At 43.6% G+C, this 144179-nt stretch overlaps 1 protein-coding gene across 1 annotated transcript; it reads right to left on the reverse strand.

Annotated features, from left to right (window-relative positions):
- Positions 1-39891: 39891 nt before the first annotated feature.
- Positions 39892-115895, reverse strand: FAT3 (FAT atypical cadherin 3). Its single transcript, XM_032595063.1, has 15 exons — positions 115800-115895; positions 115408-115618; positions 106308-106447; positions 92374-92649; positions 89678-89888; positions 80445-84518; positions 76973-77169; positions 75987-76140; positions 73523-73756; positions 52189-52578; positions 49441-49655; positions 47796-47933; positions 46447-46590; positions 42954-43151; positions 39892-39939 (listed from the first exon to the last, which is right to left on the reverse strand). Exons 1-15 carry the CDS (start codon positions 115893-115895, stop codon positions 39892-39894), a joined length of 6726 nt encoding a protein of 2241 aa, XP_032450954.1.
- Positions 115896-144179: the final 28284 nt, after the last annotated feature.

Raw genomic sequence — 144179 nt, forward strand, 5'->3', positions numbered from 1 at the left:
GAGGATGACCAGGATGAAGATGACGAAGAGGACCACCGCGATGCCGATGAGCTCCTCCTTGCCCACGTACGAGTGGCCGGCCTGGATGTTGGGCACGACCACCGGGCGCAGCCCGCAGTACTGGCCCACGTAGCCCGGCGTGCAGTTGCAGACGAAGGAGCCGAACACGTTGACGCAGGCGCCCCCGTTCTCACACTCCTCCCGCTCGCACTCGTCCACGTCCTCCTCACACCTTGGGAGAAAACACAGAGTCCTTCTCAGACAGCAAGGCGCGCGCCTCCATTCCCAACCGCCTTCCTTATCAGAAAGCACAGAGCGCAAAGGGCACGTGGAGCGTGACAAAAACAGAGTGAGGGTGTGCGAGTGCGTGGGAGGTGGCTGGGCACCTTTGTGTGGGGGGGGGGGAGGGGGTGACCTGAGTTGTCATGGGAAGTTAAGGGATTTCTCCCAAGGGGATGGCTCCCAGACCCTAGCCAGATGGGAGCAGGGCAAAGACTGGTGGGGGTGGGGGAGAGGAGAGAAGGAGCAGAAAGAAAGAACAGATGCTGTTGGAGAGGTACTGGTTTTCAAATCCTCGGGGCCAGGTGCGTTTCAGAATTTAAATTTTTGCAGTCTTAGAAACGTCATACAGTACATGGCTTTCATGCTCTGGCAGATACCCGCCCCACTGCTGGAACCATGGCGCTGGCACGGGACCCATAACCAAATACGCCAGTGTTTCCACAATAAAACATACGGATATTCATTCTCAGTGAGAGAAATAAAGACTAGAAATAGTCTCAGAGCAGTTTTGGCTGGTTTTGCCACCAGATTAGTTTGCCACTAATTTATCCTTAACCCTTTTATTTCTTTGAGCTTTTGGGATTGTAGAATTGCAGAGAAGGAGCAGTGAACCTATACACCTTATGTAGAGTTTCCCAAGAGGAAGAAATCTTTGGTTCTGACATGTTCCTTCAACAGTTACTGTAATTTTTGGTCTCTCTGGGAACTGTGTGTGTGTGTGTGTGTGTGTGCACCCACACACAGGTGCATTAGAGGGCGTGGGCAAAATAGGGAGTAGGTGGGTAGGTACAGGGCTACATATCTATGTATTTTACAGATTCTGTGCTTACGATAAAGGTTAATGCTAATATAGATTATCAGGAAAGAATGATTAAAACATTCTAATGAAAAACAATTAAATCAATTTTATTCTCTTTAAAGCAATCCACGACTCACTTCAAGTATAATTACAAGGCAAAAACATCTGAGTCTTACTCTTTCTTAGTTTAACATTATGTGAGAACATGGACCTTCTTTCTCCTTCTTCATTTTTCTCTGCTTCAGCAATTGATCTGATGTGTTCATTTAAAAGGCACGATCACTTATATCTTTGGTAATCCACCTTTTAAAATGTAGTCAAACGTCCCTAATTTGAACAGATTGAGGCCAGGTCATTTGGAAATTAGAATCACAGAGTATTTAAAAATAAATGCAGCTTTATTACTTTAAATTACATCCAACGATTCAAAGTCAGCTAAGTATTTCCTGGTAAAGTCCTCGGGAGATTTGCTTTAATGAATACATAAGACTGATCTGTAATTAGAATATCACTTGCTTGAGATTACATATATATACTTCTCAAACGATCAAGGATGGTTGGAAGTGGCATTTTACTAAGAGCTTAAGCCATTCCCTTTCCATTTGGCTAACACTTTAATTTCCCTCATTTCTTGGGGGAAAAAAAGGTATGCAAAGGAGAGGTATGTTTTAGTTTCTCAGAATGGTCATAAAACGTTAGGCAGTAGAGTCCAGTTAATGACTTTTGGGGACACGGGTAAGCATGTCTGCCTCAGAATGATACTGGAATTATTAGGGGTCATGGATGATTCCTAATTAGAGAACACACGGCAATTATGTAAAAATTTGCAAATATAGGTAAGTATAAGGTAAAAAATGTAAATTACCAGTAACTCCATTACCCAGAGATAATCCCAGTTAAGATTTAAGCCATTTGTAAGCACTCTTTTCGTAGAGATATTAACCCTTTGCCTGGCCTGCTCGTGGTAAATCTTTTATCCCAGTTAGTTGTTTACTGTTTTGCTTTCTTGGGGACAAGAAGCGGCAGGGAGAAAGACTGTTGCACAATCTCACTTACGTGACTCCAGTGAGCCCAGCTTTGCAATTGCAGATGAAAGCGTTCCCTATTGGGTCGCAGGAGCCTCCATTCTGGCAGGGGTTTGGGAAGCAGGCTGTGATCTCAGACTCACAGTTTCTCCCGGTGAACTGTGAGAGACAGGTACACTGATAGCCTAGGGAGACAGAGGACCTCATGAACCACAGATGCCACTGGCAGTGCTCAGAGTGCAGGGACTCGGCCACGATGCGCCCTCCTACTTCCTCCTAAACCAAATCTTTGGCATGGCCCAGGTTCCAAAGATGATTTTCAAATTGGTTACTTTTTAAAAGTTTATTTATTTTTGAAATTGAGAGGAAGAGACAGAGAGAGGCTGAGAGAGAGGGAGGCAGAGAATCCCAAGAAGGCTTCGTGCTGTCAGCACAGAGCCTGATGCGAGACTCGAACTCACGAACTGTAAGATCATGACCTGCGCTGAAATCAAGAGTCAGATGCTTAACCCACTAAGCCACCCTGGCACCCCTCAAATTGTTATTTTGAACTTGGGACACATTTGCCACAAAAATGCCAAGTAACGGTTTGGATCCCCCACTAGTTAATTGCACCGAATTAACCACATACCTAAATGCTAGCGAGAATGGTAAGAGACACCCAAGATTCCAAGAGCAGAGACCAAGACAGGACGAAGATGCTTTGCCCAGCACACGACTACATAAAAGGCAGGATGTTTCCAGGGAGGAGAAGTCTACCATAGGTACAATGCTGGTTCGTTTCTGGAAGACCTCTCTCACCTCCGTGCCCTTTCTCCTTGGCTGAACACTTGCAATCCACCCCACTCCCCCACCTGGAGAGGAAACGAGGAGAGCACAGGTAAAACGATATATAGCAACTTAAATATATAGCAACTGAGCCTCAGTTTGACATACGCACAGGGAGATGGAAGAATCCCAGCCTTTACCCAGCTCCCATATTTGGATCCCGATTTTCACATCTTTGCCAACTTTCTCCACTCCTGAACCCATCATGAGGAAAGAGATAGTAATATCCCTACTGCAAAGAATATCAAATATCAGAGTAGATAAGATTCTAAGAGGGCAATGGCATTATTTACCTCTCAGAGATAGAAGGGATGAATAATTAGTAAGGACTTTCTTTCTCCCTACTTACATTTTAAATTCCTTTTTTTTTTTAAATTAAAGCTATATATCCACATAGTAAAGAGTCAGTTATACAAGTTCTGTTTTGTACAACAGCAGCTCCGCATCCCAGTGAACAGAAAAGTGGACCTTTGAACAACATGAGTTTGAACTTCGAAGGTTCACTTATGTGTGAATCTTTTGCAGTTCGGTACTGTGAATTTATTTTCTTCAGGAACTTAATACCATTTTCTTTTCTCTAGCTTACTTTATTGTAAGAATGCAGGATATAATACATATAACATACATATTACGTGTTAATCAACTGTTTATGTTATCGGTAAGGCTTCTGGTCAACAGTAGGCTATTAGGAGTTAAGTTTTGGGAGTCAAAAGGTATACCCAGATTTTCAATTGTGTGGGGGTTCGGCGCCCCTCACCCCATTTTCTTCAATGGTCAACTGTACTTATCGTTAATTCAACACCAAACTCTTCATGGACTAGGTCTTTCTGTGTTATCTCTGTTTCACTGGTGTTCTATATTTTCATCTCCTGGAGAAGTCTTTCCTCAAGGTCTGACTGGCTTCATCCTGAATAGTGCCCCCTCGTCCTGCTGTGGGGCTGCTGTCATGGGAACGCCCTCTGCTGGGCTGGAGCTAGTGTTTGTGGTATCACCTGTTTTCCTAATTTCTTGGTGGACTCTATTTCGTCAGGACACATTCCACAGTAGCTTCCCGAGAAAGGGTTTACAGGAGGTCAATGTCGTGAGACCCTGCATAGCTGAACCCTACATTACTACTCCACTCTTTCCCCTCTCTGGTAGGCAGCGTACAAAATTCTGAGTAATTGCCTCCATGTGGCCTTTGAGAAATCCCAGGCCCTTTCGGTTCCTGAAGTTTGTACATGGCCTGGTTTCTTTTCCTCTCCGACAATGTGGAGGTTCTTCCCTTGGCCCCCAGCTTTCTGAGATTGCACAATGATACACTTTAGTATGGGTTTATTTCAACCAACACTGGGCACTTTGGGAAGTCCTGTTCTTTAACTTTGGGGACATTTCTTTCATCGTTTCACTGATGATTTATTTTCCTTTGTTTTCCTTGTTCTGTCTTTATGGAAGTTTTATGGTTTGGATCTCAGATCTCCTGAATCTTCCTCTAATTATTTTTCTTATGTTACATCTCTGTGGGTTTCTGCTGTATTTTCTGAGAGATTCTCATCTTCTGAAACAACTTCTATTGAGATTTCCATTTATGCTGTCGTTTTCCAAGGGCTTTTTTTTTTTGTTGTTGTTCACTGAGGTTTTGTGTGTTTCTGTTTTTTAAACAAGAGCATCCTGCTTCTGTTTTGTGGTTATAATATCTTCTCTTATCTCTCTGAGGATATTAATATATTTATGAAGTTTTCTTCCTGCATAGTTTTCTCCAAGTTCTTTTTTTCTGTTTCTTTGTTTTGGTCTCTGTGTTGGTAAATTTTATGTGTCAACTTGACTAGGCTATGGTGCCCAAATGTTGGGCAAACACCATCTATGATGATGCTGTGAGGGTATCTGTGGATGTGATTAACACAATCAGCTGACTTTAAGTAAAGCAGATTACCCTTACTCAGTTGATGACCTTAAGAAGGAGGAATTCTGGGGGCGCCTGGGTGGCACAGTCCGTTAAGCGTCCGACTTCAGCCAGGTCACGATCTCGCGGTCCGTGAGTTCGAGCCCCGCGTCAGGCTCTGGGCTGATGGCTCGGAGCCTGGAGCCTGTTTCCGATTCTGTGTCTCCCTCTCTCTCTGCCCCTCCCCCGTTCATGCTCTGTCTCTCTCTGTCCCAAAAATAAATAAACGTTGAAAAAAAAAATTAAAAAAAAAAAAAAAAAGAAGGAGGAATTCTGCATCAAGACTGCAGCATAGAAATTTTGCCTGAGTTTCCAGCCTGCTGGCCTGCTCTGTGATTTCAAATTCAAGACTGCAAAATCAACTCTTACATGATTTTCCAGGCTGCTGGCCTGCCCTTTAAATATCAGACTTGCCAGTCCCACAATTGTATGAATCAATTCCTTAAAACCTATCTATTATCCATCCATCCATCCATCCTACCTATTCTGTTTTTCTGGAGAAGCTTGATACATTCTGTATCTTCCAAATTAGAGGATTTTCTATCTTGTCCGGCAATCCTTCCTTATCAGCTCAGATTGCAGAGGGGAGTGGTAGGAAACCAGAAATCTGATGGGAAGCTCTGAGCACATGAATGGGGTTTGTCAACTGTGATACTGCATTAGTACCATTGGTTTGGGGAATTTCGCCAGTAATGACCCTTATCACCTGCTCAGAGGGAGAGTGAAGGCCTGGTTTCTCACATTCAGGGGACTGGGTGGTGGTAGAAGAGGGCTGATTGTGGGTCTCAGCATCCAATGAACACATCAGATTTACTTTTACCTCCCTGTCCCCCAAGTGCCGGCTGCTTGGCGTCTTCTCACCCCTGCATTTCACCATCACCTGTGGGCTCTGCCAGGATGTGGGGGGAGTGGTTTTGTGGCCATGCAGACAGATTGGGAATCTGGGGCTCTGACTGCCTCTTAAACTCACTTTTCAACAATTCTTATTTTAAGCCCTTCTCTCTATCCCTTCCCCTTTTAGAAGTGGCTAATGCCTCCAATTCCTGAGCCTTTTGGGGATTCAGTTCCCAGATCCCCTTTTATGGGTCAGCATTTCAGCTTCTCAGAACTTCATTTCCTAGGGGTCCTGGGTGCTCAGTCAATTAAACGGCTGACTCTTGATTTCAGCTCAGGTCATGATCTCACAGTTTCTGAGTTCTAGCCCCGCATCAGGCTCTGTGCTCACAGCACAGAGCCTGCTTCAGATGCTCTGTCTCCCTCTCTCTGCCCCTCCCCTACTCACACACATGCTCTCTCTCTCAAAAATAAATAAATGCTGAAAAAAAGAAAACAAAGCTTCACTTCTCTCTTCCTTACCACCTCTCTGTTTGCCTCTCACCCTCAAAGCTTGTGTTGGTGTTGTCTCCTTCTCAGGTCCCCTCCCTCCTCCAGCTTATGGCTTATTAAAATGCCTTTACACAGGGGCTCCTGGGTGGCTCAGTTGGTTAAGTGTCTGACTTCGGCTCAGGTCCCTATGTCACAGTTTGTGAGTTTGAGCCCCATGTCAGGCTCTGTGCTGACAGCTCAGAGCCTGGAACCTGCTTCGGATTCTGTTTCCTTCTCTCTCTGTCCCTCCCCCACTCATGCTCTGTCTCTCTCTCAAAATAAATAAGCAGTAAATAAAAAAATGCCTTTACTCATGCGGTAGTGGTGTTGTGACAGCAAGCTGCCGCCATTACTGGGAAGTAATCAATAAGGCTTTCCTCATTGCTAAGATCTTTTGTAAATGCTGTAAATAACCATTCTCACTCTTATTTGAAGGGTTCTTGGGCTCATCTCTGCTCCCCAGTGACTGATGTTGGGATGTTATAGATTGATTTCTCTTTCTTTAAGTTTATTTATTTTAGTAATCTCTACACCCAACGTGGGCTTGAACTCATGACCCCGGAGATCAAGAGTCACATGCTCTTCCTACTGAGCCAGCCAGATGCCCCGATAGATTGATTTCTATTGGTTTAAGACAGTCAAACATCGATAGATTGAAAGAGTGTACGTGCTCATTTATGTTTACTCAACCCACACTACAGAGAGGTCTCATGTACAGCAGAACATTAGGATCGTGTGGGTGTTCGCAGGTTCAGAGAAAGAAAGACTCATCTTCAGGAGGCAGGTGCAGGAGGCAAGAGAGAAATCTTTCCGTTCACAAGAGGAGGACTGAGTAGTCTCACCAAGAAACACAAAGGGCCAGAGATGGAGGCTCAGAGAGACACAAATACTCTTGAATGCTATACCAATGAAACATCAGGGAATGGCCGCTTAAGGAAAGACCACTATTGTGTCCAAAGGCAGCCGGCCTGATGTCTGTGGACAGGATGTAGTAGTCTGAGGTATGATTGTGCTACATTATGCTGACTTGGAAGCTGTTTTCTTTCCAATTTGGGAAGCCGCTCGCCTTAATGGAATTGAATAGGCTTGATGAAAGCGGTGGGAACTGGGAAAAATGCTTCTTCGTGTCACCTGGCTAGTCCTTGGCCAGAACAGCATGCTGCTTAGAGGTAGAGGCACTTGTGAGGCTGAGTTAGATTCCTTCCTTGACTAAAGGGAGGGGCGACACAACCACAGGATAGGACTCAAAAGCACATCGATGACGAGGTGGGAGGGAAGCCAGGAAGGGGAATCTAAGGCAAGGTAGGTCAGTGCAGGTAAAACTCCTCCCTCTCCAGCTTCTATTTGGCAAGCTCCTGACAATTTCCCAAATAAAGCCATAGCAGAGGCAGTTGGCGGGCGGCAGGGGAGGCACAAAGAGGGAGTGTCTGGGAATAAGGGACATTTGAATTACTATCATGGAAACTGGATTCTAACTAAGGTCATGGGTTTGATTTCTTTGATTTGATGTCTCAGTGCCTTGGAAAATCAGAATTTAAAATGAGGCAATACCTCTAGTGCACTATTTTACTCCCACACATTTCCTTCTGCATTTTGTCATTTTCATTATCTTTTGTGGGATATCTAGTGCTACTGGATGCAGCCGCCAGCCTGACTGATTAACCTATTCACTGACTGAGTGCCTAAGCCATACGCAGTGGTGTGCCGGAGCCAGCTCAAAGGGATGTGAGAACAGACCGTAAGATATTCGGGAATTTGGCAGGCCACTCATTAAACCACCGGTAGCCTGACATCAGCCGTGGTGGGAGTATTTACATCACAGAAATCAACAGACACTGCAAATCAGGGCTTTTATTTTTAGAGAGCTGATTACCGGCACACCCTGGAATAAGGACCGTGGCAGTCCCCGCAGAGACAGAAATACACCATCTATAAACAGAGACAAGTACAAAACTACCTTGCGAGGAGGCACAGGGTGTGAGGGGAGCACAGAGTGGGGACGCTGGATGTAGGTTGGAGGAAACCATGCCCGCCTGAGGAGCTCTGTGTGACATCTGAGAAAACTTGCTACCCATTTGGAAGAAGAGGATGAAGATGATGATGGCGGCAGCTAACACTCGTATGAAACTCTGTGCCAGGGACAGTTCTAGGCACTCTCTGTGTATTCACGCATACGTTCTGAAAACAAGCTTATGTCAAAGGTGCGATTGTTATTTCTGTTTTCTAGATGAGGAAACTGGGCTTCAGAGAAGCTGATTAGATGAGGAAACTAGGGTTCAAAGAAGCTGATGGCTTATTCGCGGTCGCGATGCCACTACGGATCTGGCTCCACACCTAAGCTGTTCAGTATCGTCCTGAATTGCATTTTTAACAATTGTGCTTCATGACACACTCTCTCTGGATCTTCTGTTTATCAAAAGCAGAGGGAAGCTGTCTAGTACCTGCTCTCACGATCTCAAACCCCCGGGGCAAAGGACGTAGAGGACGTTTGGAAAAATATTGCTTTTACAACTTTAAATTTGCAGCTTTTATGTTAACACGATGAGAGGGAAAAACAATTGGACTTTATTTTAAGGTGGTCAGATTTTTGTTTTAATGAAAGACGAATGAGGGGTGCCTGGCTGGCTCAGCTGGTTCAGCATCCAACTCTTGATTTCGGCTCAGGTCGTGATCTCACAGTTCATGGGATTGAGCCCCATGTGGGGCTCTATGTCAACAGCACAGAGTCTGCCTGGGAGTCTCTTTCTCTCCCTCTCTCTCTGCCCCTCCCCCGCTTCCACTCTCTCTCAAAATAAACATTTAAAAAAAAAAAAGAAAGAAGAGTGATATCTATTGTTAGATAGACAACAAAAGAGGCTTGTTGATCAAATGTAAGCTGTTATCACAAGGTTTTATTTCTCATCTCATTATCCTGGTCTAGGCCCTATTATTAATAATTTTATAATATCAATAACCCTGCCATAGTGATACGATAGTGGTTTAAATCACTCTCAGTCACTTTATGAAGGGCCACGATAACCCTCTGAAGGAAAAATAAGCAGCTCCATTAACATTTCAACGCCATGAGGGTGCTGGAGAGGTTAGTGGCTTGTTCAAGTACATATAGCTGGTAAGTGATAGAGTTTTAGCCTAAGTCCAGGCTTTCAGATCCTCAAATACATCTGTAAGACGGTATTGGCACTGAAGCTTGACAGTGAGCAGGAACTTATCACTTGCTAGGAATGAGGAGGGGCTTGGGGTTAGTCCCCACAACTCGCCAGGCAGCTAAGGAGATACAGATGATGGACAACATCAGACCCTCCTCTGGGAGCCAAATAATCATTAAATAGTAAAATAGTGTCATAATAAAGTTACTGTTCTTCCCAAGATAACCTCTGTTGGTATAAAACACAAATCAAGGAAACAGATTTTCAAGAGATAGCCAAGCATTCTCTGACCACAAATAATATTGTAACACTTTGTAGATGTAAAAGAAAAATAAAATGCAGTGGATAACATCCCAGTGTTATTAAAAAGAGTACTTTTTTTTTTTCTGGGTCGGGGGAGAATTGTCACATAAGGAAATCATTAGCAAGAACGATAGCTTATTACGCACTAGGAAAAATGCTAAGGACAGTCAATGCATTATGTCATTTAATTCTTGATAACAACCCTACCCTGTAAGTACTATTATTACAGTTATTTTATAAATGAGGGAACTAAGATGGTTTACTCAAAGTTACATAGTCAATAATTGGCAGGCACCACTTAAAACCAGTTCCCAGATTTAAAAAAAAGACAATCATATTCTCAGCATCGAGATGCATGTTAAAAAGAAAAAAAGATGTGATCGCTTCTCTCCCCCCAATCCTGGCAAAGGAGAGTGTATTTTAAGCTTTGCCTCAAAGCTGTGCTCTTGTTTATGATCCTTCCATCTATAGCAGATGCAGATGGCTTTGAAATGTGCACCCGGACAAACTTAACATGCCCCCTCCTTCCCTTGTGCAAAGAACACTGCAAAACCTATTAAATGCAAAAATAGAAATGGTTTAAGCAATTATAGAGTAAGTTTGGGCTGTGTAGGCAAATAATCAAGATCATTTCTATCTCACTCCTTTGACTTAGTCGTTTTCCAACCCGATTCATCCAGGTAATGGCCTCAACCCTCGGCCCTCCTCTCCAGTGTTGGTGACACGATTCTGATCGGGTTTGGCTGCCTCGATAAGGAAACATCTGCCTGGTGCACAAAGGTGGAAGTAATGACAAACGTGAACTGGCCTTTGGGATCTGAAGTCGGCATCAACCACTATGCTCGCTGGATTACGGATTTCGTTTAGAAACTCCAAGAGCTCCCATGATCTGGGGAGGCAGCTGTGAGGTGGCAGTGAGGCCCTGCGTCCTTTTAAGTTCTGGCTGTTACCCACCAGCGGGGTATGATCACAGCCGAGCCGCCTGGCCTCCAGGAACCTCCCTATTTTTATCTGATAATTGAGCCTCACTAATCCCCACTTCATAGAGGATGATAAGGCTTTTGGATTCATCAACTACAATGCAGCACACAAACATTAGGTGCTTCATTGTTGTCATTATTGTAATTACTCTGGATTCTGAAATCAGCTTCATTTCTGTGTCACCCATCCACCAAACAACTGAAAGCCATGGGAATTTCTTACTCTGACTTTTAGGCTGAATACTGGGAAATCCTGAAACTTGTAGTCTGTGTGAATGTCAAGAAGTATTGAGAAGACTGGTGGACGCATTACCACATGAGATGCTAATCATAAGCAGGGTGAGCCCTGTTGTAGATCATGGCCTCTGTCGGGACTTTGCCATCTTAACTTATAGTTACCTGACTTTTCTCTTTCTCTTTTACATAATGGCCTTTGAAGGGGAGACCTGTAACTTTTCCCAGGAAAGCTTGCTCACATCTCATACACTGTATATTGGGCTGAGCCTCTAACATTTTCTTTGAGGATCTGGAAACATGCAGTGTGTTAACAACATTAGGCACCCAGTAAATTCTCACCTTCCAGCATGTTCTTTTGTGTTTGCCCATAACCTGACTGTTTCAGGGTTTTGATGGTATTTTTTTCCTTTTTATCAGTATCTACATTATTAATGTTGTTACCGTAAGGTTTTTTTCCAAAGTACCAAAAAAAGGTACCTCAGTATTTAGAAGACAGTCACCCAGAAAAAAAAATTTTTTTCCCCATCAGCTGCAAAGCTCAGTCAAATTATGCCCACAATAGGGGCGCCTGGCTGGCTCAGTTGCCAGAACACGTGACTCTTGCTCTCAAGGTTGTGAGTTTGAGCCTCACGTTGGGTGCAGAAATTACTTAAAATAAAATCTTTAGAAAACATTTATCCAGCGTATTCACTGGGAGTCTGGCTTCTCCCTTGTCTGTCCCGCTCTGCTCAGTGGGCCAGTGGGTTGAGCACATCCAGGAACCCTGTTCAATTCCCTTAAGCCAGCTGTGTGGCCACACAAGTGGAATCCATTGGTCACAGAGACCAATGGGACCCCAGAATTTACTTAAGGTTTGAAGGCCTGAGTTTATCTAGACCCTTACAAGTTAAGGACACAAAATACTCAGTAAGACACCACCCAAAAGATCTTGGGCAGCTTTACTGCTGAAAACACTTCTATGGCCAACTCTTGGCAACATCCAAGAACTTGTCGCTTGCAACTTTTTTAGAGGGAGTAGATAGACACTGTCACTTTTCTCTTCAAAGGGGAGTACAGGGTAACATCAAACTCCTGACTATCTGGGGAGCAAAATTCAATCTTTACACTAAAGCAATGATAACAAATGCAGGCTGTGTACCTGACATTCGATTCCTAAACATCCAATGTCTGCTTAACTCTTCTGGAATTCACTAACTCACATTCCTGCAAATACAGAGTTATTGGGATTCCCAAATGTCAGTCGTTCTCAAACTCAGATGTGCATAGAAGTACCTTGGAGTCTTGTTAAACACAGAGATGTCTGAATTCTACCCTTGCAGGCTCTGAGATTCTGATTTGTAGATTCGTGTGTGTGTGTGTGTGTGTGTGTGTGTGTTTTCCCCCCAAAACTTTCACTGAGAAACTTTTCCTGGTAGTAAGTTTAGGAACTTGTGAATATGATTCAGTGATCTAGCAGAAGGCTCCTCTGACATGGGCAAACAAATGATGGAGGCAAGTACAGAAATTCTCCTTTTCCCTTAACAATCAAGAGACTCTTCTATAACAAGGTTTCATTTTAATAAGGTCCTTAGGTGATACAGATGCATCTCAGGGTTTGAGAACGACTATATATGATACGTGCAAACAAAAAAGAGCAGTTCAGAGACAGAGAAAGATATCAGTACATCACCTAGAGATCTTGTTAAAATACAGATTTTGATTCAGTGGGTTTGGGCTGGGATCAGAGACGCTACACTTCTAACATCTGTAGTGATGCCAATGCTGCTGGTTCTTGGAACACATTTTAAGTAACAAAGGTTAAGAGCACAGGTTGGCGGGGGGCGGGGAGGGGTGGTTCCATAAACCTGGGTCAAATCTTGGCTTCCTCACTTTACTGTGTGATGCTGGGCTAGGTACTTAACTTCTCTGGCCTGTGTTTTTGTAAAATGGGGATAAGAGGAGGGAAGACCAGTACCCACCCCAGAGCACTGTGAGAATTGTCACAGTGCATGAGCACTTAAAGGTCGGCAAGTACCAAGACATAGCAAGAGTCTACTAAATGGTAACTCTTACCATTTAAAATTTTACTAACTTCTTACTTTAAGAGTTAGGGTTCTAAGCTCATGCAAAACAGGCAGAATGATTCTTCCTGGCCTGGTGACTGCCTGGTTAGCTGCATTGCTTTGCCAAATTATAGCTTAGCTTCAAATAGGTTTTTCCAGGAAGGGGCTTGAGTTGAACAGGATAAGGCATGGAGGACTGAGGACTCCTCATCCAGACTGTGGGTCCTCAGTGGGTTGCTCCCTACCCACTGGGTCTGGAAATGCAGGGGTCAGAGAGGGACGAGGCCACTTCTTCTCCACAGCGGTTGCTATTTCCAGTTCATGTTTATGAAATACATATAGTTTTAAGGCTTTAACAAGAGAGAGCCTTCCCTCTGTGGTTGATTTACAGAGTCATATTTACACTCTTATTACAAGTTAGTGTTCTGGGCTCTAAGTGCCCTGAGGTTCCCATGGCTTGCTCTTGGGACAGCTAGAGTTATGACACTGGTCAAAGCCACCGACCGTGTCATTCCAAGCTAGCAGACGCGGCTCCCTTGCCACTTCATACCGAGGGTTTGATTGGGTTTGGGGGTGGTTAGCACAGAATCCTGCCTCTCTGAAAGAAAATGCCTCTTGCTGTGGGTTGTCTGCTTTAAAAACTCTAAAGGCTTGGGTATGCCTGGGTGGCTCAGTTAAGCATCTGACTCTTGATTTTGGCTCAGGTCATGGTCTCACGCTTCGTGAGATTGAGCCACACGTCAGATTCTGCACTGACAGCATGGAGCCTGCTTGGGATTCTCTCTCTCTCTCTCTCTCTCTCTCTCTCTCCCTGTCTCTGCCCCTGCCTTGCTCAGGTGCACGTTCTCTCTCTCTCTCTCTCTTAAAATAAATAAACTTAAAAAAAAAACCCAACAACCTCGGAATGCTCTGGAACAATGAGCTAGAAGAGTCACAGTTGAAGAGTGAAGTCTGTCACCAGGAGAGCCAATGACCAATACTCCAGCATTCAATAGTCAAGGGGATGATTATACTAAACTATGCATTCCGGAGTTTAAGAGCAACATAGACTACAGGCTTCAAACAGCAGCAAGACTTCCAGTCAAGTAAATGTGTCATCAGCATTTGCACAGAGGCATACCTGAAGCACCTCACTCTACTTTCTGTAGCCCTATTTCCCTCTTTGAATACTGCATGCATCTTAGCCTTTGATCTGGGGAAGCAAGATTCTCTCTGTGATTAGATACCCCTGCAGCCAGAGGGAATTCTTCAAGGCATGAATATTCTTTCATTAATGACTCAAGTCTTATTCTTTTTAAATCATCACTCACAACTGGGATGATTATTCCCCCCCCCCCTTTTTTTTTAATAGCCTTATAATTAGCTGCAGTTTCACAGAGGAGTTAAAGGCCAAATTATTGGTTGTTTCTTTTCTTGCTTTATCCCCTCTTACTATTTGGCATCAATTTCAGGAATTTGCAGAGGATACGAGAACCTAGACAAAAATTCCTCTGATATGACAGATAATGGTGGCAAGAAAATGGATTCCCTCTCCTCTTTTCTTAGAAGCCAGGGTCTCAATCCTAATAGCCAGGAAGTGGGTAAATACCTCCTCACACATCAGAGGTGGAATTCTGTGCCTTTGATTCCCCAGGGAAGCAACAAAAACCCACTTCTTGGATTTCCCGGTGAATGGTGAGAAGTTTGCTGGCCCTAGGTCAGTACTGCTGTGCATGAGACCCCCGGACGGCTGCATTTGGACCATGCCCTGGCGGTTGCTGAGGTAAGAGCCACTGGGCCTCCACAACTCCACGGTATAGTAAGCTTGAGAGAAGAGGTGCCTAGATGAGGAGATGAAGAAAGATACTTTCTCTGTTTTAGAAAACATGAGCTTCCATGTACAAAGGAGACTTGCACTGCTGAACGGCTCTGTCACCTTGGAAGAAAGAGCACCTGTCGTGGAATCGCAATCTCAACCCCAATCATGGGCATGTGGGGAAGCAGGGGACAAAGAGGAGTATGAGAGAGAATGTAACCTGTAGGCCAGGTTGGGCCTCTGGGGAGAGGAAAGCAAGTTCTTTAGGCCATGTGAAAAGTATACAGCAGTGGGTCCTCAGCGCTGAAATCTGGTTAAGCTAAAGAGATTAAAACTAGAAGAGGGGTTTCTGGGTGGCTCAGCCAGTTGAACATCAGACTCCAGCTCAGGTCATGATCTCGTGGGTTCCCGTTGGGCTTGTGGCTGTCAGCCTGTCAGCAGGAGCCCACTTCAGATCCTCTGTTCCCCTCTCTCGGCCCCTCCCCCCTGTGCTCTCTCTCTCTCTCAAAAATAAGTAAGCATTTAAAAAAAAAGTAGAGGAAATCTTCTGTGCTGGTATGAGTCACACTCCCTTAATTAACATACCTGCACAGAATATTTAGCTCACCGATTTGAGGCAATTAAATGCACACTGAAGAGCAAGATTCCCTAGTCTTTTTCCTTAATACAGTGATTATTATTATTATTTTAAAGATAACCTATCGTGGAAGCCCATAGCTTGCCAGCAAAACAAATGTCCTGCCATCGTTAAAAGTATGTTACAATTTGTGGCTATGTACCCAGCATTTGACATGGAGTGGTGTTCTATTTCAACCCAATTTAATTATATGCTCCTTTTATATATCGTGGATGGCTCATACTAGCAGAATTGTTTTGCCTGGTGAAAACTGGCCATGACTTGTCATAATGGGCTGGTTTATAGAACCACTGAAGTATAGTTACTGCCCATCATTCGGGAATTATGGCACCATAACACCTTTATTTACATATACTGCTGAGACAGTAAAAACAGCAAATAGATTCTTAAATCGAGACGGCAGAAATTTCCCCCCAGGGCACTTGGCCCTCATTGTGGCAGTAACATATGCAAGTCTAAATAACTTTGGTGTCTGTATTTCGGCAGTGCATCATTTCATGGACAGTTTATAACATTCTAATAATAAAATGGACTCTAAATTTGGAGTTGGGCTTCACGAACATTAGATGGTAATGCACACAGCAGAATCTCTAAGTGATTTGTGAGGAAGGTTAATTTGCTAATCACACTACTGCTGAGAGACTCTGCAAAGGAGCTGAGTGTGATCGGTGGCTGGGCTATTGGAAGGCGAGCCTTCGACTCGCCGAGTGCCTGACCTAGTTTATTAGCACAGAGACCACATCTGGGGAAGTCAGGGACGCTTTCATTTTCAGACTCCCAGGCCTGGAGAAACATTAGAAATGTTAGAAACATTCAGTACCCTTCCCCGCCTTCTTGACCTACCCTGTTCTTTCTTTTTCGTGATATATGTTTTGGGGGAAAAAATTATTGGGGTAAATCATCATGGTGTCACTGACTGTTTTTCTGCCCTGAGAGTTCATGTAGAGTGCCCTTTCTTTATTCCTTTCTACCCCTTTATAGAAGTGCCACTAGATTTATTTTTAATACACATTTTAATTTATTTAAAAAATATATTTTTTAAGTTTATTTTGAGAGAGAGACAGCACGAGTGGGGAAGGGGCAGAGAGTGAGAGAGAGAGGAGACGAGAAATCCCAAGCTGGCTCTGTGCTGTCAGCGCAGAGCCCCATGCGGGGCTCGAACCCACAAAACCGTGAGATCATGACCTGAAACGAAACCAAGAGCCAGATTGCTTAACCGACTGAGCCACCCAGGTGCCCCTCAATACACTATTTTAAAGGCATGCTCCAAAACTCGCCACTGTATTTCCATTTCTGGAGTGGTGCGTTCCACTCTTCCCTCCCTTCAGCTTCTAGTGAAGTCGTATGTCTGAGCGACAAAGGATTGTGTGGGGATGTCAGTGACTCAGACTGCAGCCAGTCATTCTCCAGTGACACACAGCTGGTTCCAGGGGGCAAATACTTAAAAGGGGGTCCTAGTCCTCCCCAGGCCTGGAAGAGTTTGGGGGCCCCAGGGGAGGGGGCAGCCGTGATAGCATCTCCGGACTCCTGAGGTCACCGCCCCGTGTCTGTGGGTTGCTGCAAAAGCGTTAAACCGCACGCTCCTATAATTGCCAAGCTCCCGGACCTTCCCAAAGAGGAGTAGGAAGGTTGGGCCAGCATCTTGAGTGAATACTCCCGTCACTGAGGAGTAGTTATGCCTGTAAAAGGGGAGTCCCTCCCGGGTCGTCCAGCCCCTCTGCCCGCCCCCCCCCCCCCACCGGCCCGGCAGGGTGCCTGGGTGCAGTGCACTCAACCCCCCGAGGCAGGCCGGTACAGGTGCCCCCGTGCTGGCACGGGCTGCGCTCGCAGGCGTCGGGGGTAGAGCACCGCAGCCCAGCTTAGCTCGGTCAGGCCCACCACCTCCGCAAAGCGCTGCTCTTGTTGTGCAGCGGCAGCTCGTTGTTGTTCAGCACCACCGAGTCCAGGCGCCCTGGAAGCCGCTCAGCACCCTGCGTGACCCCGCGTGTCGGTCAGGCTGCGGATGTTATCCGCCTGCAACCAGCGCCCCGAAGTAGATGTGCGCTCGGTGCTCAGCGTCTGGAAGTAGAGGGGCGCCCGACGCCGCTCCACGTAGCTGTCGTCCAGGGACAGGCTCGTGAAGTTGCGGTTGAGCTCCAGGAAGACCGAGTGCCAGCTCCCATCGTTGACGGCGCGGCCCGAGATGCCCAGATTCCCGGGCCGTTTGCCACAGTCCAGCTGGAACCACAGCTTGCCGTCCACGATCTGCGTGGGGAACGAGCACGGGAGCGCTTTTTAGTATGCATCTGGCAATACATTCCCGGACACCCTGTTCCCAGGAAGGCTCTAGGATGGACAGTGCTTTTGATCCAGTCATAAATCTAGTACGGTCTGATCTCTACCCATTATATGCCATGTCAAATGCTGCCTGAAATGTCACAATCTTGCAACTAGTAACATGAGCACAGCTGCACAAATCCACAATTATATTTCAGAGTGTTCATATTCTTTGGACCTCTGCCCTTCGGAATCTCACAGCAATATCTTGTTGAGGGGTCTGTTTATTCCTTGCACCCTTCTTAGTTAGTACCACCACAGGAATGATTTCTGTAAACTCTATATTTATTTACAGATGTTTATTGAACATCTGCTAGGCGTATTCTAAGCGCTCTGGACCACCATGACAGAAAGAGTACTACCTCTGACCTCTTGGGGCTTATGTTTTAGGGGGCAGATTGCCATAAATCAAATAAGCATAGAAATATGTATATATTCCACAAGTAAGTCTGTGTGAGTGTGCTACAGGAGAAAGAGCCAGGGAGAAATAAAAGATCTACTTCCCAGCTTCATCCATAATTAAGATTTTAAAACCCTTCTATATTAAATACTAGCATACTCGTTTTTTAAACATTTTTTATTGTTTATTATTACTGAGAGAGAGAGAGAGAGAGAGAGAGAGCGAGAGAGAGCGGGGGAGGGGCAGAGAGAGAGGGAGACACAGAATCTGAAGCAGGGTCTGGCTCCAAGCTGTCAGCACAAAGCCCGACTGGGGCTCGAACTCACAGGCTGTGAGATCGTGACCTGACTGAAGTCAGACACATCACCGACTGAGCCCACCCAGGAGCCCCGACACACTAGCCTATTCTTAAAACAGTTCTTTAGGACTGCTGCTCATCATTTAGGTTAAGATTACCTCACAAAGTGCTCAGGGCTTGGCCATTTGCTTAGAATATAGCTACATGTGTTCAATGACATCTGGCCTTCCAGAAGGATTTTCTGGTTAACTATTCCCAGCCCCTGGTCTAGGGTCAGCTACAACAGAGACCTGCCTGCTTCTTTGATTGCACTGGTGCAGGGAGGGCATCCAAGTCGGTTCCGGGAGGCCAACTAACTGGAAGGGGACATCAAAGTCAGGGAGGAAGTGTGGGTTATTGAACATGGTGGCTGGTGAAGAGCTGTTGGCCAGGGACTTGGTCCTCCATGGAGACCCAGGTTCCACTGCTGCTGAGGACACGGGCCAGTCTGTGAACCCCGTCGTCCACCCTCATCTGCATTTCTCAGAAATGCAAGGTGGCTTGAGGATCCAGGGAATGATGCTGGACCCCCGTCCTCATGACAACCGATACTGGGCCCTGAAAGGATTCACCTCCCGAGACTGAAATAAAAGTCCTTTTTCTGGCCTTTGTGTGTGACCCAGCAAAAGGTCTTGCGGAGGCTGGCGTCTGAGACATGCAAAGGCAGCTGGCCTTTATTTAGGATCTGCTGACATTGGTCTTCTCCCAAAACCTGGGCAAGAACACAAACTTGTAGAGAGAGCGAAGGGGAAGGGAAGGGAAGGGAAGGGAAAGGGAAGGGAAGGGAAGGGAAGGGAAGGGGAAGGGAAGGGAAGACAGACCTTCCAGGTCTCTAAGAGCTAAGGAGGCATAAGTGTCAAACTGATGCACAGAAACAGACTCACCCACTCTTTCCAAAGTGTGTTTGACCTAGGACAGCCTGATGGGGGTTTTCAACGGTATCACTCATTCTCACAAATGGGTATTTCTCTACCTGTGCTTTGGTGTGTTCCACAGACAACTGATTCTAGGGACTCTCCTTTCTGCCTCTGTGGACTCTCTGGCACCCTCTCTTCCTGAATAGAAAGTTTACACCACGGAAACCATGTGTATGTGGAAGTCAGGGGGCAGTGTGAATTTATCCCGAGCCCTGGGTACTTGTGAATGAGGACTCTAACTCAGGCTTTGTCGTGTAGCCTGGCAAGAACCAGCTGGCCTCTCTGGGCCTGGGACCCCTTCTGTGGAGAACAGCGATAGGAGACCATGGTCCACTCTAGAATGGTTAGCTACACATACGTATGTACTCCACTCAGAAACACAAGTGGATAAAGAAGTGAAAAAGACTGGAGACAGATATTTATTTCTTTTCAGAGAGCTTTCATATGTAATCTGTGCTGTTGCCTTGGTCAGTTTTTTGGTTCAACAAAATGGACTGAATGGATATTGTAAATCATACCAGCATACTTGCTCAGTAAACAACTCCTGGGTAATATCCATATTTTTATTTCAATGTAAGTAATAAAAGGATCAAATGCGACTTTGGGGACTTCCTTCTTCCGGCACAGTCCAGCTGCCGTTATGCTCTGTGGCTACAAAGTGGTGTCCCCAGACTATCAAGGAAAATCTGGTGGTGAGGGTACAATTCATCTAAGATATTGTAAAAGGATATCTCAATTAATATGTTACTCAGTCCATTCCCCTCCCCAACCCTACTCCCTACCTCTTGGGATAATAACCAGGTTGCAATTCATCTGGGAGAACCATTATAGCTCTAATGTACTCAGGTACATCAAAGTTCTTTAACTAAGGAACAGAAAACGATCCCATACTAACAGTACAGTTAAACTGTACTAAACTGAGTACTGAGTACAGTTTTTCTTTTCTGTTGAAAAAAAAATAACAGCAGCGAGCTGCTGAAGTGAAGAGAAAGCCAGGTGCCTACATCATCCTTAGCCTTTTGAAAACAAAAGCGATTGTAAGCCTCAAAATTCTAGGCGTTTGGAATTATAAGCCTTGTTTAGACGACACACTAGAGTGCTGATAATCAAGGCTACCTTGCAAAAGTTCATCTTTCCTATCTCACAGGCATATTATGCCGGGGGAGAGAAGAAAAACACTTTCTTTCTTTCTTTCTTTTTTTTTTTTTTTTTTTTTTTGTAAGAGAACACTTTCATGTCTGAGTCCATTCATACTGGAAACTCATGCTCTCATCATAGTTTTTCTCTGTCTTCAGAATAGGGTTTACCCAGTTTGAAGGATCTCTCTTTTAAGAGGACAAAGCTTTTTCAAATCAGAGGGCAAGCTTTTTTTTCTTTTTTTCTTTTATTTCTTTTCGAGAGAGGAGCATGTGCACGTGCGAGCAAGAGAAGGGCAGAAGAGAGTAAGATATTTTAATAGAAATTGCACTGTGCATGAAACTGTAAAAAAAAAATCTACACAAATGATCTGAAATGATGTGCTGAGTTGGGGGAGGCAGGTGGGCAATTTGTTCAATGGAATGCATAATTCAGAGAGCAGGGAAAGATATTTAGCTTCTCAGTTTTGTCTGAAATCAGTGATGTGCTTTAACCTGGATCTTGAGTGGCTTGGGGTTGGGGCTTAGAAGACAAGATATCAGAGCTGTAAGAAGTCATCTTGTAGCGGGGTGCCTGGGTGGCTTAATTGGGTGAGCATCTGACTCTTGATTTTGGCTCAGGTCATGATCCCAGGGTCATGGGATTGCATCCCGCATTGGGCTCTGCTGAGAATACAGCCTGCCTGGGATTCTCTCTCCTCTCTCTCCCTCCTTCTGCCTGGGATTCTCTCTCTCTCCCTCCCTCTGCCCTTCTCCCCTGCTTCCACGTTCTCTCTCAAATAAAAAAAAAGTAGAAGTCATCTTGTGGGGAAACTAGGATTTTGAGGTAAAAAAGTATAAACAATGGCTCAAAGTGTTACTGCTTCAGATCCTTGGTGTGGCTCTAGCAAATGCACTAACATCCCAACTTGTAAGAAGGTTATTAAATATTCTTTGTAAAGGGAACATTTTTGAAAACTTATTTTCAAGGCTATCTATTGATAGCCATCAATTGCTATCTAGCTAAAAATTTATACCTTAGATGAATAAATAAATTATCATCCCAGCCCTCCAAATTTCTTCTTTTAATAAACACCTGTCGTACTCCTGAGTGGCTTGCCTCTTCAGAAGGCCAGATCCACTGCTGACCAGCTATGTTCTGGCAAGGCCACTGATTCTCTCTGAACCTGTTTCCTCAGAGGCAAAAAAAGTAGGCATTCATATCTAGGCACAAGAGAGTGAGGATAAAAACACATGTATGTATTTTGTAAAGTACTTGGTAAACTTTTAGGTATTTTATTACCATTATACTGCAATTATTATAACTTGACTCACTTCTCAGTGATACTGTTACACAGATCCTTGAAACTTGAGAATCTTGTGGGAACTTCTTTGTTACTTTTTTATGTTGGAAAGATCTGGTCACTCCAAGTGGGCTGTTTTACAAACCAAATAAGTTTTTATCTTCCTCTTATTCCTGGAATTTTAAGCTGACCATCTTCCTTTCATTCCTGGAGTTTTAAGCTAGCCATGTCTGAGAACCATCAAAATAAAGCCATGTGTCATCTCTTCCCCACAAAATGAAATAATGACATTTTTAGATTAACAAGCAAGGATTCTTGTGCTTTTGCTATACTATGGGACCCGAAAGACTGATATATGGAAAAAGTTACAAATCTCTCCTGGTGATCTGACATGTTTCTTTCACAGGTTTGAGGAGAGCCAGAGAACCTGTCCCACCATTTTTATTCTTTATTTGGCTGTCAAGAAATTCAGAGTCATGACTGGTGTTCAACTGATATAGTAACCCTTGATCTAGAGTTTCAGTGATGATATCTGCTCTTCCTCACTTCATTGCTTGGGTCTTAACCTTTCATTTTCATCTTAATAGTGCTCTGAGATTATTGCATTTTGGTGTTTATGGTAAGCCTAGAATCTCTTTTGGAAGAAGACAGGGTATCATTGGTCAACAGAAGAATGAGTGCCTTTATTGCTGCTAAGAGACTGTGGTGCCCCTTGTTCATGAACATTTTCAATTTTTGAGATCCCAATGCAATTCTTTGACTGTCTTCAAGGGATGCCTTTCACCCCTATTGATTGTCTCAAATACTTTTTAGAGAATGTGCTCTAACTGGGAAAATATAAACAACCAAGAGGTACAATTTAAACAAAGCTTTTCAGTGTAGTCGTTGAACCTAAGTACAAGGCACATACTGTACCTAAAGCCAATGAAATTAAATCTTGCATGAGGCTGGAAATGTTAAGCAAACAGATTCAAATCCCCTAAGTGGATATTCCTGGCGACTGTAGAGTATCTGCGATAGTTCAGTACAGCTGTGTCCTGCTGTAGGCAAACTCGACATAGGAAAAGCAAACTTACCGAACAGACAGATTGGGGGTGATTAGTCACATCACAAAGGGATTGATGGAAGGGTTCCTTCAAATAGCAACCGTCCATAGTTTATTAGAATTCCATTTACAGAGATTCAATTTACACAACTTTCAGAAACACGCTTGTTTCATGAAATACAATATACCTTAGGAGCTAGAGCTGCCTAAAAGGTTTAATTATTCTTCTTTCCCATCCCCAGGGATCTGCACATTTTAGACATTTGCCAGTGAAGTGTCAAATGACAAGCTCCATTTTAGGATCAAGCCATTCAGGCCCAATATTTTTGTTCTCTCTCAAATTTAATGCTATATAAGAGATATGCTAATAGAAAGTATTTGCCTCATAAGGATGTGCTGAATTCACGAGTCCTGTTAGAGCTTGAAGGAGGACAGGAAGATCAGAGGCACCTAAGCTGAGCTCCTGGTAGTTGGTACCTCTGGATGGGCAGAGCACTTTCCCAGCAATGATACAAAACCCCACCTCTCAGGGCTATTTAGAAAGTGATCTACTGGGTGTCTGGGTGGCTCAGTTGGTTTAGCATCTAACTTCAGTGATTCATGAGTTCGAGTTCTGCACCTGGTGAGCTCGAGCTCTATATCCTGTGAACTTGAGCCCCACATATGGTGAGCTTGAGTCTCGCATCCGGAGAACTTGAGCCCTGCATCCTGTATCCGGAGAGCTTGAGCCCCGTTTCTCTCTCTCTCTCTTTCTCTCTGTGCCTTGTGGGATTCTCTCTCTCTCCACCCTCACTCACTTGTGCCCTCTCTTTCTCAGTAAAAATAATAAATAAAATAAAAATAAAAAATGAAATAAAATAAAATGAAATAAAATAAGTAAAGACAGTGATCTACTGACCCAAGGCAGTTTGCTTCAGAGGCCAGAAGGTTGTAAAGATAGGACTTAGGTCTCTGAATTTTTCTTCTTCCACCATGAATATCGGATTTGAATTCACTGTTTGCTAAAACTGCATCCTTTGCTTCTCTTGTTTTCTTTAAAAACACTGCTTTTTTTTTTCTCCCAGAGCTGAAATCATTCTCTCAGTTGAATGTGTACAGATAATGGGGGATTCCCTATGAAAGTAGCCAACTTTTAAACTCCAACTCCTGCTCACTCCCTCTGGCCACCACGTAGCGCCTGGCAATACCAGAAGCAGGTAAGTAAAAGACTATGTGACAGGAGAAGCCACTGGCATTTAATGTCCTACATACTTTTCTCCCTCCAGGATTAAAGCCTGGGTCACCTAGTCAACTTGGATGTGACCTATCAAACAATCAAAGGACGGAAGCTATAAGGGCCCACCATGATCCCAATTAAGCCTACTGGTAGAACCCCCGGAAGGAAAAAAATGCCAGCCATTTCCACTTGTATGGGCACTTCATACTGGTCAGACTGCATCTGCCTCTGAATGCACTTCCAACGGGCTGGTCTAGTAGGTGACCTTGTGAAAACAATGTTAGATTAAACATCTCCCTCCTTCTTCTCCCTTCTCCTCCCATACTGGAAGGCTCCATCTCATCTACAGATGCCCAGAGTGGGATTTTATAAAATGATTAGAGCGGTAAGACTGAGAGCTGGAGAGAGCATGCAGAATAACAGCACGGGGTGAGAGAAACTGGAACACAAGTCCAGGCCTCGGCGCTCGTTAACCGAACAACTTTGGGTAACGAACCAAACCTTTCTGAATCTCTGTTCTCTCCTTGATCAGATGGGGAAGATCGTATATAATACATTATTATGTTAACTTTGTAATTAAAACAAATGAGGCACAAAACACTGTTAGTATTAGTCTTGTCGTCGGTTTCATGAAGGCCCCAGAAGTTCTGAGCTGCACACACATGCCAGACTTGCTCTAAAGGAAATCTGGCTGCGTTGGAGAGTTTCTGAGGCTGGGAATGATTTAAAAATTGGGCCGCTTGGGCCACAATAGGACATATGGAACCTTCTAGACCCTAGATCTCCAACTTCCTCCCTGTGTAAGAACAGAAGTCACCTTCAGGGGTCAGTGGGGATGGGCCCATATGGTAGAAAAGGACACAGCTGATCTCTTTAAAAAACCACCCCTGCCATGGAATTGATTAGGAAGTGCATTGTAACGAACTGTTGCCTGATTACGGCTCAAAGAAGGCAGCCCTTGAACCCACTCTAGAGAGAGATGCCCCAGTATCCGAAGAGCCAATTCTGAAGCCGGGTGTAGAAAAGGAAATGGGGTGTTGGCACACTTCCCAGTCCTGCTGCTGCTCCTCTTTGCCCTCAAGCCAGTTTCTGGTCTTCTGAACTTAAAAGACAAAAAAGATTTCAGTCCCCAATCCCAGAGCCAAAACATTACCATGAGAACTCCCTGCAGGAAAAGATAACCCATTTTAATTACCTTCAGAATTATGCAGGGATTTGCTCTGGTGTACATTATAATCCCGTTGCTTTGCAGAGTTCGCAGCCTCAGAGCTAGCCGAAAGTCCTCTTCTTTGCTATTTTCAGAAAGCCGGTATTTGATGTAGCTGTTTCCAGCAAAGCTGAGAGAAGCGTGCCCTGAAAAGACCATTATGAGAAGACATACCTACTGTTAACATCCAGAAATGTGAAATCACCCAACAACTACCAAGCAAGTTGACTAAGGACCATGGGAAGTTGATGAAAGCATTGAGGAGAAGGCATTTTTTGATTAAAAACTGGTTCTCCACTTCAGGCCCCACTCTAATTCCAATGTGAAAAAAATATTAATTCATCAGATACCAAAAAAAAAAAAAAAAACAAAACAACAACAAAAACCCTAAAACCTTACTTGTCTCATGCCAAGGGAAACTTGGTAAATTCTATATCCTGAATTTTCTTAATGTCCCAATTCCTGCTTTGTAAAATGAGCACCATTAAAAGATACCCCTTCATTCCCACCACCAATCACTTAGATACCAAAAAACTTTCCACTCCATGAAACAGAGGAAAGACAAAGAATTCTTTTCAAAGAATATCCATATTCCCTGAGTACCCTAATGCCAAATAGCCAACTTACATAATTTGCACTAATGTTGACAGAAGGGAGTTGATGTCTTATTCATGTGCTGTTAAAATTCTACTTTTGGCCATTAATTTCAAGGCTTCCCTTCTCAGAATCCTCAGTCCTACCCACATCACTCAATTCTGCAGTCACCCTCTATTTTACTGACTCCAATTTAATGTTCTAACAAGCAAAGTAATGTGAAAAGCTGTCTTGGGGGTGAAAGGTGGAAAGTGTGAAAATACACTAGATGGATGACAAGCATGGACAATCAAAAGTCTTCTACAGAGAAAGGAGAAGGAAGATGGGTAGAAAGTGACATCCAAAGCTAGGACACTTGTTGGCTTTGTTGGCACCCCACATACCCACCTGCTCTGTGCACATGGTGGGTGCAGGGGGAGGGGCAGCACAAGTATCTTTTAAATCTAAGCCCTAGGTGACCTCAAAGGCAAGTAGGCTGGTGATCTCTTCATTCACAGGCAGCTCTTTTCTTGAAATCAACAGTGAAACACCTTTGGCTTCCATGTTTTGAAAATAGTGCTTCTCTTTTCAAAGGATGAATTTCTAAAACCCAATGCTTAGCAAAGTGCTTTGCACATAGTAGGCATAATTGTTTGTTAATAAGTACTTCTCAGATTCCAAAAAGGGTATCAGTGTGCCTGTATTTTAAATACATCCTCTACCAAAAGAGTTCTTCATAGAGTTTAGAAGTGATAGAGAATATGTGAATCAAACAAAGTACTGCAATTGAGTGAAAATCGGGTAACAGGGGTATTGGGCGCAGAAACAAAAATACTTTCTTCCTCCCTCCCTCCCTTCCCTCTTCCTCCCTTCCTTTCTCCCCACTTCCTTCCTTCCTTCTTCCTCCCATCCTTCCCTCCCTTCATTCCTTTCTTTCTCTCTTTCCTCTTTGTCTTCCTCTTTCTTTTTTCTTTCTCTTCCTTCCTTCCTTCCTTTTTTTTTTTTTTTCTTGTTTTCCGTCCTTCCTTTCTTCCTACTTCCTTCCTTCCTCCTCTCCTCCCTCCCTCCCTTCATTCCTTTCTTTCTCTCTTTTCTCTTTCGCTTTTCCGTTTTCTTTGTTTCTTTCTTTCTTTCCTTCACAGGGCACCGAGGCAAGCACCTCTCCTTTTGGGAACAGTAGTAATCATATGTATTTCCAGTGGAGGGTCTGCTTACTTGGTGCTCTAGGCTGGGCTTGCTCTATGGAAGATCTACTGGACTGGCTCAGCTGGACCTTCTGTGATCTCTGTGTTGTGGCTATGGGTTTGCAGCCCTCTGAACATCGAAGCCGTGCCACAGATACTCTGCTCCTCTGCTACCAACGGCCTTCTATTTTCCACTGTACACTCTTAATATCCATTGACACGATTGAAAACACATGTTGTGGTCTTCCTGTTATGCAAGGAGTCCACGGTCATTGCATGCTTCCTTAGCACAGGCCAAAGCTGTAATAAATCCCAAGTATGTTTGAGGGGGATGTCAGCTGTGGTGCATCTGAAGGTAAATGTTGCATGCAGCAGATATGTCTTCAGGAAGGGCTAGGCAGTGTAATTTACTCAAGGGCAAGTGCTTCAGGAATTGAATTTAGACCCTCATCATTCCACCCCACTCTGCACCTGAGCACTCTCCGAGCTTCCCTGGTGGACACGGCAGAGGTATGGTCTCCTGCTGGCTTCATAACACACAGACCACACTGCATTCCCCTGGACATGGCTTCTCCATGCAAGGATCGTTGGACCCCGGCACGTCCTCCTGTGACAAAGGGAACACACAGATCAGTACACGGGGACTCACACTACATTCCAGGGAGCGCAGAAAAAGTTGAAGGGCTGCACTCTGCAGGCTCTGAGCTGAGAGGCAAAGAGGCCATCCAGAGGCAGGAGCACCTGAGGGGCTTTTCCTGGTGTGAGTGCCTGTCAAACGTCCCTGCCTCTGTCAAAAGCACACTGGCCGACTGAAGTAGGCTGGCTGCAGAGAATCACGGAGCTCCTCCTTTCAGGTTACATACGCTAAGGTTGTAATTGGGCCAACTTTAGCTGAGAAAGATCACACCACATGGGCTCCGGTCGTATTGACTGGAGCGGGTCCTGCACACGGGTGCCCACTTGAATGCATCACCTGAGTTTAGATTTCTCCTATGCCCTTTCCCTGCTCTGAAAAACTTAGGGGGTAGACTTCAGAAATGTTAGTTGTTCTTTTCAGAGGAGAAAGAAAAGACTTTCCTAAAGAAAAGTAGGACTAATTCCAAACCGGGCAAGCACAATTCACATTGTTTCCTAATCCCTTCTGCTACCTGCTATTGTATTGATTAGCTGTAAATGTGCCCTGCCGCCTATCAAAAACAGTTGCATTATCCTTGGCAAAGGAGGCTTGCTTTCTACTACCTGTTCGATTGTCGTAGCACAGTGAGATGAAAGGTTAATCCCTCAGAAAGAAAATCCTGGAAAGCAGATTAACTGATTAAGGCAAAATTCCGGACCCAAGTGAGTCATTTCAGGAGTGTGGTGATGGCAGGTGCGATCCACTGAAGGATCCGCTGAAAGATCCACGTTTCAGAAATCTTGTATATTTCAAATGTCATTAGGCCACTTTCAACGTGGTGAGAGTTTAAGTGGTAAAAGGACCATAGATAAGGAGACACAAATGAACAACCGCCCACAGCTGGGTTAGCAGAGACCAAAAGGAGCACTCCTCTGCGAACCAAGAACGTTCGGACATCAGCAGCTTCTTTCCTCGGGAAGATCTGACCCATTACCATTACTCCCTGCCATCCTACTCTTTCCTCATCATTAAGCATATTATCCCATTATAGAGTCCTATCTTTGTCTAGGAAAAGCAGAAATTTAATGCTCACTGCATATAAACATTTAAAAACTGTAATCTTCCAGAAGAGCAGTAAAAGCACCAGCAAATGCAGAATTCATAAATCCTATTTTCCACTGGTTTAGAGCTCAGCCATAAAACATACTCGTGGCAACGAGCCAGCTTACAAAGTCTTGGAAGATGAAGGGATTTTTAACTGAAAATTTGGAATGATCTCTACAAATGGCTCTAAAAGCCACAAGTGCCCCAAAATACATCGTCCTATTTTCGTCCCAAGAAGTCTTTACTCCTGCCATACAGGCATCAATATTTACGCAACCTATCACCTTCTGATCTGTTTCATAGGGCTTTTGATAACCAGTGTTTAAATAATTTATAATTCTTGGTGCATCCGTTCAATAAATAATTTTTTAGGGCCACTGAAGTGATAAGCCTGCACATATAAAGATGAAAGGAAACAACACCGCCCCTCCCTCCCTCCAGGAAACAACAAGCAAACACATGATTACAATCCCATAAGGTAACCAGTTAGACAGTGACATATGAGTGCAACCAGAGAAGGACGATTGTTTTTCCTAGGACAATGTCAGAAATCCTCACAAAGGAAGGGAGCATTTTAGGGGCGCCTGGTGGCTCAGTCTGTTAAGCGTCCGACTTCGGCTCAGGTCATGATCTTGCAGTTTGTGGATTTGAGCCCCGCGTGAGCTCTGCACTGACAGCTCAGAGACTGGAACCTGCTTTGGATTTTTGTGTGTGTGTCTCTCTCTCCCTCTACTCTGCTCATTCTCTCTCTCTCTCTCTCTCTCTCCTCTTCAAATATAAATAAACTTTAAAGGAAAAAAAAAGAAGGAGCATTTTAAACTCAGGCCTGAAGGATGAGATCCTTCGAGTAACAAGGGACTGTGTTTCAAGGAATGAGCCAGCCATGGTTAGTGGCTCACTGCATGCATGTGCTAAGGCTCATTCATGAAAAGTTCACAACTCTGCCAGCTGACTCTTTGCTGTCTCCATGCCTGGCTTCATTTCAGTTGCAGATGGCCTGCACGCTTCCAGGTCTCTCCTAAATGTTGATTGACTAGTTCGTATATGCTCTAAGATGCAAACTCAGCCCAAAGCTAACCTTGGCCACATGAAGGTGGCAATGTGCATAAATGAAACATAAAATGCATCCCATCGAATAGATGTAACTCTGGGCATCACCTTCCAATCAGACATAGAAACAGTAATCTAGGTATTTAAGAAATCGGTTGCTTCCCATTCCATGGACACGTCTTTCCCGTGTCCTATTTTAGCCAAAGGGTACCTTCCTCTAAATTTCTATGTTGATGAGGTACAGCTACTTGTGCTACATTCGTATCTTTTCTGCTCTAGTGCAATGGCCACATTGCTAAGAAACCATGCATTATCAAAACTCCAGATGAAAAGCCACTATTTCAAAAGGGCAAAGGAGGGCTAGATAATTTCAGACCCATGACAATACAGGAATTATGCCAAGATTCTAAAAAACAGCTGTAAGCATATATAATAAAAACTAAACACAGTATTTTGGAGTAAATACAGCATTTGAGTACTTTTCCACTTTTTTTTTCACCTTTTCTCTTACTATTATTAGCCCTGCCCTGGTAGCGGGCACAGGCTCTTACTTCTGTCACCGTATCTCTTATCTTGGGTTAAAGACAAAGCCATTCAGACCAGCAGCTGGGGTTCAAACTCACAGCTTCTCTGTCTTTCCTCATGCCATAACCATAGAACCCACCTGACTGCATCCACTAAATTAATGGATTATGTTAGATCCAGTGCCCGTTATGAAAACTCTAGCTGGAGGATATATAAAAAAAATACATTAGTTTAAGTATTATAATATGTGCATTCTCAAGCTAATAAATATTAGATGTACAATAAGTATATTTCCATTCATTCTAGCAGCCATTGCCTTCGATAGGTTCTTTTTCATCCTTTTTATTTTTCGTAGGCTTTTTAAGGCAAAGGGGACAGTTCTTGGCAAGTGATCTGTCTCCTGATGCATTAAAAACCCTCGGGGGCCTCCCCCACCAAGTCCCAGCCATAAACACGCAGGCTCCAGCTGCTGCTGTCAGTTCCCTCTGCTCAGGGCACGTCTGCTCACCCGTGGCTCCACAGAGCAGGAAGGCAGATTAGAGTCTGGAGGTCAGTGTAAATGTAAGGTACTCCTTAGCTAGGGACAGATGTGAGCATGTGTGCAAAATGCAGTCGATTCCAAATAGAGACAGACTTCTAGCTATGAGAACGAGGTTTCCCCAAAGTAAATATTCTCCATGTACAATGACTGGAGTTCTTCACCATCAATAAGGATAAGAAATTAGGTCCTTTCTGACATATATTGTCAGAGGGACTTGACCTTTGTATGCTAACTCTGAACAATGTTGTGTGTCCCTTGACCTCAGGTATACCCGTATGTTTGGGTCCTGGGGACACTTTCCTGGGGATAATAACCCTCTTTCCAGACAAAGCCCTAAATTCTCTAGTGACATAAAATCCTATATACTTTAGATGGATGCTGAGTGGTTAACTTGTTTTTAGAAATACGTTTATATCGTCCCCCTTTCATGGAAGTACATACACCTACTATTGTGACGAGTCTTAAAGACCCCCATCCTGGTGGCAGAGAGTGCCTTATCATAGTAACAGTTAAGAGACAACGGTGTCAGTTCCCACTGGCCTCTGGTAGGAAGTTTATCTTATTAACTCTCATTAAATAATCCAGGTTTAATTAACTCGTGCTGTGATCAGTGACAGCTTGGGTGGGTGGGGGCTGTAGACCTACATGTTCTGCATCTCGAGGCATCCATCAGTTTCGTGCCAGAGTTAGCACGAAGGGAGAAGGGTTGCACTTTATCAAACCAACTGATGCCATGTGTTGCGTGTCAGGGCAGGATAGAAGGATCAGATGTTTTCAGCAACTCAGAGAACATAAAGCAGGCAGAGAAAACTCTGTTCCTCATTCCCACGTCCCCTCAAGAAGCCGGTGTAGCGCAACAGGAAAGGGTCTGCGCTGACAAGCAGTAGACCTGGATTCTGGCTCTGACCAGTTATTCTACTTATTTACTGCGTGGCTCTGAACAAGTCACTTGACTTCTCTGAGTCTTGATTTCCTTTTCTGAAAAATGAGGATAATACTCGTTCATAGAATTGTGAGATTCAAATGGGCTTATGTATGTGAAAGCAATTTTTAAAAAAATGTGTATTTATTTTGAGAGAGAGAGAGAGAGAGAGAGAGAGAGAGAGAGAGAGAGTGTAGGAGCAGGGGAGGGGTAGAGAAAGAAGGAGATAGAGAATCCCAAGCAGGCTCCGCATTGCCAGCACAGAGCCCAACGTGGGACTCCGGCTCATGAACCAGGAAATCATGACCTGAAACAAAATCAAGACTCAGATGCTCAATTGTCTGAGCCAACCAAGTGCCCCTGTGAAAACAATTTTTTAAAGGGAAAAACTTAAAGTAAAAACAAATTACTATACGGTCTCAAAACTGAAGATGCTTGTTTTGACTCAGCCACATGCCAGAAACATGAACTCAAGTGTCATCTTTTCCTTGCTGTCTTTTTTGGGTCAGATTCATGATTTGTAAATTGATAGATGATATGAAACCCTGTGTGCATAGCAGCGTCTAAGATAAGGCCTGGAGCTTTTTACTAATCAGTGTCCCTGGCTACTGTGGGGTTAGCCCCTTGGCCACGTTGTTGTGGGCAGATGTGTTTTTTCTATACAGCCTTTCCAGCAGGAGAAATGTGCACGCAATGTGACTGTTCTTTGAAAGGAGGTTTCCACGTTCTGAAGTCTTGCTCAGGTGCAAATTTAGGTCACTTTCTACAGAGCTGACAACATACAATTCATTTGAGCAGAAGCTTTAGAGCTTTGGGACCTGCACAGAGGAGAGAGGTGACCCTCTTGAGGTTTTAGGAGGGTCTTGCTACATATTTATGGCTCTTCTCTCCTTGCCTCCCCAGTATTCCCACAACCCTCTGGGTTAAGTCTCTGCCTTTAGCTAATACATCAGTGTCTAGCTGTGATTTCTATCACCATCACTTTGAGCAGATTGAACCTCTTGATTTACGTCCCTGCCTCATTATACTGTCCAGTAACTAATGGTAAACATCCTACACCCTGAATTCACACACTTTGCCAAGATGCCATGTCTTGGCAAATGTCACATAAGTCAGTAAGCTTCCCTCTTAATTACTGGCCCCCATGAAGTTTTAAAACACCTTCTCCAGAGGTCTTGGATGCAAAGTGGTCTCTTGTGGTTCTCCCACAAGCACAGAATCATCTGGAATGGCGTTTGCTTGGCTCAGCCATATTTTCTGGATGATTTCGCTGAAGACTGAGCAAAATTTCATTCATGACATCCTCTCTGGGGCAGTTGCGTGTGGGTGGAATATATAAGAGAATATCCACACACGGAGAAGCTGGTGTCATCACTAGGGTAGACACCCCTAAACCTCTTGGCATGTTGGAACTTGAGGGTCCTGGAGACGAGGGCTCTGCAGAGACACAGCTGTTATGAGTGGAAAATGGAAACTTCCCCATTTGCAGGGGGAACCTGGTTAAATTCAGAGGCTACACTGAAAGTTCTTTGAAACCACTGGGTTCTCCTCTGAGAACGAGCCTTGACAAACCCCAGCCCAAGTGTAAGCCCAAATCTCAGGTTTTTTCCTCTGCCTTTAAAAAACTCTTCAAGGTTACGTTTTAAGCATCTTACTGCATCACAGAAGCCTCTGTCATTTTATTTTACTGTGCTTATTAGATGCGTATTACTATGACTGCCTATCACCGGCTCCTTGGGCTGTCACCAGGCATTTTCCCCTGGACTGTCCTGACTCCTCACCATCCTGTCCAGCTGAGCTCCTGGTCTGTCCCCTGCAGGCTGCGGGTCCATGCGCCGTGAGGGTGGGGACCACGCCAGGCTCACTTACCACTATACCTCCAGCACCCTGCCCAGGGCCTGGCAAAGGATCTACTGCACTCTGAATGATGAGCAAATGAAAGGGGGGCGGTGCCCCAAATCTCTGGGCCCTTCTCTTCACTGCTGTCTTTGCTTACACAGCATCGCTTGCCTGGCAAAGACTCAACATGAGAAGCTTCACTGCTTCCAGTGCCTTTCACAGACTCCTCCAGGAGAACCGGGGACTCCCTCATCTGGGCCTCCTCTGGGCCCTAACTACACTCCCTACAACTGTCTATAGCGTCTATTTGTTTGCACTCAGCGAGGAAAGGAACTTCAGCATTTTGTCTAGGAAAAGAGGATTTGGGGGGTGATAACAACTGCCTCTAATATCTGGAGGGCAGCTGGTATAGGAGGCGTCAGACAGGTCAGGTTCTGTGTGGCTCTAATGGACAAAGCTGGGGGACATCACCAGCAGGTAGATTCTGGAGAAGACCTCTCAGGTCCGTCTTGTGAGGCCGGCTGAATTACTGTGCCAGGCATGTAGTATTAAACAGGATGTCTGTCACGGGTGGGAGGGTGAATTGGGAGCTTTCAAGTTCCTTCTCAAAAGCGTGGAGACGCAGTAGGGCGCGGGGCTTGAGACTGCCAGGTGTGAGTCCTGGCGTGGCCATTTACTTAGCTCCGTGACTTTGAGAAAGTCAAGTGATCTTCCCAAGTTTTTAGTTTCCTAAGTTTTTTTTTTTTTTAAAAACAAGATACCACTTTTCTTTTTACTTTTTTTTTAATGTTACTTATTTTTGAGGAGAGAGAGAGAGAGAGGGAGAGAGCAAGTGGGGGAGGGGCAGAGGAGGAAGGAGGGGGGACAGAGGACCTAAGTGGGCTCTGAGTTGACAGCAGGGAGCCCCAGGTGGGGGCTCAAACTCACAGACCGTGAGAGCATGAACTGAGCTGAAGAAGTCGAGATGCTCAACCAAGTGAGCCAGCCAGATGCCCCCGTTTCCTCACTTTTGAGGAAAGTTAATAATACCCTTCTTATCATAAGGGTTAAATGCAATTATGTATGTTTGAAAAACAGCATGGTAACTGGTCACAGCTCAATAAATGCTAGCTGTTGCGCCTGTCTCTGCCTTCAGTTGTGCAGTTTGTCACCTCCATGCCTCGGCTCTCGTGCTCCTCTGCCTGGAGCACTTACCAACACCAACTGATTTTAGGCATTCTTTCAGGTCTAGCCCAGCGGGCATCACCGTTAATGATGTGCTTTGGTGTCCCTCTCACCTGGCCGAGTAAGCTCTTGTGATAGTGCCATAGCCCGTGGCTGAGGGCAGGACTGCCATTGCACACACTCTGTGTAGCTGGTACCATGATTCCCCTGTGGCCGACGCTCCCATTCGCTTTACCTGGAGCTCCGGCTGTCACTCCCATCGACACCCCGCTCTTAAACTCTGCTGCTTTCTAGGGAATCCACTCTCCTGGAAAAGTGTCTCCTTTTTGATAGATTTTTCTATCAGACTTTTGAAACATCATGCAATTTTTAAGAACAGACGGTCAGCACAGCCCTGTGGACTGTCCCTGGTGTTCTGTCCACTTGCTTCCCTTCTAGGGGCTCAAGGGCATCCATCCATTCCCTGACACCCGTGTCAGGCTGAAGTGCTAGTGTTCAGGAACTTGTAAAGTTTACCAGGAACCGTGTCATGACATCAGGACTTCATATCTCTTGAAGTCCTGTTCAAATGTGATGCTAGATGGTAGCTGGGATCTAATGAGCCTTTCTGGCACTAAACCTCAACTCTGCTTTCATTTTGTTAAAGCAACTCAGCATTTTGGTTCAAGATGCTAATTTTGTTAATTGGACCCCAAAAAAGATGCATGAGAGAAAGATGAGTTGGAAGTTGGAAGGAGCATATTGAGGCCAGATCTGTATAAATATTGCTACACAGTCCAGAATAGGCAGCTACCTCTATTTATCATCATAATTATTCCGCCAAGGGGTGGAAAAGTCCATTTATTGTATCTGCCAAGATTCCAGAGTAAACTGATGAACAGTCAATACTAGTTGTGCATGTGTGTGTGTGTGTGTGTGTGTGTGTGTATGTGTGTGTGCATGCGTGTGTGCATGTGTTTTAAGGGGGAGCATTTATTGAATTCAATTGCCTCTCCATCCAATCAATGAGAAAATGCCTCAAATGTCTAATGCTTTCCTTAACAGTTTCTCACTGTATTTTTATTAGAGGACACTTTAGAAGAAGTGAGAGCTATTTCTATTTCTAACTAAGAGCTTGCCCCTGAACCTGCAGGAAATTTTTCCTCTTTTATCTTGCTGTGAGATGTCTCCAAGTTTGCTTTCCTGACCACCAGCATTAGAATCACCCAAGCTACGTCTATATAGACTGCCAGGCTCCAACTGAAACCTACTGTTACATCTGAGTGTGGGGCTCAGCAATGGGCATTTCTGGTAAGCCCCACACATGCTGGTGTCTGAGAGCCCCTCTGATGTCCTGTATGATGCACCTGTATCATGCCCCTCATGATGCACCATGAGGCCGGTGATCAGTCTGCCAGGGAAAATGGGGTCACTTGAGTATTCTTACAGAGCACATAGCTCTGGGGTAATGATTCACATAAGAAATGGAAGAGTTTCTATTCTTAATATGCAGATAATAAAATCGGGGTCCAAGAAGAGCCTTTATTGTATCAGTACGCCAGCTTTACGGCCCTGGGCAAGGCACGGAGCTACCACATTTTTCAAGTGGAGATTATTGGTCCATCACCTGCTGAAAATAGGGCTGGACCAGATGACCTTTTGAAGTCTTTTTACTACTAAAATCCGTATTTTATTTTACAGCTTAATTGTAAGAGTGACTTGAAGGTAAGGAGAGGCTCTGAGGTAACCTGAACTATGTACTGTCCTCTCTGAGGAAATGCTCACTTTTTAAAAATGTTTTTGTTTATGTTTGAGAATGCAAGTGGAGGAGGGGTAGAGAGAGAGAGGGAGATACAGGATCCCAACAGGCTTAGCCCTGACAGCAGGGAGCTCGATGTGGGGCTTGAACTCAAGAACTGTGAGATCATGACCTGAACCGAAGTGAACGCTCAACCGACTGAGCCACCCAGGTGCCCTGGAAAAGCTCACTTTTCAAACCAAGAAGGCATCTTCGTGGGATGCCTGGGGGTTAAATCACAAACCTTTTGGCACTCTGGCTTTACCGGGAGTGGAAAGGTTTGTGGGGATCAGAGAATAGGAGTTCTGGGCAAGGTCACCACCTTAAAAACTTACTGCATTTAAAACATTATTGTCTCATGAAAACCCCCTTCTCTCCAAAAAAATCACCCCTCTAAATTCCTTCTTTCAAGAAATTCTGCCATGTCTGCCCTTCTCTGTCTTCTCTTGATTAACTCCTACTCATCCCTCAAGACCCAGGACATAGACAGTGCGTGGTACAGAAATGTCCACAGAAAGCTTTTCTCTGGCCATACATAGCAGGGATTTTGTCCTTTCTACTTCCTAGCATTTATTATGACACCATTATTGCAAATAGGTCCCTGCAAGCTGCCTTTGTAGTAGTCAGCTCCTAAGGGCAGGGACTGAGTCTTTTCCACTTTGGATCTTTATAACTTTTTTTTTTAATGTTTACATATTTTTGAGAGAGAGAGAGCGAGCGCTGCGCGCGAGTGAGAGAGAGTATCAGAGAGAGAGAGAGGGAGACACAGAATCCGAAGCAGGCTCCAGGCTCTGAGCTGTCTGCACAGAGCCCGACATGGGGCTCTAACTCACGAGCTGTGAGATGACAACCTGAGTTGAAGTAGGATGCTTAACCAACTGAGCCACCCAGGCACCCCTCCACTTTGAATCTTCAGTGCCTAGCACATTGTTGCCACCACAGATTTTTGCTGACTGAAATGAGTTCTCAGAGCACAAGGATTAATTAGCTGGTTTAGTTTCTCCTGCAGGGTCTGCCCTGTCCTGTTCAAACCTCTTTTGAACCCTGCCGTGAATCACTGCATGAAGGCCATAGCAGAGCTTTGGTGCATAAATCAGTTTGCCTACAAAGGAAATTTAGGGAAAGCCGGGACAGCTGGCATTCATAAATCCTGCATGTTCGTGGCATCTGCCAGAAATACGTTGCATCTAGCATGCATGCTTTGAGTTACTTTGGATCTAATTTACATACTCAACAGGTCAGACGTCCCTGCATCTACCTGATGAAAACACAGACAGAATTCACTGGGTACCACCCGGTGAGTGGCTGGCACTTTTTGGGCTGCTTGGAAGCTGTCAAAATGACTCCTGGAAGGAGCTGTGATCTCCAGAGCCCTCCTCTGATGAGCTTATTTTTCAAACTGCAATGAAGAACTTTCTCTAAGAGAAAAGGCCAGGGGCCCTACCTGTCCCCAGTTACCTAAAGGGATGTTTTTACAAATGGCCTCTCTTTTGGCCACAGTCCCTTTGGGCCGAGTTCACGCTGGCTAGAAAAATTCCGGGTGTAATTTTCTTAGAAGAGAGCAGTGAATTTATGGCTCCACATGTCGAGAGGAAAAGAGGCAGAGAGCAATACTTCTCACTGACCACCGTGGGCACGTGACTCTGCAGCTATGGCCTCTGCCCAGGAAAGGTCAAGGCTCAGGGACTCTAGTTACATCAGCAAACTTGAGCACTCCATCTCTGCTGCTCTGACGGCAAGAGTCCATCCCCTGGCTGTGCTCCTCTACGTGGCGCCCGTTTTCACTGAAGCAGATCTAACTGCCTGCACCCTCTGCAATAGCTTCCTAATTTGTTGCCCTGCCACTGGCCTGGCCCCAGCTGGTCTGTCCCCTCTGCAGCCGTCGTGCTCTTTGTGCAGAGCACGTCACTTCTTCCCTGCATCTCGGCCATGGCTCCTCCTGCTGGGACAACTCCTACAGTGTTCATCCCGGCTAATGGCTCTTGTGTGAACCCTGAGCCTGCTCACAGGTCTCATTTGTCATCGTGCCCTGCCTTCCAGCGACAGAACCTCTCTCCCACTCCCCTGCTGGGGGCTTCTCTCCCGCCCTGAACCTTCCTCATACGAGCTGCATCCCGGCCTGGAATATTCTTCCTCCCCTACCTCTTTCCACCTGTCTGATTCCTACTTTTCCTTTATCCTAGCCCATTTGGAAACCTTCCCTCTGGATGGGTTCTCTGGCAGGATTTGGTACTTCCCCTAACAACACTCAACACACGGGCTCCTGCTGGCTTGCTCGCCTGGCAGCTCAGTAGGCTGTACGCTCCGCGGAAGTAGGGGCTGAGCTCGTCCCATTTACCCCTGGCCCCAGCATCTCTCACGGTGACCTGGTGCATCGTAGGTGGTCAGGAAATACTATGTTGGATGAGGGAACGAACGAATGCATGCTTACCAGGAATGGCGGCCCAGCCTACTCAGATCATGGGAGGTGGGAGGGAGCTGCAAGCCACACTCACCGTTGCAGGTGCAGCGCACATTCCTGTAGAAACGTGGGCACACAAAGCTGATGCGAGCCGTGCTGTAGGTCATGAGTGCGTGGGAGTCCAGGGACAAACCTTGCTCACAGTGCTGCTCCTGACAGTCCAGCCCCGAGCAGTTTTTCTCCAGGATGGCCGAGATGCGCATGACGTTCTCCAGATGCCTCCTGGCGTTGGACAGCTTTTGGATCAGGTAGGCTGGCTTATAGAACTCACTGCTGTGCATTTCCACCGCAAACAGCATGTCCAGCTGGTTGGTCCCCGCCACGGGCTGGATGCTGATGATGCGCAGGCTGTCCTGCTTCTGGGTGAGGACCGCGTTCCGCAGGGTGCGCCGGAAGCCATGCATGTGCAGCCCCACGAAGTCCTCAGGGGACACGTTCTCGAAGCGGATGGTGACGGTGTTCTGCAGCATCTCATGCACCAGCTGCTCCACGTGCACGACCACATCGATGGGCACCTGGAAGCGGCCGTCACTCACTGACACGTTCAGGACGTACTTGCCGCTGTCCAGGCCTCCCAGGGCGATGATCTTCCCATCGTGACTGTTCACTTTGAACAAGCTTTTCTGCTCCGATTTCAGGGCAAACGTGAGCACATCATACATGTCCTTGATCTGTGGCATGGATCTTCCCAATGACCCCACCAGGAAAATCATCCTCCATGGTGACAATGAAAATTTCCAGGGGAATGGCTGTAGGCTTGTGAATACTTTTCCTCGATGACCCGCACGCGGATGTAGGAGTGAGAAACTTGCTGCGGTTTGCCGGAGTCTTTTGCCTAAAACAACCAAGAGGGAGAAAGGCAAGGAACAAAGAAAAATCACAACACTTTTAGAACAACAAAACTCAGAGAGAAGACGTCTATTCCTCTACCCGTGTTTGCTTCTTCCTCCGTCCCCTGTTACTGTTCTGCAAAATGCTGAGAGCGTGCATTGAAGTAAGAGGAGTGATTTAATCAGCTTTGGTCCTTACATGCACACTCTGTTATGGACGATAAAATATATGCACACAGTCTAGCCGTTGGGGTTGAACAGGGAAGGAGAAGGGAGGCTGCTCTGAGATCCACATGCCCACCACACACTGGCCTTGTTTTCATTTTGAACAGAAGCCACGGGGGACATCGTACATAAAGTGGTGTTCTTACTTGAAGGAACAATCTTTGCAATTCTTTCCTTTGGATTGGGCCAGAGGACATCTTTCTGTACACTGAAGAAATAACATGAGGTGTGAATTGCATAAATTAAGGTACAGAATAAAAAATGGAATGCCGAAGGGAAAGATAGGTAGCCTGGAAAGCTTTGCCTTCTTTCTACGTATAAGAATTGACAGAAGAAGCACCCGATGGCACATCTTTCCTGAACCCTTCTGTGCGCAGCATGGGGGTAGCCAGTGCTATAGAACTTCAGACACGGGTATAGATTCCTGTGGACGGGGTCCCCAGGGAGGGTTTCTGAGGATGGAGGGATGCGGTGGACCTTGGAGGTCAGATGAAATCTGAGGAGATATGTCCTCGTATGTGGAAGGCAATGTAAAGCAGGGACTTGGGCATCATGTGGACCCGAGTTCAAATCTTGATTCAGGCACTCACTACGTGTCTGGCCTTGTGGAAGTACTTAACATTTCTGAACTGAAATGTCTGCGCCTTTAATGTGACTATAATAGTAGAACCTACTTCACAGGATTCTACTACGGTGGGGATGAAAAGACACCGTGATGGCAAAGTGCTTAGTACAGGCCTGACCCACGGAAGTACTTTGTACCTCAGAGTTAATGTGATTGTTATTTTTACTATTAAATCACCACATACTTTATGTGATCAACCACATGAACCAGAGATGCTGACATGGAAAAGTCAGGTAGGAAGAGATAAGTTAGCAAATGAGATTCAACTTGAAGTCAGGCTGTGGAGGGCCTCAAGGACAGGGATAAGTATAGACTTCATAGGCTAGGGTTGCCCACTCAAATGTCAGAGAGCAGAGAGGTGACAGAAAGGCATGGAGCTGCTGGGTGGAAGGTGATAGATTAGAGGACCTGTGGACTGAGCAGGACTGGAAAACCATGTCTGCCGAAGGACGTCAAAATTGAAAATTGGAGAGAATGGGGCCGGAGTTTGGCCTGCAGACCCCACATCTTCAGGCACTAGAGAGCCACAGATGGTTTTAGTTTAGGGAAGGAGTTGGTATATTTTTTCTGTAAAGGGCTAGATAGAAATAGTTTTAGGCTTTGGGGGTTATATGATCTCTACCAACTAATCAACTATGGTTCCAGTGTGAAGCAGCCAGAGCATATGTAAATGAATGGGTAAGCCTATGTTCCAATAAACTTTTATTGATAAAAACAGGCTAAGGCATGATGTGTTTGGGGCTGTAGTGGTTGAGCCCTGGTTCAGGCGGGCTGATATAACCAAAGTGGAATGATTACTCAGGGAGGGGTGTAAGGATGTATCAGAAAAGAATGAGGCTGAAGCCAGAGGAGTCACCCAGGAGGCTCCTGCAACAATGAGTGAACAGGGAGGTAGTGAATGAAGTGGGGCGATGACAAAGGACATGTAACTGACGCATATGGGGACCTTATGAAGGCAGAAACTCAGGACTTGGTGGTAATTTAACATTAGGGACTAGGAGGGGAAAGTTCTCTATGGTGTTTCTAAGGTGTGAGATGTGAAATCTATTCTCTAACAATCAGAGAGGGTTGTGGAACCTGCTTGGGATTCTCTTTCTCCCTCTCTCTGCCCCTCCCTTGTTCGTGCTCTCTCTCTGTCTCAAAAATAAAGAACTAAATAAATATTAAAAAATATTCACTCAACATTGTTGGAGGAGTGAGTGGCAACCAAAGCATTCACTGGCATGCTCAGAGCCAAGAGTCATTAATTTGGAAGGTCACATGGAGCAGTGCAAGCCATAACTTACCAGAAGAAATAATGAACATAATGGAATGTGACACACATATAAAGGGTTATTATTGTTATTATTGCCACCATCAATAATGACTTTAGGTTGCCCTCTGTGGCAACAGTGAGTAAAAAGTCACTTGGGGGGCGCCTGGGTGGCGCAGTCGGTTAGGCGTCCGACTTCAGCCAGGTCACGATCTCGCGGTCCGTGAGTTCGAGCCCCGCGTCGGGCTCTGGGCTGATGGCTCAGAGCCTGGAGCCTGCTTCCGATTCTGTGTCTCCCTCTCTCTCTGCCCCTCCCCCGTTCATGCTCTGTCTCTCTCTGTCCCAAAAATAAATAAACGTTGAAAAAAAAATTAAAAAAAAAAAAAAAAAGTCACTTGGTTTCACTAATGGGACCCAAATCTTGATACTGGCAAAATTAATTCCTGGGAACTCATTTCCTGCTCTTATCCACACCCTTTGCATACCTGCCACTTTTGTCCCTTTGTCCCATTTCATTTTACAAGGCCATTGACCTTGAGGAAGCTAAAATGTTGGGAGACCACTGCCATCTGAGTGCTTGGTCCCCTCCTGCCTCACTGGGAAAACTTACAAGCAAAGGTCTCTTCAAAAGCAGAGGCCACGCTATGTCTCAATCATATTCGGACAAAGATTGGAAGCTTTGCCAAGTAGAGTAATGTGGCAAAGTCTACTCAGTATAAAGCAGCAAGCCTCGACCAATTAGTTGTCTTTGTGGGTCTATTAGAACCCTAGGAATTTTGAGAATGCAGATTTGGGCCCAGTGACTGTCTGCCTGGTACACCCTATGGGAAAGTCCCTTCTGAACAATGACGCTTCCCTTCCTTCCTGTTCAATTTCACACAAAGAGGCCGCTTTTATTGGTGTGAAATTGAATTTGAGATTAAAAGGGGAACATTCCTGCATGGTAATGAATTATGTTGACTTGCTCAACAAAGAAAAACCATCCACAGGGCACGGAAACCAGCAAAAGAGAAAGCCAGCCTGATGTGGACAGAGGATGGGGCCGTACCTGGACACACAGCACATATTCCGGAGACTCCGTGTGCCCGAAGACCACAGCTGACCGCAGGACCCCATGTGGGTCCAATATGAACTCCTCCTCTTCGTTTCCCGACAGAATAGAGAAGGAGAAGGGAGGCCCATTGTGAAAGGAGTCTCTGTCTGTCACCACCAGCTGCAGAATGCTGGTGCCTACTGGCTTGTTTTCCTGCATAAAAGAGTATATTAAAAAGGAAGATAAAATTACACCTCTCTTCACATTTAAAAAAAAAAAAAAAACCCGTCATTACCGGCTAGAAAACAGGGCTTTCAGCAGAAGGGATTCCCTGTAATATTATCTTGTCTTCTGAAAATATGCTGGAGTCTGTAAGCGTCATGCTCCGCATCCTTGGCTGCCTCCCCACAACCGCCCCGTGAGACAATGAGCTGCGGGAGAGAACACAAGAACTTCGCATTGAACAGGTTCATAGGGTCCCAGGATGGTGTCGCCTCCATCTTGTCCTTTGTAGGCTGGAAAGGCCCTGGGTTCACCTAAGCAGCTCTGGGAACATGTGGTGCCCACGAGCCTCTGTGACTAGGTCGGAAACCCTCTCGGGCCAAGGAAACATCGACCTTTTGGGACAGGAAGGCACTTCGTCACACTTGTCACAACACAATCATGCTGAGCCCTAACACTGTGACGCAGTGTCACAACATCAGACTTTGGCGGGGGCACATCTTAGCAACTTCCCAGTAAACACACAAAGGCATACGTCAGGTGGAACTAGGGCTTTGCATCTCACCCCTCAGAACACAGTTTTCCCGTCTTTCTTGAGGACAGGGAAAGCGAGCACACTATTTCTCCACTTGAGAATGGAAAGAAAGAAAACCTTTAAAGTCATCAGAATTTCTGGAAACCCTGATGTTTTTATTCAAGGATTATTTCGCAGAACCTTTCTGCCTGTTCCCCAAAATAGAAACACAAAGGCTCTTCTTGGGTTGAAGGTTCTCCTCACTCCAAAAAGGCCAAATTGAATTCCTCTGGAGCCCAGGCATTGGTTTTCTTGCCCCATTCTGTTTAGACTTCGGCATTACCACAGCTTGGGCCTGAAGTCAGTTTCATTAGTTCAGGCCTTCTGATGACACTGATTTAGCATTAAATAAGTTTGGGTCACAGAGATGGAGACCGTGATACACGGCAGTTTGGACGGAGTCGTGCACGGGGCGGGCACGCTTCAGCTTGCTGTGCCGAATTAGTCTTATGAAAACCATGTGTTGGAAAAAGGAAATTGTCCTGGTTTGGGAAAAGGGAGGAACAGTTTTTGAAGGAGAAAGAGAAAAGGACCTCAAAAGACGTCTTACTTTGTTCCTTCTCTCAAGTGGCCTTTTGGTCATCAGGAACTAGACCCTGTTTCCCTCTGGAATCAGCCATGGCACCGCCTCAGCCCCATGTAGATTTACTATTTCACAGTGACAGCATGCTCAGCACCACACAAAATAGAAGAGTTATTGATTTGTTTGCTCACTTTATAAAGGCCATTTCCTCTACAGGAGAGAGACACACAGAGAGAGACAGAATGTGTGGCCCAAGGGTCACCATCTGAGAAAGAAGGGTGAAAGAGAACACGGACAGGCCCCGGCGCTGCAGATAGGAGCCGCGGTCACTGCTCATGGCTGCGATTCTCGTTTCTTTCACTGCTGGCTTCCTGTTGTGCATGTGAAAACAGGCTGTCAAGCTGATCGATGTGTGTCATAAAACCGAATGTTGAGTGGGCAAAGCCCATTTTGTTTTGGGGCGAGCACACCGGCTGTGCGAGGCCGACAGTGCCTCCGTGGGAGTCGGTCCTGGAGAAGGGCCATCTGAGAGAGACAGAAACGGAGGAAGGGGCAGCCCCTAGGTGAAGCTGTGCGGAAGCAGGAGGGGGACATGAGTGCACAGCCACTGGAAAGACCATCAGAGAGGAGAGGACGACCTGAATACCATTGCTGAAGGAATCCGATTTCGTTGACAAGGTGGCAGGAAAGAGGCTGGGGCTGCTTGCTTTACGAGCGAGCGCCTCTCTGCTCCGCCTGACTCCTGGACATCTCAGAGTTGGGGAGCCGGCCGTGACGGCCAGACTAAGTCCTGATGTTGTTCCAAAGGGGTCTCTCAAGACCTGGCTCACTCTCATCTCACCTTCTCCCCTCAAAGCCTTCAGACCCCGTGGGAGGTGATTCTGAGGCCAAACTGGATCAGGCAAGAGCCGGTTCTCAGGACTCTCTGAGGCCCCCCACAACACGTGTATCAATCGCTGTTTCCTCTATGTCCTCCACACTGACAACATTCCTGGACTGGATTCCCCGAGCCTCCAGTGGTCAGGAAGAGGAGATAGCTCGGCACCCAGCACTGTGCTCATGAAACATCTTTTTTTTTTTTAAACGTTTATTTATTTTTGATAGAAACAGAGCATGAGCGGGGGAGAGGCAGAGAGAGAGAGAGGGAGACACAGAATCTGAAGCAGGCTCCAAGCTCTGAGCTGTCAGCACAGAGTCTGATGTGGGGCTTGAACTCACAGACCGTGAGATCATGACCTGAGCCAAAGTTGGACACTTAACTGACTGAGCCACCCAGGCAACCCCGAAACATCTTTTGAAAAAAAAAAATAGATGGGAAGAAGAGTCATTCCCCCTGAGAATAGAATGCCAGCTACTCCATCTTGCAACCTAATTTTAAGGAGCAGGTGGATTTAAAGTGCTAAACAAATTGCTTATGGAAGATTGATTTTAATGAGTAGCAGCTCTATCCTGATGCCCAATCTCTTTTGGAGAGATGAGACGGTTTGTATCAATCTCCCGCTGTTGCCAGAATAGCACAGAGTAGCTGAAAGGCAGCCTGTCCTTGTGAAGAGGATGGTTTTTGCAGAACACTGACCTGAGTTCAAACCCCGATTCTACCACTTAGCAGCTGCAGGGTCTTGGGTGAGCTACTTAGCCCCTCAGGCCCTTAGCTCCTTCAGCATAAAGTGGGGGCTGCCCCAGCCTCCCACTTCACGAGGCTGTGGGGGGGACAGGTGGCTCATGTAAAGCACCCGACACTTGAGAGAGCCCCATCGGCAACAGTGCTTATCACTATTTATTAGTCAGTGGCTGTGGAAGAATCAGGCTCTCTTCATACCCGTCTCATGATGGCATGAATTGATATCAGGTAAAAAAAACCCAAAAACCATTGTTTTAATTTGTGAGTAAAATGAGGTGCCTGGGCGGCTCAGTCAGTCAAACATCTGACTTTGGTTCAGGTCACAATCTCATGGTTTATGGGGTTGAGCCCCACATCAAGCTCTGTGCTGATAGTTTGGAGCCTAAATCCTGCTTTGATTCTGTTTCCCTCTCTCTCTGCCTCTCCCCTGCTTGTGCTCTCTCTCTCTCTCTCTCAAAAAATAAATTAAACTTAAAGGACTAATTTACAAAAATGGTAAGTAAACCATCGCAGAGGAAGAAGGCTGGGCACGCAAGGACAGGTGACTAGCAGGCAAGATGTGGCTCACCTGAATCACAGCAGTGTAGTTAGCAGGGGTGAACACCGGGCTGTTGTCGTTCACATCAGAAATATCAATGTTGACGGTGGCAGTTGATGACATTGCAGGAGTGCCACTGTCTACTGCCTGGACGAGCAGGGAGTATCCAGACACCTGCCAAAGCACAGAGGGCCGACAGTGAAGACGGACAGCATCTCCTTCAGTCTGCACACACTCAGAAGAGCCGCGGGAATGGCTGTGCCTTGCTGAGGATCAGCCACCTTCCCTCTTGGTCCTCGAGACCAGGGATCTGCAATGTCGGCACCCCTGACATCTGGGGCCAAGGTAATTCTTGGTTGCCGGGGGCTGACTTGTGCCTTTGTAGGATGTTTAGCAACATCCCTGGTCTCTACCCACTAGAAGCCAGTATCACTTTCTGCCCATTTGTGGCAGCCAAAAATGTTTCCAAACATTGCCAAGTGTCCCCTGGATGGGGGGCGGGGGTGGAGTGGGGGGTGGGGACGCACAAAACAACCCCTGGTTACAACTACAGTTCTCATCCTGTGTTCAAACACGACAGCTGTCACCCTGATCTTCCTTATCAGTTCTGAACTTCAGGAGTTATGGGGATATATCACCTAAAGAGGTTTTCCTGCTTTGGAGTAGCACTACTATGACATCTCTTCCTGTAATTTCACTTTGAAGACATATATTTTGGGTCACAAAACACAATGTTTAGAAACTTTGTTTAACGTTGGCAGAGGAGTTTTCTGGATCATTCTTTCTGACCTAAATACCTTCAGATGCTCCTTTTATATCTGCTCACCTAGTGCTAAAGCTGTGGATGAAACCAGGACCACAGGATCCCAATGCTGAAGGTACTTTCCTGCCTCCTTGCTCTGGGAAGGACCAAAATTCAAAGCATCCAGAAAATTACACCTTTGGGGGTGTCTGGGTGGGTCAGTCGGTTAAGCGTCCGACTTCAGCTCAGGTCGTGGTCTGATAGGTTCGTGAGTTTGAGCCCTACATCAAGCTCTTTGCAGTCAACACGGAGCCTACTTCATGTCCTCTGCCCCCTCTCTCTGCCTCTCCCCCACTCGCTCTCTCCCTCTCTCTCTCTAAAAAATAAACATTACACAAAGAGAAAGATACATCTTTGCTTTCTCCTTTAAGACACCCATAAATAAGAAGCTGCCAGCATCTATTGGCAGAAAATTCTTTCAAAGGTCTAACCCAAATATGTCATGCTGCATTTCAGCCTATCCTATTTACTCTCATTATTTGGAATGCAGAATCTTCCTACTTTTACTCATGGAGCCTGAGTGGATTCCAGTGAAGGGATGGGCATGGGTGGGAGGGGCTGGCCTAAACTAGCTTACCCGTTCGCGGTCTAATTTCTTCTTAACCTTTACAAGTCCCAGGACAGGCTCCACAGCAAATTCATCGTCCCGATCTCCATTCACGATGGAAAAATGAATCTGTCCATTGGGTGGGCTATCTGCATCTTCTGCTATTAGCTTCATGGGACACAAACCACAACAACAACAACAACAACAACAACAACAACAACAAAAGGCATGACATGAGAGACAGAGAAAAGTTTTATTCTAAGGGTCCCGGGTTTTATAACCGGGCACAGCTCTGGCAGTTTTCTTAGAGCTCTCTATGCTCACGTGCTAGCCATCATGCCCCCGGCAGAAGAACGGATGGCTCGGCTGGACGAGGGAGGCACCACTACTGGAGCAGCCACCTCCTTTCCAGTAGTTTTTGTCTGCCTACACCTGATGCTTGTCAGGCATGATTTTCCTTGGGCCTTGAGCCACTGAGGATAGAGCTAAAGCTCACTGATAGAGCCACTGAAGATAGAGCTAAAGCTCATAGGGGGAGTTTGGTGATTCTTTCCCAGTTCTGCAAACAGTGGTCTCTGCCACCGAGACAGACATTCTCTAAATTCATGCGCCTCTGTGTTAAGGAAGCCTGAGAAAATTCCCTTTCTCACGTGGCAAACACACTGCCCTGCTGCTCCGTATTGGTGATACTGGGATTTATATGCGTGAAAGTGGTCCTGGGAAGTCCACCTCTGGTGTGTAAAGAATGCACACTGACACCTGGTGCTGCAGGAGCCAGAGATAAGGATGGATGTGAGGGACCTGTCCGGTAGGGGTGGTGATGATGGTAAGGATGGAACTCACTGTTTCCAAAACGTAATTTGTAAGTCTGAGAGAGCCCATGTACTCTTTACATGGCTTGCTCTTACTGGTATTAGAAAAAAATTCCCTCCAGGGGCGCCTGGGTGGCGCAGTCGGTTAAGCGTCCGACTTCAGCCAGGTCACGATCTCGCGGTCCGTGAGTTTGAGCCCCGCGTCGGGCTCTGGGCTGATGGCTCAGAGCCTGGAGCCTGCTTCCGATTCTGTGTCTCCCTCTCTCTCTGCCCCTCCCCCATTCATGCTCTGTCTCTCTCTGTCCCAAAGTAAATAAACGTTGAAAAAAAAAAATTAAAAAAAAAAAAAAAAAGAAAAAATTCCCTCCAGAAAGAGCTTCTCTAAGAGTGGCCAAGCAATCTTAATCTTGCTCCCATATGCAGCTGTCCTACTCTGTGTGCGTGTGTGAGTGCATGTGTGTGTGTGTGTGTGTGTGTGTGTGTGTGCATGAGCGGGGTGGGAGGCAGACTTTCTTTTATCCTTAGCCACCTAATACCTTCTTATCTAAGGTCACAAACCAGTGGAAGCCATCATTAGAAATATATTCTGTGGTCTGTTTTGTTTTTTTGAATAACATACACTTTCAGGAAGAAAGTAATTATCAGACACTTAAACTTTGGTATAAATGAATTTATCAGACCCTTCCAATGTACAGAAGGAGAAAGAACAGTTGAAAGACTGGTGAGTGACTAGAGTCCTCGGGGACAAAAGGACCCATAAAGAGAGAGTGTGACAAGAATCCGAGACAGACTTTGCTCACGTTTTTCACTCTCTTTAGTAGAATTATTAGTCCCAGACATCTGGATCTCCCACTGGCACCTACCAAAATGACAGAGTCCCCGACCAAGGCATCTTCACTTATGACGGCACTGTAGACATCTTGGCTGAACCTGGGAGGGTTGTCATTCACATCTGTGAGGTTGATGCTGACGGTGGTCACGGCACTGAGAGCTGGGGTGCCCCCATCTTTGGCTTCCACCACCAGGTAAAACTTTTTGCATAATTCATAGTCCAGCACTTCAGAGACAGAAATACCCCCTTTGAAGAGAGATTAGGAAAAAAAGATTGGTCAGCGGTTCCCTAATCATGACAATATTTATCACATCATCTCCAGCCAAGAATTTTAGACATTCAGGAATTTGTTTATTTAATGCCCTGCTGAAAGCATCTCAGAGTCTGATTAATGCTGTCAGTTAAAACATAGCTATCCATCAGATGCAACACTGAAGAAATAAAGTCTTTGAATGTTTCTACAATACTTTCTGAACTTCTCTCAAGCAGCCTGAAAATCTTCGGCATTATTCACCCACATGCCTCTAGGGAGAAGGGCCAGAAACCGGCATCCCTGATAAGCGTCTCCTGATGATCCCTTAACTGGACCCAGGCAGATGGAAAATGAGCTGAGATGTGTGGATGTGATTGCACGATCCTGTCCCAGGTCAGCAAGTGAATATCTGCAAACTTCACTGAATTCAATTAACCACGAACGTGCCTTGCCAAGTTACAGTGCGCTTATCTAAAACCATGACAGCACAAAGAGGGCAAAGATCTCAGAAATCTCAAGGTACAGTGACCTAATGAAAAGGAAATACCTGGGATTAGTGGCCAACTAATAAGTGTGAGTTCAACATCCACAACTACAGAACAAAGGGAATGTCCACGTCCTAAAGCTATTTAAGTTAAGCCAGTAGAACAAGTAGAAAGGCCCTGGCGGGGTGCCACCTCTAGGAGGGGCTCTATGAGTGCTCTTCCTTCCCATTCTATCCCTTTCTGGTGAGGTGACTCAATTCTGCATTCTGCACTTGGTAACTGGTCATTGTACTGCCTGCAGAGCAGATCTCAAGGGCATTCGTGGGCATTTCTACCAACTGGAAAACAATCATTAGGACCAAGGTCAGTATGTCACATCCATTCACATTTCCAGGCAGGCACCTTCTCTAGCTGCTAAAGCTGCCCTTCTGTTTAAGGTGAGAAACAGAAGTCATACCTATAACAAGAGGCTCTTTCTCCCCATAATTAATTTTTCTTAGCAATTACCACCCTTAGTGCTTTGTTTTGTATCCCAGTCTCGTTATGTAGTGCCAAATTTAAACAGTACTTAACCATTTCCCCGTGGTGTTCATATACAATGGCCATAACTAGACAGACTAAGTCTAACACGTATTTAAATGAGGAAAATCCCATACATTTTAATTTGAAGTAATGACCTTAATAAACAGAGGTACTGCTGGGAGAAGCTGCTAATGCAGTTCTTCCATCGCTATTTCCACCTCCCTACACCTAAGGGCAGGAACGGTATCTCCTTATTTTGCACCTCCCCCGACCCCAGCATAGCAGTGCTCTACAGAGGTGAAAGCACGTATTCTAGAATCAGGAAGATCTGAGCTCAAATCCTGGGTCCTCTACTGATTCACAGTGGACAGTGGGGAACTTACTTAACCTCTTCGAAGCTCTGTTTTTCTCATATGGAAAATGCGAGAAATAACCAATGAATTAATAAGAGTCTGGCATATTCAACCTGCTAAATAGATGTTGCTAATTATGAGTTTCCTGTTCAGCAAGTGCATTTTTCTCGTGTGATGATGAGGGAGTTGCGTCCAATGGACGCAAAGTGCGAGAGACTTATCTTTCTCACCTGAAAAATGGGATGGCTTTGATTATGACTATTCATAGGGAAATAGGTAAATGAATGAGATTATCCATGAAAGTGCTGTGAAAATATGAATACAAACACTAGGAAAATACATAGTGGAAAGGGTGAGTATGTTTACTCTCCCAAGAATATCCCAACTTGTTTCTTGAATCACCATCTTTATTTTATTATCATCTTTATTACCCAAAATGCTCCCAATAGTTAACTCCCTAATAGAAAGAAAGGCCTAGGGTTCTCCTTTTGTTCTCTTGATTTATTTCCAGGTGTGTTTTCCCTAGGTGATGCCACATGGCCCCTGAGTTTGAAAAGGGCGTGGTGAGAAAGGGCAGTGTCCTGACTGGGAATTGTGGACAGGACTCATACAGAGCCGGTTCCAGCCGACTGGGGTGCACAGTTGAGAAGGCCTGCATATCACCACGCACACCACTTAGCAATGTCTTCTTTGGCAGGTGACCAGAGAGTGGCAGCCTGAGCGTGGACAGGGGCACTGGGATGCTCATCTCCAGGAGCACTTCCAAACACATAAACACATGATCCAAGTAAAACAACCCAAAACGAAATCGAGCAAAAACAGAGAAGAGAGGGAAAGAAGCAAACCCTTATGCTCGGTGCGCAAATATTATTTCCTGTCCCCATCTATGAACCACCTTACTGCTCCCAAGCCTTCCTACGAGAAATCCTGGAGCCCACCTGGAGGTCACGTATTTGCCCAGTGAGCCCACAGCCAGGAGCTTACAACTTGGCAGGGGGCAGGCGCGGAGGCAGAGTGTCAGAAGGCACCCTGGGGTCTGCGTGATGTGCTTCCACTGGGAGGGAGGAAGAGGAAGAAGCAGAGGCCACCCAGAGGGCAGCTAGATGGTTAGGAGAAGCAGGGGAAAAGTGAAGCTGTGAATTCTAAGCAGGTTGCTGTTTACCCACCTGTCTTTGGGTTGATTCTAAATCTCCCTTGTTCATTCCCAGACCGGATTTGATACGTAATCTCAGCATTTGTGCCAATATCTTTGCTGGTGGCAAAAACAGCAAGCACTTGGGTGCCAGGGGAGGTGTCCTCAGGCACCGTCACCAGGTAGTCCCTCCTCTCAAACACAGGGGGGTTGTCATTAATGTCCAGGACAGTGATGGTGACCGTGGCAAGAGAGGAGAGAGCCTGGCCGGGGCTCTGGTCGGTGGCCTGGACGCTGATGTTGTAGGAGGGCTGCTGCTCTCGGTCCAGCGGCTGCTCTAGGATAATGATGCCTGATGAGCCGTCGATGGAGAAGAACCCATCGGCAGAGTCGGCCAGGGAGTACACCACCTTCCTGTTGATGCCTGCGGGAGACGCAAGAACGTTAGTGAGAAGAGTGCTGTTCGATGACGGTCTGCACTAGAATATCATGGCTACTCATAGAAAGAAGATCAGTAAAGACAGAAGCCAACAGCTTTGGTCCTACAAAAGCATAAAAATGTACAGGGACACCTGGGTGGCTCAGTCAGCTAAGCATCCGACTCTTGATTTTGGCTCAGGGTCATAATCTCACGGTTCATGAATTTGAGCCCTGAGTTGGGCTCTGTGCTGATACTGCAGAGCCTGTTTGGGATTCTCTCTCTCCCTCTCTCTCTGCCCCTCCCCAACTCGCTCTCTCTGTCTCTCTCTCAAAATAAATTAATAATAAATAAATGCCTTAAAAACTGAAAAGCCAAAATATCCTCTCTCTCTTTCTCTCTCGCCCTGTGCCCCTCCCTCACTCACGTGTGTGTGAGCCCTCTCTCTTTCTCTCAAAAAAACATTGTATGTGGGGCGCCTGGGTGTCTCAGTCGGTTAGGCGTCCGACTTCGGCTCAGGTCATGATCTCGCGGTCCGTGAGTTCGAGCCCCGCGTCGGGCTCTGGGCTGACCGCTCAGAGCCTGGAGCCTGTTTCAGATTCTGTGTCTCCCTCTCTCTCTGACCCTCCCCCATTCATGCTCTGTCTCTCTCTGTCTCAAAAATAAATAAACGTTAAAAAAAAAAAAACAACATTGTATGTAAGTAACATATACAACTAACTTAAATAATAAAAAAACATAAAATATTGGCAACAGATATCATAAATAGTTGGGTATTCTTCATATATTAGAGAACCCCATGCATCTTTTTTTTTTTTTTTTAATTTTTTTTCAACGTTTATTTATTTTTGGGACAGAGAGAGACAGAGCATGAATGGGGGAGGGGCAGAGAGAGAGGGAGACATAGAATCGGAAACAGGCTCCAGGCTCCGAGCCATCAGCCCAGAGCCCGACGCGGGGCTCGAACTCACGGACCGCGAGATCGTGACCTGGCTGAAGTCGGACGCTCAACCGACTGCGCCACCCAGGCGCCCCAACCCCATGCATCTTTAAGAAAAACTCTAAGGTGCCAATAAATACGGGGGTAAAGATGTGCCACCAAAAGAGAAATACAAATTAATTACTTCAAAAAATGTTTATCTGGAATCTATCCGTCACTACTCTAGGTGCTAGAGATTTTAGCAATGGACAAGAGCCAACCATTTCTTGAGGAAATTATTACACTTAGTGTGAGTAAGTAATAAATTAACAATAAAGAATCCATAAAACAAATGGCAGGTCAGGGGGTAAAAAGGAAGAAAAAGCCACAGGGGGGACCAGGAGTGCTTGGAGGAGAGAGAGTTTGGGAGATGGAGGGGAGGGTGATAATTTTAAATAAGGTGCTCAGGGAAGGCCTTGGCCCTTGAATAAAAATCCAAAGGAGGGGAGGCAGAGAACAGTGCAGATAATCTGGGGAGAGAACGTGGCAGGCAGAGAGACCCCCAAGTGCAGAGTGCCCCTCTGGCGTGTTGGAGGGCACGGTCGGGAAGGCCGGTGTGACTACAGTCAGGAAGCAAGAAAGAGAAGATGGTTTCAGGGTGACAGCAGGTTGGGGAGCAGCCCACGTGGGGTTGCGGTGCTGAGCCAGGAAGCCAGCCGAGGGCTCTGAGGCAGGCAGTCATGGGGTGCCTCAGATTTTAACAGGATCAGTCAGGCTGCTGGTTGTGAAGAGAAGGAAGGGCGGCAAGCGAGGAAGCAGGGACAGCTGGCTGACGCCCGCAGGAACGCAGGCACGTGACAGTGGTGGCTTGCACTGGTGGTGGCCTCTGAGTGGTGAGAAGAGGTCAGCTTCCGCCCTGTTCTGAACACGTAGGTGGTGAGAAGGGAGCGATCCCGGGTGTGTTGTCAACTTGGAGGTGGTGAGAAAAGACTGTTTTCTGCCGTGAGAGAAAGAGAAGATCCCAGGATGACTCAGAGGGAGCTGCCGTCGGCTGGGATGAAGGACTGCAGGAGGACCAGGATTCGGATGACAGACTAGGAGCCCCACTTTGGACAGATTAAGTTCAAGATGGGCATTTTATATGTAAGCGGATACTCAGGTAGGGAGCCGGTGCAGGAGGCTGGAGATCAGAGGAGAGTCCACGTGGAGCTATGAATGTGAGCGCCACCCGGTTCCAGGGCCACGCGGAGCCATGAGGATGGCTGGGGCCATAAGAGAATGCAAAGAGAAAAAGAAATGCAATGGCCAGTGAGCCTGGAGCACTCCATCAAAAAAGGGGGAAGATCTACTCAGAGGGTGGCCTCCAGCTCTGTGATTTAAAGAAACGCACTTATTTATCAAGACGCCATTTTACCTTCATATACATGAAAGCTAAAACATACCAGCCAGGAGAGGTCCACCAACAACCAACAAATTAGTGGTTGATGATCAGACTGACTTCTGGTTCTGAAGACTGATTGAACTGTTTTCATCAGAGGATCTTAGGACTTCAAAATGATTTACGCACCCCTAATTCACTAGGTGTTAAGATTTCTAAGAGGCAAAATATAACATCTTTGTAGGCTGAAAAAGCATTACTTTGATCCTAAATGCCTTAATGAAGACAGTCATTAATCAAGGGTTTTCAGCTATGACCACGATCTAAAAATGCCTTTTACAAATCACAGACTTAGAATGTAAGCTCTTAGAGGGGAGGGCCTAACTCTGTGTTGTTTTCTACTATAACACCTCGCCATGGGGTCAGACATTCGGCAGTAATAAGAGTTAAACACTTTGCTCCCCCAGTATGTAATTTCCCTTAAGCCAAAATTCCCAGCAAACCAATAAAATCATCTATCTGGAGGGAATGACATAAATTGCATTATGTGGCTTTAACCAAAAGGTCAATACTGAGAGCTTGTTCTTGGTTCCATTCCAGAGAGTCCATTTTTTCCAGAGTTTCATCATTTACTTTTATTTCTCTTTCAAAACAACTACCCTGTGATATATACACATCAGCTTCTGAGTTTATTGGTGCTGGGATTAAAAACAAGAAGGTTCTCCTCTTCCTCGCTGCCCCTTAAAATAAGGCCCCAGAGCAGACATTTTAAGGATGCCTTCTGGCTCTCCAAGATTAAATTCTTCAACATCAACTCCTGGGGTGAATATACCTAGTGTTGCAATAACCCTGCGGGGGGTGGGGGGGTGGGGAGGGACGGGAAGGGGGCAGAGCTGGTCTTGTGCCTAGAAGCTGCAGTGACTGATTAGAGGCTCTCAGGACACCCCTCAAAGTCACAGAAACAGATTTATGGGAATACATCAGCGACTGACATCAATACACCATGCAGGTTTTCAAAGCACACACATTGCCTGCGGATTTGACTTCCACCCCCAGCATAGGGAACACCACTCTTAGGAACAATAAGTTGGGGCAGGAGATCCATGCAGGATCCTTCATCTGAGCATCTCCTGACAAGACCCACTTCGCAGATGCATAAACCAAAGACTGATGGCTTGCCTGCTGCCACTAGCGTTTTTAGGTAAGCATGAGGGAAAAGCTCCTGTGTTCCCTTTAAGGATTTCTGGAGATTGCTCTTGGACACGCTTCCCCTTCAGACCTAAAGATCATTTGGGAAGAAGAGCACTTCCGACTGTTCTGAAAGCGGTGGCTTTCAGGCTGAGAGCTGAGTGTTAAGAGAGGCAGGGGTCGGATTTGCACGCTGCTGTTCTCTGTGGCCACAAGGCCTGGAGGGAAGGTGCCCCTAATGGCTGCCTGTGTTTCTTTCACTAGGATAGACAGCTGATATCTAATTAAAACTATCACCTATGTTCCTGGTCTGCCTCTCTCTCTTTCAGCCCTATTCAGAGGTACCCGGCTTTGCTCACATCCCAGAGCAGGAGATGCTGTGTTCTCTGAGCTTCCTGCTCAGCGGGCTAGCCCTGTTGTCTGAGCACTGCGTTTACAAGGCTGACATTAATCAGCCACACAAAGACCACGGCTCCCCTCCGGGCAGATTCTGTTAATTTAGATTCGGAGGCAGGGTTTTTCTGCTTTACCACTGCAGAAAAGCATCCCCTCCCCCACCAAGTTGCTGACCCAAACTCCCCCCCCCCCCCCACTTCCCATACATTCTGCTTCTGACAATATCTTGGGCATTCACACCAGGAGGAACTGGGAGATTTATTGTTTCCTTCTCCTTTCTGTTACCAATCAGATTGATAGGGAAGCGAGACCAGAAAAGGGGGAGGGGAGGAAAAAAAAAAAAAAACAAAAACCTCAAACCACCAACCCTGTTAAATGTCATCACTTATGATCTGGTAGCTCTCAAGGAAAGAGCGGAATATATTTTTTGGAATGTATTAACATTCCCATTTAGACCCAATTGCCATGGATTTCAATGATTTCTAGAAATAAAGCCGGACGGGTAAATGCCAATTTGGAGGCAGTACATTTGGTCTAGCGCTTGGATCTTTGCTGTGTTACCAGGTGATGGGTGCTATCTTTGTTAAATGAATGCAGGTCATGCCACTAAAGTGGTAACTTTCTATATCCAAGGGCATACGATAAATTCCATCCTTCAAATCACCATCCCTTTGCTACATACCCAGCAAAAAAGATGAACCTGAGTAAAAAACTTGCTTGCTAATTGGTCTAATGCTTTTACTGCGTGCCACGATGTGTTCTATTAAGGTATAACACTAATCTATCATTTTGCGTCTGTGTTTTTAAGTATGTAATTCTTTTCTCCAATTTGAGCCTAATTTAATGAGGACGGAGCTACTTAGCTTCCCAAAATGCTGAAATGACAGGCTACCAAGAGAAATATGACTTTCATTGCAAGTGAAGTTTCTGCATGCTATAATTGTGGCAAATGGAGCAGGCAGGTCTTCAGAGGATTAAAATCAAGTAAAAAGAGAATGATTAAAATCCCTATTTGCTGAAAGGAAGCAATAGGTAGTGGCATTTTGGAGGGTGGGGTTGGAGGAAAGAAATAGCACAGAAAAATTCCCAGTATGGGAAGGCAGTGAAACTCTGAGGTGGGTTGCCAAGGGTATCTATATTTCCCTTCTTGGAAGGTTTCTAGATGGAGGTTAGGTTCCTCTCAATTCAGCCAAATAGAGAGATGGGCTTTTTAGACATAGGATTAGCACATAACAGTTGAAGTTTTGAGTACTTTCAAATGAAGGCAATATGGTCCATATCTGGAAGACAGGAGACCTTGCCTCTAGCCCATGGTTTGCCCAAGCTATACCCGTGTGCTTGGATAGGTCATTTAACCTTTTCACTGGGCCTTAGGTCTCTTCAACTTTAAAATGACAGGGGGCTGGGCACCTGGGTGGCTCAGTCGGTTAATTGTTCAACTTCGGCTCAGGTCATGATCTCACGGTTCATGAGTTTGAGCCCCACATCGGGCTCTGTGCTGACAGCTCAGAGCCTGCTTCAGATTCTGTGTCTCCATTTCTCTCTGCCCCTCCCTTGCTTGTGCTCTGTCTCTGTCTCTGTCTCTCTCTGTCTCAAAAATAAATAACAAAATTAAAAGTAAATAACAAAATTAAAAAAATAAAGAAATAAAATGACCGGGCACCTGGGTGGCTCCATCGGTTAAGCATCTGACTCTTGATTTCATCTCAGGTCATGATCTCGTGGTTTGTGAGTTTGAGCTCTGCCATCAAGCTATGCACTGACAGTGTGGAGTTTACTTGGGGTTCTCTCTCCCTCTCCCTCTCTTTCTGCCCTTCCCCTGCTCCCTCTCTCTCAAAAAATACAGATAAATAAAAAATACAGATAAATAAAAAAATTTTTTTTTTATTTTAAAATGACAGAACCCAGATCAGGTGAGGTCCAAGATGATCTTTCAGACTGTACTTCATTTCCAAATGAAACTAATAGAGCTCATTTCATTTATATTTCCAAAGGATCATCTCCCCACCTTCAAAATGCTCATTAAGCTGCCACGCCTGGGCATAAGTGGGCTGTAACACCAAAGTCCAAATTAAGCCTATCCTGACAGCTCTTGGAATCTTCTGGATGGGAAGAAAGCTCAGTGCAGCAGATTCATACCATTCAGTTAAGTGTTCAGAGTTCATACATACAGCTTACAGCAAGGCATTATTACCTCGGTGAGAGATAATGCTCTCTGCTAGGATCATTCCCAGGGATCTAACCCAGAGTCAGAAGAACTCAGCTTTATGTTTGAGATTGTTACAGGTGTTAGAATCAGCACCAAAACCAAATGGCGTGAGTAGTCAACACAGAAGTACCTTGAGATTTTTTTTAACGTGGTCTTTGGAAAACGTTTTCTGCCCTCCTCCTAACATCGAGCTCTCTGAGCTTAAGGAACCCGCGAGAGCTCTGTTAGGCTGGCTTTGGGGTTTTATGTCAGCAGCTGCTGTGACTCTGTCAGGGCAGGGCCTTGTCTGTGACATTCACACGAATATCCTCCAGCAACTGTACAAGGTCCGGTATGCAGGTGACACAGTAAAAATAGGGGCTGTGCTACGTTCCTGTAAACTGGCTTTTATAAAGGGATTTGAAGTCATATGGAATAGATATCTGGGGGAAGGAATGATCTGAAACAATTTCAACAATCAGACTCTAGTAACCCTTTTAATTTTGGTTCTTCTCACTTATTTTTTTTAATCAACTTTATTGGTATACTGAGGTGTCATAATTTATGTACAAAAACATGAACAGATTTTAAGTGTCCAGCTCATAAATTCTAAACACGTACATATACCCCCGGGGAACCATGGCCCTCACTGACATATAGAACATTTGAATCACCGCTTAAAGTTTCCTCATGTTCCATTTTCCATTTAGATCAATACCCTGATTCCACACCCAGGCAATCTAGTAACTTTTAAAAAACTGTTTATTTATTTATTTTTGAGAGAGTGAGAGTGAAAGCAAGAGCGAGAGAGAGAGTGAGAGAGAGAGCGCAGGTGAACCGGGGAGGGGCAGAGAGAGAGGGAGACACAGACTCTGAAGCAGGCTCCAGGCTTTGAGCTGTCAGCACAGAGCCCGACATGGGGCTTGAATTCACAAACTGTGAGATCATGACCTGAGGCGAAATCAAGAGTCTGTTGCTTAACCAACTGAGCCATCCAGGAGCCCCTAATAACTTGTTTTTGAACCAATACTTTTCCTGCTTTCATTCATATGTATTCATCAGCACCAGAAATCCCGCAAGTATATTTAGATCTCACAGTTTCTATGACCCAAGCTTGGTGATTAAGGCACGCTCTTATTTAAGCAATAAGGATTATCCTTTGAAGAAAAATGATCAATGAAGCTTCGGTTCTTGACTATGTCATTGCATTCTTTGGTTACGGCCTCATCCTTCAAAGACAGTAGTTACTTCTGAGAAGTGGAAGGTTTCTGTCTTTCTCAAGGGAGACACTGGACACGACCCTTCCTTTTCATAAGGGCTTGCCAAGTGCCACCTGTTTGACTACTCTAGGCACCGCACTGAGGGAAAGTGGAGCCTGAAAGACGCCATCTCCAAACCTAGGAGTTTGACAACTTGATGAGGAATTATTATTATTTGAAAAATTTTATTTATTTATTTTGAGAGAGAGAGAGAGAGAGAGTGGGAGAGGGAGAGAATGAGTGGAGAAGGGGCAGCGAAAGAGGGAGAGAGACAATCCCAAGCAGGTTCCATGCTGTTAGTGCAGAGCCCAACATGGGGCTGAAACCCACGAACTCTGAGATCATGACCTGAGTCAGATGCCCAAACGAATGAGCCACCCAGGCGCCCCGATGAGGAATTATTTAAATTGAACGGAGTTTGCTGCACATCTCCCCTCAATTTCTGTCTCCCATCTGAATCAGAACCACCAGTTCTTTAGATTTTGCCTTGGAGATGTCTCCTTGCTATCTTATGGCCAGCTCTCACCACCAGGTGAGGCTCCCATCTTCTCTCACCTAGACTGTTGCCAGAGACTCCAACCTGCAGGCTGCCTTCGACTCTCTCTTCTCCTGGCCAAAGTTAAGCAGAGGTCAGTTTCTAAAGCTCTGGATCCAGTTTTGCCTCAGTGGCTCAAGACAGGCTCTGACTTCTGACTTCTTAGAGTCAGAAGTAGAGACTTCTAAGAATGGCTTTCCAATCCTTTGCCCTCTGGTCCCAAGCCACCCTCTCAGTGTCATCCCCTGCTCTCCTTCCATTGTGTGTTCTCTATTCCAGCTACTCCTCAAGACTCCATCACACTTACTCCCCAGTCCTCCGCACATGCTTTTCCTTCCGCTCAGAATGTTCTCTTCCCCTCCTCCCTCGTCAAATTCCTACCTATTCTGTGAAGGGTCTCCTCTCCACAGCTTCCTTAATTTCCCAGTTATTCTTTTCTGTGTGCTCCCTTAATATTATTTTTACATTATCATTAGTTATACTTATGGCCTCTCTCCTACTAGATTAATGTGTCTTTTACGCAGAGGGACTGTGTCTTATTATTTCTGTAGTTCAATGCTGAGTCCCGGGCCCCACATCAGAGAGTAAGGAACACTGAACTGCAGAAGTGACCAGGGGATCAAAGCGAGAGTATTACTAAGACAACAAATGTAGGTGATAAGCACTCTACACATCCATGGCCACTACAAGTATATGTGTTAAAGAATGAAGGACCCCAAAAGGGTGCAACATAGAGGAGTCAGGAATCTTTACTATCAAAAATGTACATAAAACATCAATATATAAAAACTATATAAAAACATTCATATATAAAAAACTATTGCTAACTGGATGCTTGAATTTGTGAATAAAATTGGTAACTACCCAATTTGTCAAGAATGAGAACTGACTGAATAAGTTATAGGACACTCAAATCATAGAATACTGTATACGTTGCTATATAAAAGTATAAAAGAGAACATAGAGACAGAAATATGTTTGTGAGCCAGTGAAAAAAGCAGGTTACAAAACAATATCTAGTTTATGAGTCCATTTTTGGAAAGAAAAATGGTGGAAGGGACTTCATCGAAATAGCAACAGTGGTTAGAATTGACTCATTTCTCCTTTTGTCTGTCTTTCTAGATTTTCTACAGTGGACACAGATCATGTTTCTAGTAAGTAAAAGAACTATTACAAACATCATGTAATGGAAAATTTATCACCAATTTTGGAGAGCAGTCAAATTTCTGAGTTATTTTCCAGGCCAGTTTAATTCTCAACATACATACCATTTGAAATAATTGTAGAAAATGATACTTATGTATTATACTAGCATTCTTTTTCTGGATATTTCCATTCCTCATTTTGTGTGTGTGTGTGTGTGTATGTGTGTGTGTGTGTGTACTCAGAAAGACACTGACTTTACGTAGAAAATATTTTTTGGGGGGTGCCTGGGTGGCTCAGTCAGTAAGTGTCTGACTTCAGCTCAGGTCATGATCTCACGGTTCGTGGGTTCGAGCCCCACACTGGGCTCTGTGCTGACAGCTCGGTGCCTGAAGCCTGCTTCAGATTCTGTCTCCCTCTCTCTCTGCCCTTCCCCCACTCGTGCTCTGCCTCTTTCTCTCTCTCAAAAATAAACATTAAAAAAATTAAAAAAATATTTTTTTGTCAAGGTCTCATTATAAAGGTATTTCAAGTGATACATTGTTTTGAGCTATTTGATATCCTTAAATTAAGCTGTAGAAGAAAATAGTTAGCATCATCTCATTGTCTGTGGGAGGCAAGTAAAATCCCATTATAGCTAAAGAGCTCAAACTGACCACTTTTTTCTATCTTTAAAATAGGCCTTCAGATGATGTAAAATAAAAGAAAGTTGCCATTAGGAGGTCCATGGAATTGCAATTACTTTTCAAGTTAGACTTTAAATAGACTCTCTGATTATTTCTGTTTTAAGTGCCTCTTACAAGTTTTTCATTGGGTGATGACTAACCCTGGCACATTCCCCTGGGCAAAATACCAACTCTGGGGTCAGGAATCCCGGGGCCTTTTGAACAGTTAAAAAGGAGACAAGGCAGCCCCAGTCACAGAGTCAGGGAGATCCTGGCAATACCACAGACTTCCTGGGGACTCACCAGTTGGGCTGGCACCAGCTCTGCTGGGTAGCACTGGCAACATGATTGTGAGGTTCTAAGACATAGAAGAAAGCAGGGCCCCCTGTTGGACATAGCCAGAGCAGAGTATTAAACCAACAGGGGCCCTTCTAAGCGAGGGACCTGTACACCTGCAAAGGCTGTCCTTCTGTAGAGTTGGCCCCGCTGGTGGGTGATACCACCTTTCGCGATACCTCAAAGACTGCAGCTCGTCTGGACATAAACTCTCCCATCTATGGCTTGGCACTTTGCTAAGCCCGGAAGAGTCAAGTGTAAGTAAATGAATTCATCAAAGTATTTAAAACTCCATCTTTATTGGTGTATAGAACTTCTATACTGGACTACCCAGCAATAATACTACATATGTCTCCTAAGTGGGTCACTATGTATGCCATTGGATCAGTCATTAATCTATCCAATAAATCACCTCCATCCAATAAATCTTCACAGGATTCCCACCTCTTGGCAGGCACTGAGGATGCACAGAAGAATCACAGCCCCTCAATATCTCCCATGTCTCAGGAGACAAGCATATATATAGTGGATTATTGGTGAGGGGTGGCCAAGGGACATTTCCCAGGGAAGAAAACAATTGAATTGAGTCATGAAGGAAAGACAGGAGTTGTCAGGAGTACCAAAGTGGAAAAGTGACAAAAAGAAAGGGCATTTCGGGTGACATGAACACATGTGAAGTTAAGAATGATGAAACCGGGTGCTCAGGGAAGGGTAAGGGTTCAGTGTTGCTAAATTATAAGTGTAGAATGGCAGGAGCTAAAGCTGTCTATTTTCAGAACCACTAGAAAATTACCAAAGCTGTTATAAACAATTATAGCCAGAGTAAATGAAAAGCGTAAGTTGATGGATGAATTAGCAGAGAGAGAGACAGAGAGAGAGAGAGAGAGAGAGAGAGAGAGAGAGAGAGAGAAGGAAGACCAGAGGAGGGGGGCGAAGAGGGTGTCCGAGCGGGAAGCACTCTGTGATATGTGAGAAGTTATTTAGAGAGCTCCCCACAACAAAATTGCGCCCGTCAAGGAGGCTTCACAAGGTGAAATGAGAGTGAGTATCCTGTGACAAAGCTGATGAGCACATTCAACATAGAGGCAGGAAGCCAAAGCTGGGGGTCCTTGGAGTCTGCACAAAATTCCCAGGGGTAGGTGGAAATTCCCCTCGAGACAAGCGCTCCTGTAAACCTGCCCTCTGCGTTGCTGCATGTTGGATCAGGACTGATTCACGGAGGAGCACAGAGGCCTGTTAACCACCCTCATGGCATCCAGGAATGAAGCCGTGTGTGAATGGGGCACTGCCATCAACAGTTAGAAATCAGAATTCCCTGCTCATGGGTGGTGGTGCTAAAACTCTTCACTGAGACATCCCTTCCTGGAAGGAACTCGCTATTTCATTTGTTTGGACCCCCTGCTTGGAAGAAATTGGATTTTAAAAGGCATAATAACGATAATAACTTCTGTGTATCAAACGCAGACACTTCTAAACCAGGCAAGGCATCACAGTCAAAAAGAGGAAAAGAATGTATGTCGAGCCCTATCCCAGACTTTCTGAATCAGATTTTGGAGACGGAGCCTTCACCTGTTTGTGTTTATTTTTGTCTGTTTATTTTTAAAAGCTCCCAAAGGGATTCTGATGCACAGCCAGGGCTGATAACCAGCTTGTCTGATTTTTGTGCGTTATTTTTCCTCTGCTGTTGGATCCTGGAATTTGTGAGGGGATAGTTTGTAGTGCTCTAATTAACTGAAGGGGTTCTAATTTCTTAGGCATAGAGGATTATTTCATGTTCCCAAATTAAGCCCTGTGTGACAGAAGGCATTTATGTTCTGTCCAATGGGCCTGGAGAAACGAATTTTTAGCCTCTGAGGCTTCCTACATGAGGGAGCCCAGCTCTGAGGGTGAAAGTCCCTGGCAGAAGGAACCCATTTATGCACAAGACATGATGTCAAGGAGTTAACATGGAATGTCTAACTTCGTTCTCCCAACCACTCGACAGCTCAGCAGACATGTATGGAACATGTACTCGGTGCCTGGTGCCATGCCAGTGCTGGCGACACAGAGATGAACAGATTGGTGTCCCAGCCCTCCAGGAGCTCATGGTCTAATGGGAAAACAAGGAATTAATATCTCCATTTTTATAGGCAGAAAGTGGAATTGAAAAGGGCTGGGGAACTTATTTAAGGTTAGACAGTTAGCAAAGGCTAGACTAGAGGTATTTGATCTGGTCTCCCCCCCAAACCACTGCATGCTGTTGCTTCCCAAAGCGACAGGCAAATGTGACAAGGAGGTGATGGGCTGCCACAGTCCACCATTTAGCCACGTGTACTGCGTACACTGCAGAAAGCGTCCTGGTGCTGGTGGCAAGTCAAGAATTCAGGGGTTTATGGGGCCACGGAAACCTTTGCTCAGGACCACCTGACAGATGGCTGGAGGGGAGCAAGCTAGCTCTCTGAACCTCAGTTTCTCCATCTGCAGGCAAGAATACCACTAGCTCTTGTGCCACAGCAAGATTACTTGTGTAAGTGTTTGGGGTTCTCTTAAGATTGTATTTTTTGATATCCACAACAGACAAAGGGTTTCAGCCACAACATGCTCCGGAAATGGCCCATGTCTCAGTCTTTCGGGGGATTATTTAATTTTTATGAACATTTTAACAGTTCCTCAGCCGCCTTTAAAGATTTAATACTTTAGAGAATAACAGAGCTTTGGGGGAGGAAAAAAACCACATTAAGTCGCTGACCTATGCAGCTTAGAGGCAAGAGGCTCCAAGGCATTAGGAAAGAGAAGAATGTATGGTACCTAAGAGCAGGCCGGCTGAATCAGAATCAAATCCTTCTTGAAACACCTTCTGGTGGAAATTATTAGAATACAGAAAAGAGCCTTGGACTGAGATATCAGGGTACCTTCCTTTTAGATCCCGCTCTGCCACTCACAAAGTCATCTTGGGTACATCTCGTTGTCTATGGGCCTCTGTTTCCTTCTTGGGAAAAGAAAGGTTTTGACTGGATTTTTTTCAGAGACTTGCCAGTGTAACATCCGAACATCTACTAGGACTGTGATGCACCAACAAAGTGGGCCTGCTGCCCCAGGGAGAATTCAGGAAACCACAAGAGCAGCAACAAGGAGCGGCTGACGCTGTTGAATCAGCACTCACTCCACCACATCAAAGCAGCGTGTTCCCAATTCGGCTGAACTATTTCTCCTTCAGGGAGGGCCCTGTTTTGATTGCCACTGACCTGCATGACAGCCCTTCTTCCTCACACAGTGGAGTCTGTGGGTGGATAATGGCTATAGCATGAGATTCTTAAGGATACATGGACAGAATTCAGAATGCCCATAAACCTGCATGAATGTGCTAGTTCTCTACGGCTGCATGGGAAATTACTCCAGAATGTAGCATGAAACAACAAATATGTAGTATTTCGTGGTTTCTGTGGGGGTGGGAATCCAGGCATGGCTTAGCTGGTCGGCTGTGGCCCAAGGTATCCTGTTGAGCAGGGCTGCAGTTTCATTTGACGGCTCAAACGGAGGTGGGGGGTCCACTTTCAAGCACACTCATGTAGCTGCTAATAGGACTCAGTCCCTCACCATGTGGGCCTCTCACAGGCCTGCCTCACAATATCCTAGCTCTCCTCCCCAGGGTATTGAGCACTAAATTGTGTCCAGCCCCAAATTCACATGTTGAAGCCCTAACGCTGATGCGACGATTTGGAGATGGGGCTTTTAGGAGATATTAAGTTAAATGAGATCATAGGGATGGGGTCCTAATCTAGCAAGACTCATAGCCTATAAGAAGAGGAAGACAGAGAGAACCCTTTCTCTCTCTGCTGTACACACCAAGGAAAGGCCGTGTGAGCAGGCAGTGAGATCCTTATAGATTGGTATGATGTCTGACACTCCCATAGAGTTTGTCCCATGAAGATGCAGGAAACTGCTAATGCAGAGCTCTTGACATGCTTCTCTGTCATAGTTCCAGCACCTAATCCACAGCACTTTGCTGAGAGTTTATCTCCTGTCTTCACTTTTCTTCCCAAGGCCCTTTTCATGGCTTTCAGTAAGTGGCACACATACACAAGCCTAGGATGAGTCAAAGGAGATAACAAACAACTGGATAGACTCATTTAATGTGGTTTGGTCAGAAAGATCTCTGGTTAACAACCCTCAGGGGTTATTTTAATGAACATGACTCTCAGATAAATAATCTCCTGCTCCTTCGTAAGGAGCTACCCTCTCAGAACAAACAATGCTCCACAATACTAGGCCAGCCATTTATTTCCCCTGACAAGATCGGTGCTTTGGAAAAGCAAGTTCACTGCAGGTCCTGCTCCATGAGAGGACAGCAGGGGTCATGATACCAACTCCCTCATTAAATACTCAGAAAATGAATCCTGACCGTGGACAGCAAGTTTACATTATTACAGTGAATGACAGTGCAAAATTAAGAATGTTGAGGGCTGTGCAAATACAAACATTTGGGTAGAAATGGGAAAGTTCTGCCACAAGATAACTCTTCTCTGTCTCTTTCCTGTTCTCGATTAATGTGAGGACCTAACTATTCACTTGAAAGCAGAAGGCATCATTTTGGAAGAGTCTTAGAGAGAATCTCTGTATTTTCTATTAACGTAATTCATTCTACCAGTTGTGTCCATTCATTAATGTCATGCAGTACCTACAGAACGCTCCATGTGTGAGGCATTTTTCCTCATTTCTTGGTGACTTCCTCTCACATTTCCTCTAGCCCTTGAAGAAAACTCCCTGAACATTTTAATTATTATGTGTCACGGTGTGGACGTCTTGGGGTTCATCTTGTTTGGGGTTCTCTGTGCGTCCTGGACCTGAATATCTGTTTCCTTCCCCAGGTTAAAGAAGTTTTTAGCCATGATTTCTTCTAATAAGTTTTCTACCCCTTTCTCTGTCTCTTCTCCTTCTTTGTCTGCTATAATGCAAATGTTAGCATGCTTGGTGATGTGCAAGAGGTCCCTTAAACTATCCTCATTTTTTAAAATTCTTTTTTCTTTTTGGCTGTTCAGCTTGGGTGCTTTCCATTATCCTGTCTTATAGATCACTGATCGATTCCTCTACATCATCTAATCTGCTCTTGATTCCCTCTAGAGTATTTTTCATTTCAGTTATTGTATTCTTCAACTCTGATTGGTTCTTTTTTATATCATCTATCTCTTTGTTGAAGTTCCGACCTCTGTTCATCCACTCTTCAGTCCAGTGAGTATCTTTATGACCATTACTTTGGACCCTTTATAAGGTAGATTGCTTACCTCTGTTTCTTTTACTCTGTTTCTGAGGTTTGGTTCTATCCTTTCATTTGGAACATATTCCCATGCTTTCTCATTCTGTCTGGCTCTGTGTTTGTTTTTATGTATTAGGCAGATCAGTTGTGTCTCCCAGACTCAAGGGAGTGGCCTTATGTAGAGGGTCCTGTAGGGCCCAGAAGCTCAATCCCCACTGGTGTCCAGATCAGGCACTCCAGGGCTGTCTCCTGTGTGGGCTGTGTGGCTGGGTCACAACTGTTGTGGGTGCACCGCTGTGGCTGGCTGAGAGGCTCAGCTGAGGCTTTTGCTGGTGTGCTGGTGGGCAGGGCTCCTTCCCCCAACCCTCTCCCTGCACCCTCCTGTTCCATGGGAGTCACTTTGGGCAGGTATTAGACATGGTTTTGCTCCTTTTTATTTTTTAATGTTTATTTGTTTTTGAGAGAGAGAGAAAGACAGAGTGCAAGAGGGGAAGAGGGGGCAGGGAGAGGGAGACACCGAATCTGAAGTGGGCTCCAGGCTCCGAGCTGTTAGCACAGAGCTCGACATGAGGCTTGAACCCATGGAGTGCGAGATCATGACCTGAGCCAAAGTCGGACGCCCAACCGACTGAGCCACCCAGGCGCCCCTGCTCTTTCTTTTAAAGTCCCTAAGCCACCACTCTAATTTTGGCCCTTGTAATCTTTTACAGTACTCTCCTAGGACCTTAACTCACCCTCGTTTTGGAGGCTTCTATCAGATTAGCATTTCCCAAACCCAGAACTGATCATTTCTTTTCTCACAAGTGCTCTGTGGCTGTTTTCTACTTATTGGTTTAAGCACATAATCCCTGGCTTTTGTGAACCGCCACAGTCAGGCCCAGACTACTTTTCTCATCTCATTTGCTTCTCTCCATCCTGGATGACATGATGTTCTCCCAATCATTGAGTTGGGGCCACACATTCCCAGCTTTACAACTTTATCCTCATGGTTCCTGTCTTTCTGAATACCTTCCTACCTCTGCCTATTGAAATCCTATTCTTTCTGGGAGCTCCACCTTTTGTGAAAAGTATGTGTGCTACTGATTCAAGCTCTTCACTGCTGCACATGACCTGAGGCCTGTCACTGCACAGTCCTCATCTTGGAGAATCTTGCGGTCCCTTCTTGTGCCTTCTACCTAGCCACTCACTAAATTTCTGTTAAATTGAAAGGAAAAAAATTGTAATGTGTGCTATGAGCCCCCAAGCTTCTCTGAAATCCCTGAAAGAAGTTCCATACCTTGCAGGAAATATTTTATAGGAGAGGAGAAAGTGAGTTGCTTATTAGAACATTTCTTTGCCTTGTGTCCCTGGTCCATAAGAGGAAAAATATGTCCTTTTGCGTCTCAGATATCTCAAAATTGGCCTCTCAATAAATCATGGGCTACAGCATATTTTGCAGAGCGTGTTTACATTTTATTTTCATATAACTTTGCCTAAAATGGTCACAGACTTCAGCGCTGATCTTCATCTCTGCATATTTCCTTTGCTAGCTTAGAAGACCCTCAAAATTAGGAAGCCGGACACAAATCCTACCTATGAGAGGTAGACTAACTAGGAAGATATTAACCCCGAAGTGTAACAACAAAAGGTCCCCTGATCTTTACTGAAAGGATTACATTTTTTATACATGTTAGGTCATAAAATCATGTCATTAGTTTAAGGAATTGAGGACATTTCCATTTTACAGGAAGACTAAGACTTTAATGCTAAAATCTAGACAGTTGCCATGCTATTTCGTAGAGCTCATAAACTGGGTGTTGAAATTATCTTGTCCTCCTCTGTTTTGATTTTATTCCTAACTTAGGCAGTTACTCTAACAGTGTTGGTTTTATTATGAATAACGAATTCAGCATAGCAAAGAGGTGTTTGGCTAAAAGCAATAGTAGTTTTTAAAATTAGAAAACCAGGATATGAAAGTTCAGTGAGTCCTTATAAGAGCTTTGAATTCATGAAGTTATGGAATCAGATTTCAGATGAATATATCCTGGTCTTTTCTTTGTATTTTATAGTGACTTTGTTTATACTGTAGCAAAATGGTGGTGAAGTAATTTATAAATTCAGGTAAAGGAATATGCTTAACATAAGAAGTTTCATGAATGAAATAACCCTGCTGTCTACACAAATGGAGCCAACGATCTTCACTAGAATCAAAAACCAATGCGGGTGAATCTCCAAGGGAAAGGACAAGTGGGATGGATCTCTAGGGGATGCTTAGTGAAAAAAGTCAGTCTCAAAGAATTATACACCACATAGTTCCTTTCAAATAATGTTTTTTGAAATAATCAAATTATAGATATGGGGATTAGTGGTTGCCAGGGGTTAGAGACTGGGAAGGAAGTGTCAGGAGGAGGATGGTGTGGTTATGATGGGGTAGCAGGAGGGAGCTCTGTAATGGCGGTTACATGAAGCTGCACAGGTGAGAAAATTGTAGAGAACTACACACACGCATGCATGCACGCACATGTGACACATGCCAAATCTGACAGTGTACTACAGCTAACACAAGATGTCGTCATTGGGGAAAAGTGTCGAGTGAAAGGTGCATGTGATCTTCTGCACATTTTTTTGCGGCTACCTGGGAATCTATTATCAGTTCCAAAAAAAATTTTCTTAAAAACTCAATTATTTTCTTGTCACAAAGGGGCTCATGAGGTCAGGCAGTAACATAAATAAGCAAAGTGGCTGGGAACAGGGAGCGTGAGCTCTGGCTGTTCTCATAAAGGCAGCTGCTATGTCTTCAGCTCCTACCATGGTGGGGCTGTGTGTCTGGATTTGCTGTTTTCTGAGGGCTGCTTCTGTTTTTATAAAATACCCAGAACTGAAAATTCGAAAAGAAAATCTCCTGAATTTTATTGACAATGAACTCTACCTTTTTGGAACACTATATAATGGGCCAAACTAAAGATATGAGGGCCAGATGCAGTCTAATGACATGCAAACTCAGCTTCAGGCCAGGTGAGCTGGGCCCGAGGTGAACTGCCCACGTGATGACCTGGCAATCTCAATATGCAGCTCACGCTCCTCTGTGGTCCCTTCTGAAAGACTGAGAGCTGGGTCCCCTTGAGGAAGTAAGTTTTCTGAGCAGGCAACTAATGAAGATGGTGTAAGCTATTTCAGTGACACCCAGGGACTCTGGAGGATGTTGCTTTGATGTCAGCTCCGACTGACGCCTCTGCTGTTGGCATCCCCCTGCAAGCTCTGACCAGGACCTTCACAGCCACTTCCTCACCCTGTGCCCCGGACATGGTCGGGTGCTTCGTCTGCATTTTTACAAGTGTTCGTTTGTTCTTGCCAGCTATCTTAGTTCCTTTATTTTTTCACGCTAAGTGCGGAGCACCTGGGTGGCTCGGTTGGTCGAACGTCCAACTCTTGATTTTGGTTCAGGTCATGATTCCAGGGCTGTGGGATTGAGCCCTATGTTGGGCTCCATGCTGGGCGTGGAGCCTGCTTAAGATATTCTCTCTCTCTCTTTCTCTGCCCCTCCCCCGCTCTCATGTGCATGCTCTCTTGCTCACTCTTTCGGAACAATAATAATAATTAAGAAAAGCTAAATGAGTTGTACAGAAACTGAGAAAAGGAGCCAGGATCTGGTATCTTATGCTAGAGCTTTCCTGAGGCGGATACAATGGTCTGGTGAATACACTTTATATGCACCGCACTCACAGCCTCTGTGTCTACCTCTGTGTCTGCTTGAAGCTCTGAATGTAAGCCTTTGGAGAATTAGTGCAAATGAGCAGAGGCAGGTGCTGACGGGGTCATTATTCTGGTTTGGGGCCTTTAAAGGCTTTCTCATCTCTGCCATCTAAAGGCCCAGATTCTAGTCATCTTTCTTCCCCAACTCCCAACACGAACAGCTGACTCAGAAGAAGTGAAAAGAAGGATGGAACTAACTGCATGTTCTTCACCACGGCCACATCCGTGAGCCAGTAACATCCCTCCACTGTCCTCAACATCATGAGTGCCAAGCAGCCTCTTTCTGTCTTCAATCTCTGGTAGCTAGAGCATACCCAATTCCTTCAGGAAGGAAGGGAGTAGAAAAATTTCATTTTTTTAAAATTAGGATTTTAATTTAAGTCAAAAAATTAAATCATGAAATTTCATCTATGGCTCGGGGCACCTGGGTGGCTCCAACTCTTGATCTCGGCTCAGGTGATGATCTTGTGGTTCCTGAGACCGAGCCCCCTGCTGAGCTCTGCACTGACATCACAGAGCCTGCTTAGGATTCTCTCTCTTCCTCTCTATCTGCCCCTCCCCACTCTCGAAATAAATAAATAAACATGAAAAAAATTTTTTTTTAAGTTTCACCCTATGGCTCCATTACACATTCTCAAATTTAAATAATTGAAAGATTTATTTGCATGATTTCTGCTCTCCCCTCCAAAAGCCTGCTAATAAGAGTCCAGAGGATGTTTTCCAATGCTGCTTTAAAAAAGCGTATTTGTATAAGACAGCAGTGGACCAAGCTCAGGGGCATACTTGAACCTGGGGGTTCCTGGGCCTTGTTTTGGAAAAACCTTGAAATACAATTACAAAGAAAAAAAAAGGACATTCGTAGGTATTACATAATTATAAATCAATAAATGAGTCTTTTCCTGTTTACCGTTTTTCACCAAGCTTCACATAATATGCAGACTTTAAAAGGGTTGGTGCTCAGCCTGGAAAATTATGCTAATGAGGTAAGAGCAATAATTTAAAGTAGCCACTAATTTCTCGAAGGGGAAATATGCAGAGACCCTGGGCTCTACGTTTGTTTTCGACTAATTATCATGTATTTACTTTTCCATTAGTCCAATAATTTTTCTTTCAATTCAGAATTAAGCAATAAGACACTGAATTATATAAAGGCCTGTTTAGCATAGCAGACACACCCCATCATTCCCTAGTCCTCTGATTTACAGCTCTTAAAATGCACAACCAAGAGGCTGTCTATATGCCCTTTTGTATGTACATCCCATCACACAGTCACCTCAATAACTTATGCATTCTTGAAAGGACTACCTAGCAATTAACTCCAGGCTTTTCTAACTCACCATCTCATTATGCAAAGTGGATCTGAACACAAACTTTATCAGCAGCAACTTTTAGTTCGCATTCTGTCTTATTTCCACCACCCTCACTCTGCCTAGTAACGTCAGTATATGTGTGACCAAAAGGCTATGGAAAATGGCAGTTAAAAAAAATTGACATTGGACTGGCAGCACATTTAGTAATTGTTCTTTGCACTGTGGGGCACTACCATAAATCGAGATTGTCATATTTCAGCTGAAGCATGTGATGCAATTCTTTATAGAAATGGAAATGAATTCTCCCTGCCACACAACACAGCATTTTAACTATGTTCAGGAGAAATGGGCAAGTAAGCAAGCTATTATTTTTACTCTAAAGGTTAAAAAAGAACAAACAAGCCCAAAACTCTTTGTTAGAAGGCAAGGAAATTCAGAGTATAGCTTTTTGAAACCCTAGAAAGAGGAGGGCTGGGGGGGCACCCTGTAGTGTTCTCTCATACATGTAAAGCATATCAGTGGAAAAGCTGACACGTGGTCATTGGTTTAACACATGTGTTCTCATGGTAAGGAACCAAGGTGGGCTGGTAAAACCAAAGGAGAGGTAACCACTGAAGATATGTCAAGAGCATGAACAAGGAGGCATCGCATCAGTGCAACTGACTTACCAACATCAGGATCCACGGCTTGAACTCTGGTCAAGAGAGCCTTGGTGGCCGTGTTCTCATAGACACAGGCATTGTAGTGCTCGGAAGAAAACACAGGGGGGTTATCGTTCACGTCCTCCAGGATCAGGTGGATGTCGGATTGGCAGAACCTGCCACCACCGTCAGTGGCCCTGGCAATCAGGTTGTACACGGGGACCCTTTCCCGGTCCAAAAGAGCCAATGTTTTTAATTCACCTGTGAAAATAAAAGGCCTCACATTTCAAAAACCACTTTTCTTTGAAGAGCAGAGAATCATGTATATAAAGAATCCCCAATATGGGAAGGACCAATGACATTTGGCTCAAGTGCTTCCTACTTTGAAAAACAGAGCAAATCCAATTTTAAGCATCAGGGAAAAACCTATGGAATTTCTGGATACAACAACAAATCAACTGCATGGCCTTCAAATTAATTAATCCCACTGCGAAACTCCTGGTATCAGGATTTCCCTCCTTTGGCTACCTGGAGAGCTCCGTAGCTCTTTAAACCTCTCAAGACCTGCTCTGGACATCAGCTATGTGTGTCTCTGGATTTCTGCTATATCTCCAGAAAAAGCATAGAGAATTGACAACAGTATCCTTAGTTCTCTGGTAGTCAGTCATGTCAATAATCCACAGACCCAGAAAGAGCAGTCTTCTCTGCTTCCAACATTGTTTCACCCCATCTTTTAGAGGAAAACAATCAAAACAGAGGCTGGCTTTAGCAAAAAGAGGTCTGGAAGGAATCCTATTGTGCCAATGTAAACCCGACTTGCTGGACTGTGGAAGGGCCTCTGGTTGCTTGGGGAGGGTCCCAGTGGGGGAATATTTGAGGGGTTTGGATCAACAGGAATTTAGCAAGGTCAGGAGCTAAGATATATCTTTATTTTAACCACTGGAACAGTGCTAGGTATCAGCCGCTGTGGAGAGTTAGTTGTTTAAATTTCAATAGACAATGGCAACAAGCACAGTGACAGACCTGAATAAATGCTATTTGCTGAAAAGCATGACTCATGAAATACTATTATTCTTAAATAAAATTAGTAGACATTATTCAGACCAAGCCATCTATACTTATAAAGCCTTTCCTTCTATGGCTTCCTTGCTGTAAGCCAGTTCTCAAACACAGCTTGGACTATTTCCTTCTCCTTCTCAGAAACTTCCAGTGGTTTTTCAGTTCGGCATTCAAGACCTTCCATGATCAGCCTAAAGTTCCTTCTCCCACCGCTTTTCTCGTAGGCCATCCTTCTCACCAGTGACAGTGTTGTACATGCCCTTCCTCGAATGTGCCATGCTCTCTGCTCATGTTGACCCCAGGGCCTGAAGTGTCCTGCTTCAGCTACTAGAATCTTGCCTCGGTTCAATTACCGGCTCTTCCCCTTCATCAGAATATTAGCTACTTTTTCCTCTGTGCTCAGATATTACTCTCCTGATATCCTTCCTGGGCACTTATTTCATTCTGCCTTTTATTATTATTTAAAAAAAAATTTCCCCCCTACTGGGTTCAATATCCCTCAGGCATGACTTGTTTTACTCCTCTTGCAGCCCACCGCTAATATCCCATAAAGTTCTTTTATGTCTACTAGTTACTCAATGAATGTTAGCTACTGAATAAGTAATTGCTAGACCTATATTGCCAAGTCGTATATTTCTACGGAGCCAAGTGCTTCCTAGTAGGATGCAGCTGACACGGGAGAGGGGCAGGGAGGAGCCATTATCTTTGGAGACTCAATAGTTAGTCATTATTCATTAGGACCAACACAACACGGAAATATGCAAATTATTCAATCTTTACACTTCATTTACAAATTGCCATTGGATGAACCATCCGGTACACAACACTGAAATAATTCACCTCCATAAAAATGTCTTTTCTGTTAGCTCTGGCCTTCAATGTGGGCATCTGCCTTTAGCATACATAACCTTTGACCTTATAAATTTTGCCTGAATATATAAACTAATCTCAGGGCTCATAGCTTTGGAGAAACTAGGTGGGAATATTTAATAAAAACCAGAAAAGTGTGTTAATAAGCTTCAGGAAGGGACCCAAAAGGGACTTCAAGAGAGAAAAAAACTCTCCTTACTATGCATTGCTCTCTGGTTTGCAACTTGCATTTGTGATGTAACTCTATATTCTTTATAGGGCAGGTGCCTTAACTCACAGATATGAAAAACAGAAGAACCAAATAGACACATCTGGTTACTTGATGCTAATGAATGTAGGTAAAGTCAGGGCACATCTTGTAGGCCAAAGAAAGTTTGTGCGCTCCAGGGCATCCATCATCAGACACCATGTGCAGCTAGTGTTTTTTAGAGTCCTAGATAGCAGGGCATCATATCGATGATCTCGTACGCTAAGTACCCACGAGTGACGAGGCCATATGAGAGTTTAACTTCTCTCATGGATTAACAATGGCATTTACCCAAAAAAATAAATTTCACCTTACCACTTTCTGGATCTAGAAAAAATTCATTGTTTCCAGATCCGTACAGTGAGTATCGTATATCTCCATTGGATCCAATATCTGCATCCTTGGCACGGACTTTCAGGATGATTTTATTTGATGGAATATCTTCAGGAAATAATGCTGTGTATGCAACCTGGCAAAGGTAAAGAAAGGTAACTGAATCATTGGTATTTGTGAGGCAATTGCCACATTTTGCATTACAAATGATTTCTTTAAAAATGCATTAATACTGGGGCGCCTGGGTGGCTCAGTTGGTTACACATCCGACTTCGGTTTAGGTCATGATCTCACAGTTTGTGAGTTCAAGTCCTGCATCGGGCTCTGTGCTGACAGCTCAGAGCCTGGAGCCTGCTTTGGATTCTGTGTCTCCCTCTCTCTCTGCTCCTCCCCTGTTCACACTCTGTCTCTCTCTCTCTCAAAAATAAATAAGCATTTAAAAAAATTTAAAAAATGCATTAATACAATTTGGGGCCCCTGAGTGGCTCAGTCAGTTAAGCATCTGACACTTGATTTTAGTTCAGGTCATGATCTAACAGTGGTGAGACTGAACCCACTGACCCATGTCAGGGTCTGTGCTGGGCATGGAGCCTGCTTAAGATTCTCTCTCTCCTCCTTTTGCCCCTCCCCAGCTCTCTCTCTCTCTTAAAACAAAACAAAACAAAACAAAACAAAACAAAACAAAACAAAATAAAACAAAACAAAAACCTGATGATTTTCTTTCTGTGTTTTTTTTGGGTCGGGCAAAATTAGGTACCTGAAGTTGCTACCTATGCCTTTTTTTGTTTATAATGTTTCATCCTAAACTCTACCATCTACCCTCTTGCATCCAATCAGAGCTCACTAATTAAGGAGACAAGAGCAGAAAGTAGCCTGGCCTTCAGGAGAACAATGAAATGGGCTTTGATTTAATTTTTGAGAAACAGAGTAAAAAGCAGCAATATATCTGATATACCCACAGATCTTACCTGATCACACACTGGGCTATTGTCATTCACATCACTGACAGTCACTTCTACCATGGCCTGTGTGACAAAAAGCCCGTCGGTAGCAGTGATATTGAGGAAGTAAATGTCTTGTTCTTCTCTATCTAAAGGTCTTTTCACATAGACCTTCCACTCACTCTGCACCAGGCCCAGAGCAAACCTTCCTCGGGGGTTCCCTCCTGTAGAGAAAAAAGTGTTTTTTGAAGATGTGCAATGAAGAGCTTTGATCTACACCTCCAGTGAGAGGCCCGTGTGGGGTCATCCAGCTGCCCCTCCAACTGTATCGTTTACAAAACTGGAAAAAAATTGACAGTTACTTCCTTTTGATGCTCCTGCAACAAAAGCAGATATTTATATGCTCGGCTTGTGGGGAATGTAAAACAGTAACTTTCCAAGAGAATAAAATGCACTTAGAGAAACTGGGGATGATCTCTTGTTTAGTCCCCCTGAAGGATAATCAAATTCAAACTGTGAACAATGAATCCTCTTCTCAGGATGATACAATTGTCTTCCCATTTGGTCTCGAGAGAGGATGTAGTACACTATAGCTCTTGTTACCAAGACAATTTCATTAGCTGTTGATTATGCAATCAAGGAGAGGCAGTCAGTTCTATTAAGGAATCTTTTAATGAAGGCTTCATCATACAGCTGCGCTCATCTTACAAGGACCGGAGTTTGGGGAAGAAAAGTTGGCGTGACAGAGGAAGACCCATTAGTATTAAGTAGCCCTAAGAGGGGTCATTTCAGGAGCAGTTCAAAGATAAGCACTGCAATTAGGTCGAATTTATCAGAGTGAAGCTGGGGATAGCGGAAGGAAAGGAGAAGAGATGAGGGGGAACAGTTTTTATGAGGCCGAAGCATCGACAGTGGCCCGGCAATATTGCTTTCCCACATCATTAAATTACACGGAGACAAAAGCATCTTGGAGGAGACAGGAAGAGGAGGAGAGAAGAAAACTGCCTTGACCTTCTAGTCCTGACGAGGGAAACACTGTCACTTTCAAACATGGAGGAAGACTGGACAAGACAACTGGCAAGAAGCCCGGAATCCGGTTAGATCATCACCGTTTTGTTGGTTCGGGCATTCTATAAGTATCTGTTGCTCACTCTGGGCCAGGCACTGTTCCGGGCAGTGGGGCCACAGCCGCAGACAAAACTGGCAGAAACCCCTGCCCCCACAGGGGAGCTCAGGTCCCAGTGGGGAAGACCGACGGTACACCCATCTCCTTATTTAAGGAGAGCATACTGCGTACTGGCTGCTGGTCTGTTGAAAAAGTGAATCTTTAAAAGAGTGGAGGGCAAAGACTGTGGTCCTGCCAGAGGGACTGAGGGGGAAGTAGGGGAATGTTAGTGCCGGACACGCACTTTCAAGGTATGGGGAGGGGTCAGTCCGGGGGCCTCGGCGGTGGGGGACAAGCCTGGGATAAATGGACCATATTGGGAACAGAAGGCACAGAAATTGTGAGGGCCACACATTCCCCAAGGACAGTGGTTTTCTGTCGGGAGTGGCTGTGTACCACGCCCACACCAGGACATTTGTCAGTGTCGAGAGATATTTTTGAATGTCACGTTGAGGGTGGTGGTGGTGCTGCTGCAATCTCCTGGGTGGAGGCCAGAGATGCTGCCTGTCATCCTACAATGCACAGCAGGGCCACCTACAGCCGAGACGAGACTTCTCCAGCCCCAAATGTCAGTTGCGTTGAGGTGGAGAAACCTGTTTCTGCTGAGGCTCAGGGTCCTCCCTGGGATATCACTTTCCTCTGCCACTGGCTACGATTCAATTATGCTTCCGTTGAATATTATTTTAGCATGCACAAATTTCACCTCTCCATTAAATGCTTTCAGTGCGGGCCCACATCTTTTGTTAAATAAAATGATTAATGGTCCTTTGTTAATCTGCGGCAGCGCAGCCAAGTTGTGTTACATCAAGAGCAAAAGTTAAACCTAATTAAAATCAGTTGGTGGTTGGCACTGCTAATCGTAACAGTAGCTTTAAGCTACTCTGTTCTCATTACTTCGGTAAAGTTGATGGGATGGTCCCTTTAAATCATCCACTGACAATCCAGAGACAAAGTATAAATAATTAAAGCTGAAAATTGAGCAATTCTTCCCAATAGAAAAGTAGCCCTCAGAATGCCTAAGAAGCTTTTTGTCTGCAACTGAATGCAAATAAACCTAAGTGATGCTTTACTCAACTTTTCTTTCCTTACCACTATCGCTCATGTCTTTTCAGCAGAAATGTACATTTTAATGAAAAAAAAAAAAAGGAAGGTATCAGATAAAGCACGAATGCATAAATAGTTTAAACAGAAAACACCATCAAGAAAACAGCTCTATAAAGAAAAAGGAGAGGAGTGATGGAGAAGAGTGGCAATCCCAGGCATTGACACATATGCTCTCCTGTGGATCTTATTCTGCAGTGATTAATTAACTTTCCCAGTAACGTACTTAAGCAGATTCTGTGTCCTGAGGGCATTCTAATTAATTCATTTTTCACTTTGAATAATGTAGTTTTTCTAAAGGGAAGCCACCTGACTGCAAGTATTGATGGATTCTTTAACATCTTTTGGCACTTTGCTTATGTTCTGCCTTTGAATGTCACAACATCAAAATATTAGCTTTAAAACCCTTACATAGTTTTTAGGAAGACACTTCTTATACCACCAACCTTCCCATTTTCAGTCTAAAGCCAGTCACCCCCCCATAAAGCTACCCCTGATCAGTGACACCGACATGAAATCCTCTGCCCCTCAGAGCAATGGTGACATTTTTTGTCCACTCTGGGTGACCTCATTTGTCTACCTTGGCGTTTCCACCGACCTGCTGCTTACTATTTGGAAAGACAAAACAGAGATCTGAGAAAATGGAGTTCTCTGGAGAAACACTCTTTGATTTACGGAATCACGACTTAAGATTTTTAGCAAAAGGTCAAACCGTGCCCTTTAATTTGTATAGGTGGGTACGTGTGCGTGCGTAGGAGTTTTCACTACCAGGAGGAACTTGTAAATGAAGCTTACTGGACCAATTTGACAATAAATTTCATATTAAAAAAAATAAATGAAGCTTACTGGGATTTATTTTCCTTACCAATACAAAAAGTAGGAATTTAGTTAAAATACATTTCCCGTCTCCCCAAAAAAGCTGTAATTTTCATTTTTTAACTGAGATAGTTGGCTGGACTCCTTTTTAAATGATAAAAGGGGATGCAAAGACTGGATACCAATCTGGGTAATCCGTCATAGGCCAACCAATGAACTCCAAGCTAGGGCTGAGTCAGCAACAACCAAAAACTGAAAAACAGTCTACTTGGAGATCTTTCACTCAGCCCCAGAAAGGTTTTATTACTCTCAACCCCCTCGTCATCTTCCTTCTTCTCTCCTACTCTTATCCTCTGCCTCTTCCTACCTTTCTTTAGAAAGCAGAGCACCCAGTGAAAGCCAAGGTGGCTGACTTACCTGTAATATGGTAGCTCACTTGGCGATTAATGTCGGAAGTGTCTCTGTCCCATGTGCTGAGCACGGCTACCACCTCTCCAGGAGGGTCGCTCTCCTTCACATTCCCTCGGTACACCTCGTGGGCAAAGACTGGTGCGTTGTCATTTATATCCGTCACCCTGACAGAGACCAAAGCCGTGGATGAAAGAGAGAAGGCCTCTCCCAGGTCGGAGGCCACCACAGAGAAGGTGAAGGCGGGATCTGTCTCGTGATCCAGGTCCTTCAAGGTACTGATCCAGCCTGTGTTGCTGTCAATATTGAAGGCTTCCATTACCTTTTCAGGCTGGGAATCCGAGTGCAGGGAGTAAGTGACCTGCCCATTGGCTCCCCAATCCATGTCGATGGCTCTCACCTGTGTGAGTTTGGTGCCGACAGGCATCCCTTCCATTATGATCGTCTCGTAGCTGGAAGTTTCAAAGACTGGTTTGTTGTCATTCAAATCCAGCACCTTGATATCTACATCTACAGTAAACACAATGTCTACCTTGTCCAGGGGTATGGTGGCTGCTACCTTAAAGTGGAACGCTGGGCTGACTTCATGATCAAGGCGTTTGTCAAGCTTGATTGTGCCTGTTTCCTGCTCTATGACAAAGACACCCCCTTTGTTATTTTCTGGCCGTTCCCCATTAACTGTGCTGAATCTGACACTGTGACTGGGCAAAATTCGCAGCGTGTCCACCGTGCTCCCAATGGCTGTATCTTCTGAAACAGTAAAAGAATATTGAGACTGGGTGAATGAAGGCAAGAATGTTTCAGGGGGCAGGACGTGGATATAGACAGGAATGAGGGAGTGCTTTACTGGAATGCCCCCATCTACTGCTTTGACAAAGAATGACAGCACTGTGTTTTTCAGCTGGTTAAAATTGCCCTTAGTGACCATCCAGCCATTGTCAGGATCGATTTCTAGGAGGTCAGCCACCGACACTGAGGCCTCACTATATAGAGAGTAGGTAATCCGTGAATTAGCGCCGTCATCTGGATCCATGGCTTGAACCTGCGTGACCAAATGGCCCCTTCCAACGTCTGCCCTGACGCTGGCTCTGTACTCCACTGTCATGAACTGGGGAGCGTTGTCATTTTCATCCACAACAATCACTCTCACAGTGCAAAAAGTCGTTCTCCCTCCACCATCAAGGGCCCTCAAAAAAATACTAATGTCTCCTTCCAGAGGGTTCTCCCGGTCAAGCCTTTCTGTTGTGATGACTTGTCCATTGCTGTCTATGAGGAATCGATCCTTAGCAAAGTCATTGATGATGGCATAAGTGATCTGTCCATATGTCCCTGGATCCCCATCTGTAGCCCGAACATGAATTACCTTTGTCCCAGCGGCTGCGTTCTCTCTCACTTCAGCTACGTAGGTGCTTTGGGAAAAGGCAGGGCTGTACAGGTTAGCCCCAAGTACCCTGATATGCACCTGTGCAGTGCTAGTGAACAACCCATCAGACACTGACACGTTGAGACTGTACAGAGGCTCCATTCTCTGTTTCCGGTGGTTGGACAGTGTGATGACGCCACTCTTGCCATCCATCAGAAAGCTCGTCCGGTCATTCCCAGATAAAATGCTATACTCCAAGCGGTCAAAATCAGAGCTGTCTGCATCAGAGGCTTGAACACAGGTTACAAAATGGCCCCGGGGGGCTAATTCACTCACATATGATTCATAAATGAGCTGATTAAAAACGGGAGGGTTGTCATTTATGTCTGAGATATAGATATGAACCAGGACCTCACTGCTCAGTGATGGGAAGCCATTATCTGTTGCTCTGACTTTCAAAGTGCAGTGTTGCACTAACTCGTGGTCCAGCATCCGTGCTGTCAGGATTAAGCCACTTGCGCTGTCTATGTGAAAATAATCTGTGCTGTTGTAAGTGTCCTGGACAATCTGATAATGTACCAATTTATTATTTTCCGAGTCTGCATCAGTAGAGACAACTTGCAAAACAGGTGTTCCAATGAGAGATGCTTCTGATAATGTTGTGTTATATGTGGGGTGATCGAAAATAGGGGGGTTGTCATTTACATCATTAACCAGCAAGTCAACGGTGACTTCAGCCCTGGCACCAGTAAGGGCATCACTGGCTCTTACCGTCAACCTGTAAACAGATGTAATTTCATAATCCAAAGGACTAACAACTTTCAGGACCCCGGTGTCAAAGTCAATGTTAAACTGTTTGTAAAGATCCCCATCAATAATGATATATATTATGCCTTGGCCTTCTGGACTGGTGGCATTGATGCTTAGAATGGGGGTATCCATTCTGATGTCTTCGTTGATCGATGCTGTATAAAAGGGCTTATCAAACACAGGCATTGCTTTGTTGACGATTGTGATGGGAAGTTCCACAGATGTGGATAAAGAGGGTTTTCCACCATCTTTGGCTAGGATGGTGACTCCATACTCAATGTTAGACAAGTCAGAGTTGAATGCTTCTTTTAAAATAACATTCCCTGGATTAGGGTTGATCTCAAAGTGGCCATAGTCATCCTGTAGGACATAGGTCACTTCTCCATTTGCACCTTTATCTTTGTCAATGGCTGTCACCTGGTAAATCAGAGTCCCAGGCTCAGCATCAACTTGCACAGCAGCATAGTAAGGGAGACCCACAAAGACTGGGGAATTATCATTTATGTCTTCAATGTTAACCCTCACCACCACTCTAGCCACACGCAGATGGTCTAGCTCGCGGCTGGCTTCCACCACCAGCTCATATAACTCTTGTTCTTCACGGTCAAAGGGGACTCCGGTGGTCTGAATGACCCCTGAGGTAGATTTTATCTTGAACTTATTTCCTGGGTTTAGGATGCTATATTTTAAGGGCTCATTAAGGCGATTTCCAATGGCATTGACAATAGCAACTTTGGTTATGTTAGTGTTGTTCTCTGAGATCGAGGTCGAGTAAAAGCTTTGTGTAAAGTGGAGGCCACTATCCATGGCTTCTTTAACCAAGATGGTGACCACGGCCGTACTGTAGAACTTTCCATCAGATACTTTAACTATCAACATGTAGTGATCTTTGGAGAGGTTGTTGTTTTTTATGGTGAGTACTCCACTGTTGGAGTCAATTAGAAAATGATCCAAGCTGCCTTCCATTAGGCTATATGTCAGTTCAGGGGGCACCTCGGAGTCAGGATCTGTGGCACTAACTTTCAGAACCTCTACTCCAACATAGGTGGGCAGAAGTAAGATGGTCTCAAACACAGCCTGAGTAAAAATAGGCGGGTTATCGTTCACATCTGTCACCTCTATGTTGACTTCAACAGGACTCTCTGCAGTCAGCTGGGGGCTGCCACTGTCTCTCACATGCACATGAAAATGGAAATGGGCAATAGTTTCATGGTCCAGGTTGGCAATTGTTCTGATTGCACCTGTACTGGAATCCACTGTGAAGAACTTCTTGGCCGTGGACTCCACAATTTGATATACCAGCAGAGCATTCCGGTTGCTGTCAGCATCAGTGGCTCGAATCACCAGTGGGCTGTTATCCAAGCTCCTGACGATGCTATTGACTGGGGCAGCCTCACTTAGGCTGCCTGAATATTGAGAAAAGAGAAACACTGGGGCATTATCATTTTCATCAACAATCTGAATATTGACTGTGGCATTGGAAGCCATTCCTGCCATGTTAGTGGCCTGAATGATGAGCTGATAAGAGGAAGTACGCTCGTAATCCAGTGCCTTCCGGGTGGTGATGACTCCAGAATACGGATTTATGGTAAAGATCCCATCGATGTTTCCATCTTTGACTTCATAAATGAGGGTAGACTGACTGATGGCAGAGATTAAAATGACTGACGTTCCAATATCAACGTTTTCATTTACTTCTGCTTGGTAGTCTTTGTGAGTGAACTTGGGGTGAGAATTATCAGACATGGTAACGGAAATGCGCACAATTGCAGTGGCAGACATTGGTGGGGAACCCTGATCCGTGACTTTGACCGACAGTACAAACTGACCCGTCGTTGTCATGTCTGGTTCTTTGGAAACGGTGATGATGCCCAGGACTGGTTCAATCTTAAATGTGTTCCCAGTGTTCCCTGCAATATAGAAATCAATGGGGGAAATGGGTTACACGTCATGTTTTGAAGATTAGTTCTTCATCTACAGTCTACTGTAACATGGCAAGGGGAAAGCAATTATTTCTATCCATTCCATCTCATTCTGAGATAGAATGAAAGACTTTGCTTTTAGGGGAATTCAAAAGCGACTGAAATAAGTTTTTCAGTAAAATTGTAAATTTCGGGTTGGTATCTTCTTAATCCAGGTTAACAACAACAACACAATACTGTGTACAATGCCACTGTGAGAAAGGCATTTTTACCTAAACCAGTGCCATATTCTGTGTACTATGTAATGAGAAAGATAGTTGTGAGAGTTGTTTCAGAACAGTATACCACAGGCATTTGATTGCAGATTATCCCAAAGATAGGCTTTGCTACATGGAACTGGCATTGTTTCACCCCATCAAAACCGACTTCACTCCAAACACTGCTTTGGTGAGGGGGGGGGGGTCTTTTGTTCAGGCCTGAAGAATTCCTCCTAAGTCCCTGTTTGCTTTGTAAGTTGGGAGGACTTTTTTCTGACTACCCTTCTGTCCTTCACTCCCACACACCCCAAAAGACACACATGCACACACAGACTTAAAACTAGACATAAATTTTAAGGCAGTCCCTCCAATCTGTAACCATCCTAAGTACTGGAGAGGCTTCCAGAGGAGTAGCAAACTGCTGATCACCTGCACCAGCATTAAAACCGAAAACCTGAGGCATCACCCATCTGAAACTGAGAAACTGGTACCCCACTTTGATGTGTCTGGAGTGGGAAGGCTGCGACCCACGACACTCCAGAAGTTGAGAGCCCTGCCTCTGAAACATTGAGTGGTGTGAAATCTGAGGTTGCCGAGGATGAGGATAAGAGAGGAGTAAAGAATGGGGAATGCAAGACTGAAGGATGTCAAGAGGCTGGCTGAAAAGCAGTGGACAGTGTGAAGCAGAATCCTTCAGGGGCGCCTGGGTGGTTCAGTCGGTTGAATGTCCGGCTTTGGCTCAGGTCATGATCTCACGGTTCGTGAGCCTGAGCCCTGTGTTGGGTTCTCTGTTGTCAGTGCAGAGCACGCTTTGGATCCTGTCTCCCTCTCTTTCTGCCCCTCACCCGCGTGTGCTCTCTCTCTCACAAATAAATAAACATTAAAAAAAAATTAATAAAAAAAGAATCTTTCACCAAGTTGCTTTTTGTTTCTCTCATCAGGCTTTCTGATACTTCTCAAAGAACACATAGGCGTGCGTGTCTAGATTCTTTAAGAACAAAGTTAAAAATCGTGGTTATTCAGTTATACCTGGATTTTTCTTTCTGTTTGAAGTACTGAAGGATGGCAGGCATAGAGACAGCTTCAATGTCATTATGATTAAGACAGACTCCTGCACTGGGAGGCACTTACATGTGTCTCCTGAAATATGCAGCAAATACAGTGGTATACATACTTCTTACTACATACTTATTCAATCAACTTCTCTGTGTCTGAGAATAAAACAGTAATGTTCATAAAAAAAAACTGCTTATTTTTAAAGAAGAAATTTAATAAAGAGGTAAAGGATTTGATGCCAGCCCCCCAAATGTGAGTATTGACAATGTCATCTTTGGTGTCAGCATGATTTTTTTCCTTGTCACCTCTACATGAGCACTTTGTGAGGACGGCATGAAGTTCAAGGATCTCATGAGCAGGCTTGCAAACGTTCAGTAAATAGTGGCATTGAGCGTGAGTCCAACACTTGATTCATAGACCCTCGCAGGGAGGCGGGAATCATTTTGCTTCAGCATCTTAGAGGAGGAAGATGTAGAGGTTGTAGAGATAATGGTCACCAACACTCAGCCCCAAATGACGAATGCAACAGAGCCAAATGTCTCTGTGCTCCTTGATTGTGGACTCCCTCTGTGGAGTCTCCAGCTAAGTCCTCCCTTGCTGTAGGCCCAGCACATTCCTTCATGCCCAGAAAGATATATGGCAGGGATGATGGGGAGCTAGCTTCTGGTCTCGAGTAGAACTTCACAGCCCTGCTGTCCCAGGGCTACTGACCTGCCTGTCACATCTGCCTGGATGCTGTGCTCATTGATCATGTCCAAAATGGGCTCTCGGTCTCTTACCCTCTTTAACATACTGCCTGCCCATTTTCTTAGAATCCACTTCCTGCTTATTCTCTCCTGGTATCCTCGAATCCTTGGAAACTAACCTCTGCTTGTTTTCTTGGAATCTATAGTTAGTTTCTTGTAGACTTCTGGCAAGTGAGCAAAAGCTGAACTTATCTTACTTACATTATTTATCTGGCATATAGCACAGTCATGGCACAAAGAAGGTGTTCAATAAATATGTATTAAATGATTGGATGGACAGGTAGAGCTACAAAAGATTTTTAATTCTCTATCTGTATGCGTCTTGGGATCCAATATGCCCCTGTCACAACTCAATTCTTAGTCTTTGTCTCTCCTGTTTCGAAGCCCACCCATGAGCCACTGTTGCACCAAATAGAAACGTGAGCTAAATTAGAAGTTCTGCGCTCGGGGCGCCTGGGTGGCTCAGTCGGTTGAGCGTCCGACTTCAGCTCAGGTCACGATCTCACAGTTCGTGAGTTCGAGCCCCGCGTCAGGCTCTGGGCTGATGGCTCAGAGCCTGGAGCCTACTTCTGATTCTGTGTCTCCCTCTCTCTCTGCCCCTCCCCCATTCATGCTCTGTCTCTCTCTGTCTCAAAAATAAATAAATATTAAAAAAAAAATTAAAAGAAGTTCTGCGCTCAAAGTCCACCTCAGTCCTTTGGGTCAAAATAAAAGCTTCAGTAGTTATTTTAGAAGCCAGACAGGGGATAGGAAGTTTATGGCCCACCAGTAACCAGAGTAAAATCTTGCTCATCTAAGGTCTCTAAGAGAACTTAAGGAAAATGTCCTCTTCCCATAACCACTTTGTCGTTTGCTTCAAAATGTTGGAAGCATCTGGGTTTTCCCTCTTTCCAAGCATGATCTGGGAAGGGACTGGCTTGGTCGGGAGCAGTCAGGGGCTAGTGAGGTCTGTCTGTCCATGAAGGAGCCCCATCACCACTTGTGACTTAACTGTGCACACACTGAAATCCTCATCAGCTTCTTACACATACAATCGGGGGTCATTGTTTGAGATTCCATTTTTTTGAGATACCAATCATTCCTATGGGTTTTTGGAAAATTCAACTTTTCTCTATAAAAGATGTTTTAAGGAAATAACTTCTCTATTTTTAACCTACTGTTATAGGAATGATGGAATCCCTTGTCTATGCACAGCACCAGGCTGTAGCGTGTGGCTGATGAAAGATAAGGAAAGCAGTCTTGTCAGCCGGATGGGAAATGACTCTTGGTTTAGAAATTATCTGCCTCTCTAAGACAGTATAAGTAGTAGCCTTAATGACAAATACAAAAAGCAAGTAGACACCATAGACGACACTTAGAAAATGTTAAGTAAAAAAAACAGAAGTAGGACTCCATACCTAAATGATCACAATGATATGAAACGATGCATATGCATGGATGAATACCGGGGAAAGGAAGCTATATATAAGATTAGGAAAAAAAAAAAAAACCGTAGAAAGACTCTAAAGAGTTGTTGGATCAGGCGACACTTTCTGTGACGTTATTTAAATATTTGTGTCTTTAAAAAGAAGTTGCCCTATATTATTTGTGGAACTAGAAGAACAAAGATTATATAATCAAATAATTAAACGTTCTTGGGGTAAACAACAGATGCAACATAGCATCTAAAAGAAAAGTGCTGGTCAGGCTTTACGTTAGCAGAAAATTCCATAAAAATCTAGAAAAACTATTGGTGAAGTTGCTTGGGGCACCTGGAGTTGTGAACCAGTGTATTTTATTTCTTCATTTTATTATTTTTTTTGTATAGAGCTTAGCTTAGATTCCTATAAAATGTGGGTGCCTAATACAGGAAACCGTTTTAGATTAGCATTGGATGCAGTGGCTTTTTTAAAAAAAGAAGACTGTTGGCTTTTCTTTTTCTAATATTTTTTAGCCCCAAACTGTCGTCCTAGCATTCATATTTTAATTCAACCACTCACAAAAATGCTCCACATTTAAATCACGGGAAAGAAGCTTTTCCAGTGCTGGCATAAAAAGAGACAGCATTTGGCTTTTATGCACAACAGACATAATGTTGTAGAACATTTTGGAAATATGTGGCTTGAATATTCAAAGAACGACAGAAGAGGGGAAAGGAAAATAGAACAGGTAGGAGATATTTGTAATTTTTAGGCTCATAGTCCTATCCCTTGCTTGGATTCTCCTCTCCTCTGTCAGAAGTGTTTTCTTCCTTTCTCTGTCTTCAAACCATCAGTGAACTATGGTCTTGCCTTATAGATGGTCAAATTGACTTTAAAAATCTCAAATTTAAGGGGCGCCTAGGTAGCTGAACCGGTTAAGCATCCAACTCTTGATTTCAGCTCAGGTCATGATTTCACAGTTCGTGAGATCAAGCCCCGTGTTGGGTTCTGCATTGACAGAGCGAAGCCTGCTTGGGATTCTCACTCTCTCTGCACCCCTGCTCCCTCGCATGCGCTCTCTCTCTCTCAAAATAAATAAATAAATAAACTTTAAAAAACGTTAAAAATCTCAAATTTCACAAAATTTGAGCCTGTATTTATTTATCTGTCCACTTAAGTAGACATTTCAGTGCCTACGACCTACTGCGCTACTCTGATTCCCCTCGGGTGAAGTTAATTTTTGCAAACAGTGGGGGTGTAGGTATTTTTGAAGCCCACCGCTTGCCCACTGACAAGTAAACAAAGACTTGGGGGATCCAATTCATAGGACAGCCTGGCAGCCCTCAAAAGGTGGAAGGCTTTGGTTATTTTAGTCCAAGGCCATGGCTTGTCGACCCATCAGTGAAAGTCACTGAGTTCACCACCCATTTCTTCTCTCCCTTTCATTCCAGAAAAATCCGAGAATAACACAATAAGAGGGAACTCTCTCCTCACTGTCAGTGATGGAAAACATATTACAGGAATGCCAAGAACTCTATACAGCATCATCACGCGAATCGGGCAGTTGCTTGGCCAAGAAATTCTTTGGGAGACATTCCAGTGGTAACGATGTGAATTTCACATGGTGATCAACACTACGGAGGGGCAAATGCCATGCATTATGTTACAATCTGTGCAACAGCTCTCACCTGCTTCTATGGTATATATGAGTTCTGCATTTTCCCCTTTGTCTTTGTCCAGAGCCGTCACCTGCAGAACAGCTGATCCCAGAGCAGCCGATTCAAATACAGATGCTTCATACAGTGGGTTGGTAAAATAAGGACTGTGATCATTAGCATCTTCCACATTCACAATGACTCGGGCCAAGTTTCTTCGATAAGGAAACTCCTGATCTCTGACCTTCAGGCAAAATACAAGAAGCAGCAGGACTAAAATCTTAAATTGCAAGGAAGTCACATGGCTATATCTGTGGTAAATACCAAAGGAGGTAACTCACACCAAGTGCTTGATGCAATCCCGGGCACACAGTAGGTGCTCAGTAAATGATGGTATATCAAGTGAGGACACTAACCGTGAACAAATTGAGAGTAAGGGCCCCATCCATTTTATCGCTCAGCATTCTGACTGACCTACGGTCCATCCTCAGTCTGTGTGTGTGTGGAGCTGATGCCTGGGCATCACCGACACAGCACTTTTCTCTGCACCACCTCCCACCGCCACTACCCCCTTATTTGTGTATATATAGCTGCTAATGGAATGGCGGACGGGGGCTCTTCTGAGAGGGAAACAAAAAAGTTTAATGAAAGAATTAACAAATGCAAAGCAGGCACTGCCATTTATTCATTCATTCAACAAACATTTATTGTCACCTATTATCTGTCAAGTCCTGGCTTCACTCTCTCCTGACTTCAGCAGCGATTCAGATTTGGTCCTTGCCCTCAAGAAGCTAACAGGATCATAGAAATCAGTAAGCAGGTGTAAGGCCTGGTGGTAAGTGCCAGAATGGGAGTGAGGAGTAAGAAGAAGTTAAGGTGGCATTCAGCTTCTTGGAAGAGGTTAACAAAAGCAAGTACGAGTGGTAAAAGGAGGGCGTGGGCCACCACATATTTCAGGCAAGAGCCAACCAATGCCAAGGCCCAAGACCGAGGGGGAGCCCTGATTCCCAGGAAGATGAACCAAATCCTCCTAAAATGTGAGACCCCCCCCCCTTTTGACTTCACCAAGGAAACTTGCCTGACCGCTTGAAAGTTTCCCCTGCTTTGCCTATGCCAGGAGCTTGCAAATAATCAATTCTTTAGCCCTAACCACATGATTTTGCTATAATTTGCTGTAGCACTAATCACATGTGTGCCTTCCATTTGTTCAATTATAGACTCCATAACTTCAGAGGGATGTGAAGAAATTAGAAAATAGACCGAGGAGAGCCATCAAAGGGAAAGGGCTTTTCAGAAATAGTACCTAGAAGGAACGAGCAAAATGACTTAAAATGGCTTTGCTGGGAGAAAGGCAGCACAAAGGACATGTTTGCTCTAAATAATCAATTACAGAAATGATAAATGATACAGGGTGACCAAACTGAATTTTGAGTTTGTTAAGGAAAGAATGAACAGAAATGACTTGACTAGTGAGAATGGAGTTAGTCGTTGGCGTGAGGTTTCTGCCCCTGAGTGAAACACATGCAGAAGCACCCCAGTGAATGTGCTCAATTTTCCTGCCTGTAGACCGGCCCCCTACACCCAAGGACAGAGCTGAGCTCTGTATATGAAGATTATTGGAATCTAGGTCTGTTCCAGTGGAACATCCAGTGGAATGTGTCTCTTGGATCCTCAGTGCCTAGAGCAGGGCTTGGTACAGAGTAGGTGCTGGAGAAATATCTGTTGAATGAATGAGGGTGGATCTGATGGTCTCTATGAGTCCCTCTTCTTCCGCCCCTGGTGTCACAGCTGGAAACCACAGCCAAGGGCATGGCATTCCAGCTTCCTCTTGCCCAAGAGGGTTTCCAGACTTGGGAAGGAAGAGTAGCACTCAGTGGAACATCACCTTCAGCTGCTAGGACACTGGTAGCGTCTTAGTGTGTTTGAAAGCCAGTCAGTACACAAAATTTAGTCTGTGTCTTCCTACTGGTCTTAAGGAACTCAGGGGGTCTGTTAGGCAGTAGCTGTGCAATGCAATGGCCCACAGGCACTTGGGTGGTCAAAGGGACAGATTTTAGGCCATAAGCTAATCAAGGACGTTTCTCTTCATCTCTACTTCCCACTTATGTGAACTCGAGCAACTCCACTTTAAAATTAAAGCAACTTCCATCCACATAATTCGGAGGCCCCATGAACCCCACCTCAGACCTAACTAACACTCTCTGCAGGCTTCGGAGTGTTTTGAGATCTCTCTTGGGTGCCAGTATTCACTGGTCCAATGCCTGTGCAGTAGGTAATGACTCAGTTCCCTACATGCCTCCCAGGACTGAGCACTGCACAGGGTGAGTAAATGATCACCCTTGGATTAACTTCTCAAGGAACTTCCGTTAAATTTTTCCACAAAAATCTTCTGGATGCAAACCAACATCATAGCCTGGGAGATTTACAGAAACATGGCCTGTTCCTTCCTTCCCAAGTCAGCCTGTCAGCAGCATTTCCTGGGAAGCCACTGTCTGAAGAACTCATCTAATATTTCAGTTTGGCAAAAGTATCGAGTCACTCGGTAACAATAGCCAATTCCTCACTGAAAAAAAAAAAAAAAAGCAAAAAAGGAATGCAGCCTTGCTGTGAAAAGACCAAATGTACTACTACTTACAAAACGTAAGGGCCCTGTACTCCTGAAGACCAAGGGATGTGTCTTGAACGGTCAACGACTCTGTTAGGAGAGCAAATCAGCAGTTTGGTCCTACCATTATGTTGAGGATGTGCTTGTCCTGGGCCTCATGGTCCAGCCTCTCGGCCGTGTAGAGCACACCGGTGCTGGGGTCAATCCGGAATTTTCTCATACTGACAGAGTCGATGCTGCTGTGGACAGTGTAGCTCAGCTTGTGTTTCTCGTCTCTATCGGTGGCTTCAATCTGCAGTATCTCTGTATCTGGAAGCACGTCCTCGGAAATTGTCACATCGTAATTCGGCTGAGAGAATTCTGGGCCATTATCATTATTATCCAGCACTTTGATAAATACCTATAGTTAAAAGAAGACAGGAGTGATGACTAATGCCAATTCACTCATTGCTAATAAAGAGGCCCCCTCCCACCCCCCTCCCTCCGTGTCCTTGGAGCCCAGCTTCCAGCAGCTCTCTCAATATGTAGGAAGATCTCATATGAAAACACTCTGTAATTAGAGGTTGACAATAAACCAGTGGTTCACATTAGCAGGAACATAAACTATGAGCTAATCAATATTCTCACTATTAATTGAACAGCTGAGACAGCCCCCTGGGGGTGATAATTCCACAGGCCTATTTGAGGCACAATGTAAGAGATCACAAGGTGACCTTAGTTTGTTAAGTTCCTGTTGTCTTAAGTTCTGTTATGAGCTCCTCCAGGTGGAGGTGCAGTGGAAGCAGTGACAGGGTGCGGAGAGTAACAAAGAGGCAGAAGAAGGGGAGGCATGGACACAGATGCGGCATCCTCAGAGCAGTCAGAACTCCTCAGCTGCAGGGGCCCCACACAGTGGCTCTCCTTCAGATGGGAGGGGTCTCGCGAAGAACACGGCACGGATGGCAGCTGAAACAGGAATCCCCGGGTTGTTTTCTTTTGTCAGGCATTTCATTATAAAACATTTCAGGCAGACATAAGTAAGAAACAGCAATAAAAGAGCTAGGTCATAGATTAATGAACCCTCACATATTTATAGCTCGGCTTTGACCGTGATCAATTTATGGCTCATCTTGTTTCCTATATATAGTGGTTCACCTCCATCTGCTCCCCATATTAGTGGGAAGCAAATCCCATAATTTCAGTATGTAACTCCAAAAGACAGGGATCCTTAAAATAAACACACACACTACCATCACTGCCCTTAAACAGAGAAAACAAGGATTCCTTAATATTAAATATTCAGGGTGTTTATGCTTCTATAATTTTTTACTGTGTCATGTATGTTTACAAACGTATTTTAAAACATCAGACTATTCAACTAAGGTCCAATCATTGCCTTTGGTTTGTATGCCCTTTAATTATCTTTTTTCTTTAAGTTTATTTATTTATTTATTTATTTAGAGAGAGTGCATACACGGGGGGAGGGGCAAAGAGAGAGGGAGACAGAGAATCCCAAGTAGGCTCTGCACTGAAAGCGTAGAGCTCTATGCGGGGCTTGATCCCACGAACCATAAGATCATGACTTGAGCTGAGATCAAGAATTGATCCACTTAACTGCAGGTGCCCTTAATTATCTTTTAATGTATAGATTCTCCTTCTGTCTCCTTTTATTTCCTTGCAATTTTTATATTGTTTTATATTATATCATTGCTCGTGGTGGTAAATAAACTCCACCATTTTCTCTTTAATTCCCACAGGTTGAATTTTGCTCATTGCTTCCCTTTGGTTTTGTTCTCCATGTGCCTCTGTTCCCTGTATTTCTTATAAACTGATAGTTTGATCTAGGAGATTTGATAAGATTCATGCTCAATTTCCTTTTCCTTCTTTTTTTTTTTTTTTAACATCTGGACATTATATTGTAGTTCTGTCTGCAATACTTAGTTCTCACTCTTGTTAAGTGGCATTGGCAACCCCTGATGATCATTACATAGATGACATTTATTCATCAAAAATACAAAATGGTAAGGTTTTAATTCTATGGTTTATTCCTCATTTATTAGCTAGAATAGTTCTAAAAAGAAACTTCTCTCCAAATATTTCGTTACTCTGAAGGACAATTCAGATAGTGAAGTCATAATGAATACTTAATTCTTTCCCTTTATTTATCATCTCAAAATGATAGTTTGTTCTTCAGCTCTTCCCAAAGTGACCAACGAAGCATTTTTTCTCGAGTGTCAGTACGAGCTCATGAATTTAATCACAGCTGATGTTTCTGTCCATTGCAGTTATTATACTTATTGGTGCACAAATGGCCCTTCCTTGGCCATTGGGAGCCTCTTCAAGTTGGCTCATGAGATCTTTTGACACAATCCTAGTAGTCTTTGATAGCTTCTTTGCTTTCTAATAATTGCAACTGGTGATTTTTTTCCAGGGTCACCTTGTACATTTTCTGACCCAGTCTTGTAATATCTATTTCTCCAAAAAACAATGATATCTTTTTAGTTAGAAGTGGTGCTAGGAATGATCATTGCTGTTGGATTTACTATTGTGTTTAGTTTGCTTCAGTGGACAGAGTCAGCGAGAGTTTTTTGCTGTTGATAATTATTTCATGAGTTCATACTGACACATCCAATTCAAAATTAGGGCATCAAGGTTTTTTACTTAATCTCATTCTTTTTATATCTGTATCCCAGGCTAAGACCCTATGTTGAAATTTCTCATGCTCAAAGACATCATCACAATTACTCAGTTTTATATGAAATACATGCACACAAGTCTCAGAATAACAGTAACAACTTTGGTGCTGTAATTCTATTACAACTATGATCATTCAAAAACAACTTAATATTATTTTTAGTTCCTTTGATTTTGAGATTTATCCCACTAGGATAAATTAGGATATACAGTCAAATTAGTATGTTTAAAGCACAGAAGAGCTCTTCTCTGTGTAGATACGCCAGCAACACATTTAAGTTTATTGGCTTTCATTTACTTTAAAATTTTAAACTTGTCTTAACATTTAATTTTGTTTTTTATATTACATGTAAAAGTACCACTGTCAAATTTACAAAAAAGGTATAGTCAAAGTAGTTTAGTTTCTCTTTCCCCTTCACCCTATTCCCTTCTTCTCCTACAGGTAATGATTTTTTAAAGATTAATGTTACATTTTATCCATCTCTTTTGTTAACATAAACATTATTGTATACAGCCCCCCACCCCCCCACCTCATGCTCTTTAACTTAACATCATATCAATGATTCTCAACTGGGGATAACTTTGTCCCTAAGGGGATATTTGGCAATATCTGGAGATATTTTTCATTGTTACAACTGGGTGTTGGAGTGTTCCTGGAATCTAGTGGGTAGGGGGGCAGGGATGATGCTAAACACCCTACAATGCACAGGACTGTCCCCTGCAACAAAGAACTATCTGAACCAAAATGTCAACAGTGTTGCTGTTGAGAAACTCTGAATCATCATATTCCAAAGACAATCCACAGCAATATAGAGATACTCTTCCAATGGGTAGATGGATCACAGTTAAGTCAACCATTCCTCTATCGACGTTCATGTCAGGTGTTTCCAATTTTCACCCTTAGAAAAAATGCGCCATCAAGAGCCTTGTGTCCAGGTCTTTTTATTTTTTTGCTACCATATATATTTGAGTCCCTAGAATTCTGAGTGCTGGATCAAAGGATAAGTGCTTATATAGTTTTGTTCGTTATTTCCTTATTCCTCTTCCCAAAAGTTTTATTAATTTGCATTCCCATAGCAATATATACGAATGAATGTCTTCCACAGCTTTGCCAACAAAGTATGTACTCTAACTTTTGAATCTTTTGCCAATCTGATAGATAAGAAATAGCATTTCAGTGTACTTTTAATTTGCCTTTCACTTATTATGAGCGAGGATGGGCATCTTTTCATATGCTTAAGAGTCATTTGCGTTTCTTTTTATGTGAAAATTATTTACATCAGCTCATTCCTTATGAGTTAGATGGCCTTTTCCTTCTTTATTTTTGGTAGCATGGTGATATAAATTGCAAATATGATTTCAATTTTGTTATTTAACTTTATTTTGCTATGGTGATTTTTTTCCATGCAAAAGCTTTTATTTTTATTTTTATGAAATTGAAAACATCAGTCTTTTCCCTTATTGTTACCGGATGCTAAGTCATAGTTTAGAATACTTATATTTTTCAGGTTATAGGTGAATACACTCATTTTTTAAAAATAGCATTTACACGTACCCTTTTCTTACATTTACATCTCTACTCCATTTGGAATTTTTCCTATATTATGTGAGAAATGGATTGAATTTCATTTTTTTCTACAGGGCTCTCCATTTACTTCAATGCTTTTTACAAAACTCAAATTCCACTGATTTGAGAGGCCACCTTTATTGTATGCTAAGTTTACATACGCACATGATATATTTCTGAATTTTCTATTTTGTTCAATTGGATTCTTTGTCTTTTCATATGTCAATATAAAAATGTTTTAATTAAAAAGGCTTTATAGTGTGTTTTAATTGCAAAAATTAGCCCCTTTGTTCTTTTCAAGGAGTTTCCAGGCCAGGCTTGTTTGTTGTTCTTCAAAATGAACTTTATAATCAGTTTGTATAACAACTGACAAAAAATTGATAGCCTTTTAGATTGGATTACGGTGAGAGTATAGTTTAACTACATGAGAACTAATTCCTTTCTGATGGAGTCATCCTATACAAGGACATAGTTTCTTTTTCCATTTGTTCAGACCTACCATTTTATTTTTCAGGGAGTTTTAGCTTTCCTCAAATAGATTTTAAAAACTTTTTGGGGCGCCTGGGTGGCTCAGTGGGTTAAGCATCTGACTTGGACTCAGGTCATGATCTCACAGTCTATGAGTGTGAGCCCTGCGTTGGGCTCTGTGCTGACAACATAGAGCCCGGAACCTGCTTCAGATTCTGTGTCTTCCTCTCTCTCTGCCCCTCCCCCACTCACACTCTGTCTCTCTCTCTCTCTCTGGCAAAAATGAATAAAATATTAAACAAAACACACTTTTTAAAGTTTATGCATGTGCTATATCCTAAGTGGGGTCTTCGTTTCCATTTTATCTTTTCCCTTTTATTTTTTTTGCTATTTATGCTATTGATTTGTATGCTGAATTTATAATCTGTTATTTTACTAAAGTTTCCTATCATTTGCAGCTTTTCTATGTACTCCTTTGAACTTTACAGATGCATAATTATACTACATGCAAATGGAGAGATAGTTTTACTTTTTTCTTTTTTTTTTCTGTTTAAATACACTTTAATATATACTGTTGATTCATTAACATTAACTCATAGCCAACAGCACTATAACTCAGGCCTGAATGAATCTCATGGAACACACATATTTTGTCTATAAGGCACATCAGCATGTCCTTCTTGCACTTGGGAACACTGAATTGCATTTCAGTCCTACACTGAGGGATCTTTTAAACAGTGAGATTGCTGACAAAGAACACAAGAATGCAAAAAATGTGGCACTAAATAGATTGCAAAAAGGACACTTGTATAGAGTACAAGAGCTAAAACAGGAAGGCAGAGCATCACTCTGTTCAACCATAGCAGGGAAAATATTTTGCTGCTCTGTGCATGTCCAGGAACGACCACAAAGGTGCTGAGAATATTGACTTGGGGATTATAGATAAATATCAGAGATCATCAGGGTATACCCAGCATTTAGCTCAGGGCTGGACACAATGAATTGCAGGTACTCAATAAATGTCATAGTTAAATATTTAGTATCTTTGTACACAGAGTTTAGACATATGTGATACCACAGATTTTAGTCTCTTCAGCCATGATCCAGGTAAAACGATGATTATAAAGATGATGATCATAATGTTAAGAGCATAATTTAACAATAACAACAATGACAACAGTAAAACCACTGGACATAGTAATAGTGTTAATAGTAGCAATAACTAGATCAATGACCATATATTTCCTTATATTTTTCTAGTACTTTAAGAAAGCGTCTTTATCTTTGTTGGGTTTTCTTGAATTTGCGGACCGTCTTAATTATCAAAAGCACCTGAACGCATATATCCAAAATATGCAAATGCCAAGGAGTCCATGTTGAAGCATTACATTTGTTCTACCGTTTCCTTTTTATAACACAACTTGCTTTATCTTACCTATTTGCACTGGTTAATACTTTTAGCACAAGTCAAATAGTATTGGAGCCGGTGACATTCCTGTCTTATTCCTGACTAATGGGAAAGCTTTTACATATGCAGGCATTTGCCTGCATTCTAGAAAATTATTTACTTTTTAAAATGTGGTCAGACCACGGCTATTCTTATAAGCAGCTGCATTGTCACTCACGTTGACGCACATGTGCTTTTTCTTTTCTGAGGAAGAGAAAAGGGCTGTGCTACGGCCTCTGTGCCCAGAAGACTTGCCCAGTGAGTGAGCCTGACATGGGAACAAGATTTGCTTGCAGTTTATGGTTAAAAAAAAGGGCTAAGAAGTGTGCCTGTGAGTTTTAGGTATTGTTTTATCTCCACTGTATTTGGAAGGTCATACTAGATTCTTTGAATGCCAATTCTTTCCTTTAAAAAGTTCAAGTTAACTTAGTCAAGATGCTAAAATATTTGTGTGCACAGAAGCAGTTATATTAACGGGATAAAAAAGCCTTTCCAGCCAGCAAGGCTGCCCTGACCTTCATGAAGTTTCAAAGTTGATGTGCTCCTGAAAAGCTTGCCTCTTTCTGCTTGCTTTGTCTTGTGCCTAATCTACAGTCAGAACAAGTGTTTCTCTGTAAAAGACTTCCTTCTCCTCGTTTGCTTTTTATTTCCCACAGTTGGGGCCATTTGTGAGCTCCTGAACTAACAAACAAAGCAAAGTAACTCTCAAAGATGTTGTGCTCAAAATGGTAATTGAAAGGCCTAAAGAAGTATAATGGAATCAAAGCAGGAGGAAACCTGAATGTAGGAAGTCTCTTCAGCGCTGGATCCAATGGTGCCTACCACAAACACTTCGGGTTTTGCAAGCTCATCTAAGCTAAGTCTGGGTACGTGCCAAGCCTGGCTTTACAAAGGCTCATGGCATGAAGTGTCCTTGGGGTGAGTTACAGGGGAAGGCCTCGGTCTTTCATTAGAATCAATTAAGTCCCAAAGTACTGACACTCTGTTCCGCCTCTGTTGGCATTTTGAAACCATATTTAAAATATTCTATGGTTGTGATTTCAAGGGTAATGCTCCTTGGATTCTCCCCAAGCTTACACGTTTTATTTTTGGATGTGTAAGTCAAAAAAAAAATCATGTCAGTTTATGTTAAACCTGTATCATATTTGTTTCTTAACGTTTATCGTCTCTAGTTTATCGATGGGAAAAATGTGAATCAGAGAAGTTAAGGGGTGTGCCCAAAGTGACAACGGCAAGGCCAAACTCAAACTAGGTCATACGGAGCCAAGTTCTACATTCATTCCATTATGCCATCTCCATGTGCACTGAAATTATATACACATTAATTATAAATGCACCTAACATACGTGAACAAATGCGTGTGTACATAGCACGTACCTTGTTATACCAAAATCCTAACTGACACAATAGACAACAGACGTGACCGCTGTCATTTCAGGAACATTATTCTAAGCAGAAAGTTCCCTGCTGCCTTTAAAACTGGAATCCATTTTCAAAAATTGATTCACTCACAAATTGCTAGGCATGGATCTATTACAAACAATGAAGTTTTACCATTGTTATTGTTTTTTTAATAGGAAATCCTACCTCAGAGTTGGTTTGCTGCTATATTTTATCTCTATATAATTTTATTAGTTCCAGCATTTTCCTAACCTAACTACAGAAGGAAGTTCGGGGTTACTTTCTTTTTCACCTCCTAAGAGGGAGAAGGTGCTGAGGAAGATAAAAACTCCTGACAAAGGAAGTGATCCTTGGGAGTTCCTTGAACTAGGGAATCATGGAACAGCTTTAGCAAAAGTGATTTCTTCTGGAACACCTGGGTGGCTCAGTCGATTAAGTGTACGACTTCAGCTCAGGTCATGATCTCGTGGTTCGTGGGTTCGAGCCCTGTGTTGGGCTTTGTGCTGACAGCTCAGAGTCTGGAGCCTGCTTCAGATTCTGTCTCCCTCTCTCTCTGCCCCTCCCCCCTTTGCATTCTGTCACCTTCTCTCTCGAAAAATTTTAAGAGAAAAAAAAAAGTGATTTGTTCTTACCCTCACCTGCCTTTAAGGAGGTGCAAAGGTGGAAGGAAAGGAGAAGACACAGTCTAAATCTTAAAGATAAGATTTTTGAAGAAGAAGGCCAGTGAGGAATTTCCAGCACATGGCTTAAAGACAAAAGAAGAATGGACTCCTCAAGGCTGTGAAGGGCAAGGTTAACCTGAAGAATGCAGGTCCCAGACCTCTTAGCCCCAGTGAATACACTCTCTTTGGCAGAAAGCCTTTGTGGCTAATTAACTCAATTAACTGCCTTTGTGGGGCCTAAGGATTTTGGAGATTATCTGAAAGAGATTTTTAATCTCAGGTTTGGCTGTGAAACATACGAATACAAGCTGATTTTCATATGTTTATAAATCAAAGTAGGACTTGAATAAGAAAAGCATATTAAAATCACAAAAGCACATATCATGAGTCTCTGAATCAAATCAATGTAATTTTTAGATTATTATTTGGGCATGAATATCTTTGCTGTCTTTCATGAATAACAATGAAAGCCACATACACAATATTTTATAGTTATCAGGTATAGTATTCCAATTTTAAGTTGAGGATGAGACTAATAATAAAACTTGCATGAGCCCAGCACATCACAGATCTGAAAATATCTCAAAAGATCTTATTTTATTCTTACACCAACTCATGAAGTATGTAAGGTAGTATCCCCATTATACAGAAAAAATTGAGTCTCACAGAGAGAACTACCTTCTATTTGGTAACATAGACAGGAATTGGTTAAGTGCTGACTTGAACTTGGGTCACCTGATTCAAGGTCAGTATTCCCTCCTTTATACCAAATGCTTCCTCTAGTGAATTGTATATTCTGTATATATAGATGTGTAGGGTGGAGTTTCTAAGATATATCTGATCTTGAGAAGGAAAAAGTGGGTTTGGACCTCTTTACCTGTGTACACCCAAGGTGTCCACCTAAACAATCCATGTGAGTTTTTTACTAGAAAAATAAGTGTAATGGTAATATTTGATGTAACTACTCCCAGTAAGACAAGGAAGTGAAACTTAAGAATGAAGCTTGTTAAGTCTTATTATGCAAATGGCAGGCATTATATATTACTACATATTTCTATCCATTGATCCTTTGGAAGAGGCATGCTCTAGACTTTCTTAAATTTGCTGTGAAGATGCAGTAGCTCATATGGGTTGGATAGAGGTATGGGGAAAGTTGTGAAAACCCATAATTTCTCCTCCTTGGTGATGTGCGCCCCTGTGACCCATAAACTCAGCCGCTTGAGTGGAGGCTATAAGGAGGCTGGGGTATTTTGCTCCATGCCCAGGATGCATGGCTGGCTCTGAGACATTCTAATGGCTGCAGATGGCACTATGTTCCCCAGGCAGCCATCTTAAGAAGTGTCCTCCTCAGGGGCACCTGGGTGGCTCACTCAGTTAAGCATCCACATCTTGATTCTGCTCAGGTCGTGATCTCACGGTTCACGGGATCAAGCCCTGTGATGGGCTTGGCGCCGATGGTGCTGATAGCGTGGATCCTGCTTGGGATTCTCTCTCTCTCCTCTCTCTGCTTCTCCCCCCACTTGTATACACGCACTCTCTCTCTCTCAAAGGTAGATAAATAAACCTATTTAAAAAAAAGTATTCCCCTCATAATTAGCAGAGCCAGGTAAGTTTCTCTTCCTGCAAAAATTTAGCAAAGGTAGCAAAGACTTAGCCTTGCCTTTGAGAAGGTGGCACAGGGCAGTGGTTGAGAAAGCAGGCTCTGGAATCCAACTACTTAAGTCTGAACTCTGCCCTACTCGAGTTACAAAACCCTGCTTTGCCTTTCCCACAAAATAGTTTCCTATTTCTATTTCCTATTTCTAACATAACAAATTACCACAAACTTGGCTTAAAACGACACGCATTTATTACCTCCTCGCTCTGTAAGTCAGTAGTTGGGAGTATAGTGAGGCTCACCTGTGTTTTCTACTTAGAGTCTCACAAAGCCAAAATCAAGAGGTCAGCAGGGCTGTGTTCCTTTCCAGAAACTCTGGGGGTGAATCCGCTCCAGGCTCACTTAGATTGTTAATGAAATTTAGTTCCCTGAGGTTCTAGGCCCGGGGTCCCCGTTTCCTTGTGGGCTGTCGGCTGGAGCACCTCTTAGCACCTCAAGGCTGCCTGCGTTCCTTGTCACACCGCCCCCTCCGTACCTGAACTAGTGACGATGTTTCCAATCATCTCACATTTGGAATCTCTGACATTCCCTCTGGCCGCCTCTCTTCCCATTCCAGCCGGAGAAAGTCACCTGCTTACGGGCTCATTTAGGACATCTGAATCTTTGCAACGTGAAATCCACAGGACCGTTTTATATATTTTATATTCTGTACTCATGCTAGGGGATCTCAGTGAGGAAAAGGATGTTTATTTGCCACCAGATATTGTAGCTCTGAGGCACAAGAATCCTACAAGTTGGGACAACAGAACAAAACTGAAGATGAAGGAAGAGTTTTCATGTAGACACGGAGATCCCCGAGGCTCTGATTTGTGTGACATTTGTGAAGTGAAATTCAACATGTTGTTTCTGGCTGACTTGAAGCCCTTGTCATGGATGTTTTATGATTCCAAAGGAACAAAGTAGAGGAAAGTTCCCAAAGGGAAACTGGACAGGTGTTTTGGGGCTACAAAACATTTACTTAGTTATATGGTGAAGGGTATCTGTTTGATGGTGGAATCATTAAGTTGCCTAGGGTCATGGGTTGGAACACGCTTTGGTGGTTTCTAAAAGAGATCTAGAATGCCTTTTCTTTACCAAAATAATCTTTTTGTAAACGTGTCCTTGATACAGAGGGCTTGGATTAGTTGAGACAACCTCTTTTCTCTCTATTGTCGGAGGGGCTGTGGCAAAGAGAAGCAGAGGCCTGGATTGACAGGGGCTCTGGGGGGGTTGGTACTTAGGCCTGAACGCGGCCTTATGGACAGAGTAATGGTTTTCTGGTGGTAATACTGATCGTGCACAAGTTTATACCTTGGAAACGGTTAGTTCTCACTTACTGAGAAGGTCATGGCCCTGGAGACACAGAGTGGCTTCGAAGCTTTTGAAAGAAAATCTCCTGATACCCTTCGTCAACCTACTTAGTTTGGCCTTGCCAAGGGAAACATCTAAGTTCGCCTGGATTCTCCACCTCTTCCCAACTGCTCTGGAGAGAGGTCTAATTCCACATTAGGCTGATAGAAAATCAACCAAAGCAGAACTTGAACAATGTGTACATTCAGAATCTTATAATGTACGCTTTCAAGTTAGTTTTTAAAAAAGGGTGTGCACATCAGTCATCTGGTTTTAAAACTCTGAGTCACCGTGACCTCAGGCATCTAGCACACCTCCTAGCACATGGTGTGAACCCAAGAAATATTTGCGGAATACATACTGTTAAATGATTTCTCGTCTGGTCCTAAAAAAATTCTACAAGAAAAGCCTCACTGATAATTTTTTTGTTTTTCTGGTTACCATGAATCAGTTCTGTGCTTTGAAGATCCAGCATACCTGCCATGTAGGCCCCGCTGAATATGTTACCACCTGCTATCCATTCACTCATTTTAAACCTACTTAATGTGTATCTGTAACATTCTAGGCACACTGAATTGCCATTTAATCCAATTGTTATAAAACCCTGGAAAAAAGTATGGAAATGAATACAGTTCCATGCTTTCTTTGTATTTTACTCAACTTGGTCTTGTATTTTTAAATGATGCAGAAGTTGAGGTTGGCTTTGCTAAGGAATGGCTAGTTTAAAAAGTGAATTAGCAATAAAGACTTAGAAATATTGCAAGTGGGTTGTTTTGTATCAGTCTTTGGGGCTTGCTTTTAGATTGTGTGATTCCCATAGGATCTCAACCATGGTGTCCTTTCCAGGAATCTGTATTTTAGTCTTGAAAATACTCTGGGGGCACCTGGGTGGCTCAGTAGGTTGATCATCTGACTTTGGCTCAGGTCATGATCTCGTGGTTCATGGGCTCGAGCCCTGTGTTGGACTCTGTGCTGACAGCTCAGAGCCTGGAACCTGCTTCAGATTCTGTGTCTCCCTCTCTCTCTGCCCTTCCCCCACTCACACTCTGTGTCTATCTCCCCCCTCCTCCCCCCAAAATTTTAAAAATAAAAAAAAAAAAAGAAAATACTCTGAAGCAGTACAGATTTAAGTAGGTGGCTGTAGAATTTATCGTCCCAACTGAGGCAATTTAAGAGTGAATGGGAGTTACACCAGTGTAACAGGTGTAAATGGGTCTCTCTCAGGCAATTAGGGTCTTATGGTCATCCTAGGGAAAGACACAGGTTGAAGGATTAGGAGTCACCACACATGGCTGCCCTGTCATGTGCATGTCATGTCCCCTTTCTGGGTTTCAGTTTATTTGAGTGAAAAGGAAAAGGTAAAGTAAAAAAGTAAAAAGTAAAGATGAACTCTCGTGTTTCTTTAAAATTCCACCATTTTATGATTATGAACAGCGTCAAAGGAGAAAGTCTCATAGTATTTTTGAAACCAATTCAAACTAAGAGGCAGTGCATGAAATAATCCTCCTTTCTCCTTTTTAAAACTACATAGTTACAAGAACTTAAACCATGTTTTTTTAAATTTATTTTGAGAGAGAGAGAGAGAGAAAGAGAGCGTGCAAGAGAGTAGGGGAGGGGCAGAGGGAGAGAGAGGGAGAGAGAGAGAGAGAGAGAGAGAGAGAGAGAGAGAGAGAGAGAGAATGAATCCCAAGCAGGCTGTCAGTGCAGAGCCTGATGGGGGGCTTGAACCCATGAACCATGTGATCATAACCTGGGCTGAAATCAAGAGCTGTCCATTTAACCAGCTGAGCCACCCAGGCACCCCAAGCTTACAACAAGTTTTAAACCAATCAACGTTTGCTTACTTTAGGGTTGGCAAAAATTTCATCTTCACTTCCTGAACCTTTGTGTTGAGGAGTCTCAGGGCACATTTGGGCTGAGCAGGAAAAAGGACCTTGATTAACTAGTGATGGCCTCTGGGGTCATGAGAACAGGAGACAGAAGTAAGGAGAATGGAGAGATTTTAGGATATGAGTGTGGGCCAGTCCTCTGCCATAACTGGCCTGAGGTCTCTGATGCTAAAACAGAAAACAAGAAAATCCTCTCATATTTAGGGTAAATCTGCCCCATATTGATATCTAACATCGTGTTAGTCTCACCCACATATGTTCTCCTCCTCCTTGCTCTCAAGGCCCTTTCATAAACACTCACATACCAGAGTTCAAGCAATGGTCCTCATCCCCAGCTGCTAACAAGCAGGATCATGCAGGATCTCTGAGGGTGCGGCCCAGGCTTCAGTGGTTTCAACACCCTGGGCCCCTACAAGCAGCGCACCTTACTGTGCGGCCAGGATAAGGGACCAATGGCATAGAGGCTAGAACAAGAGATGGGAGGCAGGGAATCTAGCTCTCAGTCCTTGTTCTCAAGTAAGGCTGTGGATATATCACTCATCTTAGTTTGTGAAATGAATTTGGACTCTTAGGTGCCTCTAGCTCTAACTCTCTGAGACCGACACGTGAAAAGGTGAAGAATATAATGATGTGTTGACTCAGACAATATACATGCCCTCTTTCTTGTAAATTCAAGGACAGCTGACTTTGTTGTCAAAGAGAGAAATCTACAGTAAATGATCAGGAAGCAAATACATATCCCTCTTCCATGCATGAACAGTCACAATCTCTTGAAGGAGATGGCTAAGTTATACAATACCATTGATACAATCTTTTTGCCAGGTTGTTCTCTCAGACGATTGTTTTAAATACGGTAGAAATCCGTGGACATAATTTACTACTTTCAACACATTGTCTAATCACTTGCACCAATGACTTTAGCAGATCGTTTGGCATTCTTACCATTTAGTAATTTGACATCTTACCTGAGTGACAGCAACATTTGTCCCATCGGTGACTTCCACACTCATATTATAGATGGACCTCTGCTCCGCATCCAAAGGTTTGGCAATGACAATGGTCCCAACACCCTTCTCTGCGTCAAAAGAGCTGTCAAAATTCCCCCCTGATGATTTCACAAAAACAACATGAAATTAGCATATCTGAGAAGTTATTACGTCTATTGAAGCATATAGCTTTAAAGGGAACTCTTATATAGAAATATTTTTTGACAGGCATCCCTCTGGCTCAGTTTTGTACATCTTAAATGGGACCTCTATTTCCAACTTAATTTATATTACAAAACACAGCCTCTTCAATGCATAACAAATGTCACAAAAAAGAATGTATTGCAAAGAAAAACCTCAGCACTAATGTTACAGAAGTGAAGCATAAACTGAGTCAGTAAAATATTTAGAAAACTGCAGGCCTTCCAACCCCCTGTGGCTATGGCTTCTATGCTAAGGATTTGTAGACCTTTCTGCTTTTCTAAAGTAGATTAAATTCTAAGTAAACAAATAGTTCAATTATTAACAACACTACGTAGACACTCTTGAATCTATTTTAGGATTGATGGTAAACTCTGGTTGGTAGAGTTCAGATCCCCTCCATTAGATGTCAGAAATAAAATTATAAATACTAGAAAATAAGAAAAAGCCAAAAAATTGAGTTTCATATAAAAATTCTATATCTGTAAGTTGGGATATTTACAGAAAAATTGTCTTTTGCCATCCTGACAGTGCAAATTATTTTTCTCCCCAAAAGGTAGAAAGTTTATGGGACATTTACAAAACGAAATCTGGAAGGAAGTAGAAGAAAACATCAGCTTATGTGACATCAACTTATGAAACAATCAGTGTGAAAGTTTAAAAAACTTTCCTTCCCTCTCTGTTGGACTAGGAATACCTGATAATGTGCTAAGACAACACAGGCCTTTTTAAAATTACTGTAGCTGTTTTCATCTCTGTGAACTAAAATGTGATTTATGATTTTTCCCCAAATGAAAGTTGTTGTTGTTTTAAGGAGGAGAGAAGATAATGGTACAAACGTTGGATGGATTTTAATTAAATATCACTATATGTTCACAAGCTCCATTTATTTCAGTCTGAAATTCCATGATGTCAATTACTTTTGTTCTTGGACAGTAATTTTATTTAGCCATAGCACACGGGGCGATTCACTTACTGAATTTCATATTTTAGAAAAGAAATCTTGGGTTCTCTTCCATTCAACATACTTTACATTTCATTTTGCTGGTCAGTGAACAATACCGTATACAATATCTAGATATTACAATTACAAATGAGTGGATGAGTTAAGGGAAAGGAGAATTTTACCTGAATTAGTAGAATTTGATATACAGTGACACAGAATAAATCACATGGTTTACTAAAAAAAAAAACCCTGGTCATATATATTTCAATACTTATTGCTTGCAGCTGTCATATACACTTAGGATTACTTAATTGCTAGAGAGAACATAATTGCCCTTGACATTTAATTAAAGTTATGGAGATACAGGGGACCACAGAATTGCTTGGAGATGATATATTTTTCAAAAATTTCATCTAAAAAGAGACTCATCTTCCAATTAATATCTTTAATTGATTTACTGAGGAGCACTCCAAAAAAAAAAAAATCTTTTGAAGAACAGGAGAAGGAGAAAAAGGAGGAAATCTGGGCTGAACAGGGAAGTAAGCCTCAGGTCACCGTGTCTCTTTCAAAGGGAGTGCTTCCTGTTGATAACCACATGAAATAAAGCGTAAGGCTGATTCAGGGATTTTGAATAACCATCCTAATGAGCAAAGGAAAATAATTTGCTATCAACTGGTACATTCTGAGGAAAAAAAAACCAAAAACACTTTGCCATGGAAAATTTCAAAGAAACGACATAAAATATGTCAGACTTGTGTAGAAGGAAGCGTAGAGTGCCACTTTTTGGCTGTTTTGGGTGGGGACTACTTCATATTTTAAATCAGACTTAAAATCATCTTCAGAATGTTTTCCTAACCGGGTTGTTGGCTTTCTTAAATATGAAGAACACATTTTTGTGTGTGTGTGTGGGGGTGGGGGGTGGGCAGGGTAAGGATAGAGGATAAGGAAATTATTTTAGAAGGTGGAAAGTTGTAGGCAGAGGCAAAGTAGAAATTATGCAAACTATAAAACTTTGGTGTGCTCCAGTTTAAAGATGAATGAAAATAAAATTTAGAGAACACCCAAGCAAAGATTTCCAGTTTCAGTTCCTGTTTAAATGGGGAAATCCTATGTGCTCTCCCTCACTGCCTGAGACTCACATTTTCCTCAGGGCCTTGTGATGAAAGGCATAATCATTTCATGGGCTGAGTGGCATAAAATTTACATAAATTACATATGACATGTAGATTGTGTTTTCTTATTACTCATTTTTTATATCAAAAAGCATTTCTGGCTAGTTTTATGGTTGTAATTTTTTATAATTCTCACTCCTCTGCATGTGTGCATGCGCGCACGTGTGTGTGTGTGTGTGCGCGTGTCTCCCTCATCCACTACTACAGTTTCAAATGCTCTGGACCAGAAAGCTCTAAAGGGGTAGGGAAGTAGACAAATGGAAAGCATATCAAGGGGAACTTGAGAGAGAGAGTCTGTGAAGTGTTTCTCAGTCCATCAATATGGCGAGCAGCCTCTGGTAGTTACTTCCAGGGCATGTGCTCCCAGTTAAACCAAGATATCACGGGAAACAAGGTTCCCAAAATCTTGCCTGAGTTTTAAAATGAATTTCTGACAAGGGACACAGAATCTAGACCAGCAGTTCACCATCAACCCTCACGCAATTTAATAACCTACCACTTAGGCATCCCATTTCATAAACGACGCCATATCTCTCCCCCAGGGCTCATTTCTCAGGCTCCCTTTTAGCCTGAAAGGTGATTTCATTTCATAGGAAACCATGTCCAATTCATCTGGGGTGAGAGTATCAAATGGTAGGAGTCCATTTTCACTAGCAGCATTCCGTTTAAACAAGATGTGCTTCCTCAGAGCCAGTAACACAACATGCAAAGCCAGAGTATGCTGGTGCAGCAGCGTTAGGCTAAACAAAAGGTGGGGGCAGGGGAGAACACCGCCGAGCTGGTCTGAGTTTCAACAAAGTGGGAAAGTAGAAAAGTCACAGCCTGAGCGTTGCTGCAGGGGTGTGCGGCAGAGATGGTTAAAAGCAAGGTTGTGAACAGCCCACATAACAGATAGTTCATGTCAGGGACATTCCTCTGTGACCATTTTTGGTAAAGACGGGTGTACCAGAGTAAACAGAGAGCAGAAGAGGAGGGTTGGATTTCTACTGGGTTCTAAAGTTAAATGTACCAAGTCATAATGTCCTAAAAAGCTTCAAAAATGGGACGAGAGTGAAAATACTTTAAGCCAGCAGCTACTGCTTGCATATTTTCGGCAGCCAGGGCATTGGATCATGATTTGGTCAAGTCTTTCTTTAAAGAAGGGTCCAAAGTACCACCATCTCTCCATAATGAGATCCAATGGTGGGTATCACACCACTGTCCTCTTTAGAGACGTTTCCAGGCTCCTCCCCTAGCACATGATTCCATTCCACTCTGTGTGTAATTATAAAAACACCAACCAAAATCTAGTAGTCACCAAGGGGGAAGTGTTATGTGAGAAGCTTCCAAAACACTGAGCTGCTGAATGTCAATGAATTAAGGGAGTCGTTCACAAGCTGTTCATTCAAGTTCAGCATGTACAGCAAACTTAAGGAAAAACGCTAAACACCGATTACGGTTTGATCATGAATAGTTTTCTGTCTTGGAATGAAGCAAGCACAGTATAGGGCCGAAAAGGATATTTACATGGAAGGCAGGAGATGCTGGGTGGAGGTCAGGAAACAGTGGTAGGAAGGAAAATGCCTTCTACAATCTGGTTTAAAATTCATTTTCTTAAAATAACGAATATACAAAGTGTTGTTTAGGCTTTTTATTATTTCCCTGAAACCTCTTCAGATGTGCTTCATGGTCTATATTGTTGTGACAGAGAAAAGAGAGGGTCATTTGGGAGCAAATTAGGGACAGAGTGCAGAATAGGAGAACTGAAGTATTTGATGTTAATTGAATGATTTTGAGCAAACGCTACTCGAATGGATAAACCGGTGTATTAGAAGTGGTAGACAGACATGGCTTCTCTCAGGAGGGATGGGTAAGAGTTTTGTGATAAAGAAATATGGCCACTTGATTAGGAAAGACCCAATCTATAGTCAGAGAACAGGCCTGCTGCTAAAGAGTTCACTTGCCCACTTGATCCAATCCTAACGGATGGCTCCACTGGGGACAAGGTTCAAGAAGGACAGGTGTAAGCTTAGGAGACAGAAGCAGCCCAGAACCCAAAGAACCTATGACAGACGAAGAGCCAAGGTGATCAGCAACACAGATAAGTACTTCAGCTAGAGTTGGACCTATGTGCTAGCTTGCACTGTCAGAGAGTTGTTTTCAAATACAATAAGCAAAGACATTTTAAACGTTTACTCTCGAGAAGAACAACCATTTTTTCTAATCGAAGTATCAGGTGAAAAGCTAGCAAAATGGGTGGCAGTGTCCGCCATCAACTGTGGGTCGAGAGGCATTGTTTGAAGTATGTAATAGCGGTGGTCGTTCCATACAGACATTTGCCATCGGGATAAAGATGCGGGGAATGAACTGTGAACCAGATTGTGTGCACATTACAAAGAATGTAAATCAAGGAGCCGCTGGGTTGAATCATAGTCTCCTGAGAAGTGTGAAGATATGTGACAAAGCCACAGAGGATTATGGGTTATTTTTGTTCCCTTCGTTTTCTTTCCCTTTTAACACAGAGAATGAACATGCTGTGCATTGGGCTGTTTAAACACGGAACAGCTGAACTTTATTATGTTTCCTTTTAATTACAGCTTTCTTAACTGGGTTACAAGTGGAGCTTCTGTTTCTGGAAGCTGAGGAGGGTCTAGCTACATAATACTGTAAGCAATGGTCTCTTTGGAGGAACAGAAAAGTGACTGGCAGATCAGTGGTACGGGGGGCCAGACTTGGGAACAAAATCTTGCTTGCTACAGTTTTTGTGAATTCCTATTACAGTGGGAGGAAAACGAAGGAAGTTAAACAACACTCAGGTAGATCTGGAAATATGGAAATGAGGAGACAATACTCTCAGGGGAAAAAGCATGCAGAAACACTCTTTCCGCTTACTTAATGAGAATTCATTCGTTATAGCATTTGTAAGTTGTTAAGTGCTAGGTCAGGACGTCGCATGCTCTGTAACCTTGAGTGTCTGTATAGGTATCTAAATACACTAGGTCTATGATGGAACCAAATCTTGACTCCACTGGAAGAGTCACAGAGTATTTACCTGGGCAAGACCGATAAATACGCCCGACATCTCATCTCAGATCCATGTTGACAGTGTATGTCAACACTCAACCACAGTATACTGTCAAGTTTCTCAAGCATTGGGAAGCACGATTCCCTCTCTTTTCCCTTTGTGTTAGCTTGGCCAAGGAAGATGCTTAGGCAAGGAGAAAGGGAAGAGAGTGGAGAGTCTGGATGGCCCAGGATAAATAAGCAAGAAATCTCGAAAGTGAGAAGGAAACATCTGAATACGATAAAGAAAACAATAGGTTTTTAGAGAAGGGGAAAGACACTGTCAGCAGATTGAAAAAAAAAATGACTCTGTTAGATTAGAAAGGATTCTCAAAAGGGGGATTTGGTGGAAAGGGGACCATACTGATACTGAAAGCAACCCCAGCATCTGGAGGAAAGATTTAACTTTGGTGGTGACATAGAGTTGGTGTTTCAAGATGTTGTTGGCTGGATGTGGGGATGGAAATAAAACCACATTCTGTTTGGGCACTGGGCCCAGTAAGCTCAATCTGTAAGAGAAGGTCAGCTAGATGATACCAGATCTACAGTGAAATCTCTGTGGTGGAAGCATCTAGACTAGAGGGACAACCCTGTAGGTCTTCATGTAGAGAACTACTCCATGTACTGATACGGGGAGGATTCTTTAGGAAGAGTACGGCATTTAGAAGCACGAAGGTGGTGAGACATGGAAACTGCTGCTATGTTTTTGATAATGATTTCTGGATGTGGATTTGGAGCAGCCTGAAGAGATTCACTCCAGGGAGGGCTGTCATCTGTAAACTACCCCTCTCTTCTTGGACTAGCTCTCATTTTGTCCAAGGGGCTATGGTTGCTATGGCTGGAAAGACACTGGAAGGTCACCCTGACTCTGAGGTCATCTCAAGAGGCATTAGTAGGGTTAATGCATTGGCTGGCTGGAGCATCTCCTCCATCACCATGGTTTATTCCACTCTCCCTGAAGCAATCAACAGAAGCACTGGCAGGAGGAAGGAATGAGGAGAAAAAGACGTTGACCTAAGGGTTAAGAATGAGATTGGATTGGGGTGCCTGGGTGGCTTAGTCGGTTAAGTGGCTGACTCTTGATTTAGACTCAGGTCGTGATCTCATGATTTGTGAGTTCGAGCCTCCTCATCAGGCTGTGAGCTGACAGCACAGAGCCTACTTGGGATTCTCTCTCTCCCACTCTCTCTGCACCCTTTTCCCAGCTCATGCACACACACACACACACACACACACACACACACTCTATCTCTCTCTCTCTCTCTCTCTCTCAAAATAAATAAACATTAAAAAGAGAATGATCATTGATCAACAGAAATGAAAATGCACAATAGCACTAACAATGCGAACATGAAAACGTGCAGGTAATGTTACATGCAGCATTACTAGGCATGCTTACCTCCACCCAATCACACACACACACACACACACACACACACACACACAGAAATGCTAAGGAATTGCAAACTGACTTGGATATCTGGGGTCAGAGCGTCAGAGAAAGGTATGCTTTGTAGGATTTGTGCTGTGTACAAATAAGGGGTTCCTGGGTGGGCGGAGATGGTAGCAGGTTGTGTTGTGGGGCACGAGGTTGCAGACGTGGATCACATGAGGGAGAGAAGCAGTGCTGTGGGGTGCAGAGGTGCTTGTGAACTGGTGCGTCAGGGGAGGAAGGAGGTACGCTGGTGGCTGATGAGAGACAGCAACCCCTCCCACAGCTTAGGACAGCACACCAGGAGCCCTGTTGCCTGTTGAGGGTTGACTGCACTCTTCTCTGGGATATTTAAAAGAAATCAATCATTATTGCACATGCCCCTAGAGGCCTGGTATCAGGGGGCACATGTGCAAACCAAGATGCATTTTCTACAACTCCGACTGGGGGCGGCAGTGAAGGAACCACGAAGGATGACAGCGCAGACAATCAGGTGAGGCACGTGTGCCACCAAGAAAGAAGAAGCTGCATGAGATAATAACTTTGTGGGCTGAAAACTAGTGAGAAGATACGGAATCTAAGACATCTTTCCTGGATCAGAAGAGGTTCCACTTCTAATGCATTAAGTGGAGACGAAGAAGGAGTTGAAAGTTCAGAATGAGGATGGTCATGTACAGGGATGGCGTGACTAATGCCAACTAAGGAAAGCAAAGACATTCTACCAGCATTCCGTAAGATGAAATATGTAGAAAACACGCCCGTTTTGGGGGAGTTCACAGGACCTTCTACTGAGGTTTGGTTGGAGGCCACGGGGCATTCTTTTTCCTGTGCCTCATGAAAACAGATGTGGAATGTTCTAAATGCTTTCTCCAGATCCAGCCATTCCTGGGAAGAGAGGTAGGTTCCTGCCCATCCGATCCAGGCAATGACAAATGGAGGGAAATGATTCCCACAGACCAGGTTTCTGGATTCCCGGCCTCCCACAAAGAACCGTGGGAAGTCAGACCCAGCTCAACCCGGTGTCAGATCCAGGGCTGGCACATTCTCCCCGTTCTGTCCTCCAGGCTAGGGGCTGTTTTGTTTCGCCGTCCTCAGCACTGGTTTCCCCTGCACCACCTCTCCCTGCCTATGTGTGGAGGGCAGGGCTGCTGTTCTGCCCTCTCCTTTTGCAGCCTGCTTGCTCATTTTCTTTCAAAGAATTTAAAGGTTGGCTCCCAAGGTCTGTCCTACATGCTTCCGTCTGCTTTCTCTATTCTGTTCTCATAGGAAGCTCTCACTGGCTATATATCTGGGTTCCATTTCCTGTCTTTACTTTTGTGGATGGCAGCCAGGGACCCCTCTTGGTGGAGCTTTTTGGTCTATGAATGGCACTACCGCGGCAAAACAGAGGTGTTGGGATAAATTTTAATTTATTTTTCAATCGGAAAAGGCCCAAAAACCCAACCTACAAAATGATAAAAACAAAACAACAAAAAGCCCATATACCTCAAAAGCAAAGAGAAAAAAATCTTTTTAAAGAAATCAAAACCACCCCTCCCCCCAAATTCAAACCCCATCAAACCTCAAACAAAGGAGTCAGTGGATACGAGTAATGCAATAGTTGTTAGAGGCATGTATGAAATCTGTGGGCTGCACTTCAGCCTGTCACAGGCAGTTATGAAAGATGTAATTTAATTTGCTTAAAAAAAAAAACCGTAAAAGGCAGATTGGATAGCTGTATTTTAGCAAATGTGTTTGCACTAAGGGTACCTTCTGTTGAACAGTTCTGCCCACAAGCTGTCTGTAGAATATAGAACATCTCTCGAGCATGCTTGCCACCTTGAAGCAGGGCAGTCGGGAGCAGAAAAAAAAAAAGAACAGAATGCAGAAAAAAGGTGAAGAAAAAGAGAGAAATGAAGGACAGCAAAGTCTAGTACCATCAATACATTTAGAAATGAGATTAGCCAAGTGTGACAATAGAATTTAAATGACACACAGAAAGACATTAAGATTGCAGTAAATAACATACTATGGAAAATCCAGCCAGAGAGCACTTTCTGTTCAGCTTAGCTACAGAGTTGGAACGAAAGCACAGGTCGATTATTCATTTTACTGGCTCTTTTGCATTCCAGCACTATATATCTTTTCGTCTTAGCACTAATTGTTAGTGGTTTTTTTTTTTTTAATTTTTAAATTTTTTGTATTTTTTTTTTGTTTTTGTTTCTGATTTTTTTTTTTTTTTTTTTTGCTTGTTCCTCCAGTCAATGATTACGTTGGCCAGTACTGCTCTGGGGGACTCAAACTTACCAACTATGTCAAACCACAGAGGGGTGTTAGCTGGCTGCACAGACACCACCCCCACAATCTCGGTGACTCTATCGCTTTCCATTACTGTGAAGTTATAAAACGGCTCATCAAAAGTCAGTGGTATAGGTGAAGGGGGTGGTTTCTTAATCCATTCAATGTGGAGGCGGGCCGTGGAGGATTTCTGTGGGCGCCCATTGTCCACTGCCTTTATCTACTCACACGGAGAGAACAGAGAAAGAGGTCTTAGAGCTCAGTCAGATCCCTGTGGAAATCTAGGTCTGTCACACATCTGTTGTTGGCCCAAGAATCCATCCTCATCAGTGTCAGCAAAGGGAAGGGAGAGTGGATCTGGGGAGAATGAGCTCAGGAATTGGGGGAGACAACTCAGTCACCTGGGGGTCCCACACTGCATTCACCAGAAGGTGATCTGAACCACCACCAACTTTACAGATGTGGACAACTTGAAAAGCAAAAGCGGCGCTTATCATTTTTAGTGTTTTATGGGCACAGATGATAGTTACATAGACAGGAATAGCTAATTTGTGAGTGTGTGTGTGTGTGTGTGTGTGTGTGTATGTGTGGTTGTGTTGTGCAGCTCCTTCCTTCTGCTTTATTCTGGAGAAGCACTCTATTCACTCAGAATCCCAGGAGGGTGATGGGCTAGGTGTGAGAGAGGCAGCAGCCTTGCTCTAACTGCCTCAGAAGCCTTTGAGTTATACCAACTCTGAAGGGGTGAAGGACTCTCTTGGTGAAAGCATGGGCTCCCAGAGACAGCAGGATAGGGAGGAGAGGTACCAATGACTCTCCTCTGTGATCTTATTTAAGAACTGAAGAAAGCATGTCTCCTCACCCAGCTGTGCAGGGTCAACTGCTATGGTGTCCTGGACTTCAATGAGGGTTCAAGTCCAACAAGCAAAAACCACTGATGGGAAATTTAAAAATGAGTTTTTAAATATCACATATTAAAAGTAACATGTATAGGTGCATGGCCAATCATCACAGCCTTTAAAACAGCAATTACTCACAGCACCCAAATGCTATATGTTCATGGATGATCACTTTGCCCCAGAAAATTCCTGTGAGATTGAAGACCCCTTGAAGATACAGGTCTTAGGTCAGGTTTCCTGGGAACAGAGCTTGAGACAGGGATTTGGGTACACGTCATTTTGCGGGTTGGGGAAGTGTTCTCAGGAGAAAGGGACTGAATGAAGCAGACGAACAGAGAAAGATGGTAAGTAAAGGCGTGGTCTCAGTTGAAATTTAATCTCAGCCTGATCCCATGGGGAGTTCTGAATCATCAATCCCACTGCTGTGTTGGAGACATCTGGAGGCAAGGGGCTAGACTTTTGTGTCAGTTATTCATTGGGAATGGGCTGATGGGCTGGGGCGGGAGTGGAGAATCTCTTGGGACAAGAAGTGTAGCCAAGGATGATCATCTCAAGAAGGGGGCATCTGTGAGCCCTTAGCAGCCAACACGCACAGCAGTTAGGGCATAGCTGCCCCAGCCTGGTAAAGAGGATCTGTGTGAGGCACCAACAGTTCCTACTATGGTCCATTCAGTCCTTAAAGACTCCCATTGTCAAATCTCACACAACTATAGTAGCACACATTATATCAGAGCTACTAATGGCAGACACAGAGCTAGTATTTTATTATCCACTTTTCTCTGCCCACTGTTCTGAGTATGTTATTGAGTAGGGAAAGAAAACCAAGTCCACACCATAAGAATGAACAGACAAATCAAGGGACTCAGACCATCCTTTAAAATCATAAAGGACTGACTTTATACAGCAGAGAAGGCTGCAAACTAAGAGAGGACAGCAGATGGTTCTAACTCTTGACCAACTCTTGTTGGGACCCTGGAAACTGCCCATCACTTGTAAGGATGACCAGTCCCCTTTCTGGCATAGGTGCTATATTTCTAAAGTGGTTGGGGGTGGCGGGAGCAGGCTGGCATTTTAGATACAGGAATTTAAATCTCTATTTGAGATAGTGCCCATGTTTTTTGTTTTTGCTTTTAATTTTCTAATGGCAAAAAACGTAGTCATTTTTTAACTTAAGCGTTTTCATTTTTTTTGCAGAACAAGCATAGCTGTGGTCTGTGTCTCACAATTTACACAGCTAAATTCATGTCCTATCACACTGTCAACAATTACAAGAGTTGTTTCTTTGGGAAGTGTTGGGGACACATTGAGTGACTGATATGTTGAGTGGTGGATGTGATATTTCACTCTGCTATTCCTCTACCCTCAGTTTCTATCTATGCTGAGTACCTTAACAATGATGTAAGGCTACAGGAAGTGTGGTTGAGTACAGACTGTGTACTGGGAATGGGGGAGGTTTGCTGACAGGATACAACCAAAGGAAATGATCTCATTATTTAAAATATCACTGAGACAGAAAGCAGCCTTCCAAACTTATTACTCTAAACTATTACTCTAAGATTTATTACTCAAAGGAATATACATGAATAAGAAAGTAACTCCCACCCCCCATGCATGTTATTGAGGTTCAGAAAAATCTTACCGTTAGGATGTCATAACTCCCTGCTGTAAACTGCTTTCTGGAAGAAACCATGCCAGTTTTAGGGTCAATAAAAACTTTCCATCATCATTCCCATCCACGATACTGTAGGAGATTTCTGCATTGGGGCCCTCATCTCTATCAAACGCAAAAGCCCTGTAAATGGGTTCTCCCCTCTTCTTTCGATCACGTTCTGGCAGCTTGATCTGGTAGACCTTCTCTGGGAACTGGGGCTTATTATCATTTTCATCCAAAACCTGAACCACCACCCAAATGGTGGACTGTTTTGGAGAGGAACCGCCATCTGTCACAGTCACCTGAGTTTATGAAAGAGAAAGCAGTTTGCAATCAGAACAGAGAAAAACTTTTCTTGCCACTCTTCCCTCTGCCCACCCCACAAAAGGTCTCTCCTATGCCTTAGGGCATCTCAACTTTCTTATTTCTGTATAGTTCATGGTCAATGCATAACTTTTCATAGTTCATCCGTAAAAGTAAGGATTGCCCTACATCAAGTAATGGAAATCATTGCTGAAAGGGCAGGAGGGAGGCAGAGCTCCCATTGTGCTGTGGTGTGGAGAGGGGGAAAAATACGATTGACTTTACAAATGTACCGCTTGTATAAGCTTAATGGACATAAAATATGCCCCCTAAGAGACACAAAAAGCAATATATAATCATTATTATATGTTAACCAGTGGGTGTTTCTTCTAATTCTTGGACAATGGTATCACCATCTAAATTCTTTCAGTGTTCACTTCCTTTTCTTTTTCCGTTTCCATGGACATGTAAAATTTGTGAGTTTTACATTGTCACTGTACAAAAAGAAAACTGAGCTATACGCTTCATAATTTTGATGGCTCATTGTAAGTGCATTGACAGTCACAATATATTTTTAACAGTAGCAAAATAATTTTTTTTTCTTGGCTCTGGGAAACCCGAGGGGATGGACACTTCTTCCCACATCTCTGAGATGCTATTCTTATGAGTATCTGGGAAGACCAAGAAAGAGGAACGAATGAAGAGCAGGTATATAAAGAATTTACATGGCCTATGTAAAGTCTTTGAGTCTTAGTGTGAATAATATTTTTGGGCATAGTGGTAATAGTTACTATCATATTAATAATTGTACGTGTAGATGGTGACACAGTTAATAACGCACTCTTGCATGCGCTGTATCATTCACTTCTCCCAAACACCCTCTTCAGGAAGTGGAGGTTTATTTGTTCCCACTGTAACAGAGGAGTAAATAGATGTCCCATTGCTACTAAGTGCCAAGCCAGCTATTATTCAATTTTTGGCAATCTTAATATTCCATGTGACCACAAACCTGGAAGAACCTATATCTTTGTCCTTTCAATCATTACCTGGAATAAGACAGCTTACTACATCAAAATATATATGGGAGGCTAGAAGGAACATAAAGACCTACTCGGCACCAATAAGAGAAAAACAAACAGTGAATCACAGCACCTGGTCATCCAGTTTTTCACCTAATAAAGCAACTGACAGGAATAATGGAACAAAAGGCCAAAAATGTGGGAAAACAAATTAAAGGCTTTTTGCAAAATGGGACGGCAATCTAGTTTAGTTCTCTTACAAGCCGCCTAGGAGAACGGCTTTAATAGACTTAAGATAAATTTCATAGGAGTTCTTGCTTTCTTTGAAAATCAATCAAGTTTCCCTCTAAAGTTATTTTCCCCAATTGGTTTGTTATGTTTCACAAAAGAAACACGTCAGGACCAATATGTGCCAGGGCTGAATTTTGACTCTTGAGGTTTTCCCGGACACACTGAGCTCTTAAAGAGGCACATTCTGCCGTTGCTGCTGAAGTAAAATATTATACTCCCGGGTGAGTTATGTTGACCAAAACACACTGATTTCTTGGCCGCTCAGCTTCTCTGCTTCTCTTTTCGCCCTCGAACAGCCTCTTTCCAAATCCAGACAACTCCCCCTGCCTTCACTGTGCACAAAATCACCTCCTTGTTTTTCCTTAAATGCCTGCAGCAGGCTCTGTGAGGGGCTCTGGGGCTATGCTGGGGCCAGGGGGCTGCCAAGGAAAGGAGAGAGACCTTCTTGGCTGTGTTCACACTCACTTGAGGATGCTGCGGTAAAAACGCTTTCTTTGGAGGACAGCTGGAGTTGCAAACCCAGGCCCTCTGGTGTCTGCTTACAGGCCTGGAAGGGTGGTAGCGACACAGCTGTGGGCCCCGCCTCACCTCAAGCACCCAGCTGTTTTGCTCCCTCAGCCCATGCAGGCATCCTGTAACTCCCCATCTCCTTATCCACAGTTTCTTCCACCACTACAGCTGATCCTTCCCCAGTATGTACTCTTGTATCCTAGTTCCCATACCAAACCAACATGTTCAACTACTTACTAGCTCTGTTCTCTGGACCTCTTACCCCCAATCCCCCAAAAGTCACCGACTGAAATCATTACCCTCAACCTTCCCCTTTCCTATTTTCATTCTCAGTGAATGATATTCCTACCTACTCACACCCTGGGCTGTCCCAGAACCCTGGGCATCCACCTAGAGTCTCTGCTCTAACTATCAGCATCCAACCAAGCTTGGAGGCAAGCAGGTATCTCTCACGTGCACGTTCCTGGCCATGCTGCCCCAGGACAGGCCTCCTCTGCAGCTTGTTTGGATCACCACAGTAGCCTGCTGGGTTCCCTGCCTCCATCCTTGTTGTAAAGTGTTATTGCTGCCTTAAAAATTTGATCATGCCACTGACCTTGTATGACACCCTTCAGGGGCTCCTTGAGGACAAGGATCTGGCCAGACTTATTAACATCTTGTATCATCCACCGCTTTCAGCCTCTATACCCAGTTACACTGTGAGCCTGGGAGGTTCCGAGGTCGTCATGTTTCTACACCACTATTCCACTCACAGCTGTTTGTCCCACGGAATGCCCAGTCTTGGGAATATACCTGACTCATTCTAGAAGCTGCAATTCAAATACTCCTTCTGTGAAGTCATTCCTGCTTCCTGCAGACAGATGGAGGCATTCCCACCATGTTCCCAAAACACTGAGTGCATAACTCTAGGACGCTAATTATCATCTGCATTTTATTTTCTTTAAAAAAATATTTTTTAAATGCTTATTTATGAGAAAGACAGAGTGTGAGTGGGGGAAGGGCAGAGATAGAGGGAGACACAGAATCTGAAGCAGGCTCCAGGCCCTCAGATGTCAGCACAGAGAATGGCACAGGGCTTGAACTCACCAACTAGAAGATCATGACCTGAGCCAAAGTCAGATACTTACTGACTGAGCAACCCAGGCACCCCCCTTTTCTCTTCCTCTCCCTCCTCCTCTTCCCTCTTCTTCTTTTATAAGTTTACTTATTTATTTTGAGAGAGACAGAGACAGCACGAGTTGGGGAGGCACAGAGAGAAGACAGAGAGAGAGAATCCCAAGCAGGCTCCATGCTGCCAGTGTAGAGTCCGATGTGGAGCTCGAACCCACGAAGCCATGAGATTATGACTTGAGCTGAAACCTAGAGTTAGATGCTCAACTGACTGAGCCACCCAGGCACCCCTATCAACTGCATTTTTCAAGTCTCTGTTTCCTGTTGGTCTCCACTCAATCCTTCTAGAACAACCCTGGGTCAGGGACTCTTATTCATTGTTGTGTTCTGGCACCTGGTACAGCCCTAAGTGCCAAATAACACATTAAATGAAATTAAGAAATTTACCCCAAACTTGTCCCTAAGAATAAGTGGAGAGAACATTTAGACACTGAAGAGTCTGTTTCTTCATCTGAAGGAAATTAAGAGACTGAACATATGATCTTCTAAGTGCTTCTTGCTTTGAGTCTGTGAATGGAGGTCGGGTGGAACTAGACAATTTTAACCCTGCACCATGGGGTTCATACCCACCCTGCATCACTGAAACACTACCAATCCCATGATTACCCATAATGATTTCTAGCCACTTCCAAAATTGTGCTGGTCATTGCGAACACTTATCTACAATCTACTGAAGTGATCTACTCATGTATTTGGCTCTTTCAGTATGCTGTGAGCCGCTCAGAGGCAGGGAGTCTGTCTTTTTCATTTTTGCTGGAACCTGGTATTCTTGATAATGCTTGCTGAACTGAACTACGTCATTTCTGACCTCAAGTCTTCATTTCCATTTATATTTCTCTAGACCCACTCATGTGTCCAGCTACGTTTCCACCTGGAATAGGAATCGTTAATGATTCAATCAGTCTTTTAGGCTTCATACTTGATGTTGCCTTAGGCCTCAACCCACCAGGTGGAATTTGTCTATATGGAAAAGGAGTAACAGCACTGGAGATTAAAGCAAAAAACAGATAAATCCCCACCATCTACTCCTCTGCATCATTTTCCATTAATTAGCTATTGTTTTGAAACTACCCTTCTTGCCACAATCTGACAGGGAATACTGAGTCATCTCAACCTGGATTTTCTGTTCTCACCATTGATCAATAATCAGTGGTTCAGCAATTAATCAAAAACCCGAAAGATTAATTTCTTCAGGTGCTTCTGGCTAGCACCTAACAAAAGGAATCACAAATAGTTCACTACCACTTTAAAGTACAGTACAGCCCATTTCATTTTTCTCTCATGCCCTTGGGGTTTGTCAGGCAGAACCAGAGGAAATCAACAGGACCCAGTGAAGTATAACAATAAAACCATAAAGAGGAACATGTTTATAAGCCTATCTCTGGAAGATGCAAAGCTTTATAAAACGAAAAATGGATGGACATTGAGAATTCTGGAGTTATGGCAGCTGGTGGAAGGCCATGCTTCTTACTCACTGAAATTACTTGATGTATTTATATTTGCTCTCTCTCTCCCATGGTAGAATATAAGCATGGAAGCTGCCTGAGTGTGGAGACCTTGTGTCTTGTCCACTGCTTTGTCACCAGTGATTATTGAGAGTTTCTGAAAATATATTTAATATTTCTAAAATGGAGAGTTCAATTCTGGCATTCTCCTTACCTATTAATTCATCATAAATGGCTATTTCCAGGCCATTACCCTTAGCGTTGTACACCTCTCTTCAGGGATTACATATCCCCCTTCCTATACTTTATATTTATTCTTGACATTTTATCATCAGATATATATTTCATTCATATTCTTATTTATTGCATGTCTTCCTCCATCAGCATATGAGCTCCATAAAGCATAGATTTTCATCTATTTTGTTCAGAGATGTATTCCTAGTGCCTGCCACAACAGATGAAGTAGGTATTCAACAGATATTTATTAAATAAATGAAATATTCATCCAGTGCCTTCTAGTTACAAAACTCTTTTCAAGGTACATTGGGAGATAAACCAACCAACGAACCAATCAACAGAAAACATGGATTCATACTAAATTTACCCTTCCCACAGGCCCCAGATCCTATTCCATACCTGCAATCATTTGGCCTCGGTTTGGATATTTTCAGTAAGACCAAGTCAATGCCTTATGAAGCAGCTCATTTGTTGTCTGATAGGTTTGCTTTATTCAAAGCTCTTTTTTAATAGCGAACCCGAATCTACCTGAATCATTAGCCTAGACCGTTTGCAGCTTCCCATAGACTAGTTTTCCTGTTTTTAAAATTATACAGGAAAAATCAAATTCCTCTTTCACATTTTCCCAGTTATCTACTACTATGTAATGCAAAACCAAGTGGCTTAAATAACCATAATGCTTTTATTATCTCCCCTGATTTCAGGGGTCGAGTGGGGAAGTTCTTACTTGGAGTTGCTCGTGCAATCACAGTCGCAGGTACCTGGGCCTGAAGTCATTGGACACTTCTGTTGGGTGATGGTAGCCATTGGCTGGGACAATAGTGCTTCCTTGCAGCATGGTGGCTGGATTCTAGGAGCAAGTAGGCTAAAGGACAGAAAGTGGCAAGTGCCAGTTTCTTAAGGCCTGGGCCCAGAAGCTGGCACAGCATGACTTGATCCACTTTTTTTTTTTTTTTAATTTATTTATTTATTTTCAGAGAGAGAGAGAGCGCCCGCGTGCATAAGTGGGTGAGGGGCAGAGAGAGGGAGAGAGAATCCCAAGCAGGCTACGCACTGTCAGCTTGGAGCCCAGTGTGAGGCTCAAATTCATGAACCATGAGATCATGACCTGAGCCAAAGTTGGATGCTGAAACTACTGAACCACCCAGGTGCCCCACTTGATCCACATTCTATTGGCCAACAGTCCCAGAGTCCAGATTTAAGCAGGGTGGGCGGTGGGGCATAAACCTCACATCTAGCTGCACGGAGGGTTAAATAATTACCTAATTTGGGGAGGGCACATTTTAAAACTGCCATACTCATAAAATCCATAGGGCTATTTCAGAATCCTCATTCCAGACTGAAAAGCTGTAATTTATATAATCATCTCTCAGGTCATTCATCGCATATAATGAGTTGTTATTCACTACACCGGTTACCTCTTTCAGTATGTTTTCCTAGATATCAGCTTGCTTCTTGAAATACAATGGCCAGGACAAAACAATGAAACAGCAACATACCACACTTACTCAGGCCTGTGCAAACTACCTCCACTGTACTAGAGACAATCTCACCTCTATTTATTCCGTCTGTGATCATGTGTAGTTGTGGGGGTGGGGGGCAGCACACAGCTCTGTGATATGAAAGAATTAAACCATTTAGGTCTTTTTCTTGTCAAAAACAATAAACTATTAAGTGTGTGGTTTGTTGTGGGGCGGAGCTAAGAGCAGAGTTTTCTAAATGTCCCTATTAAATTTCATCTTACTGGAGGGGCGCCTGGGTGGCTCAGTCGGTTGAATGAACGACTTTGGCTCACGTCATGATCTCACAGTTTGTGAGTTTGAGGCCTGCATCCGGGTCTCTGCTGTCAGCTCAGAGCCTGCTTCAGATCCTCTACCCCTTCTCTCTCTGCCTCTCCCCTGCTTGTACTCTCTCTCAAAAATAAATAAACATTAAAAAGTTATTTATTCAGGAGCTCACCAAGCAGCAAGGACCAACTGAGAGAGGTACGCCTCTTGCTCCTTTAATTGTTCCTTTAATTGTTTCCTTTAAATCCTTTAATCGTTCAAACAATCTCATGAGATAGGTACTATTATTAAACCAATTCAATAAAGAAACTGAATTTATGAATTTGTCCTAGGTCACAGTGCTCATAAGTGGCAGAGTTTGTTTTAAACCTGGCAGTTTTTTCTCTAAACCAGGGATGGGCAAACTATAGCCCATGGGTCAAACCTGGCCACTCGTTTTTGTAAATAAAGTGTTATTGGGATGTAGCCACGCCCACTCATTAACATATCACCTATAGTTGCTTTCCTGCTATGAAAGCATGGTTGAGTGGTTGTGACAGAGTCACAAAGTCTAAAATACTTATTATTCAGCTCTCTATGTAAAAAAAATTTGCTGACCTCTTTTCTTTTTATGTTTAGTTATTTTGAGAGAGAGAGACAGAGAGAGAAAGCAGGGGAGGGGCAGAGAGAGAGAAAGAGAGAGTAGATCCCAAACAGGCTCCACACTGTCAGCACAGAGCCCAATGTGGGGCTCGATCTCAGGACCATGGGATCATGATCTGAGCTGAAATTAAGAGTCAGATACTTAACCAAGGGGAGCCACCCAGTGCCCCTTGCTGACCTCTGTTGTAAACCTTACGTTATGTTCTGCTGCCTCTTTTGCCTGCTTTGCTCAGTCCTTTGCATGGTAATTTACATTTTTTTTTTTTTTTTTTACAGGAACCTGGCAGACATTGCCACTTCTGTTCCACAGCTAGAGACAGTGAAGCTCAGAAGTTAAGGAACTTTTTGCAAGGCCACTCAGCCAGTAAGTGACAAAACACAGGTTCTCACCCAAGTCAATTTGGCGTCACAGCTCATGCTCTTTTCCCTAACCTAAACAGCCTATGTAGAAGCATCTGGTAACCATCTGTTGAAAATTCCCTCCCCAAACATGGCTGTGGATCAACACCAAGCTTGTAGCGGTGCTTCGAGAGTCAAGCTTTTCCCTCCTTTGAAAACCGGGACCATCTTTGACTGTCTCTGGTCTTTTGGCACCTTTCCTGTTCTCCTCAGTTGCTTAAAAACTGCCACGAGGTCTTGGGTGGCAGCTGCGACTTCTTCCAGCTCTCTGACTTAACACCCAAACTTATGTAGTGCAGCTGCGTCTTCTGCTATTTTCTTACACTTCTACATCTTTAGTCCCCGCTCAAAATCTGCTCTACCCTTCTCCCTAATAAAGGAGCTGGGAGGCAGGAGGGAGTGGGGGGGCTTTCACTTCCCTGCTATCTCTTCTTATCAGGCGCTCAAGTCATTACTCTGGGCAGGCCCTCTTCTAAGTGCTTAACAGATACTAACCCATTTATCCTCACATGAGTCCCGGGGGAAGCAGGGAGGGGGTGATTATTTCCATACTATGGGTTAGAAACAGGCACAAAAAGGTGATGGAAGTGGATTCAACCTGATGCAGAGTCTGTGTCCCCAACCATTACCCTATGCTGCATCTTACCTAAATGCTTGCCCCAACTAGTGGGTGTGGCCACATTCTTCTTCCTCTGAACACAGTTCAAACATGCCCTATCAATGCTCTCAGCACATCCTAGCAAGACACCAACAGTTTACTCTTCATGTTGCAGGTGGGACCTCAGCACGTCGGAGATGGGGCACGGTTACTACAGATCCATCTGCCATTGTCTAGGTTGATCACACCCCAAATGCGGTGTCTTTTGGCATTCACGCTTGGCTGCTGCATACTCTCTCCCTATCCTGGCAACGCTCCTTCTTCTGAGTCTCCTGATTTCCAGGAGCTTTTTTGCACCTGATACTCTTCTAAAGCAGAAGACAAAGCTCAAAGGTATTTATTTTTCCCTCCTCCATCTCATGATCAAACGTCTCAAGGCCTACCTAATATATTTGTGTAAGGAAGAAATCTAAAGGTAAAGCCATTTAAACTAAGGCAGAGCTTCCAACCATATGTAACAAATAAGTTTCAGATATACTGTGATATTGAACCTCCTAACTCTTGGGTAGATGAGTGTGACCTCATACAGCTGGACCCCCACGGCTGGTGATCTCTGGCTGGGGTTAGCCTTTCTCTTAACCTAGAAGTATTGTACACATATAATCATTTTCTGTGTGCACCATAACGGGATAAAGGTTATGAGGCCCCGTAACAAATTACTAATAACATTATCCTTTCTTGGATCTGATTGTATTTTAAAGCAATATGCCTAGAGAGGTCACTGGCTCCAGAGGACACAATTTCTGTGCATAGGATTTTATGTTTTATTATTTTTAGAAAGTTTATTTATTTTGAGAGAGAGAGGCACATGTGAGCAGGGGAGGGGCAGAGAGAGAGGGACCGAGTGAGAATCCCAAGCAGGCTCTGTGCTGTCACCCCAGAGCCGAAAGTGGGGCTTGAACTCATGAACTGTGAGATCATGACCTGAGCTGAAATCAAGACTTGGATGCTTAACTGATTGAGCCATCCAGACGCCCCTCTATGCAAAGAATTTTAGATGCTATGGCTGTTGACAATTAATTCCAGTGAGGATTCTCACCTATTTTCACTATTTTCTTACAAGACCAGTTATGGGTAGCAATGTTCTTACCCTTTATGTCTCCATTCTTAGTCACCACACAGGTAGGCAAACAGATGAAGGGACTGAGTGTTGAATATTTTCTTATCTCTATGACATTCTCACATGCACCAAAGAGCCTCAGAGTAAAAGAAAACTTGCCCCTATTATAATCGGGAAAGTATAGAGTCACTAGACGTGAAGAGAACTCATGAGTAAGTGAGAATTTAGATAGTATTCTGGTTCATTCCACTTGCTTTACAGAAGAAACAGGTCTAGACAGATGGGCTTCTTAGACCAACATCATATTACCAGCAATAACCTTAATCTTTCCAAGACATTGGTTCCAGGATTCCAAGCTGCCTTTTGAGCTTCAAATGAGGCCTACTGTTCATACCTTCTCAGCTGTGTGATTTCATATTGCACAGGTTTAATTTAGGTATTTTTCAGAATGCTAAACCCTTTAAAAAAGGAAGAAATGTGTCTAGAGTAGATGTTATGTTTAGTTTTTATGTTTACTTTTTATCTTCAAAATGTTTCACAAACATTAAATACTTAATCCTCCCACGATAGCAGAGAAGTTGAAAACAACTTTATCTCCTCTCCGCAAGCGGAGAATAGAGAAACGACCTTCTCAAAGTTATACTCAGGGGTTGATATTAACGTGGCGGCTGGAATTCAGACCTGTCTGCTGGTGGGCTCAGACAGCTGCATTGCTGGAAAGGTAAGTGCTTCCTGCCATTTCTAGAAAGAAAACTACGTACAAACAGTAAATTAAAGGGTAGGTCTCTAAGGAGGAACAACTCTTAAAGATAAACCTTCTGAAAGGTGAAGTCACTGAACTAAAATTAACCTGTACTATCACCCATATTTTCCATGGAGGGAAGGAAATAAAAAGCCAGGTTTAAACCACCTGCCCTTGGCTTTATTCCATGTGATTTCTCTTATTTGACCCATAATTTGGCATTAAGAAATCACCTGAAGATGGATAGGTCCTCCAGTCACTTACCATCCTGCCTTCCCCATCCCACGCTGCTGTCCCCTAGGTACAGTTGAGGGACATATTCTCTGGGCGGTGGAATATTCATGTCCCTGCTATTTCCAGTTTCAGGAGGTTAGATATTTCAGGACATGTATGCTTACTGGGTTGAATACCTTTGTGGACTGGCTTATTTTATATACTTCACTAGAAATAAGAAAAAGGAAGGGATGATGAATGACAGAAACAAGGAAATGCAGTGCGTGGGTGTCTCAGTCGGTTAAGCATCCGACTTTGGCTCAAGTCATGATCCCTGGTTCGTGAGTTTGAGCCCCGCGTCCGGATCTGTGCTGACAGCTCAGAGCCTGGACCTGCTTCAGATTCTGTGTCTCCCTCTCTCTCTCTCTCTGACCCTCCCTGACTCACACTCTGTCTCTCTCTCAAAAGTAAATAAACATTAAAAAATTAAAAAAAAAAAAAGAAAGGCAGGCATGGAGGCAATGTCATGGGAAGAGGTGAATCTAGGAGGCACGGGGGGGGGTAGCTTTTTGAAGAGAATTGGGGTGCATTCCCTTCTGTGTATGGAAGGACATTTACAAAGGCATGGAAACAAGAAAATTTATTCACTAAATGCTACAATTAGCAATCTTTGGGGAACAGATGATATAAATCTGATGAGAGTTTACTCTAAACTATCTTCCAGAAAGTTCATTTGTCCTAAACAGTTAAAAACACAAACCAGAGGTGCTCTGTGATCTACGGAACCATGGAACCTAGGTCTTGGGGCCACTGAACTGTGTCATTCATTATTCTATCTCTCTCTTCGCCCAAGCTGCCACTATTGGGGAATCTTAGGACAAAGTCTGCCATGATCCACCCAGAGATCCCTGCTGAGCACTCGCGGTCTGTCTTCTGCAGGGCATGGATTCCCGCAAGTCTGTGAGCCACTCCATGGGCTAGTCTACACTATCACATAGTGGGTCCTCAATAAATGTTTGTTGGTTGGAGGCATGTGACCCTCGCATCTCAAGACAATGAAGGTACCTTTTCATTGCCATGTTTAGACCCAGCCATTTCTAAATGGCAGCTTTTTAGAAAGATCCTTGACCAATTCACTTTGGTAGTGGCTGCTAAGATTATAGCTTTGTCCAAATCTCTTCTTTGCACTTCAGGAAATAAAGTATTTCCCAGCCTGACATCTCTTAAAGCTTTTTTGCCTGCAGAGAGGTATACATCAGCTACTAATCTCATCACATTTCCATTTCCTTCCAGGCTCATCTGCTCATCATTTTCTATTCATAAAACTTGCTTGATTCTAATCTTTCCTATCAGCAGGAACTAAACACCTCCTCAAAGTTTCTTTAGAATGATGGTGATTACCACACATGTGCTAACTCACCCTTTCAAACAGATGGGTCCAATCTATGTGCTCACATGTGGGCCATTAAGAAAGTTCTGCTATGAACTAAGAGGTGACATCACATGAGCCCCAGGACTAAATACCCCTGTACTGTTTCGTAATTCCTCTGACATCCAGGCCTTAGTCGATATAGGATTCCACATTCCCCTCTCCGTGAAAGAATCCCCCAGGTACGAATTAAATATGGTGTATTGGTAGCCTCCCTATTTCCTGGCACCGGACCTCACACTTTTATCGTGGGACGCTCATACCTTTAGCTTCACTGATGATGCTTTTTGAATTTCAGCACTAACACTTCCACCAGACACCAGGTTTTTTGTCTTTCTTCCCACAATAAAGACTTAATGCAAATAAATAAATAAATGAAGACATTGTTCTAATTACTAGCTCCGGCAACAGCGTTACCTCTCTCACTCAGCAATTCAACACGGGTTTGCCTGGCAACTTAGCAGGTCATTTAGCACCTTATCTGCCTCAAAAAAATGAATTGTAATATCAACCTAAAAAAATTAGGCCCATGTGTATGGACAAGAGCACATATGGACCAAGGTAAAAATCATGAAAACTGGCGGCCCAGAGACAGGCTTTTGGGGGGCCCATGCAGTGTATTTTAGAAATTTCTGCCAACATTTATAAATAGAGAGGTTTCATATAAAAATTCAAATTCCCAGCCTCTCCTGAAAAATCAGGACGGGCCCACCGCTCTCTATTGTGTTCCTGTTGCTTCAACATGTGAGCTGTCATTCATCATCAATATTGTGCAGAGATTTTTCTTGGAATAGAGAAATACTTCTCACAATCCACATTTTTTTTTTTTTAATTTTTATGTTTTACATTTTTTCATTTTTGAGAGACAGAGAGAGACAGAGCACAAGCCGGGGAGGGGCAGAGAGAGAGGGAGACACAGAATCCGAAGCAGGCTCCACGCTCTGAGCTGTCAGCACAGAGCCCGACACGGGGCTCGAACCCACAAGCTGTGAGATCATGACCTGAGCCGAAGTCGGATGCTTAACCGACTGAGCCACCCAGGCGCCCCTCACAATCCACATTCTTATCAAAAATGGCTCTAAAAGATAGATGGAGAAGTTCGTATTCAAAGACAAATGGAAGAGACCGTATTTCTTTTTGTAAGTGAAGTAGATTCCGGCAGGCTTCGTATGCAAAAGCTCAGCCTGCTCTACCATACTCATTTATGATGTCAGAGTAGGCTCTGCAGACATTTGAGCTTGTAACCCTTGGTTCAAGGTCTTGGTAAAAAAATCTCTCTGTAACGCTAGGATGCATTTCAATGTGTGGCACAGGTAAAACCATTGCTCTTGGCAGAGACCGTTCGGAGTAAGAAGAGTGACACATGTATCATTCCTTTCTCCGGGTACTCTGATTTCAGGTACTATCATTTTATAAAAATCAAAAAGAAGTTTCAAAAAAAATTAAGGCATCTTTAGCCCTCTAATCATCTAAACAACAAATATGAATCATCTTGAACCCTTCTCTTGCTTTCCTCCCATAGCTCATCAGCCATTAATGAGGGACACTGCTGGCTGTGAATCAGAAATAGTTGTCCCTCCTCAAGATGTGCCTGGAGGCCCAGCTTGGTAACAAAGACCACGGGCCACATTCAGTGCCCTGTGATCTAGTCCGCCAGGTGTCCCTGAGCAGGCTGCATCCTATCCAGTTCTAATAGCAGCCCAGACAATTCTGCCTCTGAAATGTCAATTGTATCTCTTAGCTCTTCTTCTCTCTTCTTGGGGTCAGGCTCTCAGCGTCTCAGCCCAAACTGTTGCCCTGGTCTTCAACCTGGTCTCCCTGTCTCCGGTCTTGTTCATCACCGTCCATATTGCAGAAGTCCAGAAAATCTTCTAATATGAATTTAGATGATGTCAGCCCCCTGCTGAGAGGACTTCAATGGTTGCTCACTGCTGCAAGCAAATTGTATAAAATGTGTGATGGAGAACATCAGTCCTGCAATGTGCTTGCCTTAAAAGAGAGAGTCCAGGATCCTTGGAGTCTGAAGAGCACCATACAACTTTCTTGGAGCTTTACACTGCATGTCGATCAGAGTAAAGTAAAAGCGAAGAAGCTGATTTCACTTGTTTAAACCAGTATCTCCCAAGCTGACTTGACAACAACACCTTTTTGTTGAGTGATGCTCATTAACATCCTTTAGATTTGATATTTCAAGGAGTATACTTTGGGAGGTGCTGAATTCATTACAAAATAAAACCCACACTCTTCAGTATCAACCTGCAAGATTCTTTAGTATTGAGACAGCCTGTTCACTGGGCTACTCTCAGCCTCTATATCTGAAGTTTCAATCACAACACAACCAGATCACTTAATTCAACACACATATACTGGCACTTACACTGTGCAGTGTTTTAGACACTGGGTGTAGAGTGGTGAGCAAGATGAGCCTCTTTCCCTCAGGAAGCTCACGGTCTACTTGGGTCCAACATGGGACATGCACGTCAATGCCTGTCCACCTTCAGTTGAGGTTCCCACTGCACAAGATCCCCTTTATTCCCTTATTCTTATAGATCTTATAAAATCCTCCAAGGCCAGATGCAAATATCTGGTCCTTTATGACACCTTTGCAGAGACTCTGCGATCATTTCCCTCGTTTGCCTCCCCCGTGAAATCCAACTTCCCCTTTACATTCTGGGAGAATCCCTCCTTTCATGATTCACTTGACTTTATTCATATACTGGCATCTCACTGATCACATATCTAATTATTATGTTTGTCCTCTTTAACACTCTCACATTGAACTAGCCTGGAAGCTCCCCGGGGGGAAAGACAATACCACATCAGTCACTATACTGGCAGCATCAGGCGTGATGTCCTGATACATAATATATGATAATATATATTAACTAATATATTAACTAACATCAGTTCCTTTAGGTTTTCATAAGAGGCATCAGGAATGGCTCTTAACTGGTAAAGGAATTACTTATCTTGCTTTGTTTTCCTACTTTTAATAGCATGTTATTTTAATTTTGAGTCATAGCAAGGATCTTAGATTGCTAATAAATTAGGATAAATTAGGCAGATATCCTGTTGGTTAGAAACAAACATTATTCATTATCCCATTAACAGAGCTATTAAAAGTCCTGTGTACTCTTATATTAATCACACAACAGGTAGGGTTTGTTCTTTACACATAATAAAATTAAAATCCTTGGGGAAACATGTCTCGGGATAAAGGCTATTAAAAGAGAAAGATGGGTCATCTTAGATACTTAAAGTATCTTAATTAGTTTCACGAGACAAAAGGGAGTATATGTAAGTTTTAAATAAAGATCAATTCAGTAGGTTTAAATAGATTCACAAGGACAAACTTGAGAATGAGCATAATGGTCAATGTGCAATATTTAGGAAGTATTTATCATGTGTGTGTATTCAGCACATTTATCAGAAGGCCAGTTCTTGCCTTCCAGGAGAGTGTAAGATGCATATACCCAGTGCCCGGTCTAAACTATAGTCCTTTTCAGAATTTATGCTCATTTCTATCAAACCACTTGAAAACTGATTGTCTGTGAGTTCCCTGAGGGCAGGAACTTTTCATTCTCGGTACCTAGAACGGATAAATGAAAGCAATGTAGGGGACAAGTAAACTACCCTTTGGCAGATATGAAAACTCAGATATGAGAAACATTAGCCATGACATAATTCCATACTGTGTCCAGGAAAGGAAACCTACCACAAATATAAAATATGAATCCTATCCATTGAATGAAAAGCCTGGAAATGTTAATAATGAGGTAAGGAATTAAAAACAGAAACAGTGGTATGGGTGGTCTAGTACCCCTTTTGTTATAAATCCTTGAATATTTGAATGACTGGTACAAAATAAAAAAATGCAACATTTTCTTTTTAAGCATTTACATTTGCGTGTGTATTTAAATTTTTAAAATGTTTTCATGCATTTTTTGAGAGGCAGAGACTGTGAGTGGGGGACGGGCAGAGAGAGTGGGAGACACAGAATCCCAAGCAGGCTCCAGGTTCTGAGCTGTCAGGGCTCTGTGCTAGAACCCATGAGCCGTGAGATCATGACCTGAGCCAAAGTCGGACGCTCAACTGACTGAGCCACCCAGGCACACCAGTGTGTGTGTGTGTGTGTGTGTGTGTGTGTGTGTGTGTGTGTGTGTTTTAAGTCCCTTCCCCCAGAGATAAGGAAGAAAAAAAGCCAAATTATCTTTTGGCCATGAAATCAAATAGACCCCAGAAATCCAATAACTTAAGACATTGAATAATCACCTGAAAGAATAATTAAAAAAAAAATAAAAGCCTAAAGCTTGCACTCTGCTCCCAGTCAACACTCATGGGTTTAAATTCTATTTAAAAAGATTCTCCATTTTTTCTTTTTCAACATTGGAGGCAGAGGGCTAAGCAAGCATATTCTCATCATTATGCCCCAGAGGCAGCCCTTACCACCAAGCCTAAGTAATGTAAAAACAGTGGCTGGTGGACATTCTGCCCATGTCAATAGCAAAACAGATGAAATGTGTTAAATCGTGGAAGATAAATGATCATCACACTACCCCCAGAGTCAATTAAAAATGTATAACTCAAGTTGTGCATTTGTAAACTCTAGAAATAGTCATTTCGCCCAGACAAAAATGTTGAAAAGTCCTTTGAAATGAAAGACTTTCCACAAGCACTCAATTTCTCTGCTGGGTGAAAATATAATACAGTGGTTTTTATAGACGTCACTCTACTATCTTGATTTTTATTCTCAGAGTATTATTATGATGATCAAATATGACTCCCCACTATGTGCTACACTCACACAGGCCAGAGTCGTTCCTGTAGCTTAACAGATCTACCCTCCCCAATCATTTTATGAAGCAGGGCATAACATTGTGAGGACAGCTCTTTCTTTCTTTTTCTATTTTCTCCCAAAACTTTCTTCTCAGAAGATCAGGTCCACAAGTACCTATGTGTGAAAGAGATCCCTGGTGGGCAGCACTAGAGAAAAGTGAGTCATGAATAATGAATATCTCTTCATAAGATTCTATTTAGTGGGCAGCTGAGACTATTTTTACTTTATGGCAAAAGCTCTTGGGGAGAAATATTCCCAAATCACGTTTCCCAATGTGTGAGAGGCAGCAGAGATCACTAGGCACTTGGCAAGATTTACCACTACAATGCACACTCACGGAAGGTTGAGTTATTTGCTCCGATTCTAAAAACTCTCCTGTAACTTTGTGAATGAACAGCTTTCTTTTCCTTTTGGCTTTGTCAAAGGAGTACGTCAGGGATCCCAATACTCGACCAATGTAAGAAAAAATAATTCACTAAAACATATGGAAAATGTCCTAGGAAGCCTTCTATGGCAGTAATAGGAACAAGTTTATAAAGCTCCCAAATGGAGTAGGTTTTTACTAGAACGAGAAACTGCAGAAACCTTACGATAAAAATGATTTTTGAATAGACTTAAAGGCGATGAGGATTCTACTGATCATAAAGAGTTATTGGTTTCCATTCTCCAATGAATAGGCCCATTACCAAAACATACAGGCTCACAGCCTTGCCCAGAACTCTCTAGAAATTATACAAACAAGAAATCACAAGAGGCATCAGGTGATTGTGTTGGCAGCAGCTGAAGGCTACCAGGCATGATGTAGGACTGTTATCTGGGTTCTGGTCCTTTAGTTGTGAAATCCGATGGTCAGGGGCCCAGGACACATCACTGCAGTCAGGGCAGGCTGAGTGTGGATGACGCGTGCTCTCATACAGCTGCCCCCTCAGATCCTCATGCCAGCTCACGTCTTAATGCCCTTTCTCAGTGCTTTTGAGTTTGTGGGTCTGCCATCAAGGTGATTTATCTTTGAAAAGTACAGGGTGGCAGGGATTCTTCATATCCTGGGCCCCTAACCATCCTAACCATCACCTCATTCATGCCACACCTTTATAGCACTTTCATACCTGTGATCTCATTGGCTTCTCCCAACAAATTGGCGAGGGAAGTTGTTCAGGCAGTATTAATCCCATCTGACAGCCGATGGAAGACGCAGCAAGGTCAAAAGCTTTCCCTAAAGTCACTCTGCTCGTAGGTGACAGTGCGGTCTCAGAAGAGCTAGCACTTTGTGAAATCCAGGCTAACGCTACCACACCCTCATAGACTCATAGGGCATGAGCTCAGATTCATCAACACTCCTAGGAAAAACCAGCGAACAGTGAGGAAGTACCGTGTCTTCATATATGAAAGTATTATATTGTTTGTATCAGAATACTTTGAATTCACTAGTCTCAACCTGAAATACATATTGTATATTCAACAATTATTTCTTGGGGACCTGCAGTGTGAAAGCATTGTGGGGGAGAGAGAGATGAACATGACTGAAAACATGGTCTCAGCCCCTACATGAGCTTGCTGCCTAGAAGAGATAGATAATAGGCACGTTGACAAATAAGGAAGGGATAACGGAAGTGGGGACAGCTCTCTATGTGGGCTGTGTACAAAAGTACTCAGTCTATGCTATGGTGTCATTTTAAATGCCATCCAAGTATCCTGGGGAACCTGGTATTTTAAAGGAATGCCCTTGGGGCACCTGGGTGGATCAGTTGGCTAAACGTCTGACTTGGCTCAGGTCAGGATCTCACATTTTGTGGATTTGAGCCCTGCATTGGGCTCTGTGCTGACAGCTCGGAGCCTGGAGCCTGCTTCGGATTCTGGGTCTCCCTCTCTCTCTGCCCCTCCCCTGCTCGCTCTCTGTCTCTCTCTCTCTCTCTCAAAAATAAACATTAAAAACAATTTAAAAAAAAGAATGTATTTTAAAAAATTGAAAAAAAAGAATGCCCTCTACTTTTAGAAAATCAAAGTCTTGGAAAAGGAATACGTATCATTGATTTCTCTTTTTATAGGGTGATTATGGAATTCTTCTTCATAAAATGGGATGTTTTCAAATCTATCTGGAGTGATGTATTTGTATCATTTTGGAGGGCTGCCCAGAGGATTTCTAAAGGTTCTGCTTATCCTTAAGACCTGTATTTCTCACAAAATGCTATAGAAGAAAAAATCATAGGTTTTGCACACCTTTTTAATGGGTTTATAGGAAACCAATTTTATTTGCCATTTATTCTCAGCACCCTTGACCCACAATCTCTGGGTCGACGTGAACAAGGGAGCACGTACTTCTAGTTGTTTCTCTTTCACTTCTTAGAATCAAGAGGGGTGCCAGTTTCTGGGTGACCTGACACTGAGGACATCAGGGCAGAAGACTAGGTTTTTCAGCCTTGTTACACAGCTGAGCTATCCCTAATATGGCATTGCTCCTGGATTTCAGTTATGTGAGTTATGTGAGTAATGCATATTCTGACTTCGAGTTTATGCTTCCCAAACTTCAGTAATTGATTCCGCTGAATTTTAAAAAGCTTCCTGAAATAGACTTGAGAATTCTGACTGCCCGTTTTTAGTAAGTCTGTATAAAAATTAAACTAAGCAGGTAAATTCTCATCTAATGGCTGGGTCATCAGTTTTTGTTATTCACATGACTATACCATGTGTTCCTTTATGAATATGCTTCCAGGCACACACAGTGGTGTAGACATGCACATACCCAGTGGTTTGGGAAGAAGCTTTGGGTGACGCCCTTAATGTGCCTTTGGATTTCTGGAGGTAGGGATTAGGATCAAATGACTTGCATCTGACATCACCACATTATAAAAGAACAAAATGCTCTTTTCTATTCTTCAGCCCATAAATACTGTGGCTACCCAGAGAGAAACCCTGTTTGTAATGAAAGGACCCCAGCTGAATAGAAATCAGACGCTAAAATCAAGGGCCGGTATATCCTCTTTGTTATGGAGTGTAATCAGTGGACCTGGCAGATTACTCAAAATTCCAGTGTCTTCCCCTTCTGCTGACAGTACACTTCATCTTCTGCTTTTCCAAACATTTTGAATTGTGACTGAGAAGTCGGTGAGGTATTACTGTTTCAGTCTTTTGAAAGTTGCAATTAAATACACTGTAAGTGGATGTCATTTTGCCACCTTTTTGGAAAGGTATAAGAGGAAAAAAAATTAGCCATCAGCGGAAAAGAATTCATAGTTAAGGCTCTTTCTTCTTCCTTAACCACATTTTGTTGTCTCTTTATGGCAACAAAGGTCTGTAATCAGAGCCTGGTTCCAGCTTTCTAAAGACATCAATGAGATGGGTAAGGGTGGGAGGGTCGTAGCTCCTCTCTACGTGTACGAAAGGAGGAAAACATAAAAGACCACCCTAAAGTGACTGAAATTGCATCTGAGTGACAGATCTTTTAAATAAATGGACTTTATAGTTCAAATAGTAGGAATCTTTTCCTTTCAAAAGGGTAGGGTGTTGCTATATTTATGACTTTCTCTATGAAGCCCAAATTTCTACAGTGTCAGTAGCTAAATGAAGCCTGGGTGCTTCCTGGAGAGCTTGGTGGGACAATGCTAATAACCTCCGGCAGTGATTCAGAGATGAAGGTGCAAGTCTCTGAAATAAATTCATTCTTTTAGCAGTCGTATGAGGGTCTGACCAAACACCTAAAGGGTCAATTGGCATTATTTATTTTCTATTACTTAACAATTCTGCCTCCAAATGCCATTCTTCTACTCCATTTCACTCTTTAGCAGTGTAATTGGGTTCTACTGAATCAATGGGAATCATTTTCATGGTTATCTGAACGCAGTCTGGTGGCCAGTGGGTGAGGAATTACAGTGTGCCCTGCGGAGGGTGCACATCTGGACTTGGTGAGCATCTTGCCAAGCAGGGGTCATGAAAATCACTATCTCGTTCATTTCATGAAGCTGGTAGGCTGGGGCCACCTGGGCTCAGGCTCTCTGCTTATTCTTCTCAAATGGCAGCTCCAGATGGAGATATGAAATTGTCAGAGCCAGCACATACAAGTCGGCTGCCAAAATGATGAGACTTCTCCATGGTCTGAAAGAGTAACTTGGTCCCCAACTAGGGAACTGTGCTGAAGTTAAGTAGGATCACTCTGTCACTCAAAGAGCTGTCTCCATGATGGTGGAGAGAAAAACAATGCTTCTGGATCACATAGGCTGGGGTTCCACTCCAAGTTCTTCCACTGTTTCTGAGCTGCACTATTTATTCAGCAAGTTATTTAAATTATGCCTCAATATCTATGGCTGTGAAATGGGAAGAGCAATATCAGCTCACAGAGATTTTACTAGAATTAATGAAATATTGTGTTAATTATTCAGCAAACACTTTTAGAGCACCAACTACCTCCCCGGGAGGCACTGGGGATACAAAGGGAAAAGATCCCCCAGCTCTGCTCCCAGGAGAGAGCTTGTTTCCCCCCCGATGCAAAGTGACTATCACCATAGCTTAAACCCCCACCTCCATCACGTCACATCACTGCCCTTTCTTTTTTGTGGTGTGAATATTTAAGATTTACTCTCTCAGCGACTTCCAAGTATATGATATACTATTTCCAAAGAAGAACCTCAAATGGCCAACAGGTACATGAAAAGATGTTCCCTAATCATCAGGAAAATACAAATTAGAGCCAAAATGAGCTATCACCCCATGTGTTTTGGAATGGCTACCATCAAAAAGACAAGAGGTAACAATTGTTGGCAAGGGTGTGGAGAGAAGGGAACACTCGTGCGCTGTTGGCGGGAATGTAAATTGGCACAGCCAAGAACTGTGAGCCTAGTAGTGTACGTAAGTATCTAAAACAGTACCCTGCATGTAGCTGATGTTTAATAAATTTAAGTTTGCTTGTTACTGAATCATTTTCCTTTAACAGTTAAAAAATAATTTAAAAGTGGTTTTTAAATTATATTAATTATTTTTGTAATTTTCCTTTAAAATTATTAACATGTTTGGGGCACCTGCATGGCTCAGTTGGTTAAGCGTCCCACTTTGGCTCAGGTCATGATCTCAAGGCTTGTGAGTTCAAGCCCTGCATCAGGCTCTGTGCTGACAGCTCAGAGACTGGAACCTGCTTCGGATTCTGTGTCTCCTCTCTCTCTCTGCCCCTCCCCCACTCATGCTCGCACGCTCTCTCTCTCTCTCAAAAATAAACATGAAAAAAATTTAAAATTATTAACATGTTTATGGAAACAGAACATTAATTGCTATCATTAATTTCTATCCATCTCTATTTATCTGTCTATCTATCTATGTCCATCCATAATCTTTCTAATCATTCATTCATATGGCCACTAGTTTAACACATAGCCTCTGCAATGAATAGGGGATTTAGTATTCAGAGGACTTCTGGGCTGGGTGGCTCAGAATTTGAGAGCAAAAGCTGCATAAAAATAATGTTTTTGATGATACTGGCCTCATGGAATGGTCTTAACGTAAATGGCTTTGTCCTTATAAGATAGCAAAATCCTCTTCCGAGAAAGAACCCTGTGTGAACTGCAGGGATGATTCTCTAAGAACTGCAATTCCATTTTACAATCATAAAAATGGCTATGATTAGCCCCCTAGTGACCTGAAAGTGTTAATGCTACTTCCCAAAGTGTCAAGCAAACAATCTAGGAGGGCATTTTGGTGCTGGAAAAATCAGGCTCATCCTTCAGCAGTAGGTGGGGTGAGATATGCATGCCCCGAGTCAGACATGATTTGCTCAGACTCCGCTGGGAGTGCCTAAATGCTGCATTCTAGAATCTGTGCCTGCTTATTCACACATTCAATCAGCCACCAAGTTCTTTGAACTCTACCATCCAAACCAACCTAAAAGGCACCTCCGCTTCTCTCTCCCTTCCCACCTTAGTTCAGATCCCATTCATTCTCTTCTAGACCAGGGCAATAGCTTCTTGACTTGTCTCTTTTCATGTGGTCTTGCTCCGGCTGTAATCCATATTCCTCACTGCAGGCTCAGGGAGCATTTTGTGAAGCAAATATGATCGTTTGCTTGCCAACATTTTCAGCATGATTGCCCAACAAACCTGCACACCATGCCCACTCCTCCTCTCTGTTTTTGTACACATCACTTACTCCTTCTTTGTGGAATAAGCACACTTTATTCTTTTTTTCTCCTTGCCTACCGGTCATCTTTTTTTTTTTTTTTTTCCATTTCTGAGTACTTACTATATTCTAAGGAAACAAGCGTGTTGCTGCTTCTTCTTCTTCTCTTCTTCTTCTTCTTCTTCTTCTTCTTCTTTTTTAAATAGTAGTCTTTATTTTTTCACAGTAATGTTAGGTTTACAGAAAAGTTGTTTGAAAATTGCGGTTTTCACATACTCCCTCCTCTTCCCAGTTTCCCCTATTATTTATATCCTTTATTAGTGTGGTGCCTTTGCTACAATTGATGAAACGATATTGGTATGTTGCTGTTAACTAGTTTACATTAGAGTTCTTTGTGTTGTATATTTCATGGATTGAGAGATGAATATTGATGTGTCCACAGTTCCAGTGTTCTATAGATTAGTTTCACTGCCCTAAAAATTCCCTGTGCTCTACCTACCCATCCCTCTCTCCCTCCCTGCAAGATCTTGGCAACTACTGAACATCTTACTGTCTGCAAAGCTTTGCCTTTTCTAGAATGTCATATAATTGGAAGCATACAGCATATAGCCTCTTCAGATTGGCTTCCTTCACCTAGCAATGTGCTCTCAAGTTTCCTCCCTGTGTTTTTTGTGACTTGATAGCTCATTTCTTTTTATCTCTGAACAACATTCCATTTTCTGGATGTGCTACAGTGTGTTTATCCATTCGTCTATTGAAGGGCATATTGATTGCTTTGAAGTTTTGGTGATTATGAATGAAGCCACTATAAACATCCATGTACAGGTTGTTATGTGGCCATAAGTTTTCACCTCATTTGGGTAAATACTCAGAAATATGATTGCTGGATCCTATGTTTAATTTTGTAAGAAACTTCCAAACTGTCTTCCAAAGTGGCTCTTCTATATTGTATTCCCACGAATGAGAGCTCCTGTTGCTCCATATCCTCACCAACAAACACCATTGTCAGTGCTTCGGATTTTAGTCATTTGATAGGTGTGTAGTGTGTATCTCATTGTTGTTTCCTTCCTCTTTTTTCCAGCTCAAGGGTTCTGCCTTTGTAAGGTCCTTAGAACTCTCTTATACCAAGTGTTGACATTCCTGAACCATAACCTCTACAACTACTATAATTTTCAGAAATTTGCATGCAATGCAACTACCATTTATATGCTGAATGAATATTTTGTTAATCATGACAAGTTAGGTAAATAAGTTTATGATATAAATGTAGATGTAGCCTAGATGTTATTTATAACATAAAAACCAAGATTGGACGTCACCAATAACTGCAACACTTCCGAATCTCAGTTTCAAACATAACCCTGTGTGATTATCATCCTACCCCAGCCAACCTCCTGTGTACTCCTGCTCAAAAAGCTCCGTTACTCATGAGCCCACATGCATTGGTTCTCTGCACACATTCACCACCTGCCACACCCCTTTGTACTTACTGTTGCTTCAACTTGTAAATCTCATCCCCTACCTGCCCTCTTCTTCTCATTTCGATCTTACCTCAAATACACCTCTTCAAAGGGGCCATTTGCTGACAACATTTGCTAAAGCAACAGCCTCAGTCACTCCACGACATTTTTCTACTTCTCAACATGTATCCTGTCCACCTCATCCCACTTCAACCCAAGCTACGTGAGGACCGGCACTGTGATGGTCTCATCTCTGCTATACCCTCAGTGCCCAAACAGTGCCTGACACAGACTGGATGTTCAGTATATACATTTGGTGCCAACTGACAGTATCTCATTTAACTGTTGAAGCATATATTACTCAGCTTTCAGGGTTCAGTTCAGATGACTGGTTTTTCTACACTAATTCCCTGGATGAGGTTGGCCTCTGCTTCCTCTGGTGCTTTTATAGCCTTTGGCACAGACCTTTCTTTGAGCCCTTATCCATGCCCATGTGATTACTTGCTTGACTTGGCCCCTTAAGAAACTCACTGTGTCCTCAGTGTTTAATCCAGTGTCTAAACATGTAAGGCTCTCAAATATGTGAAGGTCTCACTGACATAAGTGACACCATACTGAAGCCTCAGCTTGTTTCTCTCTCCCCACTAGAGATTGTTCTTTCTCCAGAAGAGGCAGGGTTGATTCCCCAACACAGGGATCAGTATTAAGATCTCCCACCATAATTAAACTATTGATGCTCCCCTGTGCATGAAAACATCAGACACTCCATGAGGGCTTCGGAGGTTAGAAATTTCACGCAGCTTCAAAGGTGTCAATTATCACAATGGGGCTAAGAACATGCTGGCTTATGAGGCAGTAGTCACACAGTGAAAACAGGATGGGTGCTTGGGTGGCTTGGTCGGTTAAGCATCTAACGCTTGGGTTTCAGCTCAGGTCACGAGCGCACAGTTTGTGAGTTCAATCCCACATCGGGCTCTGCGCTGACAGCATGGAGACTGCTTGGGACACTCCTCTTTCCCTTTCTCCTCTGCCCCTGCCCCATTCTCTTTCTCTCTCTCAAAAATGAATAAACTTAAAAAAAAAGATACTTACAAGTGCCTGCTCTGTTAATCAAATGGCAGACTAAAGCAGCTCTTGAACACTACAAAAACTTTTCAAAAACTGACATAAAGAAGACAGGGAAAGCATTTACTTGGCTCTTGAAAGAAACATCTACGTTGTCTGGTAATTCCTAATCTGTAGCCCCAGCTTCAACGTCTTACATGTAATCTTGCTACACACCTCCAAGGTTCAAATGGGAAGTTCCACTTGTTTGGCTCCCTTGCATCAACACATAATGCATCAAACTCAACTTGCTCTCCTCTCTCTCAAACCACGTCTGCTTATTTCACCCAGGAACCACCACACTCTCATTCACCTAAGCTGACAGCCCCTTGTAAGTTCTCCCTCCTCCTTTTCATTCTGTCGGTTCTTCCTTCCAGAGAAGACTGCTATCCATCCCTTCATTTGTGCCTATTGCTCTCCCCTAGACCTGGTCTATGGTTTGGTAAGTAAATAACACTCACATATCTGGTGTTCAAGCTTCCAGTCTGTTCCTCATTTAGGACATTGTACACACGGTGCTAAAATGCTCTATCAGGTTGCAGGTAAAAGGCCACCATGATTACCAAATTACATTATAGTCTTATCTCTGCTACCTATTCAGATTGGTTTCCTGAACTTCGAAACATGAGCCTGGTGCAATAACCCCAGAATATACCAAGTTCACTTGAGTCTTCATCCCGAACTTTTTGGAACACAGGATTATTTATTCATCTACCAAGAGTTTACCAAGCAGTCTGTTCTTCCAGTGGCTCCCAGTTGTAGTCTAACTCTCTCATTGGCACATGAAGCCTGTTGACATACAGCTTTGCTCCTCTCTTTGCCACTCTAGTGT

This window comes from Lynx canadensis, chromosome D1, assembly GCF_007474595.2.
Source record: "Lynx canadensis isolate LIC74 chromosome D1, mLynCan4.pri.v2, whole genome shotgun sequence".
NCBI classification, from domain to species: Eukaryota; Metazoa; Chordata; class Mammalia; order Carnivora; family Felidae; genus Lynx; species Lynx canadensis.

What these genes read in the sequence shown, in the direction of transcription:
- FAT3 (XM_032595063.1), bottom strand. Translation starts at nt 115,895, where the DNA reads ATGATAAGCGCCGCTTTTGCTTTTCAAGTTGTCCACATCTGTAAAGTT. An exon ending in CAAATGTTGCTGTCACTCAG is followed by an intron (nt 92,650 to 106,307) that starts GTAAGATGTCAA and finishes TTTTAACTATAG; the next exon opens with GTATTTATCAAAGTGCTGGA. An exon ending in TAGAATCAACCCAAAGACAG is followed by an intron (nt 49,656 to 52,188) that starts GTGGGTAAACAG and finishes CTCTCTTCAAAG; the next exon opens with GGGGTATTTCTGTCTCTGAA.